The following is a 144,179-nucleotide window of genomic DNA, read 5'->3' on the forward strand; positions in this document are numbered from 1 at the left end:
GGGATAAACACAAAGGAATCCTGTTTAGAAGGAATGGATCTACAGAATCTTAGCGGAGATCGGGTGGCGACGCCGGTAATTGGAAAGTAAAACCAATGCTGGGCGCACTTCTAAGGTCTGTGCCCTGATCGTGGCTGAATAGATATGGATGGGTTGAAGTGTAAATTTTAAGGGGATTCGACGGTAGCTTCAGAACTTTTAGTACAAGAACAGTGCTGGGCAAACTTTTACGGTCTGTACCCTGAGAAAGGCAGGGACAAATCAAACTCGGGTATACATATAAAGTATCACATACCTTGTACAATGAGTTTATCTTGTTGGGCAGACTGGATGGACCGTCCAGGTCTTTATCTGCTGTCATTTACTATGTTACTATCGTTAGCGCTAAAAAAATCCAGGGAGAGGAGAAGGAGTCCAGGCATCCTGTTCCAAATCTTAAGGGGCATGGCTCCACCCAAAGCAGAAAGGTATAATAATCTGATATGGACTGGTAACATCATCATTACAGAGGCACTGTATTTAACACCTAGATGCCTGCAAGCCTGCAAGTATTTATCATTTATGCTCAGCACTGATTTCTGAGAACAGCACGTGTAAAGAACCATATTTGTGGGACCCTCACCCATCTGGTGAGCCAATCTGAACGCCTAAGAGGAATGAAGTAGCTGTATATATATTTCTGTACTGCTAGAGGAAAAGAGATAAGACTGCACTTTGTTGGCCACATGCCATATAAATGCATTTCTCTGTTACCTTATCAAGTAAAGGAACAGTAAACGTTTGGCTCAGAAAGAGACTCTGTGTGGTCTGGATTACTAAGTGGAGCGTGGATTTAAAGTATGATATCGCTTGATCAGCCTCCTTAGTCCTGGCCCTGACCCTTAACAAAGAAGTAAGAGCTTGTGCTCCTGTTACCATCATACTGGGCTTACACTAGGCAGCCGTCTAGCTGTACTACATCAAGGGGTCTTACACCATTACATGTCCTACCATAGTCTTCTAAGTGGGGACACCATCAGAATATGCACTCGCTCCTCATATATCACAATCTACTAAGATTAAGGAGTGGAGTACCCTGCAGTACACAAATACAATTAGGCCTTCAGATATAGTACTTAGGTGATCTCTGAGGCTATAAACATACTGAAATCACTGCAGACCATTCAAAATACGGCATCAAGACTGATATTCAACAGTCAAACTACGAAAGAGCAACACCATTACTAGTAATGCTACACTGGCTCCCAATGAAGTCCAGATTATTTTTCAAAATCAACACTCTCATTTTCAAAATATTATTTGGCATGTCTCCTGACTCCCACATTTGCAGGTCATCTCCCCCACTCCCGTCATCTCCTGCTGCTGCTGGTCTCGCAGCAGCAGGAAATGATGTCTTACAAGGCGTCTCCTGCTATCGCTGGAAAGGGAGGCTGTGCCGGGGCAGAGCTGTGGGCGGTTATGGACAGAGCTGTGGGCAGGTCTGGGCGAGCTATGGGCTGGTTGGGTGGAGCTATGGGTGGGCTAGGTGGAGCTATGGGCAGGCCCTAAATCTTCTGCTCAGGGGGCTGACCCCCCTGGCAGCTCTGACATGCTAAACCTGATTGAACTATCACCAAGAAATGAAAGTCGAAGAGGTTACTTACTAATCCACTTACCTAACTGCAGAAACATGAACTACAAATCATCATTTATCATTTCATTTATTCCTTTTATATACCGTTTCTTATTGCAATTGCAAAACAGAACGGTTTACATTAAAAAATACATCTCATAACCAAACAAATAGGAACTCCAGTCAATAATAGGAAAGCACAGCAAACCAAAATATAATAAGAACATAACTAATAAAACACAATTATCTAAATTAAATACAAATTAAATACAGTTTAACCTGGATTTTAATACCTACCCTACTCTTATAGATTCTGTTCGATATGATTGGTAAAAAGAAAAGTCTTCAGCAGTTTTTGAAAATGAGTGTAGGATTTCTCCAATCTAATCTCTTTTGGAAGTCCGTTCCAAAGAGTAGGAGACAGAAAGAAGAACGTCGATGCACGCGTGGATTCCCATCGAGCCTCAGTAGGCGAAGGAATGACTATCCTATTGTCTGTTAGTGATCTGAGAGTCTGTGCAGGAGAATAAGGAATTGTCAGGTTGGATAAACAGCTAGGATTAAGTAGATGAAATGCCTTATGTGTTAAGACAAGCACTTTAAATTTGACTCTTGCTTCAATCGGAAGCCAATGCAGTTGATATAATAAAGGTGTTATTCTGTCATCTCTCCGCAGGGCCGTGCCAATACGGTAAGCGAGGTAAGCATGGCAGGAGGGCGCCATCCTCTGGGGGCGCCCCGCCGCAACATGCATATCTCGCCCTCTTCTCCCCAGATCCTTTTCCTTTTTTTTGTTTAAATTTACCTCTGTCCGGCAGCAGCATAGCGTTAGTGAGAAGGAGGCGGCGCTCCCCCACCCCGACGTGTCAGTCTTCCCTTCGCTCAGTTCCGCCTTCTTCTGACATCAGAAATGACGTCAGAAGAAGGCAGGACACTGAGCGAAGGGAAGACTGACACGTCGGGGCGGGGGAGCGCCGCCTCCTTCTCACTAACGGTATGCTGCCGCCGGACAGAGGTAAATTTAAACAAAAAAAAAGGAAAAGGATCTGGGGAGAAGAGGGTGGGTAGTGTAGTGATAGTTTTCGTGGGGGGGGGGGCGCCGGGGCCAACTACAGGGGGGCGCCGGAGACCCTAGGCATGGCCCTGTCTCTCCGTGCCGTACAGATCATACGTGCTGGTTTTGAATTATTTGTATTCTTTTTAAATTCACTTTGGTAATCCCTGCATAGATAACATTACAATAATCTAACCGTGATGTAATATACGCATGGCTGGATTTAGCTACTTGGGTTCTAAATGGTAGAACTCAATTCCCAAGGCCACAAGAAGCATCATTAACTATCTTCAGAAAAGAACTAAAAACTACCTTTTCAAGAAATTCTATGATTAACTACATGTGTCACTGTTGTTCCATCTTACTCTACAATTGTAATGTATCATTGTAACTTTCCTAACTGTAACTGTAAGCCACATTGAACCGAAACTTGTTTTTGTATAATTGTGGGATACAAGAACGAATAAATAAACAATACAATAATTCTTAAGTCATATAGGGCTGGATTCAGTAAATGGTGCTCAAAGTTAGTCAAACAGGAACAACAAGGAGGCAAACTCCCTATGAAGACAAAAGCCAAAAGAAAAAGAGTAAGGAAGGACCAATGGTCTTCCACAAAGGAACCAAATCCAGAAGTAAATATAGCTAAAATCCAATTTTATTGTCCAAAATCAACCAGATACAGTCAGACTTGACAGGGTACTAGAACTGGATGGCTCTCGTTCATTTTGGAGCTTCACATGTGTATATTGTGGAGCCTCAGCACTTTGGAACAAATTCATTTCAATCATACATCAGATATACCGACTCCTGAAGAAGGCATTGAATTGCTCAAACACAGTTTCATGTCAAGTCTGACAGAATCTGACTGTATCTTATGGATTTAAGACAATAAAATTGGATCATTTTAGTTGCCCTTCTCTGTACCTTTTTTAAAATTCCACTGTATTGTTTGCTATTTTCAGATGGGAGATTAAAACTAGGGATGGCTGTAGATTGCAACATTTTTGTGTTTTTTTTTTCATTTGCCAATAATAGCACACATTGGGGTATGTTTACTATAGGCGCGTTAATAGTTTACGTGCATTAAGCACTAATGCGCCCATAGGAATGGCGCTTTAGTAAACATACCTTATTATTTGCAAAGAGCGTGCACTCTTTCTGAAACAGTGTGGCCTCTTTATACGCTATTTTCAAGGAGGGCTCACTCTTAATAACATTGCCCCTGAAACAAAAATGAAGACTACACAAAATAAAACAAACTGAACTTTGCTACAAATGACACAGGAAACAAAACAAAAATTGGGGGGCTGCCCATTTCTAATCTGAATGCAATACTTAAGGTGTGGTTATACAGAAACTTTGCTTTATTCTCTATTCCTTTCCTAATAATTTCTAATATTCTGTTTGCTTTTCTGAGCACTGTTGTCACACACTGAGCAGAAGACTTTGAGGCTATTACCTATGCGCAGTACTGTCCATGATGATACCTAGATCCTTTTCTTGATTGGTGGCTCCTAATTTGGAACCTGAAATCATGTAGCTATAATGTGGATTTTTGTTTTCCATGTGCCCTTAATATATTTCTTGACTGGCTTGCAATAGTTAACAACCCCTTCCACTGCTTAGAACAGAATAATCAAAAGATGACAATAACAGAAAATAAGTGAATCCTGCTTATATTTTCTAGCTGTGCTGTCTTTGCTCATTCTGTTCTTACATGCAGATGGGATGGGTGGGTATCAGGCTCTGTAAGCTGGTCAAGAAATATATCAGATTAGTCCAATAAAAAAAGTATTACCTTTTTTGTTTCTCACCCTTTATTTTTGTTCATCTGAGTGAATAGAAACCACAGTTCTTTATCTCTCTCACACACATACAGACTCCTTGGGCCCAACCCCACTAACTTCAGCTCTCCAACCTGTTCAGTTGCAGCTGCAACAGAGCAGTTCAAGATAAAATTTTCAAACCTTTATATTTCTTGATCTTCTGTTCTTCTTTTGTACTCGTATTTCTCTTTCTTGATTCTTCTTCAAGTCTTTCCTGCTTTCGTTAGTCTTTTATTCCAGTTTCAAATTGGCCAAATTATGCACACAACTTAATTAACAAGCCAATCAGTGCCAATAATTGGTACTTAATGGCCAATTAGCAGCACTAATTGGCTTTAATTAGAATTCCCCCGCACAACTTTCTAGGCATATTCTATATAATGTGGTGCTGGTAAATTCTAATGCACACAGTCAAAAAAAGGGGTGTGGAATGGGCGGGTTGTGGGTGTTTCAAAAAACTATAGGCCCTGTTTACTAAGCCATGCTAGAGGCGCATTAGCGTTTTTAGAATGCGCTAACCATTAGCGTACGCTAACTGTGTAGGAGCCCACAATATTCCTATGGGTGCCTACAGTTAGTGCATGTTAATTTTGTGCATGCGCTAAAAATGCTAGTGCACCTTAGTAAACAGGACCCTGTTTGCACTATTATAGAATATACTCAATCTGAGCCTAAGTTAGGTGCAGGTATTTAGGCCTGGTTTAAGGTGTCCTAAATGGGTGCACCTAAATTTTAGGTGCAAGAATGGCACTTGAGTGTATTCTATAATCTATGCTTAACTTTAGGCATAGTTTATAGAATCGCGCTAACCATGTGGTTTTACTGTGCTGATTTTTAAGGCGCCATATATAGAACTCCCCCCCTTTGCGAATAGTACACTCCCCCCCTTTGCGAAAGAGTGTTCACAATTTTCCAAGTACACTTTCTTGGAAAATAGTGAACACTCTTTAGGAAGAGTGTACTCTTTTTGCAAAAAGTTTGTACTATTATCAGTGAATCAAAAACCATAAAATGACATGATTTTTCTGCTTGTTTTGTTTAACGACATGCGATCATTTGGAATATGTTACAGTTCCCATGTCATTGCAACAACTTCTCAACCCTACTGTAGAGGCATTTGGTAAGCACTTGCTGGTATTCTCACTTCACCCTCCATTGCATCAGAGACCATCATAGATTGTAAAGGGGCAATTCTATAATTAGGTGTCACAATTTAGGGACGCTAATGACGCAAGCTGAGCACCAATTCTATAATGGCATCTGACCACCAAGATGCCATTGTGGAGGGTTATTTTCGATATGACGTCTAGATCCGATTTTGAATGTTTTATTTATTTATTATTTATTTATTTATTACATTTGTATCACACATTTTCCCACCTATTTGCAGGCTCAATGTGGCTTACATAGTACCATAAAGGCGTTCGCCAATTCCAAAAATCCAGTAATGAACATAGCCATTTTCAAACCAGAAAAACGTCCAACTTTTTGTTTCAGAAATGGCCATTTGCTAGACCTGTTCGTGCTCAGTGCATGTATATTTTAGGACCATTAAAAAAAAATCCAAGGGAAAAATGCACAAAAACAAGCCATTGGAATGTAGGAGGAGCCAGAATTCATAGTACAATGGCCACACAGACATCCCAGCAGAGCAATGGGGCATCCTAGGAGGCACTGCAGTGCACTTCACCTAAAAGCTGCCAGGTACACATCTCACAGTTACCCCCTCCAAAACCCACCAAACACCTACTGTACCCAACTGTACACCACTACAATAGCCGTTATTCCTGCAGGTGTCACCTATATGTAGGTACAGTAGGTGTTTGGTAGGGTTTGGAGGGCTCACCCTTTCCACCACACGTGTACCAATTAGAATGGGATATGGGCCTGGGTCCCCTTCTGTACAGTGTACTGCACCCACCACTAGGCTATTCCAGGGACCTGCTTGCTGCTCTAATAGAGCTGGCCATAACATCTGAAGCTGTCATTGAGGCTGGTATGTACTGATTCCTTCACATCTTTGAGGGGTGGAAGGGGGTCAGTGACCACTGGGGAAGTAAGGAGGGGTCATGCCTTAATCACTCCAGTGGTCATCTCGTCATTTAGGGCACCTTTTTGTGACTTAGGCATGATTGAAACAGGTGTAGACTAAAACATCTAACATTTAGCCCTGGACGTGTTTGCTTTGTTCCAGTATGGCAGAAAAACTTCCAAGGGCCCAAATCCCTGCCCCAAGATGCCTCCTTGTGATCTGGATGCAGTGCAGAGAAAAATGTCTCCAATCCAAGTTTCAAAAATTGCAATTTGAACATTTTCAGCAAGCTGTGTTACTATGATTTTTTTATAGCTGATTTATGAGGGACTGAACTCCAGTTCATCCTGAGCAGACATTAAGAAGGTGACATTTTTGCTTTTGGGGAATTTTCTATTTCCCCCAAAGCATAGACCTGAGAAAGTATATTTTGGGGGATTTTTGAGAAGAGGTCCAGAGTGCATACCACAAAGTATTTGAGACTATTATAGAGAAATATGTGTTTTCAGTGTCTTTCAGAGAAAGAGCATGAAGTCCGGGTGCCTCCACTGGGACCTAAAACAAGAAGCAGGAGGACCCACAGAGTAAAGAGAGTGATCTAGCTTGTTCTGTGGCTGGTCTTTGGAACCTGGAGCTAGCTAGTTCAGCCATAACAGATAGAATTACCTACTACAGAGAAGGTTTAAATTTAATTTGTTTTAAATTAAACCTGCTTTTGGTTGGGCCCTTTACACAGTTGTAATCTCAGACCGGGTTTTGGATTGCTTTTTGAGGATTATTGTTGCTTGCGTGCGGTTAGATTGGAGAATGGGACTCGGAATAACAATGTCTTACACTATTAATATACAGTCGCAAACAGAAGGCAAATTGCTCCACTGAAGGGAAAATGCCAAGCAGAAAAAAGTAGAGCAACGGAACCTCTCACAGATGGTGTTCAGAATAATGTTTATTAAGAATTCTTCTAAAACAATAAGGAAGACCCGACATGACTCGTGTTTTGGCCTTGCCGGCCTGCATCAGGGGTCTAGGAATTTGTTGTTCAATATGTATTTCTAGATTAGTCGTCAAGGAGGTTTGCTTAAAAAGGGAGAAGGAAGTTTAACACCTTGTCGACTAATTTAGGAATACGTATTGAATAATAAATTCCTAGACCCCTGATGCAGTCCGGCAAGGCCAAAACACGAGTCCTGTCGGGACTTCCTTATTGTTTTAGAAGAATTCTTAATAAACATTATTCTGAACACCATCTGTGAGAGGTTCCGTTGCTCTACTTTTTTCTGCTTGACACTATTAATATACGGCAGGCACCAGTTTCATCCTTTCTTATATATCTTATATTGCTCAGTCTGGGGTTGAGGGTTCTTGGTTTTCTTTATCTCTGAGCTAGTTATCAGTTTGGGTGGGGGGTTGGGGAGGCTTTACTATGTTGTAGGTGTTCTGGAGTGCTAGAAGAGTCCAAGTCCTTCAGTATTTGTCTGGCTTGTGTGGGGTTTTCTTTGGACGGAGAGAAGGGATAGAGGAAGGATTAAGGGGTGAAAATATTGAACATCTGTTTCTTGTTATGTTGTACTTTATCAGTTCAATAAAAATTGTTTAACATAAATTAAACCTGCTTTATTCACTTTTTACTATTTGAATTTTGCATTCTTGAGCTGACTTTAATTTTGTTGTATGGGTTTTGTTTTTGTTTTGGGGGGAGGTAGGGACAGGATTTCACTAAAAAATGGTGATTTTTAAAATAAAAAGCACACAGCCTATGGACTAATATCTGGAGTAGTGTGATACAGATTTTGGTATTTTAGCACTGAAGGCCTTGGAGTAGTTGCCTCCTGCCACCCACTGAGAGCCACCCCTGAGTGGCCCAGCAGTTACAATTGTAAAAAATAATGAACATGATTCTCTCTCTCTCTCTCTCTCTCTCTCTCTCTCTCTCTCTCTCTCTCTCTCTCTCCCTCTCTCTCGCTTCGACTCCCTCCTGCCCTAGAGTTATTGAACTTGCTCTCACTGTACTCTCTTTCTTTGCTCATCACACATCTTCGGCAAGGCTGCATTTAGAAAAAAGGCTATTGTAGATTGTAAATCTCATTACTTATGTGGGATGACTAATATCTACTGTGCATTATATAGCTAAAGCATAGAGTATCAAGGCAGGAAGGTCATATCAGAGCAACTTTATTAGCAAACCTTGTGTATTCATAGTTTGGTAAACAAGGCTTTAATATACAGATCTGATTATGCTCTTGATAGAGAATTTGGAAGTTTCACTATCTCTAATAGGGTTATAACTCTAGTTTTAGTTCTTTTACTTGGAGCCTACGTAAAACACCGTTCCTATAGTTATATTTTGATTCATCCCTTGCCACATCCCCAGCAAGAAAGAAAGTATTAAAACAAATATTGTCCTATTGTTAGCTTTTTTTTTCTGTCTAAACAAAATCATAGAACGTTTCACATCCTGGTGACATCTTCACACTATTGTTAAGTATGTATGTATCTCTTCTGTAGGGTAGCCAGAAAGATAAATTTTAAGTTCATATAAAGGACACCAATCAATCACATTCACAAAGGCAAACACAGGAGAAGATAGGTTATAAATAAGTTTACATTAAGATGAACCTTGAATGAGAAAGATATAGCAGGCAACTTCTATATTGCAGCAGTAATGAAATCCCACATAAGCGCATAGGGCCTTATTCAATAAAGGTTATGCTCCTAAATTTATGCTCAGGGGCGGCCCGACCATTAGGCCACCTGAGGCAGGGACCTCGGGCAGCACTCTTCAGGAAGCGGCATCTCCCCACTCTTCAGGGAGCAGCATCTCCTCCCAGGGCCGCCAAGAGAATGAGCTGGGGCCAAGGCAAGGCCAGCCGCCCCCCCCCCCCCCCAGGATCGCCACCCCCATCCCCCAATCTCAACTGCTGTCACCTCCCTCTCCTGCTCCAAGGCCACCAGCACCGCAGTCCCCAGTCTCCACCTACCTACCCTCTTCTCCCTTCTGTCTGCCATCCGGCCCCCTGCATTTAAATAAAAAAAAAAATCAGCAGCACAGCACCACCGAGCAACGCGTTCTGTGCGAAAGTGGCAGATCGCCTCGTGTGGGCCTTCCCTCATTGTGTCCCGCCCTTGCGGAAATAGGAAGTTATATCAGATGAGGGCGGGATGCAGTGAGGGAAGGCCTGCCCAAGGCGATCTGCCGCTTTCGCATAGAAGGCGCTGCGCTGCTGCTTTAGAGATTTTTTTTAATTTAGGGGGTCGGATGGCAGACAGAAGGGAGCTGAGGGTAGGCAGGTACTACTACTACTATTTAGCATTTCTATAGCGCTACAAGGCGTACGCAGCGCTGCACAAACATAGAAGAAAGACAGTCCCTGCTCAAAGAGCTTACAATCTAATAGACAAAAAATAAATAAAGTAAGCAAATCAAATCAATTAATGTGATCGGGAAGGAAGAGAGGAGGGTAGGTGGAGGCGAGTGGTTACAAGTGGTTACGAGTCAAAAGCAATGTTAAAGAGGTGGGCTTTCAGTTTAGATTTAAAGGGGACTGGGGACTGCAGCGCTGGCGGCCTGGGAGCAGGAGAGGGAGGCGACAGCAGTAAAGATTGGGGGTGGGGGTGGAGGGGGCGATCCTGGGGGGGGGGCGTCCGGCCTTGCCCCAGGCCTGGCTCAGTCTCTTGGCGGCCCTGGGAGGAGATACCGCTCCCTGAGGAGTGGGGAGATGCTGCTTCCTGAAGAGTGCTGCCCGAGGCCCCTGCCTCAGGTGGCCTAATGGTCGGGCCGCCCCTGAGCATAAATTTAGGAGTATAACAGCAGGAGAGGATGAGAGACCTGGGTGCCAAGCCCTCCTTGGAGGCCCGAGCCTGGGGAATTTTGCCTCTCCTGCCCCCCCCCCCCCCTTGGCAGCCCTGTCTCCTCCTGCCTTCCTTCCTCCACCCCATTTGCAGCATTTACTTGTTTCATCACATTCCAAACCCGGCAGCAGCAGCGATTCCCATATGCTGCCCTACCACTGGCACCCGCCTCTTCCCTTTATGCCGTCCACCTCTCTGATGTAACTTCCTGTTTCATCAGAGGCTTAGGCAGCTGCAGTAAAGGGAAGAGGTGAGTGCCGGTGGCAGGGCAATGTATGGGAATCACTGCTGCTGTCGGGTTTGGAATGTGATAAAACAGGTAAATGACGAGAATGGGCTGGAGTTAGGAAGGGGGGGCAGCATCTCGGCTTGGGAGGGGGAGGCATCTTGGTATTTGGTGGAGAGCGGCATCTCGGCCTGGGGGGGGCAGCATCATCTTGCCTTGGGCTGGCACTGTTTATGCTCTTAAATTATGAGCGTATTCTATGCTCCTAAGTTTATGGTCCTAATTGAGGTGGTCTTTTACAAAGCATCGGTAAGCCCAATGCTAAATCGGAACTACCACTGGCCCAATGTGGCTGCCAGTGGTAGTTCTGTCCCGAGTGCATCTCATGTTCATCACTGTTGTCATGCCTGTCCTATTCTTCTCCATACTCTCTTGCTCCTTCTTCTGCTCTCCACTGGGGATATCAATCCCAATCCTGTTGCTCCAAATCAGCTCTCATCCTATTCGTGCAGGTCACACAGTGATGTCTCCAATCTAATTTCTGTTCCTCTCCTCTCCCCTTCTTCTTTGCCTTTCTCATGTGCTCTGTGGAATGCCTGCTCTGTCTGCAACAAACTTTCCTACATCCACGACCTCTTTATCTCTCGTACTCTCCATAGGCTTGCCCTGAGACTTGGCTTTGCCCTGAAGACTCTGCTTCAGCCACGGCCCTGTTTCATGGAGGTTACCTTTTCTCCCATACTCCTCACCTGGTTGGCCGTGAAGGTGGTGTCAGGCTACTACTTTCACCCTCCTGTAGATTTCAGCCTCTTCTTCCACTTCAGTCTCACTGCTTTTCTTCCTTTGAAGTCCACTCCATCCATCTATTCTACGACCCCTGATAAGTCCCTTTCTTCCTTTCTCACTGACTTTGACGCCTAGCTTTCCTTCTTTCTTGAACCTTCATCTCCTTCCCTCATTCTTGGGGATTTAAACATTCATGCTAATGATCCCTCTGACCCTTACGTTTTTCAGTTTCTCGCTTTAACATCTTCTTTTAATCTTCAACTGTGCTCCACTACCCCTACTCACCAGAATGGCCACTGTCTTGATCTTATCTTTTTCTCCAACTGCTCATTCTCCAATTTCTGTGCCTCAGCACTTCCCCTCTCTGACCATCAATGACTCTTCTACTCTGTCCTTCAGTGTTTCAAACCTCTTGTCAACCACCACGTTACCCAAGTCTGTCAATGAGGCTGTCTCTTCCTATAATACTATTCTCTCCTCTGCTCTGGATACTCTCGCTCCTCCCATTCCCCGTTCTGTAAGGTATACGAAACTCCAACCGTGGCCGACCTCTAGAATCCACTACCTATGTTCCTCTGCCCGATCTGCCAAACGCCTTTGGCTGAAATCCCATGCCCATACTGACTTCATACATTTCAAATTCTTGCTGACCTCCTTCCAGTCTGCTATCACTTGCCAAACTAGTTGACAAACTCTCTTGGCTCAAACCCTCGATGTCTCTTTGCTACACTGAACTCTCTCCTCAGAATGCATTCACCGCCAGCTCCCCATTCACTTTCTCCCCAGACTCTGGTTGAGTACTTTCATGGTAAGGTTCACAAGATTAACCATGAATTCTCAACCAAGTAGCCTCCACCTCTCCTTCCTTCAGTCCATTGTCTCAACCTTCCTTCGACCCCTGCCTCCCTTTCTGAAATCACTGAAGAGGAAACTGCACATTTTCTTCCTCTTTCAAACTGACTACCTGTTCCTCTGATCCTATTTCCACTCATCTACTTTGCACTATCTCTCCTACTGTCATCTCTTCTATCTGTCATATCCTCAACCTTTCAATTTCCACTGCAGCTGTTCCTGAAGCCTTCAAACATGCCATAGTTATACCACTCCTCAAAAAACCGTAATTGGACCCAACCACCCCCTCCTCCCTTTCCTATCCAAGATACTTGAACACTGCCATTGTTTTGACTTTCTTTCATCTCAAGCTATTCTTGATCCACTTCAATCTGGCTTTCGCCCTCTTCATTCAACTGAAACAGCCCTTGCAAAAGTTTCCAATGACCTGCTCCTGGCCAGATCCAAAGGTCTGTATTCTATCCTCATCTTTCTCAATCTATCTGCTCCTTTTGACACTGTTTATCACTGCCTACTCCTTGATACGCTGTCCTTACTTGGATTTCAGGGCTCTGTTTTTTCCTGGTTTTGTTCTTATCTCTCCCATCTCACTTTTAGTGTATATTCTGGTGGATTCTCCTCCACCTCTATCCCACTATCAGTTGGTGTACCATAGGGCTCTATCTTGGGACCTCTTATTTTCTCCATTTATACTTCTTCCCTTGATGCTCTGATCTCATCTCATGGTTTTTAGTATAACCTTTATTCTGATGACTCCCAGATCTACCTCTCCACACCAGAAATTTCAGCAGGAATCGAGGCCCAAGATTCAGCCTGCCTGTCTGACATTGCTGCCTGAATGTCTCACCACCATCTGAAACTAAACATGACCAAGACTGAGCTTCTTATCCTTCCCTCTAAACCCATCTCTCCTCTTACCCCATCTCTGTGGATAACACTCATCCTCACTTTCTCATCAGCTCGTAACCTGGGGTTACCTTTGACTCATCTCTCTCTTTCTCTGCACATATCCAACAGACTGCTAAAACCTGTCATTTCTTTCTCTATAATATCATAAACATTTGTCCTTTCCTTTCTGAGCACACTACCAAAACCCTTATCCACAATCTTATCACCTCTTGCTTAGACTATTGCAACTTGCTTCTCACATGTCTCCCACTGAGCCATCTCTCTCTCCTTCAATCTGTTAAAAAATCTGCTACATGACTTATATTCTGCCAGTGTCGCTATGCTCATATTAGCCCTCTCCTCGTCACTTCATTGTCTCCCTATGTTTCCACATGCAGTTCAAACTCCTTTTATTGACTTACAAGTGCATTCACTCTGCAGTTCCTACCTCTCCACTCTTATCTCTCCCTACACTCCTCCCCGGGAACTCCGTTCATTGGGTATATCTCTCTTATCTGCACCCTTCTCCACTGCCAATTCCAGACTCCATTCCTTTTATCTTGCTACACCATATGCCTGGAATAGACTTCCTGAGTCAGTACATCAAGCTCAATCTCTGGCCGTCTTCAAATCTAGCTTTTTTGATGCTGCGTTTAACTCCTAACCCCTATTCACTTGTGCAGTACCCATGTATGTTTTATCATTCTCACCTTAGTAATTCCGTTATCCCTTATTTGTCCTGTTTGTCTGTCCTGATTAGATTGTAAGCTCTTTCAAGCAGGGACTGTCTCTTCAAGTTCAAGTGTACAACACTGCATACGTCTAGTAGCATTATAGAAATGATAAGTAGTAGTAGTGGCTGCCAAAAAAACTGCTGACCGCAGCCGGCTGAATTCTTACCTCTGTGTTATTAGAAAAATTAACTTTCTGGGCAGATTAATACTTACTAGCTGTACTTGTAGTCATAACCAAATATCCTATATAATAATTCTCACCTCCAACTTTCTATGCTTGGGACCGTGGCTCCCTGGCTGCAAGTGGTCTGCGAGGCAGACATGCACGGACCCTACTCCTCCTACTGCCTCGGAATCAGCTGTCACCCCCCCCCCCGCGCTACGGCCCCTCGAAACCCACCCCCTCCCGCGAACCTGTCGATCCCCCCCCAGAACGCCGAAAACCGCACTCCCCTCCCGCCGCTGTTGTGCACTACCTTCGGGTGGGTTCCAGAAAGTTTAACTCCGTGTGTCTGACGTCAGACGCACGCAGAGGAACTTCCAGACAAGATGATTGAAGAACCTATGGGAAGGGAAGAACAACACTTCAGCTGTAAGCACAGGTAGCACAACAACGGCGGCGGCGGTGGCGGCAGTTTTCGCTGGCACGGGGGGGGGAACGACAGGTTCGCGGAAGGGGGGGGAATTGCCTGCCTAAGGCCCGTTTCCTTGCCTACAGAAACGGGCCTTTTTTACTAGTTATATATAATGTTAAACTTGCAAAGTTATGGGTTTTCTCTTAAATACAAAATTAAAACTGCCTGATTATTACTCATGTTCTCTCTCTCTCTTTGTTATCTGCCACATGTAGTGATTAAAACTGTGCACTTGGTAATTAAACGTTTGAAATCCAATCTGTTCTCAATCCAAATATTGATGCCTAAGCTGCATTCTCTCAAAGGAGGGAAAATCAAGGTCTTTAAACCAGGCTATTAAAGGTGTCAAACTTCATCATGGAAAGGGACCAATTATTAACTTCAGCAAAAGAGGCAAGCACTTTCTTTTTATATAACATCCTCTCAGCATGAAGTCATCCTCTGCAGGCCTCGCTCTATGAAGACGCTCCATGAGGCATCGGATTTAATGAAGATCCCATGATAGCAAGCCTATTAGAGCAGTGTGAAGCCCACATGTAAGAACAGTAATCGAGAAAACTCCAAGGGACAGGGCTTAGCCATGATGATAATGCAGAAGGAGTTCCTAGCACAAGAGTTTTAAAAAAAAGACAAAATGAATGTCTTTAATTATTTGAATGTAAGAAAGCAGAATCATGTTTTGTGATTGAGTAATGCACTTAGGGGCACTGTGTCTTGTTTTGTTGTAGCCTGTGGTTGTCTATAAACTTCATTTTAGACATGCAATTGTCTTAAGAAAACCGCAATGAGATGGTCTAAATTCTTGAGAGATTCTTAGGAGGAAAAAAAAACTTCCCCTAAGCTTGCAAACAAGAGAAATAAATCTTCATAATGAGCAAATGCTTTTGCATGATTTGTGTGTTGCCACTAGGATGATCAGATGAACAGCCCTAGAAGACACAGTTCATTAGTGTAGTGTCATTCATGGGCACTTTCAACAGGTCCTGCTTTGAGGTTATCTTTGATGATCATTAGAGATGTGAAGCCCCAAACAACTTCAATTTGTTTAATTCCCCATGTCATTGATGGTCATATTTGTTTGGGTAATTTTAAACAGGATGTTTTTAGGTGGGGGGGGGGGGGGGAGGGTTGAAGGAGTAGCCTAATTGTTAGCACAGTGGGTTGAGAACCAGAGGAACAAGGTTCAATTCCCACTGCAGCCCCTTGTGACCCAAGCAAGTCACTCCATTGCCCCCAAAACAAAAACTTAAATGATGTGAGCCCACTAGCGCCAACAACACCTGATTGTAATATGTAAACTGTTTTGGTTGTAACACAGAAAGGTGGTATATCCAGAATTTAATAAACGTAATGGGCCAGATATTCAGTTGGCAGTGATCAACATTTTGTTGACCACCACTGGTGTTAAACCCAGAAATTCAATGCCAGTCCATGTCCAGGCACCAGCAATTCATAGCTGGTTAAGTGCAATATTCAGCACTTAACCGTCTCTGGGTTACTGTGTAAAGATAGGACTGACTTTTATGCAGTTAAGCTAGCCAGTTAAGTGCTGAATTTCGGCACTTAATTGGCCAAATGCCAACTCCACCTTTCGGAACTCCCCAAAATAGCCGGTTTCAGTTCTGCACTAACCGTTTAAGTACCACTGAAAATTAGCAGTTACCCTCAAACAGGCAATTTAATCAGCCAGGAGTCATTTCTAGCTGGTTAAATTGCTTTGAATATCGACCCCTACATTGTTAATACATACAGCTCTTCTGAAAGAGTATGGCCTTTTCCAAAAGAGTACACACTACTGGGAAAATATATATTCTTCATTAAGGGAGTCTTTTACAAAGCAGCGGTAAGTCCAATGCGGGCTTACTGCATGCTAAAATGGAACTACTGACAGCCCAACGCGGCCGCCAGCAGTAGTTCCAGCTGGAGCGCTCCCCGTTTTCAGTTCTCCATGAAATATTTTTCCCTAGCACAACACTAACTTGGCGGTAACTGGGCACCACCATGCACTACCTGGTTACTGCCTGGTTACCACTGGAGCCCTTACCGCCACCTTAGTGGGTGGTGGTAAGTGCTCCCCACTGCATGGCCATGCGGTAAGAGTTATCATACCATGTGGCCATTTTTTGTCGGGGGGGGGGGGGGGCATTTTACTGCCTGCAGTAAAAAGGGCCCTGGCACATGGGAAAAATGGCCCTTTTTCCTGCAACTTATCAGACATGCGCAAAAAATGAAATTACCGCAAGAGCCAGGCGATAGCCAGGCGGTAACTCCATTTTGGTGTGCTTTGGGCATTCGTAGATGCTTACACGGCTTAGTAAAAGGGCCCCTTAGTCTGGTGGATGCTGAAAACGCTAACAAAAATACCACCAAAGCAGAATGAACGAGGCATGCGTACTGAGCCTCTGAACAAGAAATGTAACTTGTCACTCACTAATGATGTGGCAATTTACATGGTAAATAGTATTTAGAATATGCTTTGGTATAGTTCATGTGACTAATCTACACGTGTCCATTTATGCCAACAAAAAGATGGAATAAATCCCTGCGCAAAGATTTACACACACTGGCCTATATTTTATAACAACATGGTTGGATTTTGGAATGCCCATGAAATACCCATTTCCACCCCCTAAGAATGCCTTTTTTGCCTGTGTGCATTAGAATTTAGGCGTGATACATACTACTACTACTACTACTACTCAACATTTCTAAAGCGCTACCAGACTTACGCAGCGCTGTACAGTCAAACATGAAGAAAGAGTCCCTGCTCAAAAGAGCTTACAATCTAAAGGTTTCAGAATACACTTAGCAATGCGCATATAAATTCTAATTTTTCCCAATTAGTGCTCATTATTGCTTGTTAAGAGCTGTTAACACTTAACAGCTTGTTAAAACAATTAATCTACAAGTCTTGATTTATGCACAGAACCGCCCCTAACGTTAGGCGCACTATATAGAATCCGGGGGTATATGCATAAAAACAACCAATAGCAAGTACAAAAATTTGCAAGCACAACTGTGTATGCTATTGGCTGTTTTTATGCCCTGGTTGTGTTTTTATGAAGCTTAGCACACATTACTGTATTGGTCTCACTGACCTTGTAAAGTGGGGGGGGGGGGGGGGGACAAAAATGTGAAAATCCACATAAAAAATCTGAAATTGAATCTGATTAGAAAAGAACTGGTACAAGGGCAGTGGGGGGAGGGGCTTAGGTGAATCATCAGCCTTACAACCTCCTTCAATTAATTTTAAGGTCACTAACTTCCAGCCCCTGCACACACCCCCTCCCCCGTTTTTTTTATAAATTCAAAAATCATGGTCATCACACAAAGGGCCCTGTTTCGCGCTAATGATAGAGACACCCATTATATTCCTATGGGTGTCTCTAGTGTTAGCACATGCTAATTTTTTAGCACACACTAAAATGTTTGCGCACCTACAGCATGGCTTAGTAAACAGGGCCCAAAATCCTTTAAAAATACAGGATAAAGTATGCGCTGATATTCTTTGAGTTTCTGTGGTTGTCAGGACCTATTCTTTGGCTTACTGACTGCAGCTGCTCTATGCTGCCCCCAAGAAGCTGCCACCGCAGCCACCCTAAGCAACCAACTAGTCTTGCCTAATTGTTGGACCAGCCCTGGATTAGAATGTAATGTGACAGAGTCATTATGATTCAGGCAGGGCTTCTTTTCTGGAGGAACAGCCTGACTGCAGTTCCACTGCTTCTTTTCAGACTCCAGACCAGCAGGGGTTCTCTGCTATAGCCTCTCCTTTCCAGGCAGCCTGCAGGGTAGAGAAGGGGAAGGGGTGAACCTGGAGCAGAACAGAGAACAGCCCATCTTCTCCTGTTATTCCTACCCCTGCTTCTCTGCGCTCCCTCTCTTGGCTCCAAAGTTCCACTACTTTTTGTCTACAAATTAAGTCCTGGTTCCAGTTTACGATTGGTAACAGCCCACTTCCCTCTTTTTACTTCATCAATATCTGAGGAAAACCTTGCAGAGTGCAGTTCAGTGCAATGCATTAGTATTTACCAGTGTTAATATTAGAAGATTTGTTATGTACAATACTTTGCCTGTTGGGTTTGCTGATGCAATTCCCCTCTGTCCCTTATAGTCATGTAATTTGCCACAGCCTCGAGTGGCATCACAAAGAAAAGTGGTACTTAGAACTGTTGTGCTGTTTGTCTTATCCACCAATTACATTACAGCACACAACATCCATATCAGGAATACAAGTTGTAATTCCCACAGCAGATGGTAATAACGACAAAGATATAAAACTCCAGTACATTATTTTCTGCTAAGCAATTAAATATATGGAATAAAACAAAAGATGATCTTACACACAACGCTTGGAAACAAGCACTAAGAAAATACAAATACGCAATAAGACAGGCCAAAAGATCATATTATAAAACCAAAATAGGGATAGATTACAAAGACACGAAAAAATTATACCAATTCGTGAATAAACTCCTAGACACCAACATGGTCACTACAACGAACACAGACATCCCACCAGCAGACAAACCCGCCAAATATTTCAATGAAAAAAACACAAACCTATGCAACACGCTACCAAAAGGCAACACTGACATCGAAAACTTCCTCAACGAGCTGGACCCAACCCCTGGAGAATACCCGGCTGACCAAACCTGGTAAACGTTTGCCCCCCACCCCCGACCGTTGAAACAGTTACCCAAGCCATCAGGAAGTTCTCCAGCTCTCACTGCAAATTAGATACCTGCCCCAGCTACCTACTGAAATCTGCCCTGGAACGTTTCATAACAAACCTCACATCCCACCTAAACCACATGCTATAACAAGGTCGCTTCCCCGAGGAAAATGGCAACATTCTACTCACCCCAATACCGAAAGACACCAACTACCGACCAGTAGCATCTATCCCATTGGCAGTTAAACTGATGGAAAGCATGGTAACCAAACAATTCACAGACTACTTATATAAATGCTCAATATTACATGAATCATAATCAGGATTTTGCCCCCTCCATAGCAACAAAACAGTATTACTCACTCTCCTAGCCAAATTCAGACAAGAAATAGCAATCGGCAAAAGCATTCTCCTCCTTCAATTCGACCACAATATGTTAATAAGTATGCTAGAATATTTCGGGATCAGTGGAAATATACTCACCTGGATTAAAGGCTTCCTAACCACAAGATCATATCAAGTAAAGTCAAACGCGAACATATCATCACCGTGGAAAGCAAACTGCGGAGTACCACAAGGATCACCGCTATCACTGACCCTCTTTAACTTAATGATGATCCCACTAGACAAGTCCCTAGCCAATCAAGGTCTCAACCCTTTCATATACGTAGACGATGTAATAATTTACATCCCTTACAAAACCAAACTGCAAGAAATCGCCAACAAAATCAAGCTAAGTCTGAATATCATGGAATCATGGGCCAATGCATTACAACTAAAGCTCAACAAAGAAAAAACACACTGCCTTGTCCTCTCGTACCAACACAGCAAGAACAACCCCACAAGCATTGACACCCCAGGTCACACCCTCCCCATATCAGACAGCCTGAAAATCCTTGGCATCATAATAGACCGCAACCTAACATTGGAGAGCCAAGTAAAATCCACCACAAAGAAAATGTTCCACTCAATGTGGAAGCTCAAATGCGTGAAACAATACTTCCCAAGGGATACCTTTTGCAACCTGATACAATCAATGATAATAAGTCAACTAGACTACTGCAATGGAATCTACGCAGGTTGCAAAGAACAAACCTTAAAGAAACTTCAAACCACTCAAAACACAGCAGCTAGACTCAAATTTGGAAAAACACGATTTGAAAGTGCAAAACCCCTCCGAGAAAAATTACACTGGCTCCCAATCAAAGAACGCATTGCCTTTAAAATCTGCACCATGGTTCATAAAATTCTCTATGGCGAAGCGCCAGGATACATGAGACTTAATTGACCTACCAACCAAAAACGCCTCCATTTCAACACGATCACATCTCTACCTACACTACCCAAGCTGCAAAGGTCTTAAATACAAATCTACTTATGCATTCAGCTTTTCCTACATAAGCACACAACTGTGGAACATGCTACCAAAGGCAGTGAAAACGATATACAACCACCTAAACTTCCGGAACATGCTAAAAACACCCTGTTCAAAAAGGCATACCATCCCGAACCAATCTAAAAGACCGACCTTGGCTACACATGAAAACCAAAGCACGTATGCTCACAACAATACTCTTCCCATCAGGACTATTCTATGGATTGCCATATAAACTTCTTCCTACCACTACAGCACAATGTATTTGTTCATACCGGAAACAGCAATTGCCATTCCGATACTATGTAAGCCACATTGAGCCTGCAAATAGGTGGGAAAATGTGGGATACAAATGCAACAAATAAATAAATAAATAAATAAATAAATAAATAAATAAATAAATAAATAAAATAGAAGTACCCTGCATCCCTCTACCTCCTTCTACCTTCTTCCATTCCTCTTGGCCTCTCCTCCAAGCCACAGGCCTCATTCTATCTTTGTATTTATAGAATTAAATTTTGAGATATATCAGATGAAGGGCACTGCACCCCTGAAACACAATCAAATAAAATAACATAAACTCACAAAACAGGTGTGTCAAAAGTATTTATGAAACAGGCCAATAAATTATGAATAATTCTTAACTGAAAAGCAGAGAGTAACACTCTACAGGTTATCACGCACAAAACAATCACTCGTTGCCCTATTGATGTACTCATATGTTTATGTTTATTAATAGATTTACTATCCAGCTTATTTTTGAAAGAGAAAGACGCCCATATTTCGACCCAAATCGGGAGATGGGCGTCCGTTTCCCGTGGACACCCAAATCGGTATAATCAAAACCCGATTTTTGGCGTCCTCAACTGCAGTCCATCACGGAGACGAAAAAAGATCACAGGGGCATGTCGGAGGCGTGGCGAAGGCGGGACTGGGGCGTGGTTATCACCTGAGGAGAGATGGGCGTCTTTAGTTGATAATCGAAACAAGAAGGGCGTTTTTGACGAGAATTTGGTCCGCTTTATTTGGACCCTTTTTTTCAGGTCCAAGTCCCAAAAAAGTGCCCCAACTGACCAGATGACCACCGGAGGGAATCAGGGATGACCTCCCCTGACTCCCCCAGTGGTCACTAACCCCCTCCCACCAAAAAAACCCCCCACTTTTTTCCCAGCCTGTATGCCAGCCTCAAATGCCGTACCCACCTCCATGACAGCAGAATGTGTTCTATCCTCTGACAGCCTTTCCCTGGTTCTGATGTGGGTCTCGGGTGAGTTTCTGTTAAGGGCACTGCAGAGTCACATCAGCAATGCATTGTGGTGGGTGTAGGGTATTGGGCTCTGTGATTCCACTAGCTTGTGTTAAATGCTCACAATGTTGGTAGTTGGTAGACTCTACTCCCATGGTGCTTTTCCCTCTGCTTACTGGGTCAGAGTGTGCCCTCTTTTGTTTCCGGTAGTCCATGAGGTAGTGGCCATTTTTGTAAGCCAGTTTTAGATCCCGTTCATGTGTTAGCCACATTACAGCACTTAGTTCTTACCTTGAATGTTGCTGAAAGAGGGTATTGTACACCATTCTGCCAGCTCGGACCTACTGCTAATCTCAGTACCAGCGAGACTCGTTGCCAGTGGGGCACAACCTCTGATCTGCAGTTAACTGTGAGTAAAGGTGCTTATTCAAATAAAGGACGTTTTCAGCGAGATTAGTCTTCAGGTGTGAACTGCTGTGCCAAGGTTATACAGCAGCAACAAATCCTGTCCCTGGAGCACTTTTAGTTGGTACTGCAGTGCACTTCAGGCAGGCAAACCCAGGCCTATCCCCCCCCCCCCCCTCCCACACACACACCTGTACCACTTGTGGTGGTAAATGGAAGGCCTCTAAAACCCACTGTATCCACATGTAGTTGCCCCCTTCACCCCTAAGAGCTATGGTAGTGTTGTACATTTGTCCCTCCCACGACCAAATGGCTTGGATTGGGACGTTTCTGAGCTGGGCATTTTTAGTTTCCATTATTGCTAAAAAAAAAAAAAAACGCCCATCTCAGAAGGGATCAAATCCATGGCATTTGGTCCATCCAAACCGTATTTTCGAAATGAAAGATGGACGCCCATCTTTTTCGATAATACGGTCTGTCACGCCTCTTCACATACCCGTTTTTGGACATAGACGTCCATGGAGATGGGCGTTCGCGTTCGATTATGCCCCTCCACACCACTTAAGATTAAAGATCACAGTGGTTTATAAAAACCAATACGAATACAAAAAAGAATAAATGCAGAACTACAATACAATAGGAAAGGAACAATCATACAATACACAAAAAGACACAATTAAAAAACAAACAAACAATAAACTCTAGTCCATATAGGACCACATTATATATAATGTCTGAAAAATCCACGTGGTAAAAATATGTGCCTTGGCGTACTCTCTAAAGTATACCTAAATTTTATAGAATGGGCTTAAATTTCCATGAGATATACAGACCAAGGGGCCCTTTTACTAAGCCGCATAGGTGTCTATGTGCACCCAACATGCACCAATTTGGAGTTACTGCCCGAGTACCGCGTGGTCCAGGCAGTAATTTCATTTTTTAAGCTCGTCCGCTATGCATGTCTGAAAATAATTTTTAATTTTGGACACCTGGTGAAAACCAAGCGGTAATCAGCATTCTATGTGCATAGACCTTTACTGCCCAGTTACCGCGTTGACCTTACCGCTAAGTGAATGGGTGGCAGTAAGGTCTCAGACCCAAAATGGATGAGCGCCAATTTTCATTTTGCCAAGCATCCATTTTCGGCAAAAAATTTTAAAAAGGCCATTTTTACAGGCATGCAGAAAAATGGATCTGTGCTCGCCCAAAATATGCACCTACATTAGCGCCTTAGTAAAAGGACCCCCAAATTTGGTCACGTCCATTTAGGCCACATTTTACTTGGCGTAAATACCGGCACGTAGATTTAGGCACAAAGGGCTATATTCTATAACAGTGCAGATAAATTTTGGAATACCCACGAAACACCCATTTCCCTGCCCCACACCATACCTGTTTTGGGGTACATGCTTTGGAATTTAAGTGCTCTGCATTTCAGAATACACTCACGCGAGTTGTGCACGTAAATTCTAATTATTGTGAATCAGTGCTCATTATTGCTTGTTAAGCGCTTTTATCAATGCTAATTAGCTTGCTAACGTCAATTAAGTTACACGCATTGTTATAGAATATGCTTGGATTTTAGCACAAAACACTAGGCGTGATATATAGAATTCGGGGATAATGCAGATATGTATCAAGGAGAATATTCAAAGTGCTCGAATTCACATGAAATTTGTATCAAATAAGTGCATAAAATGTGTCCCACATAAAAGTCCATCAAATTCATACTTTCAAAGAATTGTGTCCATTTGCTGCCCACACCATGAATAGTCACATTACTAGAGTACATCAATAGTTTAAACACACCAAAAACGTTATAAAAACTCTCTCATAAATCCATAAACACCCTCAAGACTAAAAGGTTGAACACTAGGCTAGCTCCTGGATGTCCTGCTAGGAAGCACTAGGCCATGCTGCTTCTGTCATTTCATTTCTCAGTGAGACAGTGAGAACAGTTATAATAAGAATACCTTGAAACCCCTGGGAGTGGCTGACCACAACAAAAAGACCCTTATTCATTTCATACCACTGCTCACAGGTGATGCAACTAATGAAATAATGGATTATAAGATACCACATAAGAAGAACAGGAGATATGTTGTGATTTCCTTCTGACTTTTTCTTGCTAAAAGGAGATTTATCTCTGATGTATACATTTGTGACTGTGAGTAATCCTCCCCTTTTATAAGTGCTGTAGAAGTTATTCATGCAAGAATAACTCATCCAAGCAACATGTGGAAGAGATGACAGAGAGAAAGTGTCTCTCATCTCTCCCAGTTGTGCGATCAGTTGCACTGACACAGCTGGGGACTCATGCAACCACCCTCACAGTTTGTTGTGAAGGTTAAAGTTCTGCCCAGTCTTCACTACCTGACAACTGAGTCTTAAGAGGGTGAAGAAAGAGACAACTGGAATCAGACAGTATTCTGTCTCCAGACATATTGACTCTTTTGGATGTCATGAATTCCTGATTATCATATAGTAGTTATGGAAATCAGAAGGTGAGGCAGGAGATGCAAAAGGACTTCTTTGAGGCAGCTCAATTCCTTAATATGTTCAGGGCTATTCACATGAGTTTCTTTCTACTAGTAATCCAGGAAGTTCTCTACCACAACTGCAAACATTATCACAGTGAAAGGGGGACGGACTTGATATATTGCCTTTCTGTGGTGATTTACATATTCCCCTGGATTCTATATATGGCATTCAAAAGTTGGGTGTGCAAATTTGAGCTCATGTCCAATTTCCACATGCAAGTTAACTGAGTAATGAACCAATTAGCGATAATAATTGGGTGTTAACAATTAGTTATTGGTGCTAATTGGCAACAATTTGGATTTACACATGAATCTTGCTAGGCGCTATTCTATAAAGATGTGCATATATATAAATCTTTTAGTACAAAACTAAAAGGGAGGCGTGGCTATGGGAGGAGCATGCACTGTTACAGAATTCAGGGAATCCGTGCCTAATTTACATGTGAGGATTTGCACTAGGTTTCAGTTAGTATAAATCTTCACAACTAGATTTGGGTATGGATCCTGGTACTACATGCTATTCAATAAACGGCATCCAACTTGAAGCTCATTTTTTTTTGTGCCCAAATTTGGGTGCCATTTACTGAATGTAGTCTATTATATACAGGGCAATGGAGGGTTAAGTAACTTGCCCAGCATATGTGGGTCTGTTATGACCATCATTCATTCATTTAAGTATTTATATACCGTTTAGACCTAAGCAGTTTAAGTTTTTTTTTTCATTTTACAAGTACTGGGTCTGTCTCTAGTGGGCTCACAGTCTAAGTAGTACACTGTACTACTGTTGTACCTGGGGCAACGGAGGGTTAAGTGACTTGCCTAGGGTCAGAAGGAACTGCAAAGGGAAATGAACCTGGTTCCCCAGAATTGCAACCCACTGCTGACCATCGGGCAGCAGAGGGAATCAAATACAGTTCCCCAGGTCCGCAACCCATTACACTAACCATTATGCCACTCCTCCACTGATGACAAACATGATGGCCAAGTTTCCTCTGCTCTTCCAAGACAGTTACATATTAAGGAGCCACGGCATAGACTACGAGCAGTACATTATCCCCACGTTCAGACTGCAACTGTTGCTGTTTACTAATAACAACCATGTCCAAGGTGCCAGACACAGTTCTGATGAGAAACAGATAAGACGAGTTGGTAGGAAAGAGGAATGAAGGGTGTAGTAGGGGAGAGATAAATGCAGAAACAAAATAAGGAGAGGAATACTTCAATGCAATCAGGAGTCTTTAGGCTTATCCCATCCTCTCTTGAAACTTGGGTTTTTTATCTATATAAAGATTCCTGAGGCAGGCTTTCTAGCCAAAACACAGTACCATGTTGCGTCAATATATTTAATGGAATAAACTGTTTGCAACTACTACTGTCTTCCTGGTGTGTTTGAACATGTCCTGTTGACCACGTTACTCCATTGTTTGACTTGTTGATATTGCAAACACCTTTTGGGCAGAAGTTTTTCTTAGTCATAAATTTGGGTGAATAAAACCCTAATGTTTTAAGCTTCTTCCCCTTCCAATTACCTCCACATTACCCCTTGTACACCTTACCATTTAAAATTGTTATCTTGTCAATCCCCCCTTTGCTTTCTTCCTCTCCATTTTCCTCACCTCTCCATCTCCCCCCCCCCCATGTGCTCGTCCCCCTCTTCCTCAAGTTCTTTTCATTCTATCCATTCTGTTCCTTGCCTATATTCCTTCTATTCTTTCTCTCACTCATGTTTCTCTTGTCCCTTCTATCCTTCCATGTTCTTTTCCCAATCATCATTTCCAAATTTCCTTCCTTGTTCCCCCATCTAGCTATTGAAAGCTCAATATTTTTAGTTGACAGTATGGGGAAAATATTGAGCCGGCGGCAGTGAGCATTTTTTTAGCCACCACTGGTGCTCAATGCCAGGCCATGTCCTGGCACCAGCTTTGAATACCCGGGTTTATGCATCTGGTAGAAATAGGTATCAGTGGCAAAGTATTTACATGGTTCAAATCCTATTTTCGACAGATAACAATCAGTTCTCTTCAGCAACAGCACATCATTACCTTGAGCAGTGAACTGTGGGCTGCCACAGGGATCTATACTGTCTCCCATTTTATTTAATATCTATCTCAAACCGTTGGCTGAGCTACTTCAATTGATGAACACAAAATTCTTATTGCTATGCTGATGATGTGAAACTACTCATGCTTACTGAACCAGATCTAACCACAGCTTTGTGTAAACTGACTGTCTAACTATAACTCAGGAATGGGTAAAAAACAACAAACACTGCCTGAACCCAAGCAAAACAGAGATTCTTTGGGTACCTAACACAAATGGACAAATACCTGACATTAAAATACATTTTGGGAGATCCCACTAAAATCACAGGTCAGGAATCTTGGGATACTGCTAGATTCATCACTCACTCTGATCCCACAAATTGAAGCAACCTTTAAAAAATGTTTCTATCACCTGCAGCAGCTACAAAATCTCTCTCCAAAGACTGAAAAGACAAGTCTGAGCACAGTGGTCCATGCCATGATAATGTCTCAACTGTACTACTGTAATGCCCTGTACACTGGTCAAACTAAAAAGAGCTTGCTCTAGCTCCAACTACATAGAAGGCTGCAAACGGCATAACCAAATCACACCCTTCCTGCGGAAACTATACTACCTTGATTTAATTGATTTTCAAGGTCCTCAGACAAAATGGACCACAGTACTTAAAGAACAAGTTAGCCCTCTACACACCTTCGAGACCTCTAAGGTCCTCACAAGAAGTATCACTATCTGTACCCTCATCAAAAGAAATTGCACGATGTGATACCCACCAGCAAACCTTCTCAGGAGTTGCCCCACAATTTAGAACTTATTCCCAGAGAGTTGGGCTCTTCTCCCATGCCTTTAATATATATGTTAACTGACCATACACTCACTCTGCACCTGGACTAACTTGCTGCATACCCTGTAACTTACACCAGTTTAATTGTACATATAACTTGTCTTGAGTTTAGCCACCCATCTATTTACTCCAATTGACTTTGTACTATCCATCTTGTTCCAGTCTATATATCTGCACTTGGCCCCTGGCTCCATAGTAAGATGTCTCATTGTATTGTAGGAACAGTATTAGCATCATTTCTATGTTATTTAAATATTCTAATATGTGCTTATTAGGTGCTTCATTAATATTATGCTGACATTGTATTAAATCTATATTATTTGAATGTTCTTCCATGCCGTCTATTATGTTTGTTTATATTGTACTGACATTTACCATATTTCTGTTATATGATTGTTCTACTGTGCTGTTAAGTGTGTATATTTCTGATACTGTTTCATGTTAGACCTACTACAAGGTTTCAATAACAATAATAAATCAGCAATACCACATAATGGTAGGACTGAGTTTTATGTGGTCCGATTTGGCTCCTCAACTTAGGCAGTTAAATGCTGAATATCAAGTGCCGACTCCAGCCTCATTCCATAACAGATCGCTTAAATTTACATGCCGATTGTACAGTGGCGTAACCAGACCTGGTATTTTGGGTGGGCCCAGAGTTAACTTGGGTGGGACAATGGTATATAAAATACAGGTTTTAAAAACAATTTCTCCTCAGCAACCCCCCCCCCCCCAAAGAACAAGAAGACACCTTCATTGATTTAAGTATTTTAGATAGTGAAGTCAAGGATTGTTGGTGAAGGGGACCATTAGGAAGGTCCTGAAAAGACAAAGCAATGGGAGGATCAGAAAATTGGGAGGGTGATGATGCTGTACTCTGTGTAAGAGATTGAAGCGGAAGTAGAGGTGCTATTAAAGGCTGATCTAAAACAGGACAGCTAGGGCGATTTTCTAACAACGAAGCAATCTTAGAAAAAAAATAAATATAAAATGGCTCGGCAGATGGTTCTGATTGTGTTGAAGTGAGGGTCCTAGATGTAAGGGTACAGTAAATAAGATACAATTCCTTTGAGGGATCAGGGGCCTTCTTAATTTAATTGGCAAGGTAAAGTCCCTTAGCTGTCTTGATGTGAAAGTTATAGTTTCAAGACAGTGATCTATACAAAATAAGATCAGCAGGGGATTTTGACTTCCTCCAGCGGTGCTCAGCTCTACGTAACTGTTTCCTATTGTGAAACCAAGGGGCAGGCTGGTGGGAAGAAATCATGGTATGAGGTTGAAGCGGAGCAACAGAATCCAATGCTGAGGTTAGGACATTATAAAGTGAGGCAGTTTGGTCATTGAGACTTAAGCCAAATAAATCATCGGGGAAGGAGAAGAGGGATGGTGACAGAGAGCTAGGATCTATCTTTGAAAGACCTCAAGAGAGATTTTGTATAGAACAAGACAACAGACAGTGTGCTTGGGCAGGAACAGTGAACTTTAGCAAAAAGTGGTTGGACCATGGAATCTATAGTGTGCCAAGAACTGTGGGGGAGAGATGAGAAGTCAAAGAGGAGATAATCAGATCCAGGGTATGGCCACCTTGATGTGTCAGAAAGTTAATCCATTGCCTAAGGCCTAGCTCAGACAGGAAGGAATGAAAAGTTTTTACCCTTGGTTGACTAGGGGAGTCAAGATGGAGACTGAAGTCACCAAGTATGAGGGCATTTGGGTGCTGGAGAGAAGCATCTGCTAAGGCTTGATGTCCCATTGAGTCTAAGAGAAGGGAGCAGCAGAATAAGAGTAAAGTGAAAGGAGTTGGAGTTAGTACTTTAACTGCCAAAGCCTCCGGGAATGGAAGAGATGGTTAAAGTTCTATAGCTTTAAATCATTCAGAAAAGAAAATTGCAAGCCCACCTCCATTTTTAGAAGGTCTGGCAAGAAAGAAGACATCATATCCTTGAGGGAGGGATTGATGAAGATAATTTTCCTCACCAGTACGAATCCAGATCTCTGTACAACATAAAAAGTCTGGTTTAGAAGTAGTGATAATATCCCGATATCTTGCCATGATAAGCATAAGGCTTTATCTGTTGAATCAACTCTCTGATTCTTGCACACTGCAAAATATAACTCTGACAAATTCAACCAAGATATTTGTTTAAAAGATCACTACTGGATATTATGTTTGAGAGGCTGAAAAAATTTAAACAAAGTGTAAAGTACAGAGCTACCTTGTCTATCTGCATTACCTTGAACTTCTTTTTTTTTTTGCAGATGGTTTTCTCAAATTCAAATTCTTTTATTTTGTTTCATGGAAAATAAAACAAAAATATGATCTGACTGCAACAAAAAATATGAATGATGAAATTACATTACCAAGATGTTTTCTCATTGCCATTACTAGAAGATCTCTATGGCATTTCAAGAGCTGGTACTATTCTGCCATCTCCTAGCAACCCATCACTGCTCTACACCAATGACCTTAATTCAAAATGGATGTAATTTAGCATCAGGATGTATCCTTTATGCCAGAAATTCGTATCTTTTATGCCTTAAAATGTAGTAGTAATCTAATGGTTAGAGCAGTGAGCTGACAACCAGGGAAGCCCATTCCCAATCCCACTGCAACTCCTGGTGATCTTGGGCAGGTCACTTAACTGAGGGGTAGGCAGTTGCAGCCTTGAGAGCTCCAGGCAAGTCTCAGGCTTTCAGGAAGCAGGAGATAGATTTGCTTACCAAGGAGGCAATGCATGCAAATCTATCTCATGCATATTCATTGTGGATATCCTGACAATCTGACCAGTCTGGAGCTCTCAAGGACCAAAATTGCCTACCCCTGACTTTAACCCTCCATTGCCTCAGGTACAACTCAGATTGTGAGCCCTCAGAGACATATACTGTGCCTGAATGTACATCGCTGGTAACACGCCATCACTGGTAAGGGGTCTTTATATATTTTAGTAGAAGAGTCAGAATTCTAGATGTCACTTTTTTGTGCCTGCTATCAATTGCTCTTCAAGAGGTCTTGTTAATTCTCCTCCACTCACTGAGATAATAGTTTCCAAACAATACTTTTAATATAGGGCTCCAAAGAGTTCAAATGACTCCCCTTCCTCCAGCATATCACAGTCTAAATTATATATTAGAGGAAATGTGTATGATATGTGTGTCTGCTGTCTGCATATACTAAAATTTCTTGGTTCTTGTCTTATGGTTCTGTTTTACAATGCAGGGAGTTGCATATTGTTAAATATCCCAATAATATACCCTGAAAGCCTTTTTCTATTGTTACCATTATGAAAACAACTCAACATAAATACTCAAGATATGTTCTTGAACAGGGGATATGTTATGTATTATTATTATTATTGAAAATAATCTCCATCTTTAAATGCAATATTCAGGAAACTATGCATCTTACCATACTTGGCCTCCATTGGGCTACATACTATTGAAAAGATGTATCTAAATTACCATGCATTAGAAATAGAAATAGGGAATCTCTTCTTGAATGCAGCTCTTTATGACTCTGGGCAAGTGTTAACCCTCCATTGCCCCTGGTACAAAAAAACGTGGATTGTGAGCCCACTAGGGTCAGAGAAAATAACTGTATATAAAATGTAAACCTCTTTGGTTGTATCAGAGAAAGGCAGTATATCAAATCCATGACCCTTAAAGGCTACAACCCAACAAAAAAATATTTATAAGGTGGTATGTTTTTATTAAACTGAAGGGGGAAGTTATCAAGCTGCATTAGGGTTTTAAGCCACATTATTTGTCCCTTAATGCAACTGAAAGGGTTCTAACACAGTTTGACTTAATTTACTGTGGCAATATTTAAATTTCTGCGAGTTACATAATAATGAGATACAAAACATGCAAATGCATGTAAAGCGGCTCATTACTATGTAAATACCAGAACACGACTTATAGTATGTACCGGATGCACACTGTACACACTGCAAGGCATATTATGGCCCAGAAATCACGATTAAATAACCCCAGCTTTAAACTGGGGTTATTTTACCACCTGGGAGCTTTGAGCCACAATGCCACAGCCCAATGTTCCCTGGCCAAAGCCATTCCTGTCACCCTCTCAATTATTTCCGATCAACCCCCCCCCCCCCCCCACACACACACACACACATATAACTTTATTAGGACATGTGGAAACTTGGCCAGATATCAAGCCATTTACAATTCCTTTTTGCCCTAGGCATGTGTTTTATATAAAGAGATAATCTAAAAAAGATGACCAGTGCTCAATACCTACTCAGAGGAATCACAGATTTTTACCCATAACGATTGAAATTCCTGCATGCTCTTTTTAGATATCCTGAAAGCCTGACTAGCTAGGTATGTCCTAATGACTGAGTTGAGAACCACTAATATAGGGGTGTTGAGTTTTGGGTTAAGTATGGGATCTTACATGGTCATCTATTGAGGAGTGTAGGGAAGCAAAAAATCTGAGTAATTTCTGAAAAGTGGTCAGCTATCTATGACTGGCAGCAGCTATATATCCTTACCTTGTGGACAGGAATAGGGAAGATGACTGAGTCAACTGGTCTTTTCCCATCATCATTTACTGTGCTGATGAGAATTTAAACCAAGGATCTCAAAATCTGGTCCACAAGGGCAACAAACTAGTCAGGTCTGCAGGATATTCCCATTGAATATTTATTTATTTATTTAAAAAACTTAGGGGTCCTCTTACAAAGGTGTGCTGAAAAATGGCTTGTGGTAGTGTAGGTGCGGGTTTTGGGCGCATGCCGATCCATTTTTTAGTGCGGCTGTACAAAAGACCTCTTTTGTTTCACCGAAAATGGATGTGCGGCAAAATAAAAATTGCAGCGCATCCATTTTGGGTCTAAGACCTTACTACTAGCCATAGACCTAGCGGTAAAGAATCTGGGCAGTAATGACCTACGCACGTCAAATGCCACTTGGCATGCGTCCGTTACATGCGCCACAAAATAAAAAAAATATTTTTCGGATGCGCGCCAAAATTGAAATTACTGCAAGGACCACGCTGTAACCAGGCGATAACTCCAATCTGGCACACATTCGGCGCTTGTAGGTACCTACGCGACTTAGTAAAAGGGTTCCTTAGATTCTGCCCAATCCAAAGGTCATGGTGGATCACAAATCATATGTACAAAAATAACTATTAACAAGACATAAACATATTCTTATGAAATGTATATCATATAAAACTGATAAACCCAAAAAAGAGAAAAGTTATCAATCATCTACCCCCACCCCAATGCTTGCAAAAAAAAAAAAAAGAAGAGTTTTCAGTTCTTTTTTAAAACTCTTTCACATCCTGGATCTTTCTCATTCTGTTAGGCAATTTATTCTACTAAGAGGGACCTGCAATATAAAAGATTGAGGCAGGGGCGTAGCTACAGGTGGGCCTAGGCCCACCCAATCTCAGCCCAGGCCCACCCTGTCTCAGCCTCTGCACCAATCAGGTGCTTTATAAACTGATTACCCTGCACACACGCACAGCCGCAGAACACTTGTTTGCTGCTGTTTGGGCTGCTCAGAAGTCGAGTTGTGATTCGGTAGGGGAGGAAGTTTTGGAGCTCCGGCACTGCTTTTTGTTTTTTTAAACTTAGCTGCTGCTCCCTCCTCCCTCCTCTGCTGTGCTGCTGGAGAAAAGGAATGCAGCAAAATCGGGGGGGGGGGGGGGGGGGTATTTGTTTGGAGCTCCAGCACTGCTTTTTTAAACTTAGCAGCTGCCCCCCTCTCCTCATGCTGTGCCATGCTGCTGAAGAAATTTGGACACTCATCAGCCCCAGACGTGGGGTTCAGCGTCTGGGGCTGATCCATATTTCTCCAGCAGCATGGCACAGCACTGGGGGGGAGGGGGGGGGGGGGAGGGCAGAAGCTAAGTTAAAAACAAGCAGTGCCAGAGCTCCAAATAAACAACTTCCTGGGCCGAGTTTGCTGCACAGTGGAAGCAGCAGTGCCGTACCTGGTGTGTGGGGGCAGGAGCAGAAGCTAGAAGTGTGACATCCCCCCACCCCCCCCAGTCAAGCCTACTCTCCCCATGGCCTCCTCTTCAGCACACTGCTTCAGGGCCTCATCAGGGGGTACTGCAGTAGACTCTGCAGGGAAGTGCTACCCAGGATGGTAAAAAAAAACACAAACAAACCAAGTTTCTGTGTAAAGTTGGATTGCTGTGGGGGGGGGGGTGTTTGGTTGGGGAGGGCTTTGCACTGGTCAGGTTAAACAAAACAGTTGTATGTATAATGGTGATTTATAAAAAAAGTTTTATAATTTCATTTTGGTGGGCTTGGGCTCTGCAATCCCCAGGTTAAAAAAAAAGTTTTATATTTCATGCTGATGTGTTTCTGGTTGGGGGTGGGAGATTGGAAAGGGCAGGGCTGATGCTGGACTCCAGGGAGGGATGGGGGAGTAGGGAAGGGCAGTGTTGATGGGTTATAGGAAGGGATGGGGAGTAGGGAAGGCTACTGTTTATGCCAGGCTACAGGTCAATTTCTCTTGTTTTTAATATTTTTCATAAATATCCCTTGGTTGGCGCTTTCTTGGTTGTTTTTCTTCTCTATTTATGTTGATGCAGGACAGCTGTTGGATTTACTTAGATATCCATCATCAAAAGCATTCTAAGGCATCATTTATATATACATACCACCCCCCCCCCCCAAATTTATTTATACATACCCCCCCAATATTCAGTGCTATTTAACCAGTCAGCAACATCCACTGACCACTTAAATATCATTTAACTGGCTAACCGCAAATATTCAGCGGAAGATAGCCAGTAATCTCCGCTAAATATTTGCAGCTAGCACATAGCGGCTAACTAGCTATGTCGCCCGTTATAGCCAGTTAGTGCCGATGGTCAGTGCTGAGTTAAGCAGTTAAATAGTACTGCATAAATAGCAGTCCTATCTAAAGATAGGACCTTAACCATTTAGCGCTGAATATCTGTTAACCGTTTTAAGTTCCAGCGGTCAAAAATAAAACCAGAAATTCAATGCCGATTGCCGGATGGGGCGCAACATTGAATTTCCTGGTTCAGCACTGGCAGCAGGGTTTAAATGCATAGCCTGCCAGCAGTTGAAGGTCAACCCCATGGATGTCAACCCCATGGTGCCCACCCATATTAGCTCTGGGCCCACCCAAAATGTCATGTCTGGCTACGCCACTGGATTGAGGGGTCCATTTACTAAGCCATGGCAAAAAGTGTCCTGCGGTAGTGCAGGCGTGTGTTTTGGACGTGTGCTGAGCCAGTTTTTAACGCATCTGCAAAAAAGGGCTTTTTTTAATGGGACAGGAAAAAGGCATGCAATAAAACTGAAACCAGTGCACAGCTAAAACCGGTCTGAGCCCTTAAAGCCACCCATTGATCTAGCGGTAATGGCTCTTGTGCTACAAGCACAATGACTGGTCGATATGTGCCAAATGCCAATTACCGCCGGAAAGGCCACACATGGGAGGAAATAAATAAATAAATTATCCAGGCATTATGGGCACGTGGAAAATCTGAAATTACTTCTAAGGGGCGCAGTAGCCTGGAGGTAGTCTCATTTGGTGCATGCTGCACGTGTGTAGAGCCTAACACACCTTTGTAAAGGGGTCTTTGAGTTCCTAAAAATTTGATTTTATAGCATGATAGGATGGGCCATGATAGGAGTGGCCTAGTGGTTAGAGCACCAGTCTTGTAATCCAGAGGTGGCTGGTTCAAATCCCACTGCTGCTCCTTATGATCTCAGGCAAGTCACTTAACCCTCCATTGCCTCAGGTACAAATTTAGATTGTGAGCCCTCCTGGGACAGAGAAATATCCAGAGCACCTGAATGTAACTCACTTGAAGTACTACTGAAAAAGGTGTGAGCAAAATCTAAATAAATAAACATTAGTTGACCAGCTGACCTCACCATCCAAATAGGTTAGTATGTGCAGAATTTGGCAGCCAGAACCTTAGAAACTTGTTCCATTAAAATTTAAAACAAACAAATAATCTTAAACTGAACTCTGTGGGCCCTGTTTATAAAGGCACGCAAGCATTTTTGGAACGTGCTAAAAATTAGCATGCCCTAACCAAGTGGATGCCCACAATATCCCTATGGGTATCTACACAGCGTGCACTAAAAACGCTAGCACACAGTGGCGCAGCCAGGGGGGTGCCAGGGGAGCGGCCGCTCCGGCGCCTATTTTGTTCTCAATGTGTTGCATTGAAAATGTGCACCAGCGCCGGTGGAAGTCCGCTCTAGCGCTGCTCTCGCTCCCCCCACGCCGTCAACCTGGCTCCGCTTCTGCTAGCACACCTTTGTAGACAAGGCCCTATATTCAATAAGAAGCCAATGAAGCCTTTTTAATATAGGTGAAATGTAATCATAACGATTATGGCCAGTAAAAACCCTTACAACTGAATGCTGAGCCACTCGTAATGCTTTGAGTTTTCTGAATCCCTAACAGTAATACGTTGCAATAATTGAAACAGGGAGTTATAAAACTCTGCACAACTCTTCAAAAATTGTATGATTTCAACAGTTCTTTCAATCATCTTACTAACCTCAATTTAAAAAATACATTTCTAAAGATTTTCTGGGTTTAAGCGCTCATTGTTAAACCCTCATGTACAATAACTCCCAAATTACGCAGTTTCTGCACTATAGGAATATTATCACCATAGTAACATAGTAACATAGTAGATGACGGCAGAAAAAGACCTGCACGGTCCATCCAGTCTGCCCAACAAGACAACTCGTGTGCTACTTTTTGTGTATACCCTACTTTGATTTGTACCTATGCTCTTCAGGCCACCAAAATGAAAAACTGCAGAGGTATGGGTAGTGAGCATTAAAATCTGTTTTATTAACATTCAGCTTTAGACAGTTTGCTTTCATCCAGCAATGCTGAATAGAGAAATGCTGAAGGGCAGCGAGCATGGAAATCTGTATCACACATACATTACAAATATCAGGCTGGTTTTCAGCCCTAAAGCACCAGACTTTCAGACTACTGATCTAAAGCCCTGAAACTGGGGAAACCCTGAAACTGGTGCCGCAAACCTTCATTCTCAATTGTTCAGAGATTTTTTTTTCCAGTTTTAATCATTTTTTCTGTCTCCCATTTTGCATTTCCAGCTGTCACAATAGCCATCTTTGACCAGGGGCTACAGACAGTGACTCCATGTGAAACTGGGCGGGCATATGCAGCCTGAGTCTGGTTTCCAGATGTGGAAATTGTTTGATGTCTGCCTCTCCCACCTCCTGAACAACATGCATGAGGTTGTGCAGCACCCTCAGACCATTTAAGCCCAACGACCAGGGGTGGGCTGTGGGATCAGAGCCTGGTGTCCAGTATGACAGCACACAGCACTACTGCCAGTCTATCAGCCCAGCTCACATTGCCTCATATCTACATGACAAATGTTTCTACAACTGCAGGATATATTTTTAATGCACGTCATATATTTGGCACAGTGGGGGAAAAAACCCATGGTGTCTGCAAATGCTCACAGTATTCCAGTGGGGTTCAATGCTAAATTTTTGGTCGGTCATTAAATACAACTGTAAAACACTTAAAAACAGTTACAAAGTGTTCTAAAGTGCATAAAAATGACAGGATAATCTGCTTAAGAAAAATGCCACAAAGCAGAGACTTGACTCAGGAACAAAGTTATTATTGCTTTTTTTTTTTTGGTCTTTTTTTCTATTGTATCTTAATTTTACACTACAAGCTTTCTTCTCTGCCCTAATGACCCAGCCAGCTGCCTTTCAAAGCTCTTTTATGATTCCGACTTGCTTCAGGCCGTAACAGGCACTCATTTCAAAAGCCCATTCTATTGATGAGTCACATTCCTTTTACGTGTCCTCTAGTGCAACACAAAAATTCAGAAGTACTCTCCTTGCTGCCAAAAAAAAAAAAGTACTTGTATAATGTAAACTAACAAGGTATTCCATCACACTGTAGGAGGCAATCATTAATTAAACAGCTAATAAGTAGCTCATATTTAGCTCCAAATCTTCCTGTTATCATCGCTAATAAATAGTCAGAGGAAGTGGCATCACAAACAGGCTCTTATTTGAAAGAAAGGAAGTGCATCAAAATGTTGCAGCCCTGAGACTTTGACTGGAAATATCATACTTTAAAGGTTGGTTTGAACTTATAATGTTTCACACCTCACCACAAAAAAGCTGAAGATTTAGCAGAAGACATACATTGTAAGTCCTTCCGGCACAGGAAAATATTTACTGTACCTGACTGTAACTTGCCCTTGTGCTACTACTGAAAATATCAGTAGTTCTTAATATGCTCAGCTTCTTCACACTTCTATCTTATATTCTACAGGTCAGCAGAATTAGAAAGTCATAATAGGATCCATCAGACTAGCGTATCCACCTCAATTTTGGCTAAACATTTCAATGAGCCAAGCATACTTTTTAGGGGAGATAATGCAATCCTCATCAATCCAATGTTTTTACAGATTTTTCACGTTTATATATATATATATATATATCTTTTCACTATGATTCCTCATTTTAGTATCAAAACGATTATTCACAATTTCAATTTGCTTTATTCTATTATGGCTGAAAAATGTCCAAGTCTTAGAAATGCCCAAATCCTGCCCTTAACATGCCCCTGACCTGCCCCCTTGAGATTTGGAGGCACTGCAGACAAACAGTTTAGAAAAACGTCTAAAAATAGGTTTTGAAACTTTGAAAGTACCCATTTGGACATTCTTTTGAGAAAAACACTCAAATGCTGCTTTATGCCACTTTTTAGATGTTTTTTTTTCTCTTTCAAAAATGAGCCCCATAGAGGACCAAACCTTTTGGACCCATATCATATAAAGTTTTGTAAATTAATGTTGCCAATTTAAATCTGACTGCTCTTTAATAGGGAACCAATGCAATTGTTGCAATAGCAGAGTAACCCAATCACATTTTTAGCTCCAAAAATTAGCTGCTGTATTGTGGAGCAGCTGCAGTCTAGCTCACAGTTTTACAGTAACCCACCACACAAAGAATTGCAATAATCTAATTGAGGTAAAATGATTGCCTGAATTGCACACAATTGACCCACTTGAAAAACGTTCTTCTTACTAGTTCATCAAGAAATGCACCCAAAACTTTGGACCTCTCTTCTATATTGAGCACTTCTCCAGAGTGCAGCACAATCTTCCTTCCAATAATCCCATCTGAATTCCCAAAACAAACCAATTTGTTTTTTGAGGTTGTTTTTTTTTTGCTTATTTAACTTCAAAAACTTATTATATGTTCAATTATCTATCAATCGAATAACATACTGGGCAAACTCTTTCATTTCTTCAAAATTCACATATGCAGGCCTTAGAATAAAAATATCATCAGCATAAAATATCATAAAAATACTCAGATTAGACAGCACTTCCCCCAGAGGACTCATAAAGACACTAAACAAGAAAGGTGAAAGAGGGGAACCCTGCAGAACTCCACAATGAGCCTCCCGTGTTGCAGACCATTAACACAGTATCTTTTTTTCTTCAAAAATTCTGAAAAACGCTAAGTTTACTAAACATTTGATAGTGATCAATGGAATCAAAAGCTGCAGATATGTCAAACTGAAACAACATGGTTTGTTTACCATGGCATAAGATTTTTCTGACCTCAGATGTTAATATCAACATTGATGTCTCTATACTATGAAATGGGCGGAAACCATGTTGTGTAAAATGCAAACAATCCTTAGAAAATATGTAATCTGAGAGCTGCTGAGACGCTGCAAATTCCAAAATTTTAGCTTTCCAGGGAATACTGGCTACCAAACAATAATTTTCTACCTTAGTAAGATCTAATCCTATTACTTAGCACTTTCACACAGAGAACTAGAGTCAGTAAATGGCACCCATATTTGGGCACTGAGAAAAATCCACACTGAGTGCTCTTTTATAAATGACACTCTGAGTTGCGTGCCATTTATAGAATAGTATGTAATGCTAGGATTCTTACCCAACTTTGGGTGCAAGGATTTACCCCAACTGGTACCTGATATAAGTCCTGGCGTGTAGGTTAGTGTCATGTCCCCTACCTCAACGCAAGCTGCGTCCTCAGGCTGCACAGGGTCCCTTCGACACGCACACTTGACTGGCACAGCCCTGAGCCATGTGTGTTGTGAGAATCAGCGAAGCCACAGAGCCCAGAATGCAGGGGGAGAGAGAGAAAAGCCAGAGTGGAAAAACTACAGATCCCAGAATGCATTGCGGGAGGGGAGGAGGCAGGAGCGTAGAGAACACAGATTTCAGACTACCTGGAAGAATAGGAGAGATGAGGACAAATGAGTACCTGAGCCGCAGGAGAGGAAAGGAGAGGGGGCTGATTGGGAGATGGAATCAGCTAAGGAGAGGGTGGAACACCTGAGGGAGGGGGTGGAGAATGAGGGGATGGAATGGGAGGAGTTGGAGCAGGTAGGAGGAGACGGTGTGGAAGAGGAAATGGAGGTGGGAGAGGAAGTGGCTGGAGAAGAAGAGTGACTTCTAGAGGAGCCCAAAAGTATCAAGAAATGAATAATAGTCAGGAGAGATCCGGCGGGTGGATGTCAAGAGCTAAAGTGTTGACAAATGAGGGTGGTGGATCTTTAAAGCCTGGCTAAAATTTAAGTGAAGATGTGCAGGAGGTCTTGGCCACAGCACTAACATTGGTGTTTGAAATTTGGCGCTGCCCAAGCCACATTGGGTCATATGTTCTGGGCCTGTCCCTACATTCATCAATTTTGGACCTTAATCTTTGTGGAAATTACACGGTGCTGGAGCAGACAGACGTTGGCTGATCTTCTGATTTTGTTTGACATATTCAATATCAAAAGACCTGCCCCAGCGGGATTAATAGGTTTTCTGCAAAGAGCCTCAATGATTGGGAAGAAAGTAATATTACTTTTGTGGAGAGAGGAAAATCCCCCATCCAAAGATTTGTGGCGATCTAAGATGATAGAACTCATGCACACGGAACTCTGTGGGATGACGGAGACTACAGCACAAGACATCAGTTCCTTTAGGAAAGTCTGGAGAAGATTTTTATATACTTTACATCCAAGCGCCCAGCGGCGGATCCACCAATGACTGCGAACCAGACTTGAGCAGTTGGAAAACTATGGATCTTGGACAAAATAGCCTGACTTGGACATTAGTATGAACCTGGTAGCTGGGGGGGGGGGGGGGGGGGGGAAAGGGCGGAAAAAGGGAATATTCAAGGCTGCACAGTTAGCAAGTGTTCATTGTATTAACATGATAAAAGAAATGTTTTAAGAGAAGTTTATACTGTATGTTTGTTAATAAAAATGATTTAAACATAAAGCCTGGCTAAGCCATGCTGTGTAAAAAGCCTAGCTAAGCTGAACTGTTTTGAGGCCTTGCTGAAGAGGGCGGTGTTTGAAAGCTGGGCTAGCTGAACTGTGTTTGAAGCCCGGCTAGCAGAACTGTGTTTAAAGCCTGACTAGCTGAACTTTGTTGGAAAGCCTGGCTAGCCGAACTGTGTTTGAAGCCCGGCTAGCAGAACTGTGTTTAAAGCCTGACTAGCTGAACTTTGTTTAAAAGACTGGCAAGCTGAACTGTGTTGCACCACCTTGCTAGCGGAACTGTGTGGCAGTGAGAGTGAACTGCACTGACGAGTGTGGAGTCGGAAGCAGACAGCACGGATAAGGGAGAGAGACAATTACTCGGCCAAGAGAAGCGGCTGACAGTGTGTAGTTCTTCTGTGGCTGCAGGCTCCTTAATTGCTTTGCTTCCATGTACATGGCTCTGCTCTCTCTCTCTCTCTCTCTCGCTCTCTCTCTCTGCCTGGCTTCCAGGCTCCTTGATTGCTTTGCTTCCACCCACCTGGGTCTGCTCTTCCTCTGCCTGGCTTCCTTGCTTCTCTCCTATTGGTCTTCCGGTTCCTCTTTCCCCTGCTCTTGTCCTATGGCTGTGCCCCTTCTCCCTGCTGATATCAGATGCCAGCACTTTATCAGCTGAGCTCTCCCTAGACTCCTTGCTTTGGCTTCTACTTTAGTAGGTGTTACTTGCTCAGTAGTGTGCTTCTCCTCTACTTTGTTCTTCATTGCTGACTTAGCCTGTACCTGGATTACTCTCGTGTCTGCTGCCTGCCTCCTGACCTTGCCTGTACCTGGATTACTCTTGTGTCTGCTGCCTGCCTACTGACTCTGCCTGCACCTGGATTACTCTTGTGTCTGCTGCCTGCCTACTGACTCTGCCTATACCTGGATTACTTTTGTGTCTGCTGCCTGCCTACTGACCTTGCCTGTATCTGGATCACTCTCTTGCCTGCTGCCTGCCTACTGACTCTGCCTGTACCTGGATTACTCCTGTGTCTGCTGCCTGCCTACTGACTCTGCCTGTACCTGGATTACTCTTGTGTCTACTGCCTGCCTGCCTCCTGACCTTGCCTGTACCTGGATTATTCTTGTGTCTGCTGCCTGCCTCCTGATCTTGCCTGTACCTGGATTACTCTCTTGACCTGCTGCCTGCCTACTGACTCTGCCTGTACCTGGATCACTCTCTTGCCTGCTCCCTGTCTGGCCATCACGTTCATCACCCTGCTTCCTGCTCCATCTCGTCAGCCCTGCAGGCCGCCCGCACCTAGGGGCTCAACCTCTGGGGAACGGCAGTCAGCGCAGGTGAAACCCGAGGTTGTCCAGCCGCCAAGCAGAACCTGCTCTGAGTACCGGGCTCGGCAGAGCTCTACTTGGTACAAGAACTCACAGGTTTGACAGGTGTGGATCCCCTGAATTCTATAATACTGTGCACACCTTTAGTTAATGCCCCTGAACTTCCCATGCCCCTCCCATGGCCACACCCCCTTTTCAATTGCACACTAAAAGATTTGGGTGCTCATCTTTATAGAATCTCTTGAATATAATCTCACCCTGATCGCACACTGTGGGGACCAAAAATCACAATGAATAATCTATGTCCCAAACATTTTATATCATGTGCAGGATACCAGTTAATATCTGGGGAAAATCAGATTAGCTGCTTCTCACAACCATATGAATAGTCTTATTCTTTCGCACAGGCGAAATGGTGTGGAGCAAATCCTCATATATTTCCCCTTATTGCTTTTAGAAATATTCTTATAAAATATTATTCTCAAAGGCTGTGCAAATATATGTAAAGCATCGTTTTTACTCTTTACAAACATTCACTTATCTGTAAGGCAGCAATCTAACAGTAACAGTAACAGGGAACCCCCGCCGACATGGCCAAGTTTCGCATACTGCTTTATCAAGGAAGAGGCTCTCTGAAACAGAAACCATATATATAGTATTATTAGCACATAGCCCACATCGCTATCCATTTTTTCAATATAAAATCCTTAAATTCACATCCATACCTTAACATCCTGCTTATATCCCTGTCTACCAGAAAATGGCCGCGGCGTTTCAGCGCGAACCCAGCTCATAAATGAACTACAGCTGATCGCAAAGCGAGCTGTGTGATTGGATCCTCATCCACAGCTGAACAACCAATAGAATGCCAACCCATGCAGTTACATCATTGACCACCAATCAATTTCCGAATTGAGCCCGTCCGGAACTAAAGTTCTTAACCTGAATATCCATTTCTGCTCTTTAAAGTTTAAAAGTTGAGCAATGTTACCACCCTCCCATCCCATACTAATCTGATCAATAATCCTCCATCTAACATCAGAGAGTGAATGTCCTTTCTCCAGCCAGTGTTGTACCAGGGGCGCTGACAAGACTGAATTTTTTATACGAGATTTATGTTCATTCAGCCGTGTTTTAATAGGTCTACTAGACCTACCTACATACAGTTTGTTGCAGGGACAGATTATCATGTATACCACATTCTGTGAGAGGCAGTTGGTATTAGAATGAGCATACAGAGGTCTAGACCTTTCTGAACTTCTCCAAACCACCCCCTCAATGGTGGTTTCACACCATTGGCAAGATCCACATTTTGTATGACCAGTAAGAACCACATTATTATTTTTACCCTCAATATTTCTGTATGATAATAATTCCCCCAAAGTTTTACCTCGAGTGTATGCTCCAATAGGATGCTGTGTAAAGCATTCAAAAATTTGAAGCACATGCCAATGTTGGTGAATACTTGCCATTACTTTTAAACTTAAAGATGAATAAGGAAGAACAGCAATAAGTCTATCCTCTTGCTCCTGAGATTGATATTGCAATAATAACTCCCTATTAGCAAACTTCGCTCTCAGGTATGCCTTTCTAACCACTGATCTAGGGTATCCTCTTTCCATAAATTTAATTGTCATCTTTTTAGCCTGCTCCTCAAACATACCTATATCAGAGCAGATTCTCCTAATCCTTAAAAACTGGCTAATGGGCAAACTTTTCTTAAGATGGTAAGGGTGAAAACTAGAAAAATGTAGCAAAGTATTTCTAGAAGTGGGTTTCTGATATAAGGTCGTATATATACCATTAGGCTTTTAATTTTGCAGTCAAATCTAACATAGATTTGGAATAATCCTCTACGGGAGTAATTTGTTGAAGTTGATCCGTCATTGCAGCTACTTTAAGCTTCAGTTCTTGTTCTACCGTAGCCGTTGTTTCAACAATCAGTAGCATTAAATCTCTGCTACATTTATTTAATATAGCATTCCACTTCTTAACAAAACCTTCATCAGGATGAGGCTTTAAGGATCATTAAAGATACTCTGGACCAACGTTCTGGTCCCTCCCGGATATCTACTGATTTTCTCATGAAATTGGCTCACTTAGTTATTGAAAACAATTATTTTTTGTTTCAAGAACAATTTTATCAACAAAAAATAGGTATAGCGATGGGGGCTACTTTAGCCCCCTCGGTTGCCACGTTATATTTAGCCAGATTTGAAGACCGTTTGGTATATAACTTGGAGGAATTCAGGAATGTCTCTTATTGGAAGAGATATCTGGATGACATATTTTTGATATGGGAGGGCTCGGAGGATTCTCTTTTACAATTCATGTGTAGATTAAATTCCCTGCAAGAGAACTTGAAATTCACTTTTCATTATCATTGTCATGGTCTTGAATTTCTAGATGTATGGGTATTTAGAACTCCTAATGGTATATATACGACCTTATATCAGAAACCCACTTCTAGAAATACTTTGCTACATTTTTCTAGTTTTCACCCTTACCATCTTAAGAAAAGTTTGCCCATTAGCCAGTTTTTAAGGATTAGGAGAATCTGCTCTGATATAGGTATGTTTGAGGAGCAGGCTAAAAAGATGACAATTAAATTTATGGAAAGAGGATACCCTAGATCAGTGGTTAGAAAGGCATACCTGAGAGCGAAGTTTGCTAATAGGGAGTTATTATTGCAATATCAATCTCAGGAGCAAGAGGATAGACTTATTGCTGTTCTTCCTTATTCATCTTTAAGTTTAAAAGTAATGGCAAGTATTCACCAACATTGGCATGTGCTTCAAATTTTTGAATGCTTTACACAGCATCCTATTGGAGCATACACTCGAGGTAAAACTTTGGGGGAATTATTATCATACAGAAATATTGAGGGTAAAAATAATAATGTGGTTCTTACTGGTCATACAAAATGTGGATCTTGCCAATGGTGTGAAACCACCATTGAGGGGGTGGTTTGGAGAAGTTCAGAAAGGTCTAGACCTCTGTATGCTCATTCTAATACCAACTGCCTCTCGCAGAATGTGGTATACATGATAATCTGTCCCTGCAACAAACTGTATGTAGGTAGGTCTAGTAGACCTATTAAAACACGGCTGAATGAACATAAATCTCGTATAAAAAATTCAGTCTTGTCAGCGCCCCTGGTACAACACTGGCTGGAGAAAGGACATTCACTCTCTGATGTTAGATGGAGGATTATTGATCAGATTAGTATGGGATGGGAGGGTGGTAACATTGCTCAACTTTTAAACTTTAAAGAGCAGAAATGGATATTCAGGTTAAGAACTTTAGTTCCGGACGGGCTCAATTCGGAAATTGATTGGTGGTCAATGATGTAACTGCATGGGTTGGCATTCTATTGGTTGTTCAGCTGTGGATGAGGATCCAATCACACAGCTCGCTTTGCGATCAGCTGTAGTTCATTTATGAGCTGGGTTCGCGCTGAAACGCCGCGGCCATTTTCTGGTAGACAGGGTTATAAGCAGGATGTTAAGGTATGGATGTGAATTTAAGGATTTTATATTGAAAAAATGGATAGCGATGTGGGCTATGTGCTAATAATACTATATATATGGTTTCTGTTTCAGAGAGCCTCTTCCTTGATAAAGCAGTATGCAAAACTTGGCCATGTCGGCGGGGGTTCCCTGTTACTGTTACTGTTAGATTGCTGCCTTACAGATAAGTGAATGTTTGTAAAGAGTAAAAACGATGCTTTACATATATTTGCACAGCCTTTGAGAATAATATTTTATAAGAATATTTCTAAAAGCAATAAGGGGAAATATATGAGGATTTGCTCCACACCATTTCGCCTGTGCGAAAGAATAAGACTATTCATATGGTTGTGAGAAGCAGCTAATCTGATTTTCCCCAGATATTAACTGGTATCCTGCACATGATATAAAATGTTTGGGACATAGATTATTCATCTTTATAGAATAGCACTAAATAAGATGCACATGCAAAAACTAATTGTACATAAGTATTGCCGTACTGGGAAAGACCAACGGTCCATCAAGCCCAGCATCCCGTTTCCAACAGTGGCCAATCCAGGTCTCAAATACCTGGCAAGATCCCAAAAGAGTACAAAACATTCTATACTGCTTATCCCAGAAATAGTGGATTTTCCCCAATTCCATTTAATAATGGTCCATGGACGTTTTCTTTAGGAAGCCGTCCAAAACTTTTTAAAAATCCGCTAAGCTAACTGCCTTTACCACATTCTCTGGCAATGAATTCCAGACTTTAATTACACGTTGAGTGACGAAACATTTTCTCCGATTCGTTTTAAATTTACTACATTGTAGCTTCATCGCAAGCCCCCTTAGTCTTAGTATTTTTAGAAAGCGTAAACAGACGCTTCACATCTATCCGTTCAACTCTACTCATTATTTTATAGACCTTTGTCATGTATCCCGGGGCTTCACCGTAGATAATTTTATGAACCATGGTGCAGATTTTGAAGGCAATACGTTCTTTGATTGGGAGCCAGTGCAGTTTTTCTTGGAGGGGTTTGGCACTTTCGAAACGCGTTTTTCCAAATATAAGCCTGGCTGCTGTGTTTTGGGCGGTCTGTAGCTTCTTTATGATTTGTTCTTTACATCCTGCATAAATACCATTGCAGTAGTCTACATGGCTTAGTACCATTGATTGTATCAGGTTGCGAAATGTTTCTCTCGGGAGAAACATTTCTCCTCTCAGCTGCCTTTTCTCCAAGCTGAAGAGCCGTAGCCGCTTTAGCCTTTCCTCATAGGGAAGTCGTCCCATCCCCTTTATCATTTTCGTCGCCCTTCTCTGTACCTTTTCTAATTCCACTATATCTTTTTTGAGATGCAGCGACCAGAATTGAACTCAATATTCGAGGTGCAGTCGCACCATGGAATGATACAAAGTCATTATAACATCCTCATTTTTGTTTTCCATTCCTTTCCTAATAATACCTAACATTCTATTTGCTGTCTTAGCCGCAGCAGCACACTGAGCAGAAGGTTTCAATGTATCATCAACACAAAACCTAGATCCCTTTCTTGGTCTGTGACTCCTAACGTGGAACCTTGCATGACATAGCTATAATTCGGGTTCCTCTTTTCCACATGCATCACTTTGCATTTGCTCACATTAAACATCATCTGTCATTTAGACACCCAGTCTCCCAGTCTCATAAGGTCCTCTTGTAATTTTTCACAATCCTCCCGCGATTTAACCAAAGATCCTAATGGACACTATACAACCTTCCTCTCCTCGATCCCCATTGTAATGGACACTATATAACCTTTGTGTCCTCGATCCCCATTGTACCTGAAATACATGTACCTATATTTGACTATATCATTTTGTATTTGTTTCTCTACCGGACTTGGTGAATGCCTTTATGATATTATGTAAGCCACATTGAGCCTGCAAATAGGTGGGAAAATGTGGGATACAAATGTAACAAATAAATAAATAAAATAAATATTCTATAACTAGGTGCATAAATTTCAGAATGACCACAAAATACCTATTTCCCTGCCCATAACCACACCCTTTTTTGCCTGCGTGCGTTAGAAATTCGGTGTATATTGTTACAGAATACACTTAGCAACCTGTGCACCTAAATTCTAATCAGTGCCAATTAGTGTTCATTACTGTTTGTTAAGTGCTGTTATCGGCTCTCATTAGTTTGTTAAGCCTGTTAAGTTACGAGCATTGCTATAGAATCCGAGCTGATTTCAGCATGGATCTCTAGGCACGCTATATAGAATCCCCTGCATTTTCATTCACTGGCTAACAGTTTCCCATTGTCAACTAGTCTGGAATATCTCTGACTCCTGAGGCAGGCGCTTGTTGCGCTGAAATGCAGGACTGCATCGAGTCCATTCAGTCTTCTTGATGTTTTAGACTTATCAGCCTTTGTATCTTACACATTTTTAATATAATCAATAAATTGTTTCCTCTGGTTGGAATTACATTGGTCTCCCCCAATTGTTTTTCTTTATTCTTGTGTTGTGCTTTGAGGGCAGCCTTCTTCTTCTTTTTATCATTGGTATAAATCTGGGCGCCCTTTTGAAATATAGATCAAGAGAGAGAACAAAGAGTTATAATTGGGAGTAGTAAAGTCACAGTAACCCAGGAATAGTTTTGTTTAGACCCATAAAATAATTATATAGTTATTTTCTAAATTTCACTGATCAACCCTAATGCAGAATGATTGCTTGAAACAAGATCACGATCTGCCTCAGATTTGATCTGCTTTGCTTGATTGGGCATCGCTGATTTAGATTCTGTCCAATAGGAATGGAGGGGGAGGGGCTATGTACGTCATTAGGAGGGGATATTTAAACCTTTAGAAAAAACGCTGTCGCCATCTTTGTTCATATTATATAGGGCAGAGCTGACGCTAAAATACCTTCAGGGTAAGTGTTTTAATAATATTTTCCCTGTTTATTTCCCATAGAAGATCGTTTGGGTTTTTGCATGGGAGCTAATAAGTCTTGTTTTTGTGTATGTAGGGGTAGTCCCTTGAGACAGCTCGGTCTCGGGCGAAACATATGTCGGGCATTTGACCCCCTGAGTCTGAAGATAGATGGACTTTAAAAGCTAAGCCGAAAGCTAAGTCAATTTAAAAATTAAAAAATAAAAGTTTTGAATTATTTTATAGTGGACCGATGAAGATGATTGATGTTGTCTAACGTTGCCATTACAATAAATATGATGGCAACGGACATCGCTGAGGTCATTTAAATCATTAAATCATGAAGTGATAGTAGTTTGTAAGCGGTGTATTGGTGCTAGTTGGATATACTGAAATCACTACTTAGGATTGCTTGAAAAAGGCCAGTTTAATGGCAGAAAAGATAAACCTCAGTATCTATGTATTTTTATTGAGCTGTTTTTTGCCCATTAAAGTACCTTCAAATGAGCTATTTAATTTTGATGCAGATAATATTTTTAAATTGAAGTACTATTTCATAATAGAGAAATATATGGAAATACATTTCAGCAAATCATGTTTTCATATAGACTGCTGATTACACTGTTAAAGCATTTTCAAATCGATGCAATGCTTCCGTTAATATTTTTTTTTTGAGAGATAATGATGATTTTGATTGCTAAGGTATTTTATAAAGGCAACATAAGCACCTACATGTTTTTGATAACATGCCCTGGAACCAGACCCTGTAGCACGTAAATGCTAATGAACACATTTACACCTACTTAGGTATGTACTTGCATATTCTATAAAATGTGGGGATATATCACAACTCTGTTCTGCCCAAAGTACACTGAGAGGACTACATTAAGTAAATCGCGCTGAAAAAAATGTATACATTGAGTGGTATTCTATAAAGGGTACCCGCACTTTATAGAATACGCTTAAGTTCCTAATCCATGCCTAACTTAAGTCACCAGCATTTACGCCTGTTGAAAGCAAGTGTAAATGCGCGGATCAGGTGTATTCTATAAGAATGCGTGCAAGTCATAGGAATGCCCCCAAACATGCCCCCCCCCAAAATATATCCTATGATTTACACACGGATTGTTATAGAATGATCCGTGCGTAAATCTCAATTAAGACCAGTTTTGTTAGCAGCCAATTATTGGTGCTGATTGGCTTATTAATCAATCGATTAAATTATGCACGCAAATCAGCAATGTGCACTGATTTCCATGCACAACTTTAGTCCCCATATGTAGAATCTGGGGGAGAATGTCTAATCAGGGCAAGTATATAAGTTCATACTATCTTGTCACCGAATATACTTTCACATGGGGTAATTTTTCACTTGTGAAACAACCTTTACACATAGAAGAATTTTATGCTCATAAAATTCATACCATGAATGTCTATCATGGTAATTTTATAAAGAATCTTTATAAAATTACCATGATAGACATTCATGGGAGCAGGGAATAAGCTGAGCAGGGGCAGTATTGAATTTATGAGCATACTTTAAAATTTCCTACTGGCATGTGCATAGATATAAATTATTCCTAACTCAGAAATGTGACCCCTAGTGGTAGCAGTGTGAGACTACAACTAGGGGTGCCATTTTGGAGACAGCACAAGAAGGATCGCTCCTGCCCAGCACCCACTGGACCACCAGGTAAAGGGCCATAAGTGGGTCTTTGGGGGGAATGTCTTGACCTGGGAGGCAAACAAAGGAGAAGAGGAGCCCACAACTTCCACAAAGATGCACTCACAAACACAACAGGGGTGAAAGTGGAGCAAAATCCTACACGGACAGAGAAGACTGATTTCAACGGCACACAGTGTATTGAGCTCCAGTATTCATTGTTTTTTACATTTTCTGCGTTGCTGATTTACCTGAATCATATTGACCCCTGAAGAAGGCCTTGTGCCAAAACACGGTCCATGTAGGGTCATTTGGATCAGTTTATTTTGGTGAATAAACATTTTGGGTGCTCTTACTCTTTGTCTGCCTCGGTCATTTGGAATTTGCTCCACTTTCACCCCTGTTGTTTTGTGCTTGACCTGGGAAGCTTCAGGGGGTGGCCTCATGAGGGGACATGCTAGGGGGGTTAACAGGAACATCGTTTCCCCTTTAACATTAGGCCCGGCAGCATCAGGCCACGGCTTTCAGGCCAGATGTGCTGGGCATATATAATAATACTGCTACATAGGTGCCTCACAAGCAGGGATTTTCTTTTACCACAGGATTCAGCAACCTGCGTTAAAAGCTTGCCTTTGTTATGTTATATTGTGTTAAAAAAATACATCACCCGCCAACTCCCTCAATTTGAGATTCTAGGCGACAGTACAATAAGTAAAGAGATACTGATACAGGCACAAGGAATTACAGAAACAGATAAGATACAACAAATTGAAAATCAACCAAAAATATCATAACCAGTTAACTGAAACAAACATCATACCTTACTAAGCTCAGTAAATCAGTGACTTTTCAAAACTTTACGAAAAGAATAATAACGTCTCATTAAACATAATTCCGTAGGTAGATTGTTCCATAATCAGACTGCTAAAAACAAAAGAGAATGAGAACATAAAGCCTTAAATCTCACATACTTTACTGTAGGATAAACCAAAAGCAGCTAATCACAACTCGTAGAAGTCGTATTGGAATTTAATATTTTCACCAGGCAGGTGTCTTCCAAGATCTTAAAGACTAGGCTTAATACCTTAAAATAAATCATAGCCTGTACCGGTAACCAATGCAACTCCCTCAGCAAAGGAGTCACATGGTCACCACAAGATTTACAAAAAGTCAGTCTAGCAGCTGAGTGTTGAATCAATTGAATTTTATGGATCAGCTTAGAAGTTATACCTAAATGAATTACCGTAATCAAGTAGAGCTAGAATGGAGAGTTGCACAATGATGTTGAAATGGTCCTTCAGAAAATAGGAGGGCAATAAGGCCAATTGTTTCATCTTAAAATAAGCTCTCCGAACCAGACTATAGTGAGAGAAGAATCTAACAGCATGCCCAAAACTTTAGATAACCTTTCAACATTAAGGGGCCCTTTTACTAAAATGCGGCAAACTGGAAACACCGCCAGCCCAACGCGGCTTCCAGCAGTAGTTCCTCTCCTAGCGCATAGCATTTCCTACACTTCTGGAATTTTTTGAAAATTAATAGCACTGCCAGGTTAATACAGGATCCCTTACTGCCATCTCAGTGGGTGGTGGTAAGTGCTGCCCTCAAAATGGTTGCGCAGCAAGTGCAAACTTATCACACGGCCATTTATTTTTTTGGCCTTTTTATCAGCTGAAGTAAAAGGGGCCCTAGCACACAGCAAAAATGGCCACTGCCCCCAGCGCAGGGCTCCTTTTGCCACAGCTTAGTAAAAGGGCCCCAAAAGAGAATCCATCACTTGTTGGAATGGACTGCAGGTTGTTTGATGGATTAAGGGTAAAACACAATTCTCCCCTCCCTCCTCTGAAAGATACCTCCATGCCCCCTGATGACCCCAACCTCTATAGGCTTCACCATCTCCCCAGGCCTATTTTAATCTAGGGTAGGCCAGGAAAGAGCAATCCCCAGTCGCTCCTGCTCTTGTCAGAGCTGGGATATTCTTGACTTTCTGAATTCACAGGGAGTTTCCCTTTGAAAATCAGCTTGCAGGCCCAAGGGTACAGACTGCAAGGCTAATTCAATTCCCCCTCCAAAACAAGCACTTCCAGCAAGTAGGTTCTTAATATACAGGAGTAAGCTCTTTGTGAGTCAGAAATGACAGCTCATTGGTTATTTTAGATTTACTATAGTGCTAAATAAAGGGATATTAACATGTTTTTTTTGTTCATCGTAGAAGTTAACATATATCCATTTCTATATGATGGTTTGGGAGCTGGTGCTCCTTAGGGTTCTGTCTTGGGACCTCTCCTCTTCTGTCTCTATACTTGTTCCCTTGGCGCTCTCATCTCCTCTCATGGTTTTCAGTACCATTTTTCTACTGATGACTACCTCTCCATACCAGAAATTTCAGCAGGAATCCAAGCCCAAGTCTCAGGCTGCATGTCAGATATTGCTGCATGCATGTCCCACCACCATCTAAAACTGAACATGCCAAACACTGAGCTTCTTGTCTATCCAAAGCCACCTTTCTATTTCTACGGATAACAAGGTCATCATCCCTGTTTTTCTGTTCATAACCTTGTGATCATCTTTGAATCCTCTCTACACACATCTAACAGACTGGTAAAGCCTGTTGTTTCTTTCTCTATAACGTCACTCAAGTTTATCCATTCTTTTCTGAACACACTACCAAAACTCTTATCCACACTCTCATCACCTCCCACTTAGACTACTGCAACTTGCTCCTCAAAGGTCTTCCTGTAAATTATCTCTTTCCCCTTCGATCTGTTTAAAATATGGCTGCACAACTTGTCTCTTTTCAATGTGTCATTACACTCACATACCTACTTTCCAAGTCTTCATTGGCTCCCTATCCATTGTCATATACAGTTCAAACTCCTTTTACTGTCTCCTGAGTTTAGCTATCTAAAGTGGAAGTGGGCAAGATCAGGACGTGATAAGGGCAGGCAGAGGCATGCCTGTCTCTGACAGCTAGTGTGTTGGTCAGTACCACATGCTAGTTGCCACAACAGCCAATAGCAGAGACAAACTTACTGCCATCTCAAGAGGAGGTGGTAATGTAACCTGGGGTTAGAAAAATAAAATAAATACTTACCTGGGAGGTTTTTGGAGGGTCTCCGATGCTGCAGGAGCAGGCAGCAAGGTTTTTGGGAGGCTTCTGGGGTCATTGGTGGCTGGGGTCCGTTTTGGGGCCGATTTTGGGCCGTTTTGTGTAGATGGGAGCGCTGCGGTGGAGGAGTGGCGCTCCCCGAGGGATTTTGGGGCCTTCCGGTCCCATTTTCGGGAGGGAGAAGCTGCATCGCCGTTTTTGGCTCCCGGGGTGATTGGAACGGGCCCCGGGAGTGAAGAGGATGGCGCGATTGTTTTCGGGCCCGAAGAGGGAAACCGGAGGCCGGAGGAGCGCTGCAGGAGGCAGCGCTGAAGTTTGCCGGCTGAGGGAGGGCGCCGGGAATTGTTTTTTTTAAAAAACAAGATGCCGGCGAGTAAAGAACGCCGGCGCGAGTGTGCATGAGGCGGCGCGCCTCATGCACGAATCGCGAACGAGCGTCTTCGCGGGTAGGCCGAAGCCGGGGCCTAAATTTTGGGCCGGCTTCGGTTCTTTTCTTATTTTTGGATCCGTTTTCGTACCAGGACGTCCGGGACCGGAACCGAGGGTAGGCATCGAGTGTGCTGAAAATCACGGACAAGGTAAGGGGTTTTTTTAACCTAAAATTTCTATTTATTTATTTTTAAATTGTATAAGTTCGGTTTTTGATTTTTAAAAAATCAGGGGTTTAAGTTTTTTAAATTTGGTTTTTAGATTCTTGATCAGGGGATTTTTCTTGATTTTTCTATCGGATTAGTTTTTTGAATTTAAATATTTTTAGGGGGTTTTTTTGAAGGGGTGCCAGTTTGAAGGGGTTAATAAAGGGTTAAATTCTTAAATTCGACAGGGTAGATTAAGGAAGGGGTATATTAATTTTTGAAACGGGTTTTACAAATTTGGGTAATTTTGGAGGGGTGTTAGAGGGGATATTGTGCGACGGATAGGAAAATTGGGGTATTTTTAAAATTTAAAAGTATGGTTAGATGGGGAATTCGGGGTTTTAGTGGCAGGGAAAATTTGGGGTGTTTTGGAGAAATTTGGAAGGAGTTATAGTTTAATTTTATAATTTCCCATTGAACTCTATGGGAAATTATAAAATAAAATGGAGATTTTGCTGTGCTTCTCAAGATTCCGCTGGTCAGCTTGAGAGTTTAGAATGTTGGAAAAGGCTTGGGATTGGTCAGCACTGCTCGGAATCCCAAGCCAAAGCTTGGTCTCCTAGGAGATGAGGCTAACTGACAGTGGCAGTGAGAGGCTGGTGACTGAAGAGAGCGGAAGCGCAGCTCAGTGTGGGAGAGTCAGTGTGAGATTATTGGTGATTGGAAGTTAGAAAGTGAGTTTAGTGTGATAGTAAAAAGTGTGAGAGTGATAGTGAATTAAAGGAAAAGTCTGTAAAGGGGTTTTATTTGATTTTTGATTAATTATAATAAACTTGGGGGGGTATGAAGTGTGATTGGTTTTGGTAGTGAAGTGTATGGATGATAGGGGAAAGGGTATGAGTACATGTGAGAATAAGAAAGTGATTAAGGAATGTTGGGATGCAAGGGATTGAAAGGGTTATCAGCCTCTTCAGTTTAGGGAATAAGTGATTAGCATAGGTTTGGAGCAATACAGGGATTTTTATTTAATTTTATTTAAATAGTTTAATTGGCCCTAAGTATTAAATAAATAATTCACTAGAACTAAAGGTATTAACAACGTGTGAGGATAGATAGGGTTTTTCTTCCTATTAAGTTTTTAAGAGATAGGTTTAGGGAGAAGAAGACCTGGAAGAAGAACCTGGAAGTTGGAGAACCAACAAGGGCCCCTCCGCAAGACAGACTACACATCATCCAGTGAATTGACATAAGCTAAGTGACTATTGAGAGAATAGAGAAAAAAAATAGAAAAGAAAAGATAGAGAAAGACAAAGACAACACTAAATATACTTACCTGGATAGCTTCTCTAGAGTGAAGACAGGTACCTGTAAAAAGAGAACAAAGAACACACAAAGTATCAATTCTAATAATTTACTGTATAGCTTATTTGTCATCTGATTTAATTGAAAAGAAATTGAGAAAGGTTATTTGAGATACTTATCTGAAAATTCTTGAGACCTAAAGTGATTCCTGTAAAGAAAAAGAAAAAGGAAACTAAGTTAATGTATTAACACTAAGTTGAGAAATTATTTAGTTAGAATTGTGATACCAATAGAAGGGAATTTGGTTAGAAATTAAAATGTTATTGTTCCTAGTTTTTATGATTACTAGAATGTGTTGAATAAACTTGTGTTATTTATATTAAACATAATAGAGTTTTATTGCCTCCTTCAAATAAGGGATAATCCTGAATCTAGTTTTTTTTCCCCTCATGGTCCTAGGGATTATGAGGAGAGGTTAGTTTTTGTAGCTTACCCCTTTCATTCTGAGGTAGAGTTCCAGAGTCACGACTACTGCCATCTGGAAATTTGGGCTCTATTTCTGATAACATCTTGTGCCAGAGCGAGAGGGGTACAGCCAACAATTGGCGTAGTCGGCAGGATTCTTCCCTGAATTTGAGGGTCCCCAAAAGCTGAGAGTAACATTCTGAAGGAATTTTAGGTGTGGGACCATTTTCCATAAAAGTTTGGGAAAAAAAAAATTTTGTGGAAAAGTATTTTTGGGCGACAAGGTAGACCGGGTTTTGGGTTCTCCCAGGAGTCTCTGTTTCCGTGGCAACATCCATATAGTACCTGACTCCGAAGAGACAAGAGAATGGAAGGTGAAGCTTCTGGAGGTAGGACTACTCCTGTTCCCCAGATTCACACACACACAGTGATCATCCCGCAAGACAGGAATGTTCCAGATTTCAGTGGATTCCCCAGGACTCCGGAAGACTTGAAAATCGAAGACTGGGTGGATAAAATGAAGTCCAGGATGAGATTAATGAGGGTTCCGCCAGAGGATCAGGTGGAAGTGGTGCGCGATCACCTGAAAGGCATTGCTCTCGACACGGTGAAGTTCTCGCTGCCAAAAGACTGTTCAGCGGAAGATATCTTTGACCTTTTGAAGCAAGTATATGGGGACAAAGTGGCATTGGGCCTACGTATACAAGAATTTTATAACATCCGTCAGGGAGAGAAGGATACTATCCGGGTGTATGCTTACAAGCTTCAGGAGAAGCTAGAGGCCATTATGTCCCGGGATCGTCGAAGAATGGGCGATCCAGACGAAACTTTGAAAGAGCAGTTTGTTATAGGCCTCCGGGATGAAACTTTGAAAAGGGAGATATCAAAAAGAAGTGAAGATAATCCGGGACTGTCATTCGCTGAATTAATGCAAGCTGCCATCCGTTGGGCTGGAGAGGAAAGAGGTCTGTTGTCCGGGGAGTTGACACCGAAGAAAATTCTTCAGAGGCCAAGAGAGGATGCAGGAGATTACTGCCGTCCGGAGCAGTCTGCAACTGTTGCCATGATGCAGCAATTAACCAATATGTTTGCTAAAATGTGCGAACGCCAAGAAGAGGAGTGGAGACGGCAGAGAATGGAGAGGGATAGTGCAAGGTTTGCAAATGTGCAAAGAGAATACCAGAGATATAATTCTAATGTTAGACCTCCCTCAAGAACTCCTACAGGGGAAATGATTTGCTACCGGTGTCAGGAGCCTGGCCATATAGCCAGGAACTGCCAGAGTGAGAGGGCTAATAGAATATACTGTGGAACCAACAGAAGCAATGTTGAGAGACCAAGCACCAGTGGCAATTATGTTCCTCCTAATAGCCAGCAGGCTGATTCTGCTCCTCAGAAGGGAAGTGAGGCGAAACCTGCAGTAAGGATGCAAAAGTCTTTGGAGCAACAGGGAGTCCTGGAAGAAAATTTGTTTGGAGAAAGAGCCATTGGGGAGAGTCCAGTGCTCAAAGTAAAGATAAATGGTGTGGAAACGCTTTGCACACTGGATACGGGCTCTAGTGTTTCCACCATCCTTGCGGGTTTTTTTTACAAAAACTTTGCTGATACCAACTGCTTAAAAGATGCAAGCCAGCTAACTTTGGTTGCAGTAAATGGGACAGACTTGCCTGTGTTGGGATATATAGACGCGGATGTACAGTGTATGGGACAAGTGGTACCGGAACGATGCATATTTGTTGTAAAAGACAACTTTTGCAATGGGCAAGTTGAAGACCAGACAGTACATGGCATAGTGGGCATGAATGTCCTTCGGTACCTGGAAGGATTATTCAGAGACCTGTTTTCTTTGATGGGCGAGCCCGTGAAGATGGCGAGTATTCGGTCCAGCATTTCCCAGAAGCGTTGCAACAAAAGTAGGGAATCTATTGGCGTGATAAAGATGCAGGGAAATGTGAGCAAAATTATACCAGTAATGTCAGAAAAGTTCTTGATTCGTCAGCGAACAAGGAAGAGTATAGCAGCGGCACTGGCTTCTGATACCAAAAAGATGCACTTACCCGAGAGGAGCCTAGTAGCTAATACCCTGATTATGCAGAAGCAAGGGGAAAGACAAAATGAAACAGAGAGTGATAAATCCTTGAAAGGTACTTGTTGTGAAAAGAGTAAAGAAGAAGTGATCGTGACTGGCTTGGAAACGAGCAAGAAGGAAATGCCGATTTCTGGACAGAAGAAAGAGGAAAAGCTAATCAGTTGCCCGGACACTGAATATGAAGAGAAAGAGATACAGAAAGTGCTGGGTAACTTTGAGTTGTTGGGAATAGCAGAGTTGGTGGTACCACGTGAAGCGGATCCTGATCCTTCCAACATCATGGACATGACCAAAGAGTTTGAAGAGAGCAAAGAGAACGAGAGGCCTGCAAGTTTCCAGAGTGAGATGGTCTGGCTGCAGCAGTATGGTCTGGAACGTGAGAGGGAGGGACGGGATCGGAAGCAAACACTGAGACAGAGTACCCTGAACCTGGAGGCTCAAAAATTGAAAGAAGACGTGAACATTAAACAAGTCATGGGACTAAGTCTTCAAGATTTTAACCGCCCATTTCTGGATGATACGAGTTCTGAAGAATATCCTGTAAGAGTGGATGTTTTAGACAAGAAGTACGCAGAGGCTGAGGCGGCAGAACTGAAAAGGAAGGCTGGGACAGTTACCCATTCTGGTCGTCTTGTCAGTGGAGCCAGACAGGGTCCAGCAGCTGAATCGTCCTTGAGCAAAGAGAAATTCAACCCGAGTTTATGTATCTCCTCCAGACACAAGAAAGGATGCTGGTCCAGGTTCCTCACAGATGTCTTGAGTGCTGCCGGTGGGGGATTGGGTCTTGCTCCGGAGACAGAGATTCCCGGGTAGGCACAAGATTCAGGATGTTTGGGAAACTTGTCCCTATAGGGTGGTCCAAATGTATGGGGAGACCGGTAATGTGTTAACGATTCAAAATGACAAATTCGGGAAGAAAACTGTTAATAGAGACTTAGTAAAGAAATATGATTTGGAGGTGGAAGAAATTGTAATGACACCAACTCAGGTTGAAAAGATTGATAAAAATGTGAGTTTACCAGTACCTGAGAGGGTAGCTGGAAAGAGTTTATGTGATTATATTGTGTACACTGAGATAACAATTAATTCTGCTGGAAATACATGTGAGTCTGTAAGCACTGGGGAAATCAGAAGTTCAAACAGATGTAATAAGGGTGTATGTTCCTCATTTCTTAAAGACAATTTTATTTTGGGTTGATTTGGGAAAGGATGGTTAAGTTGAGAAAATTTAGTTATAAAAGGTTTGCTTAGTGGGAGGGAGAATAGTTCTTTTATTTAAATGAGGTGTGTATGGATTAGGGTTGGTATTGGGAGTTGTAGGGGATGAGTGTATGGATATTTAGAGAGGATTGAGATGTGAGAGTGAATAATATTGGGGACAATATTATGTTTTTTCTGCATGGGCGAATGTAACCTGGGGTTAGAAAAATAAAATAAATACTTACCTGGGAGGTTTTTGGAGGGTCTCCGATGCTGCAGGAGCAGGCAGCAAGGTTTTTGGGAGGCTTCTGGGGTCATTGGTGGCTGGGGTCCGTTTTGGGGCCGATTTTGGGCCGTTTTGTGTAGATGGGAGCGCTGCGGTGGAGGAGTGGCGCTCCCCGAGGGATTTTGGGGCCTTCCGGTCCCATTTTCGGGAGGGAGAAGCTGCATCGCCGTTTTTGGCTCCCGGGGTGATTGGAACGGGCCCCGGGAGTGAAGAGGATGGCGCGATTGTTTTCGGGCCCGAAGAGGGAAACCGGAGGCCGGAGGAGCGCTGCAGGAGGCAGCGCTGAAGTTTGCCGGCTGAGGGAGGGCGCCGGGAATTGTTTTTTTTAAAAAACAAGATGCCGGCGAGTAAAGAACGCCGGCGCGAGTGTGCATGAGGCGGCGCGCCTCATGCACGAATCGCGAACGAGCGTCTTCGCGGGTAGGCCGAAGCCGGGGCCTAAATTTTGGGCCGGCTTCGGTTCTTTTCTTATTTTTGGATCCGTTTTCGTACCAGGACGTCCGGGACCGGAACCGAGGGTAGGCATCGAGTGTGCTGAAAATCACGGACAAGGTAAGGGTTTTTTTTAACCTAAAATTTCTATTTATTTATTTTTAAATTGTATAAGTTCGGTTTTTGATTTTTAAAAAATCAGGGGTTTAAGTTTTTTAAATTTGGTTTTTAGATTCTTGATCAGGGGATTTTTCTTGATTTTTCTATCGGATTAGTTTTTTGAATTTAAATATTTTTAGGGGGTTTTTTTGAAGGGGTGCCAGTTTGAAGGGGTTAATAAAGGGTTAAATTCTTAAATTCGACAGGGTAGATTAAGGAAGGGGTATATTAATTTTTGAAACGGGTTTTACAAATTTGGGTAATTTTGGAGGGGTGTTAGAGGGGATATTGTGCGACGGATAGGAAAATTGGGGTATTTTTAAAATTTAAAAGTATGGTTAGATGGGGAATTCGGGGTTTTAGTGGCAGGGAAAATTTGGGGTGTTTTGGAGAAATTTGGAAGGAGTTATAGTTTAATTTTATAATTTCCCATTGAACTCTATGGGAAATTATAAAATAAAATGGAGATTTTGCTGTGCTTCTCAAGATTCCGCTGGTCAGCTTGAGAGTTTAGAATGTTGGAAAAGGCTTGGGATTGGTCAGCACTGCTCGGAATCCCAAGCCAAAGCTTGGTCTCCTAGGAGATGAGGCTAACTGACAGTGGCAGTGAGAGGCTGGTGACTGAAGAGAGCGGAAGCGCAGCTCAGTGTGGGAGAGTCAGTGTGAGATTATTGGTGATTGGAAGTTAGAAAGTGAGTTTAGTGTGATAGTAAAAAGTGTGAGAGTGATAGTGAATTAAAGGAAAAGTCTGTAAAGGGGTTTTATTTGATTTTTGATTAATTATAATAAACTTGGGGGGGTATGAAGTGTGATTGGTTTTGGTAGTGAAGTGTATGGATGATAGGGGAAAGGGTATGAGTACATGTGAGAATAAGAAAGTGATTAAGGAATGTTGGGATGCAAGGGACTGAAAGGGTTATCAGCCTCTTCAGTTTAGGGAATAAGTGATTAGCATAGGTTTGGAGCAATACAGGGATTTTTATTTAATTTTATTTAAATAGTTTAATTGGCCCTAAGTATTAAATAAATAATTCACTAGAACTAAAGGTATTAACAACGTGTGAGGATAGATAGGGTTTTTCTTCCTATTAAGTTTTTAAGAGATAGGTTTAGGGAGAAGAAGACCTGGAAGAAGAACCTGGAAGTTGGAGAACCAACAAGGGCCCCTCCGCAAGACAGACTACACATCATCCAGTGAATTGACATAAGCTAAGTGACTATTGAGAGAATAGAGAAAAAAAATAGAAAAGAAAAGATAGAGAAAGACAAAGACAACACTAAATATACTTACCTGGATAGCTTCTCTAGAGTGAAGACAGGTACCTGTAAAAAGAGAACAAAGAACACACAAAGTATCAATTCTAATAATTTACTGTATAGCTTATTTGTCATCTGATTTAATTGAAAAGAAATTGAGAAAGGTTATTTGAGATACTTATCTGAAAATTCTTGAGACCTAAAGTGATTCCTGTAAAGAAAAAGAAAAAGGAAACTAAGTTAATGTATTAACACTAAGTTGAGAAATTATTTAGTTAGAATTGTGATACCAATAGAAGGGAATTTGGTTAGAAATTAAAATGTTATTGTTCCTAGTTTTTATGATTACTAGAATGTGTTGAATAAACTTGTGTTATTTATATTAAACATAATAGAGTTTTATTGCCTCCTTCAAATAAGGGATAATCCTGAATCTAGTTTTTTTTCCCCTCATGGTCCTAGGGATTATGAGGAGAGGTTAGTTTTTGTAGCTTACCCCTTTCATTCTGAGGTAGAGTTCCAGAGTCACGACTACTGCCATCTGGAAATTTGGGCTCTATTTCTGATAACATCTTGTGCCAGAGCGAGAGGGGTACAGCCAACAGTAAGTGCAGCTGTACTACCTGAAATCCAGTAGCACGGCTGCTAGAATGAATGTAGTGGTACTCCCCCACCCCCCTTATAAAGTACCCCCAACTGATTTCTCTCCTGTCGTCCCCTACCCTGACCCTGAGCCTCAACACAACTGGCCCTCTACAAGCCAGAACCCTGACTCCCCAACTAATACCCCACCCCACCACTCAAGGTCCCCACCCAGTCAAGCCCCTAACCTCCCAGTCTAACTCTACCTTCAACAATGAAACCCCATCCCCAACCAAGGAATCTCTGCTGCAGCCACAGCAGCTCCAACCCTCTCCCCACCCACCATGTCTTACCTAGGGCTCTGCAGCAGTCTCTCTCCACTCCCACCTGGGTCAGTACTCCCACAAACATAATGCCTGACCCCCCCCCCCCCAGGGTCTATATAAAGAAGGATGACCCCTAGCAATACTACTGCGACACTACCGCTAGGAGTCATCCATTTATATAAGGAAGGATGACCATTAGCGGGAGTACTGTGAGACTACCGCTAATGGACAGACACCATTTTGGTGAAGGCACTGACCAAGGCAGGAATGAAGAGGGGCTTCTGCCACTGCGGCTGACTTCAAAGTTCTGTGGATCCCTGGGTAGGGCCCAAAGAATTTAAGGGGTGGGAGGAGAAGAGAAAAGGAGTGAAGTTTCTGTGGCTTGGTAGGGTTTTCTTGGCAGGGGTTGGGGTTTCTTTGCTGGGAGGCAGGGTTGGACTGATAGGGTCAGAAGACTTGTGCCAAGAAGACCTGAATTTGTAAGGGGGGGGGGATCAGAGGGCCTTGACTGAGTGGGGCATGGGAAAGGCCAGTTCTTGTGACAGAGCTTAGGATCAGAGTGTGTGGGGGGGGGGGGGGCAACAGGAGAGGAATCAGGAGGGCGTACTGTGTATGTGTGGAGGGGGGTTGGGAGCACCACTGCAACCTGGTGCTCTAGCCTTTATTTGTTTATTTAAACTATGGACCTGCGTTGTATTACATGTGGTGCCTGATATCAGAGGTGCTCCTATACTATCAGGCACTGCATGTAACACAGTGCCTTTGTGGTAACCATCTGCCTTATATGGTAAATGCACTGCAGATGATAGCAACGCCCCCTGCATTTACTGCACAGCCTTTGCACTTACCACATGGTAATTTTTGCATTAACTGTGCGGTAAGTACAACATTTAATGCAGCTTAATAAAAGGTTCCTTTTAGTAACTTCTTCCCTAGAAGCCCTAGTACTTAAAGGGTAATATGTAATTGAGCATCTGTGTGCTGGATTGTATGTAACAGATTAGTAGGAATGGGTACCACTTGTCCCAGCATCTGGCTAAAAGTATAAGATGAGTGAGGATTTTTCTAGCTGACTTCTAATTTGCAGGGTTAAGGGAGAAGCTTGATATGTACCAGAGAAAACAAAAGGGAGTGTTTTGAGGGGGAAATGTGTCTTTTTCACTTCTTTTTTTGCCTCCAAGAAGCAAGCTGAGAGCCCAGCAGCCAATAGACTCTGGTGTGGTGGATTTCAAGCACTAATCCAGTCTTGGGATAAATGAAAAAAGAGTGATACAAGAAGAGTTCCAGTGTGAGACACCCCAGATAGTTTTTCACCCATCATCTTTCTGCCAAGCTGACCTGAAGAGGTGCAGACCTTTCCTTGCCAGTGGGGTCAAGGGCAGTGCTATAGCTAGTTATGTGTGCTGGTGTGGCCGCACAGAGCACAAGGGAAGCTGGGATGCTTAACTTGCACCCTGCCCATTAGCTTCCCTTGCCAACGCGCCACTAACTGGAAGGGCACAAGTGTTTGGGGGGTGTCGCCCATGGTGCCTTTGTGGCATGCGACACTCCTGGTAAAGGGCACTGTTTAAGACCCAGGACAAACGTAAAGAAGAGTTCTCTCTCTCTCTCTCTTTCCAAAATCCAGGCTGAGGCCCTGTTGAAGGTGAACCCTCACTACGCCAACCTGGCAGAAAGACGGAAGGAAAATCTGGTGCTGTGTATGCAGAGGAGTACCATCTCAAGGGTAAAGGATTATCCCTACACATTTTCAAATCACTTGCCATACCCCCCCCCCCCCCCCCCCCCACACACACACACACATATGCACAATTTTACCATGGTTTAAATACATCAACCCTATATTTCAGGGGTGGGCAACCATGGTCCTTGAGGGCCACAAACCAGTTGGGTTTTCAAGATCTCATGCATATTCAGTGTGGAAATCTGGAAAATCCAACTAGGTTTTGGCATTCAAGGACTGTGGTTGCCCACTCCTGCTGTATTGTATTGTAATGAATGCCGGAATCCTTATTTGGGTATGTTGCAAGATATAAAATTAAATTAAACTGAATTACTTTTAAGATAATTTTAGACTGATAAGGATAAGAAACAAAAATAAGTTAACTTGCAGATGTAGATGTGATTATGATCCAAGTAATTCTCTGCTGCAAATCAGACTGTGAAATACTGTCTACATGTTTGACAGGGGCTACAGTATATACTAAGCATTTCCCCCTTAGACGCAAAATGGGGGAAACCCTTGAGTACAACAAGGCCAGAGGAAACACAGGTAACCTGCAGCATCTTTTCTATTGTTTTGTTCAGTCTTTGAGTCACTTCCTTGTTATTCTGACCCAGGGTGGGTATAAGCACTTTTCAACTCTGCAGTCATGCACACTAACCCTTGCAGTTGGAAGGAAGACTATTCGTAAGTCTGACTTCCTGTTTTCGATGCAAAGAGCAGAGAGGTTTTGTTTCCTGGCAAGTGAAAATGAGCTGCGTGGAAAGTATGCAGCCTTATCGGAGACTCACGAACCTGATTTTGGAACCTATATAAAAATCATAGACAAAATGCAAGACAGACATAGATGGCAATATTCTATCAGTGAATATTAGGACCCTGCTTTCAGCACATCCCTGTCTCATTCTAACTGTGCTATGACAAAAATCAGACACCAATTAATTACTCATGCTCCATAGTCATGAAATTCTAACCTATTTTTTAAGAGAAGTTTTTTAGGGAGAGAAAAAGACCCCAGAGATCCTTGGGGAAAACCCTTCGGATACACCAGTGTAATTTTCTGCTGGTGTGCAGTTTCTTTCATTGGTCTCAAAAAACTCCCTTTTATTAAACATGTGCAATATCTAAATGTACATTAACTTGTTCATTCAATCTTATTTCAAAACACTGAAACTGAAAACTGCTCCAAAAATACAGCACTTAGATTATGTTCAAGCGTCTGAAAACCGTTCAATAAACCAGCACTTAGCATATGTTCAATGGGGCCTCCATTTCACCCATTACAGCTTCATCAGGAAGTTATGCTGTGATTACTTTTTCAGATCACCAATTTTCGGCATGGGCAGAGGAGCTGTGAAGAGCCGGTAGCAGCAGGATGAGGACAGGGATGAGATCTCCTGAGAGCCACATGACTACGGAGCATGAGTAATTAATTGGCGCCTGATTTTTGTCATAGTATAGTTTTACTGAAGTTGAACACCATTTGTTACTGCATTTCATTGAGGGTCATTCTAACTGTGCACATGAAATGATAATATAACAGAATGCATTTATTAAAGAGTTAGGCAAAAATAAAGATTTAAACTCTAGTTACCCTAAACATTTAGGAGTCCACATTCAAAGTGATTTAACCAAGCAGGAGATAATCCTGCCAGGTTAAATCACCTAAGCAGGGATACCAACTGATATTCAGCAGTAGTTAACCGAAGGGTCGCCGAGTGACACATCTGGGCTGAGGGCAAGACGCCCCCCCACCCGGGTTATCACGTTAATACAATCATATGGGTTCTGGCATGCAGGAGCAGCAGGAGAGAGCCAAACCGGAAGCAAGAAGGAGCTGGCTGGTGCTGGACCCACCTTGAAGGCTGGGCCTGGGGAATTTTGCTCCCCAGCCCCCCTTTCGGTGGTCCTGCTTAACCAGATGGTGCCACTGAATATCACCACTAACCGCCTAAGATGAAATTGGTTATTCAGTGGGCAGTTACGGAGTGGGGTCAGGGCAGAGTTGGCCCTGAACTGGTTAAATTAGCCAGCCAAATAGGGCCATATAATAGTGGCGTAGCTACGGGGGCCATAAATTGGTCTGGGGCCCCTGGTTTGGCTGGCAGGGACCCCAAACCACACCAGCTGAAGCGTTTGTCCTGCGCTGGTCTCACCATATTGCCTACACTGCTTTTCTCAGTCGCGCCATGCGCACTCATTTTAGTGAAACTGAGCATGCACGACACCGCACATGCTCAGTGTCATTTAAAACAAGCATGCACGGCACAACTGAAAACAGCAGTGCAGGCAATGCGAGACCAGCGTGGGACAAATGCTTCAGCTGCCAAGTGGGGCCTCACCAACGACTTTTACAGGGGCATCAACACCTTTCTTCTGCTGGTTATGCCTCTCTCTATATAGCTTAGCATCCTTCTGGCTGCAGCCACTGCCTTGTCGCACTGTTTCATCACCATGAGATCCTCAGACACCATCACCCCTAGGTCCCTCTCCTGAGCTGAGCTTACCAATCTCTCCCCTCCTATCTGGTACAATGTGTGATCCTGCACATACCTATATATGTGTTTAAAGGGGGTAATCCAGGGGGTGATGCTGGATGCATTATTAGGTAAATATTCAGCCAGCAGTGGTCAGCTTTTTGGCTGCCACCACTGTTATGCTTGAATATGCAATGCTGGGCAATGTCCAGGAACCAGCATTGAATATCTGGGTTTGTGTGTCTAGTTATCCCTTATCCAATTAAGTGTGGTATTCAGTGCTTCATATGACTATATTTTTAAAAAATGTATTTGGATTTTACTCACACTTTTTTTAGTAGTAGCTCAAGGTGAATTACATTCAGGTACACCAAGTATTTCCCTGTCCCCGGAGGGCTCATAATCTAAGTAATGAAGGATTAAGTGATTTGCCCAAGATCACAAGGAACAGCAGTGGCATTTGAACCAGACACCTCTAAATGTTAAGACCAGTGCTCTAACCACTAGGCCACTCCTAGCATTTAACTTAGGCAGTTAAATGCTGAATATTTGCACTTAACCACATTAGTGCTGACTCCGCTCCCAGACTGCCAACAAAATAACCAGCTAGGACTTTAGTGGTTAGTGCTGATATTCAGTGTCACTAACTGGTTAAGTTCTGCTGAATATCAGTGGATAGCCCCGCACAGGCCTCCCCTGCCCAGTTGAATTGCTTTGAATATCGGCTCCTACCTTTTTGCCCCTGGTTGCATGCATACGCAGTGGTTTTGTAAGGGAAAGCTGGGCAGGAGGATGGGATCAGGGAATGCTGAGTTGGAGGGGGATCAGAACGGGGAAAGCAATATGGGGGAGTTTGGGGATCGGAGTAGGGGATCAGCAAGATTGTGGGGTGGATTGAATCAACTACCCAGCAGCCATGACCCAGACGTTATGCAGCTTTCAGCCGATATTTAGTGCTGGCACCCAGGGGGAGATGCACAAAGGTTCCCGGAAAGAACTGCCAGGTATTTCCACCTTGGTAAAAATTACTGTAATAAAAGTGAATTTTAAAGATTGTTTTTTAACTCTGCCTTGACCGACCAGTGCACTTGGGGGTCTGTATTTTTTATTAGAAGTAATTCTGTTTAAAAATGATTGTTTAACTTTGATTGTGTGAAAATAAGTTGGAATGTAGAAGATAAGGCACAGCTCTAATTAATTTGGTATGTGAAGGGAGAGGTGGAGCCTGTTTTGAGTTCAGACTGGCCACCTGGACTGAGAAACATGTGACCACATTCCCACAGTATGGCTTGTTTACCTAAACAGAGAAATTCTCAAGCATTCTGTAATTTTCCTTAGCTCCTTAGCTCTGAACATGAGCTCTAAGCCTAATAAAAAAGGGAGTTTCTATCAGTGAAATTAGGCACTCATCTGTGAGTAACATACGAACTACGTAGAGAACCATATTTCCTGGTCAAAGAAAGTCCTGGCTTTCACTGTGAACAGGGCCTCCCAGCTGATGATAAGAGCCTGGATGATGTAATGATCAGTTATGGACGTATGTATGCTATAGTGCTTCTTTTCCTGATCTAGAAACTCCTAGCATTGCTTGGATGTAGAGATTAGGGACCAGTGATGTAATGATTATTTATGGGTACTGTTTCTTTTCAGTTATAATCATTGTATATAGCTTAATCATTGTACATATAAAAATCATTGTCCTGCTTATTTTCGAAAGGAGAAAAATGGCCATGTTCAGGAGATGGGCGTCCATTTCCCGTGGGCGGCCAAATCAATATAATCGAAAGCCGATTTTGGTCGTCTTCAACTGCACTCCGTCATGGGAACGAATAAAATTGACGGGGGCGTGTCGGAGGCGTGGTGACGGCGGGACTGGGGCGTGGTTATCAGCCAAGCAGAGATGGGCGCGCTCAGCCGATAATGGAAAAAAAAAAGATGTTGTTAGCGAGAATTTAGGACACTTTTTTTGGACCCTTTTTTTCTCACGAACAGGTCCCAAAAAAGTGCCCTAAATGACCAGATGACCACCGGAGGGAATCGGGAATCACCTCCCCTGACTCCCCCAGTGGTCACTAACCCCCTCCCACCAAAAAAAAACCCACTTGCAAAACCCTCAAATTCTGTACCCACCTCCATGACAGCAGAATGTGTTCGATCCTCTCACTGCCTTTCCCTGGGTCAGATATGGCTCTCGGGTGCACTGCAGGGTCACATCAGCATTGCATTGTGGTGGGTGTAGGGTATTGGGCTCCGTGATTTCACTAGCTTGTGTTGGTAGTTGATAGGCTCTTCTCCCATGGTGCTTTTCCCTCTGCTTACTGGGTCAGAGTGTGCCCTGTTTTGTTTCTGGTAGTCCACAAGGTAGTGGCCATTTTTGTAAGTCTATTTTTGATCCCTTTTGTGTGTTAGCCACGTTACAGAACTTAGTTCTTACCTTGAATGTTGCTGAAAGAGGGCATTGTACACCATTCTGCCAGCTCTGAGCTACTGCTAATCTTAGTACCAGGGAGACTCGTTGCCAGTGGGGCACAACCTCTGATCTGCAGTTAACTGTGAGTAAACGCGGTTATTGAAATAAAGGACGTTTTCAGCGAGATTAGTCTTACGGTGTGAACTGCTGTGCCAAGGTTATACAGCAGCAACAAGTCCTGTCCCTGGAGCACTTTTAGTGGGTAATGCAGTGCACTTCAGGCAGGCGGACCCAGGCCCATCCCCCCCCTACCTGTACCACTTGTGGTGATAAATGGGAGCCCTCTACCCCCCCCCAAAACCCACTGTACCCACATGTAGGTGCCCCCCTTCACCATTAAGTGCTATGGTAATGGTGTAGAGTTGTGGGGAGTGGGTTTTGGGGGGGGATTTGGGTGTCTCAGCACCCAAGGTAAAGGAACTATGCACCTGAGAGGTAATTTAATGTTTTTTCCTATTTTTTAAAAGTGCCCCCTAGGGTGCCCGGTTGGTATCTTGGCATGTGAGGGGGACCAGTGCACTATGAATCCTGGCCCCTCCCATGACCCAAAGCCTTGGATTTGGTCGTTTTTGAGCTGGGACGCTTCGGTTTCGATTATCGCTGAAAAACGAAAACGCCCAGCTCAAACAAACGCCCACATCTCAAAAACGCCCACATCCATTGCATTTGCCTGGCACAAACCATATTTGCGAAACTAAAGATAAGCGTCCCTCTTTTTTGAAAATACGATTCGGCCCACCCCTTCATGGACCCGTTCTCGGAGATGGATGTTCTTACACATGGGCGTTTGCGTTCGATTATGCCCCTCTGTGTATCTTAAATTTTAGAACCTCTAATAAAAGTCTCATTCACCTAATACGAATACAAAAGAATCCACAGTGATTACTGAGTAGTCTGTGTCAGTGAAGCAGGCTGTAAAACCTGGGACAGAACAATTACCAAGTTGGAAATACCGAGCGATTCACAAAGCAAATCGCATGCAAATTTGCTGCATGTATGAAAGCCATGTATAGTTGTTGTTGTTTTTTCAAACATCAGCAGCACAAGCACCAGGCACCCTTCCTCTGCAGGAAATGGATGCCCAAGATCATGACACAGATCTGCACCGAGGAGCCTGACAGGTGCTGTCAATTAATCCTCCCTACGGTGCTCTTCAGACCAGCGGCAGGGAGCCGGGGCTGCAGCAGCTGAGAAAACCGAGCCAGTGCCAGTACCTGTCTGGAAAAACCTAACCTGCTATTACCCAGAGCCTATCATGCTATACACAGGCTCCTTCCACATGTGAGCAGGTACCTCTGAACTGCGGTAGTGCTACACTCACCCTAGGATCCTCCTATTGACTGCACCACCAAGAAACAGCTGTCATGCAACAACAGCTCCTGACCATCCATAAAACTATCATCCTAAAAATAAACGGTCTTTTCTGTGCATCACTTGGAAAACAGCAGTGCATCATTCGGAATGCACATTTGAATAGTAATTATCTCACTAAAATAACTTTGCATACAATTCACATTGGCTATTATCATGACAGGAAAAGAGCCCGCAGAACCCCTTTGTGCATGTCTCGCTGAACTCCGTGCTCGCTAAACCAGCTAGAACCAGTAATAAAAGGCACGTTGCTGACTCAAGTTTTATGCATCTGGGCCCCAGATAGCCAAGCGACCAAAGATAGAACAGCCTTTTGTGTGGTCCTATCTGGCCACTTATCTATGCAGGTACAGACACTGAGGGCCTGATGCACAAAGCTTACTGTGCTTGCAACGTTTTCTTTAGACCAGTCTAAAGCAAACATTATTTAGCGTCTAATACACAAAGGGTTTCTGAATGGTTTTAATCATTTGCTGTAGCAGCTAGCAATAATCCAATGCAAATGTATTACAATGAGCTCATCAGTATTAAAATGAGCATTCCGTGCAATGCACAGAAAGGAGTGCCTACCTTTAACATGCAAAATTTTACGGCAGGTCTGGGGATGTCATTGTATGTGAATGACCTGGTGGAACGTTAAAGCAATCACTGGAGTCCTGACAGGAACAGGAGAGAAACAGACCTCAGTGCTGGCCCCCCCTTGAAGGTCAAGCCCCCCACCCCCCTCTCGGCAGCCTGTTAGCAGTGACTTTTGTGTATCTGCCCCTGAATATGGTCCATGCTTGCACAAGTGCTGGCTCCTCCCTGGCTTTGCCCCCAAACCACCCCTCTACTTCTTGATTTTTGAATGGGCAGTTAGAGAAAATACTCAATGTCACTGTCCAGTTAAGAGCCACTGAATAACTTCAGTTAGCCAGCTCGGCATAGTTTATCCAGGCAGGACCTTCTCCTGCCTAGTTAAAACACTTCTGAATATTGGGCCTTACTTTCCATTGTCTGTTTTGGCAGAAATGATACACAGGCAGTGGTGTGCTGGAGCCGGCTCGCTCCGGCTCGCAAGATCCGGTTGTTAAATTTTGGCCGGACTTGCGAGCCGGTTGTTTGAAAGGGCGAGCCGGCTCTCCCTCCCTCCGCCCTCCGGATCCGGTCCCTCACAGATCCTACCTTGACTATCGAACTCTTCGGGGCAGGCAGTGTTGCCTGCCCGCTGCTATCACTGACTTTCCTCCGCCGCCTGTTTGCGCTTTAAAAATGCCGCCGAGACTTCCAGAGGCGGCCTCGCGAGACTTCTGTAAGTCTCGGCGGCCATTTTGAAGCGCGATCGGGCGGCGGAGGAAAGTCAGCGATGGCAGCGGACAGGCAACACTGCCTGCCCTGAAGAATTTGATGGCCAAGGTAGGGTCGGTGAGGGACCAGATCGGGAGGGAGGGAGGAAGCAGGAGAATTTGTGAAACAAGTCGGGAGGGGGTGGCAGGGGAGAGAAGGGAGCTGCTGGACATGGGTGGATGGAGGGCAGGGGAGAGAAGGGTCACTGGCCATGGGTGGATAGAGGGCAGGGGAGAGAAGGGTCGCTGGCCATGGGTGCATGCAGGGCAGGGAAGAGGAGGGTCACTGCTGGGCATGGGTGGATGGAGGACAGGGGAAAGGAGGGTCACTGCTGGGCATGTGTGGATGGAGGGCAGGAGAGAGGAGGGTCACTGCTGGCCATGGGTGGATGGAGGGCAGGGGGAGAGGAGGGGAGAGAGAATAAATGCTGGACATGGATGGAGGGGAGGGAAGAGTGAGGAAGGAGATAAGATAAGGGAAAAGGAAGAGAGGAGAAAAACTGCACATGGATGAAGAAAATGGGCAGAAGCTGAGGACCAGAAATGAAGAAGAAAGGAGGAAAGGAAAGAAATAAAAGGAAAGGAAGCCCTGTAAACGGAGTTAAGAGGACAGATAGCAGCAGAATCGGATACTGGGCCAGCATGATCAGAAAAACAGTCACCAGACAACAAAGGTAGAAAAAAATCATTTTATTTTCATTATAGTGTTTGGAATATGTGCCCTTTGAGAATCAGGTGCTCAACATTAAAAGTTTATATTTATTTACTTATTTATGGCATTTTATCCCACATTAAACATGAATTAGATTGGAACCTGGGATCATTTAATTTTTTTTTCCTGGAGAGAGTAATGCATTGCCCCCACCCACTGGCTATAGCCAGCTCTGCAATTTTGGGGGGCGCAGAGGTGGACGGGGGGGGGCGCAGAGGTGGACGGGGGGGGGGGGCGCAGTGGGGGGGGGGGGGCGCCGAGGTGGACCGGGGAGAGAGCCTGTTGTTAAAAAGAACTTGTTTAAGAAGACACCACTTGAGAGAGGATTGTTTTGTATCCACTGTTTCCTTTGCTTCGTTGTTCTTCTGTGGAGAGAACACCTTCTGTGTGTGTTGGCGTGTTAAAAATTTACCAGCACACCACTGTACACAGGGCTGAAATTTTCAAGCCATTGGCCACAGTGACTCCAAGATCCTGTTCTTGGCAGTTACTCCTTACTCAGAGCTCACATGATAGGAAACCACAGTGATCTCTGGCTTCTCAATCACTTCTTCAGACCCTAGGCTGCTCTGTGCTTATCCCAGGCTTTCTCTAAATCCTTCACTGCCTCCAACACATCTCATGGAATTGCCAAATGGAGTTTTATTCCATTAATTGTATGAGGTAGCAGAGCAAGGCAACAGAAAGGTCTAAGCAGGATTCTCAGCCATGAACATACCAGAGAGACATTTTCAGTCTATAAATAAATAAAATGTTGAGATATTATACCGTGTGACATAGCAATTTTAAAATGTCATTTTCTGGTAGTATCAGGGGACACCTACAGATCCTAATTGATATAAACCACTAATAGAGATCCTACTGGCTTTTAAAAAACAAGTGCTGACCTAAAAACATTTGGGGTTTTTTCTTAAAATCAAGTTGACTGCATACATTAAAAGCTGGGGAAGGGAGAGGGGAGTCTTATAGTAAATTACGAAGCACTTCTTTGAGCTATTTTCGTCAAATGAAACCATTACAACATTTGAACCCTGCTGATAGCACTGAGCAATGGGGATCCAGAGTTATATTCACAGAATATTCCACACCAGTTTTTAAAAAACTATTACTATTCTAATCACTTTTTGCTAATACGCACTTTGAGGGGTAGTGATTAAGGTGTGATATGGCTCTAATGTCCATTATTTGGCCCTAAAAGGGCATTAATGTGTGTTATATTACCATGATGCAGTTACGTTTGGTTACCATGGGTTACATAGTAATGAGATGAAATGCATGCAAAGCAGCACATTACTATGTAAATTCAATAACGCAGCTTGAACATTGCCAGCAAAATACTGGGAGTATTTTATCATCCCGGGAGCACTGGGCCACAAAGTTGTGGCCTAATGCTCCTGGACACTTTTAATGAGGCTGGCATGCAATAGAGCTGTACCCCCCCCCCCCCCCCCCCCCCAAACCTCCCTAAATAAAACACCACCACCTCCGATGGTCCTCCAAGCCCAGACACCCCCCTCTGATAGCACCCCCATTCAAGAGATCTCCCAATTATACCCCCAATCAAGATGTCTCCTGATGTTCTTCTCCCAATACCAGACTCCCCTGATGACGCTCCCAATTGAGAGTTACTCCATGATGGTCTCCCCCCAATTCCAGACCCCATCCCTCAAAACTCTCCCCAGTCACCCAAAGCCCCCTCTCCTGGCTTACCTGACACAATACCTAATAAGGTGGTGGCAGGAGCAACCCCCACTCCTACCTCTTGCCAGAGCTGGTTTCAAACTAGAGAGTTGCACAGGGACAGAAATCTTACCCATCCCCACCCATCCCCACTGGAATCTTACCCATCCCCACAAGAATTTAACCCGTCCCCACCCTTCCCCGCAAGAATTTCTCAGCAACTTTTGACACCGTGGATCATGATATCATGCTAGCATGACTGACAGAAACGGGTATCGATGGAGTAATACTTGCTTGGTTCAGATCCTATCTATCAGACAGGCAACAATCTATAACATTTGGCAGCAACTCATTTCCACTATGGGCACTGACCTGTAGGGTACCACAAGGATCGATACTGTCACCTAATCTGTTCAATATCTACATCAAGCCACTAGCTGAGCTGATTCGGTCAATTGACACTCAGTTCTACATCTACACGGATGATGTGCAGCTACTCATACCCATTGAAACTGACTTACCTACAGCCCTGAATAAACTGATTACCTGCCTAACATCAATTCAAGAATGGACTAAACACAACAAACTTTGCCTGAACCTAAGTAAAACCGAGCTTCTCTGGGTCTCTTAACACAAGTGGATACATATCTGACATCAAAATCTCTTTTGGGAAGTATGAACTTCCCCTCAAATCACAAGTCAGGAACCTTGGAATACAGTTACATTCAACACTTATTCTGATTCCCAAATCCAAGCAACCTTCAAGAACTGCTTCTACTATTTGCGACAGCTACACTGCCTTTCTCCTTACATCGAGAAGGTAAATCTTATCTCAGTTGTGCATGCCATGATAACATCAAGACTGGATTACGGTAATGCAAGCGACGTGACCACATCACACCATTTTTGCAAAATCTTCACTGGCTACCAGTACAATACAGGACTAAATTTAAAACTCTGTCTGATCTTCAAGGCCCTTAAAGGAAATGGCCCAGAGTACCTGAAGAATAGGATGATCCTCTACACACCGCCAAGGACACTAAGGTCCTCTCAAGGACTAACCACACCCTCTCCAAAAGACATTGCACAACGTGATACCTGCAAGCGAGCCTTCTTCAGAGTAGCCTTCATACTCTGAAATGCACTGCCTAAAATGCTCCGCTTAACAAAAGACTATCTCTACTTCAGGAAGCAGGTGAAAGCATGGCTCTTCAACCAGGCCTTTAATGGAAGAAGTAACTAGCTTGTTAATTTCACTCACACACAAGGAGTGACACAGGCTGCACATACTGCAACAGAATATGTTTATCCACTCCTAGCTTAGCTGAGATAATATTTAACCATCTCTCTGACCTCATGTGCAACTTTCTTTAAATTAAGTCACCTTATTTTCTAACTCCTCTTACCTGTCTATATGTTCCATCTTTGCTTATGCCCTATACTGTCAATTAAAATGTTCTATTACATATTGTGATAACATCATACCCTATACTGTCAGTTAAAAAGTCTGCCCACAAGATAAACTCATATGTGCTACTTTATGTGTATACCTTACCTTGATTTGTATCTGCCATTTTCAGGGCATAGACCATAGAAGTCTGCCCAGCACTAGCCCCGCCTCCCAACCACTAGCCCCACCTTCCACCACCGGCTCTGCCACCCAATCTTCGCTAAGCTTCTGAGGATCCATTCCTTCTGAACAGGATTCCTTTATGTTTATTCCACGCATTTTTGAATTATGTTACCGTTTTCATCTCCACCACCTCCCGCAGGAGGGCATTCCAAGTATCCACCACTCTCTCCGTGAAAAAATACTTCCTGACATTTTTCTTCAGTCTGCCCCCCTTCAACCCCATTTCATGTCCTCTAGTTCTACCACCTTCCCATCTACGGAAAGGTTTGTTTGCGGATTAATACCTTTCAAATATTTGAACCCCACAGAACTGCTTCCACCCCCATGGGAACCCCGCAGAACTGATTCCGTCCCCACGGGAACCTCGTAGGTTCAGCGGGTTTCCTGCAAACTCCATTCCCATGCAGGTCTCTACTTCAAACTGTTGCGTCCCTCGCTAACTTATCTGCTCCCCTATGGACGCTAGCCCCGAAGAGGAACCCTCGCGGGCTTGGCTGGCCTTGGGCGCTGGCCGGCATTTCCGGGATCGTGGCCGAGGGCCGGCTTTCGCGGCCCCTTGCTCCCCATCGCCGGCTCTGGAGTTCCCGCGCAGCCCGGCGGGTAAGATGGCACCGGGATCCCGGGCCGGCGTCTTTTCCGCATCTTTGGCGCAGGAACCAAGACCCCGCCCTGGAGAACCCTGATTGGACGGAGGGAACAGAAGTCCCGCCTGAAGACCGATACAGAGCCACTCCAAGAGGTTTCCGCGAGGGAAGTCATCGGAGGTCTCCGCTCCTGTCAGCTGAGGCTGGCTGACAGTATTTAAGGAGCAGGTTCTCTGCAGACCTTTGCTTCAGCTTCTGACTCCAGAGGTTCCAGCCTGCGTGTGTGATCTTTGGACTTGCTGCTTTTCCTGACAGCTTCCTTTGACCTTCTGCTTGTCCCTGGACTACTCTGCTTGCCGCCCGCCTTGACCTTCTGCCTGTCCCTGGACTACTCTTTGCTGCCTGCTTGACCCATCCCTGGCTGTTGTTTGTGGGTCTGGTTCCCCGCTGTCCGGTCAGTCCATCCACCCCCGCGGTTCCGGAAGCCCCGCTGGCCACCTGCAGCTGGGGGCTCAACCCCTGGTGAACGGTGGTCGCCGCGGGTGAAGACTCAGGGTGCTCGGCTGTCTTTTGGGGGAACAACTGGGAGTCCCACACATTCTCCTGAGGGACCCAAGGGCTCACAGGTCGTCAGACAAGAGAGGAAGCCGAAGCCATGAGCTCACCGACGCAACCTGATCTGCGGGACGGCAAAGATCCTACAACAGCAGCAGGAACAGTTGAACGCTCTGTCGGGGGCGCTCCAGAGTGTCTGTTCCCAATTGACCACGGTCCAGGCTCAGAATCAGCCCGCTGCCGCGGCTCCCCGTCCGGGCGGGTCCTTCACGGGACCTCGATTCCCTGAGCCGGGCCGATTCGACGGAGCTCCTGGAAATTGTCGAGGGTTCCTGAATCAGTGTAACCTGTACTTTGCAATGCAACCGGGGGCCTTCACCTCGGATCAGGTGAAGGTGTCCTACGTCATTTCTCTGTTAACCGGGCCGGCGCTGGCTTGTGCCTCTCCACTATGTGAACAACGTGACCCGATCCTGTCTAATTATGAAGAATTCTAGCGTCGGTTCCGCATGGTCTTTGATATTCCAGGAAGGCCCTCCTCCTCCGCTGCCGCACTGCTGCGGATTCGGCAGGGTGAGGGGACAGTGAGCAAATACGCGATCCGGTTTCGGACCCTGGCCACCGAGCTCCGGTGGAATCAGGAGGCCCTGTCGGCCATGTTTTGGCAGGGCCTCCAGGACCGCATCAAGGATGAGCTGGCCGGTCGGGATGTTCCGGAAGCACTGGATGCCCTAATAGCCCTCTGTATCCGCATAGACACCCGATTTCAGGAGAGAGCCCGGGAGCACGCTGCCCAGCGCCGGGCACCGGGAATCGGGACCCGAGCCAGACAGACATCTTCACCCCGGCGGGCCTCCGGGGGCGCAGGGGAGGCCCCGGAGGAGCCCATGGTTATCGGTCGTCAGCGGTTAACCACAACCGAGAGGTCTAACCGCTTACGGAGCAGCCTCTGCCTGTATTGTGGGAAGGCTGGCCACTTTATCAATGTCTGCCCCACGCGGCCGGGAAACGCCGCCCCCAAGGCCCCGTAAGGGGAAGGGTCTTGGGTCACTCTAATCCCCTGCCTGATAATTTGATTACCCTCCCAGTGACCTTGCGATGGCAGGAAGCGGTGGTCCACACCCGAGCCTTGTTGGATTCCGGAGCAGGAGGGAATTTCATCAGTTACGAGCTCCTGAAGCAGATGGGGTGGCCAGCACTACCCTACCGGCCCACGCTGCAAGTAACGTCCATTCAGGGTACGGTGTTACCCCAGCCGATTACCAAGGTTACCCCGTATTTGGGACTGCAGGTGGGGGAGTACCACCGGGAGGAGGTCCAATTTTTGATCCTGCCCAGAACCATTCATCCCGTGGTACTAGGGCTTCCCTGGTTACGGCGTCACGCACCCGTGGTGGATTGGACCCTTGGGGAGATTCAAGCCTGGGGAAGTTCTTGTGCTGAGTCCTGTTTAAAGGGCAAGGAGTCCAGCTGTCCGGTCTGTGCAGCCGCCCCGCGGGGGCTACAGCCCTGTCAAGCCATGTTGCCCGAGGAGTACCGGGACTTTGCGGATGTTTTCAACCCCGTGGAAGCGGATGCCTTACCCCCACATCGATCATTCGACTGTGCTATTAACTTACTACCTGACAAGATGCCGCCTCGGGGGCGGCTCTACACCCTGTCGCGGGAGGAATCGAAGGTCATGCAAGACTATATTCGGGTGAATCTCCAGAAGGGGTTCATTCGGCCCTCCATGTCTCCTGTGGGAGCAGGCTTCTTCTTCGTCACCAAGAAGGATGGCTCCCTTAGGCCATGCATTGATTACCGGGGCCTCAATGCCATCACGGTGAAGAATCGATACCCCTTGCCGTTGATTCCAGCTTTGTTCGATCGCCTCCAGGGCGCCCAGATTTTCACCAAGTTGGATTTGCGAGGGGCATACAACTTGGTTCGTATCTGGCAAGGGGACGAGTGGAAGACAGCCTTCAATACGCCTGAGGGGCATTTTGAATACTTAGTGATGCCTTTTGGACTATGCAATGCTCCTGCTGTATTCCAGAGTTTTATAAACTTTGTGATGGAAGATCTTCTCTACTCCACCGTGATAGTATATCTGGACGATATTTTGATTTTTTCCAAAAGTCCCCAGGAGTATGTGCTCCATGTCCGCACGGTGCTCCAACGGTTACGGCGCTATCGATTATTTGCCAAACTCAGCAAGTGCTCATTCCATCAACAGACCCTTCCCTTCCTGGGACATGTCCTCTTGCCGGGGGGGTCTTCACATGGATCCAGATAAGTTACGAACCATCCGGGAGTGGCCTAAACCCCAGGGATTGAAAGCGTTGCAACGGTTCCTGGGGTTCGCGAATTACTATCGCCAGTTTATTCCCCACTACTCTCAGCTGACGGCCCCTCTAACCTCGCTGACTAGGAAGCATGCGGATATCCGGAACTGGTCGGCCGAGGCGTATGCAGCTTTCGCCCAGCTGAAGAAGGCCTTCGAATCAGCGCCCATCCTTCATAGTCCAGATCCCAGTAGACCTTTCGTGGTGGAAGTGGACGCCTCTGCCTTGGGCGCCGGGGCTGTCCTCTCTCAAGTGAACGCCAAGGGAAGGCGCCAGACCTGTTTTTTCTTCTCCTGGAAGTTTTCCCCGGCGGAGCGGAATTACACGGTGGGAGATAGGGAGCTGTTGGCATTGAAGTTGGCCCTCCAGGAATGGAGACACTTGCTTGAAAGCGCGGAGCACCAGTTTACAGTGATCACGGACCATAAAAATCTTTTGTACCTACAGGAGGCCCAGAGGCTAAACCCGAGGCAGGCCCGATGGTCGCTGTTTTTTGCCAGGTTCCAGTTTCAACTGGTATTCCGATCCGCGGAGAACACCCAGGCGGATGCCCTCTCCAGAGCCTTCGAAGCCCCAGAGGAGGTCGAGGACCCTGATCCCATGCTGGATCCGGCCTGCTTATCTGCAATGCCGGGAGCTATCGCCCCCATTCCAGAGTTTGTACCTCCGCGAGATCGGGAAAGAGTGATGCACTGGGGGCACTCTTCCGCGTTGGCAGGGCACTTTGGGTTCCAAAAGACCCTGCGCCTGATTACTCGACACTACCAATGGCCTCGTATGACCAGAGATATCCTCCAGTTCGTCATGGCTTGTCCCACCTGTGCACGGACCAAGTCAGTCATTGGGCGACCCTGGGGGGACCTGCAGCCATTGCTGATACCGGCGGCACCCTGGGAGGAACTCTCCATGGATTTTATCACGGATCTTCCCTGCTCCCGGGGGCACACAGTAATATGGGTGGTGGTAGATCGCTTCTCCAGGATGGCACACTTTGTTCCCCTGCCAGGGCTTCCGTCAGCCGCAGTACTTGCCAACCAGTTCATCCAGCATGTCTTTCGACTCCACGGACTTCCGACCCGGATCGTTAGCGACCGAGGAGCGCAATTCACTTCGCGGTTCTGGAGAACCCTGTGTTCCGCAGTAGGAGTCACTACCCACTTCTCCTCTGCCTACCATCCCCAAACCAACGGGATGGTAGAACGGGTTAACCAAACCCCAAAAGGCTTCCTTCGGGCTTTTGTTAATAGCCGACAAGACGACTGGGCATCCCTCCTTCCGTGGGCGGAGTTCGCATACAACAATAGCGAACATTCCGCCTCTAAGAAGTCGCCTTTCTTCATAGTCTACGGTCGGTACCCACATCTACCACCTCCCATCTCCACAGACTCAGCTAATCCCGTTCTCAAGCAAACTCTCGTTGACCTGCAAAAAGTCTGGAACACGGTCCGGAGACAGCTACAGGGAGCATCAGAGAGGTACAAGACGTTCGCCGACCGGCGCCGGCGCCCTGCTCCGACTTTCCAACCGGGGCAGAAGGTATGGTTAAGCACAAGATATCTGCGACTCCGACTGCCCTCCCGGAGATTGGCCCCGCGCTTCATAAAGCCTTTCGTGGTGCAATCCAGGATTGGAGCCATAACGTACCGCCTCCGGCTACCAGGGACTCTGCGGGTACATAATGCGTTCCACGTCTCCCTGTTGAAGGCCTTCCGAGAGTCCAAATGGCATTCACCGAAAGGAGAGCCTACCATCGTGGAGGTGGAACCTGATCCCGAATATACATAGTAACATAGTAGATGACGGCAGAAAAAGACCTGCACGGTCCATCCATATGAGGTCGAAGAAATCTTAGACTCTAGAAGGCGACAGGGAAAGCTGTTCTATCTGCTATCTTGGAAGCATTTTGGTCCGGAAGACAACTCCTGGGAACCGGCCTCTAATGTAGATGCCCCGGATTTGGTACAGGAGTTCCATGCCCGTTACCCCCGCAAACCAGGACCCAGAAGGCGGGGGGTATCAGGGGAGGATACTGTCGTGTCCCTCGCTAACTTAGTCTGCTCCCCTATGGACGCTAGCCCCAAAGAGGAACCCTCGCGGGTTTGGCCGGCCTTAACTCCGCCGCTGGGCGGCTCACCTGGTTCCTGCCCCGATAGCCGGCCATCATGGTCCCGGGGCGGGATTGGCCAGGATCCGTCGGGGCGCTGGCCGGTCTTTCCGGGATCGTGGCCGAGGGCCGGCTTTCGCGGCCCCTTGCTCCCCATCACCGGCTCTGGGGTTCCCGTGCGGCCCGGCGGGGAAGATGGCGCCGGGATCCCGGGCCGGTGTCTTTTCCGCGTCTTTGGCGCGGGAACCAAGACCCCGCCCTGGAGAACCCTGATTGGACGGAGGGAACAGAGGTCCCGCCTGAAGACCGATACAGAGCCACTCCAAGAGGTTTCCGCGAGGGAAGTCATCGGAGGTCTCCGCCCCTGTCAGCTGAGGCTGGCTGACAGTATTTAAGGAGCAGGTTCTCTGCAGACCTTTGCTTCGGCTTCTGACTCCAGAGGTTCCAGCCTGCGTGTGTGATCTTTGGACTTGCTGCTTTTCCTGACAGCTTCCTTTGACCTTCTGCTTGTCCCTGGACTACTCTGCTTGCCGCCCGCCTTGACCTTCTGCCTGTCCCTGGACTACTCATTGCTGCCTGCTTGACCCATCCCTGGCTGTTGTTTGTGGGTCCGGATCCCCACTGTCCGGTCAGTCCATCCACCCCCGCGGTTCCGGAAGCCCCGCTGGCCACCTGCAGCTGGGGGCTCAACCCCTGGTGAACGGTGGTCGCCGCGGGTGAAGACTCGGAGTGCTCGGCTGTCTTTTGGGGGAACAACTGGGAGTCCCACACATTCTCCTGAGGGACCCAAGGGCTCACAGGTCGTCAGACAAGACACAAACAAGTGCTGGCAACCCCTAGAGTTGTCTAGTGATACTAACACTAGGAGTCAAGCTACTATATAAGGGCCCTTTTCTGTTTTTTGGATTTTTTTTTTTTTCGTTTTTCCGTTTTGTTTCTGTTCTTGTTTTATGTTTTTATGTTTTCTGATGTTTTTAGTTTAATTTGGATAAAATATTGTAAAGCATTTGGTCTATATGTTTCTTTTGTTTCTAGGTGTAACCCTACAGCCTAGCTGTTATACTATAATTGCCCCTGATGCAGGCATGAAGGTGCTGAAACTTGTTGGTTGCATGATATAGTATTAAAAATGACTGTACATTTTGAACTCCACTGTTGTTTAGGTTTGCCTTCTGGTTATTGGACAACTTCTTGTTTGCCTACTCTGATGTTGCCTGCTTTTGATTTTTGGGTGGCAGTGCAGAGTTTGGGTTTGAAAAATATATGTTATTGTAACTCATTATATTTGGGTATGGCTTCAACGTGGTTTCAGGCCTTGCAGATTATTCAGAATGCTGCCACATGATTGATTATGAAGACACCCAAATTTGCACGTATTGGACCAAATTCTATAAATAATGCCAAAAAATTGGTGATGAAAAAATAATGCACTAAGGCTATTCTATAAACGCCATTGAAATGTAGGTGTTGTTTATAGAATACGCTTAACCTGGGATTCTATATATGGCATCTTAATTTCCACTCGGAAATTGAAGTGTATTCTATAACAATGTGTGTAAGTTAATTGGTAAACTAGCTAATCAGTGCTGTTAATTGGATGTTAATAAACAATTATCAGCACTAATTGGCATTCATTAAGATTAACACACAACTCGCTAAGTGTATTCTCTAATGTGGTGCGCCTAAATTCTAAGTCATAGGGAGGCGTATTTTCAAAGCACTTAGACTTACAAAGTTCAATAGTAACCTATGGAACTTTGTAAGTCTAAGTGCTTTGAAAATGAGCCCCTAAAAGGGGCATGACCATGGGCGGGCATGGGTGTTTCTAAAATCTATGCACGTTGTTATAGAATACACCCACTCTGCGCCTAATTTAGGCATCAGGATTTACGCCAAGTAAAACATGGTGTAAATGGCCCCAACTAAATTTGGTTGTGTTCAGAGGCGCTCGACGTATTTTATATACCGCGTGGAAATTTAAGCCTATTCTATAAAATATAGATGCACTTTAGAGAATATGCCTAGGCGTATTTTTTCCACATGGAATTTTCAGGCAGCATATATAGAATCTAGCCCTTAGCACCTAACTTTAGACATGAGGATTTATATCATGTAAACCCTGGTGTAAATCCTCAATTCTAAATTAGGCGCAGATTCTCCTTAATCTATAACAGTCCGCACAAATACTAGGAAGGCCTGTGATCCACCCATGACCTTCCCATGGCCATGCTCCCATTTCAGAGCCACGCATAAAATTTACGTGTGGATTTCTTCGATTAAAAATGCATATGTAAATTTCAATTAATGCCAATTAGTGCTGATAATTGATTATTAGCACCCAATTATTGACACTAATTGGCTTGTTAATTAAATTGTGTTCCAATTGGGTCTGTGTCTAAATTTGCACATGCAATTTTAAACGCCAGAATTCTGGGGATTATGTCAGTTTTAAAATCGCTCTACTGGTTAGCAGATAGGTACAAGGTATATTTCAAACTTCTGTTATGGATTCATCTAGCGTCTATGAAACTGTACCAATGAATTTTGTGGATATGTAAAGATCTACCAGCCTGGTTGTGCATTACAGTTAGAGACTGCAAAATGATTGGTTGAACCATCTACATCGGACTATCACTGTGTTGCCACCTGTGATTGTGCTATTTCTACTGCAGGGCCACTAATTTGGAACCAGATTCCTGGTAATTTAAGGTTATGTGTTAATCTTTCTCAGTTTAGCTCATTATTTTGTACAAACTTTTATGGAATGAAAATTGTTTGATTATCTTTTGTTGTGACTGCAGTTTTATGTTTATTTTTTTATTATATTTTTTATGTTTTTATGTGATCAACTTTTGGTTGAAAGTGGAATATCAATGGAATAAATAAAAATATTAGGGACCCTTTTACTAAGCCATGCAATCATCTATGCATGCCTAAAATGCACCAAGATGGAGTTACCGCCAGGCTACCGCATGGCTCTTGCAGTAATTTCATTTTTGGCACGCATCTGAAACGCGTGTCCGAAAAGTAATTTTTATTTTCAGACGCGAGTATTGGGCACGCACCAAGTGGCATTTGATGCACGTAGGTCACTACCACCCAGATACCACATGAGACTTTACTGCTAGGTCAATGGCTGGCGGTAAGGTCTCAGACCCAAAATGGACGCGCGGCAATTTTCATTTTGCCGCACTTCCATTTTCAGCAAAAATTTTAAAAGGCATTTTTTGCAGGTGCACTGAAAAATGATTCTGCACACGCCCAAAACATGCGTCTACATTACCGCAGGCCACTTTTCAGCGCACCGTAGTAAAAGGACCCCTTAGAATTAAAGGAGCCTCCTACCATTAACAGAGTTTAACAAAGTCTAGGAATACTATTTAACTGTAGGCTTGGTCATCCATTTCTGAGAAAAAGCAGACACACACTTTTCTTGCTGTGAGTGCAAACTATCTAAGGGTCCCTTTTACTAAAGGGTTGGCACGCGGCAACGGGCTTGCCGCATGCCAGTCTTGAACTACCGCCAGCCCAACGTGGGTGCCGGTGGTAGTTCCACCCCTAGCGTGGGCCACTTTTGGCGCTAACGGTAATTAGGGGAAAATATTATCACAGGGGTTTACACCTCAATGGGTGGCGGTAAATACTCCCTCTGAAATGGCCATGCAGCAAGTGCAAACTTACTGAACAGTCATCTCATTTGTTCCAATTTTCACCCACTGCTATAAAAGGGGCCCTGACATGTGGTAAAAATGGCCACCGCCACTAGCACAGGGCTCTTTTTACCGCAGCTTAGTAAAAGGGGTTCTAAGGATTTTTGCACCTGTTTTTCATGCAGGTGGTGTTTTTCATGGATTATAAAGATATCATCCCAAAAACCATGCTCCCCCCCAATCCTGGGGAATGAAGTACAACTAAATGTTCCTCAGGCCTATCTTACAGCCCTGGTGGTCCAGTGGTGAGCTGGGGCAGGAGCAACCCTCTTACTCTCTTGCCCATGCAACCTCCGTACCGAATATGGCTGCCACAAGTTCCCCCAGCAATGTTGCGAGACTGCCGCTGAAACTTGTGTTGTCAAACAATGGACAGCATATTTTTAGCTGTATTAAATGAGCTCAATTTTCAGACAGCTAATGTGTGCAGGCTTTGTACACTGTCCTCCCCAAGTTCACCTTAAGTAATCCAGATCCTGGTCACCTCTTTTTTTGCCTAGAACGTAAATATAAAATGAAAGAAAAGTTGAGAACTGAAAAGCCTTATAATTCACCTTTTATGTTCTTTTTATTTCTAAGAGCAGGCGCTTTGTAGAGAAAGAAAACTTCATACTTTACAGCACAAATGCGTTGTCTTCTTATTTTTTTTAATCTTTCAATGCAATATAGTCTTTACAGAAGAGCCTTTACTGAATTATAACAGCAACAATGGGAAGGGAAGAGGTCCGTTCCAACACGTTCTTTTCCACAACACATAAAAGCTGCTGATCTTACAGTCTGCTTGTGCCAGAGTTCTAAATTTCCTGAAAAATATTTTAACTCACGAGGGACTCAATTTCCAAGCTAATCTCTTAAGTGAGCTATTATTTATAGGTCATTTGCAATTAGAGTCCTTAAACAACCCCTTCACAAAAATCCTGTTAGAAAAGCGTAAGGAGACCTGCTCAAATGAATGCTGAAAAATGCTGTGGTGTAGCAACAAAAATACTGGAAGAGGTCTACAATCACGTGTGTACTTCTGCTGAGAAATGCTGGATAAGTCCTTGGGTTCTTCTGAAGCCAGTGGGGGGGGGGGGGGGGGGGGGAGGAGGAGGAGGGAGGAGAGGAGAGTTTCAAAGGTGGACATGAGAAAGGCTTGAGACAGTGATGAGCAAAACTAATCCAAAATGATTACTTTGAAATACTAAAGGAGCTGGTATACTGTACACTTATAAGGTTCTAGGCCAACAAAAACTGGAAAATTATCAGAGAACGAAACAAACATGCAGGTTATATGCAGGGCACAAGTGATGTTTTTTAGTATTCAAGTGCAGGGGTTCTCAGCCCTCTCATGGAGGCACGCCTACTTAATCAGGTTTTCAGGATTACCACAATGAATATGTATCAGATGGATTTGCATATATTGGAGGCCCATTGTATGCAAATCTCTTTCATGCATATTAATAATGGTAATCCTGAAACCAGGCTAGATGGGTCTCCAGAAGGAAGTTGAGATGTTCTGTTCTAGTGAAAGCAAGATTTTGTTTTGGTGGTGAGCAATTTTGCCACATCTTGAGGAAAAGCTGTTGAAATCCTCTCAAGAGGCTAAAATCAGAAGAGTCCCTAATGACTGTGGGCCTGATTTAATAAGCTTCTATAGAGACAGAATGGGACAAAAAGGTTTAGTAAAAGCAGGCCTAAATATGTATTGCAAGAATAAAGTATACAGCAAACAACTCAGACAGGAGATGTCAAACCCTCATATCCACTGACTGAGGAAAGGTAAATACATTTACAGCAACAACAGAGATAGTTATAGGAAAGTGGAAAAGCACCAACACAATCAATTCATCCCACACATGATAACTTAAAATCCGATTCATCATGTATAACCATCACAGAAATCAATTACTCAATTACTGATTCAAATATATAGTTGTCACATTACCATTTTTTATTTCAGACTCATACTAAGAGGCTTACAAGCCAGATTACTATCCACTATTAAACACTACAAGCTGTGCATAGCACTGCACAAACACATAGAAGAGACAGCCCCCACTCCATGGAGGGAGGTTACAATATATTAAACAGTTGGACACTGAAAGGTCAGTTCTATAACTGGACATCCACATTTAAGTGCCAGTTGTACTGTATATACTCAAATATAAACGCTTCTGAATATAAACCAAGATAACACATTTTGTCTAAACAACAGGAAGGGGAAATGTTAACTCGAATATAAACTGATGGTTTATATTCAAGTAATCCTTTCTCTCCTTCCTTCCCTCCTTCCCTCGTGGCATCTGGCATTCCTGTCATTTCCTCCCTTTCCCGAGGTGTCCTGCCATGGCCTGCTCCACCCCAGCCCCCCCCCCCCCCCCCACCCAAACTGGAAATTTCCACTCGCTCACTCCCTCTGTTGTAAAGAGGAACCCTCTTCCAGATTCACCATAGCCCCCCCTCCCCAGGCCTATCTTGCAGCCCTCGTGGTCCAGTGGTGAGCTCGAGCAGGAGTGATCCTGCTACATAATATGATCGGTTTTGATATTGGCATTGAAGGAAGTGAAACTAGGAAATCAAGTACGCTAGCGTTTAACTATAGAAAAGGTGATTACGACAAAATGAGAAAAATGGTGAAAAAAAGACTGAAAGGAGCAGCTCACAGAGTAAAAAACTTGCATCAGGCGTGGATGCTGTTTAAAAACACCATCCTGGAGGTTCAGGACAAATATATTCCACGTATTAGAAAAAAGGGAAAAAAGACTAAACGTCAGCCGGCGTGGCTAAACAGTAAGATAAAGGAAATCATTAGAGCCAAAAAACAATCCTTCAGAAAGTGGAGAAGAGAACCAACTGAAAGTAACAGGATAGATCATAAGGAATGCCAAGCCAAATGCAAAGCGGAGATAAGGAGGGCAAAAAAGGACTTTGAGAAGAAATTAGCGTTGGAAGCAAAAATACATAGTAAAAATTTTTTTAGATACATTAAAAGCAGGAAACCGGCCAAAGAGTCGGTTGGGCCGCTGGACGAAAATGGTGTTAAAGGAGCGATCAAGGAGGACAAAGCCGTAGCGGAGAAATTAAATGAATTCTTTGCTTCGGTCTTCACCGAGGAGGATTTGGGGGGGACACCGGTGCCGGAAAGAATATTTGAAGCCGGGGAGTCGGAGAAACTAAACAAATTCTCTGTAACCTTGGAGGATGTAATGGGTCAGTTCAGCAAGCTGAAGAGTAGTAAATCACCGGGACCTGATGGTATTCATCCCAGAGTATTAATAGAACTAAAAAATGAACTTGCGGAGCTACTGTTAGAAATATGCAATCTGTCCCTAAAATCGAGTGTAGTACCGGAAGACTGGAGGGTAGCCAATGTTATTCCGATTTTTAAGAAGGGTTCCAGAGGAGATCCGGGAAATTATAGACCGGTGAGTCTGACGTCGGTGCCGGGCAAGATGGTGGAGGCTATTATTAAGAATAAAATTGCAGAGCATATACAAAAACATGGACTGATGAGACAAAGTCAGCACGGATTTAGTGAAGGGAAGTCTTGCCTCACCAATCTAATGCATTTTTTTGAGGGGGTAAGCAAACATGTGGACAATGGGGAGCCGGTTGATATTGTATATCTGGATTTTCAGAAGGCGTTTGACAAAGTGCCGCACGAAAGACTCCTGAAGAAATTGCAGAGTCATGGAATCGGAGGTAGGGTATTATTATGGATTAAGAACTGGTTGAAAGATAGGAAGCAGAGAGTAGGATTGCGTGGCCAGTATTCTCAGTGGAGGAGGGTAGTTAGTGGGGTCCCGCAGGGGTCTGTGCTGGGTCCGTTGCTTTTTAATGTATTTATAAATGACCTAGAGATGGGAATAACTAGTGAGGTAATTAAATTCGCCGATGACACAAAATTATTCAGGGTCGTCAAGTCGCAGGAGGAATGTGAACGATTACAGGAGGACCTTGCGAGACTGGGAGAATGGGCGTGCAAGTGGCAGATGAAGTTCAATGTTGACAAGTGCAAAGTGATGCATGTGGGTAAGAGGAACCCGAATTATAGCTATGTCTTGCAAGGTTCCGCGTTAGGAGTTACGGATCAAGAAAGGGATCTGGGTGTCGTCGTCGATGATACGCTGAAACCTTCTGCTCAGTGTGCTGCTGCGGCTAGGAAAGCAAATAGAATGTTGGGTGTTATTAGGAAGGGTATGGAGTCCAGGTGTGCGGATGTTATAATGCCGTTGTATCGCTCCATGGTGCGACCGCACCTGGAGTATTGTGTTCAGTACTGGTCTCCGTATCTCAAAAAAGATATAGTAGAATTGGAAAAGGTACAGCGAAGGGCGACGAAAATGATAGTGGGGATGGGACGACTTTCCTACGAAGAGAGGCTGAGAAGGCTAGGGCTTTTCAGCTTGGAGAAGAGACGGCTGAGGGGAGATATGATAGAAGTGTATAAAATAATGAGTGGAATGGATCGGGTGGATGTGAAGCGACTGTTCACGCTATCCAAAAATACTAGGACTAGAGGGCATGAGTTGAAGCTACAGTGTGGTAAATTTAAAACGAATCGGAGAAAATTTTTCTTCACCCAACGTGTAATTAGACTCTGGAATTCGTTGCCGGAGAACGTGGTACGGGCGGTTAGCTTGACGGAGTTTAAAAAGGGGTTAGATAGATTCCTAAAGGACAAGTCCATAGACCGCTATTAAATGGACTTGGAAAAATTCCGCATTTTTAGGTATAACTTGTCTGGAATGTTTTTACGTTTGGGGAGCGTGCCAGGTGCCCTTGACCTGGATTGGCCACTGTCGGTGACAGGATGCTGGGCTAGATGGACCTTTGGTCTTTCCCAGTATGGCACTACTTATGTACTTATGTACACTCCTGCCCGTACAGACTCTGTACTGAAAATGGCTGCCACAAGTTCCAGTAGCAATGTTGCAGCACCCATTTTCAGTATGAAGACTGCATGGGCAGGAGTGTAGGAGGATCGTTTCTGCCCCAGCTCACCACTGGACTATTGGGGCTGTAAGGTAGGCCCGGGAGGGGAGTATCCTCTTTACAATGGAGGAAGGGAGTGGGAGTTTTCAGTTGGGGGGCTGGGGACAGAACCAGCTGCACTGGGATACCTCGGGAATGGGAGGGAATGGTGGATGCTATGGGGACAGGAGTGCCGGTTATCAGGTGGGGAAAGGAGGACAAAAGCACCAATTATCAGGTGGGGACTCCGTTCCTTTTACCTTGCTGCACAATATACCTGGAATAGACTTCCTGAGCCGGTACTCAAGCTCCATCTCTGGCCATCTTCAAATCTAGGCCAAAAGCCCACCTTTTTGATTCTACTTTTAATTCCTAACCCCTATTCACTTGTACAGTGCCTATGTCTGTTTTATCATTCCCACCTTAGTAATTCCCTTATTTGTCCTGTTTGTCTGTCCTGATTAGATTGTAAGCTCTTTCGAGCAGGGATTGTCTCTTCATGTTCAAGTGTACAGCACTGCATATATATAGTAGTGCTATAGAAATGATAAGTAGTAGTAGTAGTAGTTACAATGCATCCATTCTGCAGACATGGCCAAATGAAGGCGTGATTGTCTTATTTTTTCTTCCAATGTAGATTGATTATTGCAAATTTCTCAAAATGTTTAATTGTACCAATGGTCAAGAAATAAGATGCCAAGAATTGTGAGATACCACTATTAGATTTGTTGGATTTTAGAAAAGAACATAACCATTTCAGGACCGCCCCCCCCCCCCCCCCCCCCGCCGCCACTGCCGCCCCCAGAGGCCACCTCGCCGCAGTCCCCAGTCTCCACCCGCCCACCCCCAGCCCCGTCGACAGCCCCCCTCCGTCCGCCACCGGGCCCCCCTGCATTCAAATCACAGCGCCTCACCTCCATGTGAAAGCGCACCGGCAGATCTCCTCCCTTCGGGCCTTCCCTCCCTGTTTCCCACCCTCGTCTGATGTAACTTCCTGTTTCCACGAGGGTGGGACACAGGGAGGGAAGGCCTGAAGGGAGGCGATCTGCAGCTGCGCTTTCATATGGAGGTGAGGCGCTGTGATTTGAATGCAGGGGGGCCTGGTGGCGGACGGAGGGGGGGGACTGTCAACAGAGCCAAGGGCGGGCGAGTGAGACCGGGGACTGCGGTGCCGGGCCCCCCTTGGAGGCCTGGGCCCAGAGAATTTTGTCCCCCCTGCCCCCCCCCTCTTGGTGACTCTGAACCATTTTATAAACTTAATAAGACCTCAGCCATGCAACTCGATGGATCAGACTCATACCACCAAGAAATAGGCACTAAGGTCGTCATTGGTCTTTTTCTGCATTGATCCTATGTTAGTCACTATTTGTGATTCCAAAGAGAATCATTAATTATTTATAAAGAGTAAAGCAGTTATCTTTGTCAGCTCAGCGGTACATAGCAAACTGCTTTATCAAGGACGAACCCCCTCCCATTTAACCAGACATATCTTGCCGGTATATTGTGAGCTAGTATTTCATCTGGAATACCACCAGCTTGCACAAGTCCTCAGCTAGCAATGTCCATGTTTCTGAAACATAGAGAAGGACAGGTATGACTGCAGCATTAAAAACTCTCATGTAAGTCTTCAGCATAACACTGCGTTTCTTCCACAAGCATGATGTTAGACTAGGGAAGGCTGCTTGAGTGCTACCAACTCTAGCTGAAATATCAGCATTTGCAGCACCTTTCAACCAACAGAGGAGGAGAAGTCATGAGTAAAGAGCACAAGAATACTTCAAATAACACCATGTTCATACATCAGAGCAGAATGGAGTAGCAGAGACAAAGAGCCACACCCTGGTGGAGATGGCAAGAAGCATGATGCTAATATCCAATGTTCTAGTCAGGATTTATTTCCAAGAAGAAAAAGCAAACCAACATTTTCAATATTTGCTTTTATTACAAGAGAATACTCTCTGTCTATGTCTTGGACTATAACACCCACACAAATGACTCATTAAAGAACAAATATGAATTCAAATGTGTGCATTAAGTGGGACCAGATCCAGACTGCTTCCAACAAGAAAACACAAGCAACCAATGAAAGGTGTAGTTCTTCTGAAATACAAACATTGCACAAGCTGTACTGAAATCCAAGGTTAACCAGGGACATTCAATAGCACAGACTTAAAGATAGTCTACAGGCAACGAAAAAGGAAGTGCACACTTCAAAGCTACCCTGGACCAAGAAGTGTTTTCTCAGCCAAAATCAAAACACTGTTAGAAATTTTATTTTTTAATAAGGCAAAGTTACATGATTAATGGAGCTAGTAAAACACACAACAAAAATGATAGCACAAGAAAACTTGTTTTGTTTACTTTACTTTTAAATTTCTGGTGCTGGCAGATAGTATTTGAATGAGAACACTGGAAACTGAAAACATATTACTGAATCACAGAACAGCATCAGCATAACACAGACCATCAAAGGCTGCGGACCCCAGAGTTTTCTCTGGTTCTGTGTTAGTGCTTGGGAGGTGTGACTGGGGTTGGGGTGGGTTTGAAAAAAACTGGTTCTGTTACCTTGGGGCCTTCTTCTGCTGTTTTTCTCTGCTTTTTACGGTTGATGTTTTTGCCCCATGCTTCTTGCTGTTTGTTTATGCTCTGTCATCAATACAAATTTGTTTAAACCTAACATAGACTATACACAAACATAGCAAACTTCCCAAAGTTACCCTTTTCCAAAAGGGCCAGCTCTATAAGTGAGTGAATACTTCCATATCCCCATCCCACTCAGAAGACAGCCAATTAGCAGAGAAACTCGGGAGACAGTGAAGGTGACACAATAAAACGATGATGCTGTATAGTCTAGAAGATTTGTTGATCAGCAAGAATAACTCGACTCGACACAGCCGTGTTTCGGCCCAATGGCCTGCCTCAGGAGTCTTCCTATGTCATATATCAGTATCACTTGCTGTAATAGAGTGTTTCAAATTCTTTTATTGCTGTACATAAAAAAGGTGGGAGGCACTGCTGGTAGCACCACACGCCCTCAGCAAACACGCTTAGAATCTTCTCAAGACTTGTGACACGCAGTCTACAGTCCAAAGAATAATCTGTAGACTGGGTGTCACAAATCTTGAAAAGATTCTAAGCGTGTTTGCTGAGGGTGTGTGGCACTACCAGCAGTGCCTCCAGCCTTTTTTATATACAAGAATAAAAATATTTGAAACACTCTATTACAGCAAGTGATACGACATAGGAAGACTCCCGAGGGAGGCCATTGGGCTGAAACATGGCTGCGTCGAGTCGAATTATTCTTGCTGACCAATAAATCTTCTAGACCATACAGCATCATTATTTTATTGTGTCACCTTCACTGTCTCCCGAGTGTGATTATCTCTGAGAGATTTTTGTTCTTCTCAATTAGTAGAGATATACATTTGTTTGAAATGACATTTCCCGTGTACTTTCATATCAAAATAGCAGGAAGAAACACAAAATGTTTTTCCATGTTGTTCATAGTATTCACTGTTACTCAACAGGTGCACACTGGAGTGCTCAGAAGACACCAAAGAGGCAATTCTACAACTCAGCATGTGCAGTTGCACACACCTTTAGTGCACAGGTGCACAGAAAAGTGTTCTTTATACACTAAGTACATAGTTTTAGTTTATAGGTCATCTTTATTTGATATACCACCTATACAGTTGCTTACCTAAACAATGTACAATAAAATAATATGAGCAGTGGAATTTTAAGTGGAAAAACACACTAGAAGGCCTAGATTACAATTTAAGTCTACAGAATATAAAAACAAAATAAGATGAGATAAACTTACAGAAATACAAAAGTTAATTCCTACCTAAGGTACACAACAACAAAGAAAGGATAATTGAGAACGTAGTTGGGTCAACAATGAAAATAGCTATGGTAAGTTTTAACAGGCATGAATAAAATAATAAGTTTTCAATGCTTTTTTGAATTTCTTGAAAGAAGTTTCAGTGCAGATGTGAATTGGTAAATTGTTCCATAAAGTGGGAGCCAAAACACTACAACACGATTGACGAGTGCAGACTAAATAAATGAGCAAGTGAGATGGAAAAACTAGAAGATTTTGGTGAGCTGATTTGAGAGAACAAGGGGGCTTGTTCAGAAGTAAGAAGCTATACAGAAAGAAAAAAGGTAGACCAGAATAGCAGACCTGCTGAGCTATGGCAAGGATCTTGAAAGGGATGTGGTATGAAATTGGCAACCAGTGGAGTGACGGTCAAATTTCATAAGTATATAGGCATTGCTATATTGGAATAGACCGAAGGTCCATCAAACCCAGTATCCTGTTTCTTAAAGTGGCCAATCCAGGTTACAAGTACCTGGCAAGATCCCAAAAGAGTGAAGCCCATTTTATGCTGCTTATCCCAGGAATAAACAGTGGATTTTCCCAAGTCCATCTTAACGGTTTATGGACTTTTAGGAACTTATCCAGACATTTTTAAAACCCTTCTAAGCTAATTGCTTTCCCCACATTCTCTGGCAACAAATTCCAGCACTTAAGTACACATTGGGTGAAGAAATAATTTCTCCAATTTGTTTTAAATTTACTACTTAGTAGCTTCATCGCTTGCACCCCTTGGAAAGAGTAAACAAGCGAATCATGTCTATCCGTTCCACTCCACTCATTATTTTATAGACCTCTATCATATCTCCCCTCAGTCGTCTCTTCTCCAAGCTGAAGAGCCCTAACTGCTTTAGCCTTTCCACAGAGAGAAGTTGTCCCATATCCTTTATCATTTTTGATGCCCTTCTCAAATTTCATAGCTCTGAAGAGTAGATATGTTTTGAATAATCTGAAGTCTGCTGAGTTGGGAAGAATTATTTCACGAAATAATGAGCTACAATAATCAAGTCAGGATAAAATAAGTGAGTAAAAGAGAATAAGTGAGGGGCATTTTCGATATGATGTCTAAGTCCGAATTTAGACGTTTTGCACAAAACATTCAAAATTCAAATAGGAAAGAAGGTCATTTTCCCTTTTTTGAACAAGGTTTTGTGCTTTGGACATTTTGGTTTTTGCTCCATTTTTGGAAAAAAAAAAAGAATACGTACAAAATGTAGAGATTCATGCCGTTGGGATGTAGGAGGAGCCAGCATTTTAGTACACATCCCAGGAGAGCAATGAGGCACCCTAGAGGGCATTTTTGTGTACTTCATAAAAATGTTCCCAGGTACACATCCCACCTTTGCTCCATCTTGTCCCCTGAGCCCTCCAAAACCCACCCAAAACCCACCCAAAACCCACTACCCCCCTCCCCCACTGAACACCACTACAACAGCCCTTATGTGTAAAGGGGGCACCTATATGTGGGTACAATAGGATTTTGGTGACTTTGGGATGGATCACCGTTTCCACCACAAGTGTGACAGGTAGAGGGAGATAGGGACCTGGGTCCCCCACGCCATGGTGCATTGCACTGACCACTACACAACTACAGGGACCTGCATACTGCTCTAATAGATCTAACTTTAACATCTGAGGCTGTCATAGAGGCTGTGAAGTAATATTTTTATTAACATTTTTTGGGAGGTGGAAGGGGGGTCAGTAACCACTGGGGGGTATTGGGGGGTCATCCCTGATTCCCTCCAGTGAGCATTTTTTTGTGCCTTATTCGTTATAAAAACAGGTCTAGCTCAAAACATCTTAGTTTTAGTTTTGTTTTGTTCCATTATGGCTGAAAAACGTCTAAGTCTTAGGAACGCCCAAATCTCGCCTTTAACATGCCCCTGACATGCCCCCTTGAGATTTGGATGCACTGCAGAAGAACAGCATAGAAAAACGTCTGAAAAATAGGTTTTGAAAATACTGATTTGGACGTTTTTGTGAGAAAAATGTCCAAAAGCTGCTTTATGTCACTTTTTACACGTTTTTCTCTTTTGAAAATGAGCCCCATAGTGCATCCTGATCTAACTGGGGCTTTACTGCATGCAAATGCTTAATGTAAAGAAAGATATATTTACAATGGAAGAGATATGCAAGTTAAAAGTAAGATTAACAACAAAGGCAACCCCAGAATTATAACAGAACTTCCAAATGGACTAGCTGTCCCTTGAATATTAGCTAGAAATGGATCAATGGGGTATAAGCACCAAAAGAATAAGATGTATATGGGCACACCCATTCTATAATCAGGAGGAGCACAGGTGGGGCTGCCACTTAGGCATGCAAGTTACAGGATACTGTAAGTTTTGCACATTGTATGCCACACTTGGCTACAGCTGTTTACCCCTGTTATTGACCTGGTGTAAATGGGTGTGCCTACCAGAGGCATAGAAAAACTCGGTATTTAAGATAGGCCCAGAGGTAAATTAGATGGGCCCTTCCATGCTCCTCCTCCCCCTCCCACTCCCCCCTCCAAGGCTCCAACCACACCACACCACACCACAAATATCTTCTCGGAGATATTTTTTAAGGGTTTTTTTTCACCTACCCCACATCTTCTCCATCCTCTCCATCTCCTTCACGGCGTCCCATCATCTGCACTCCGGTCTCTGAACTCTGTCGGTACAGGCGTCCTTGGCACCTGCAGCGATTCATTCTCGCTGCTTGCGCCGACCCCGCTAGCTTCCATCTGCCATGTCCCGCCCTCGCTGATGTCATTGCCTGTTTCCTGTCTGGCAGAACATGGCAGATTGAAGCCTACAGGGGTCAGTGTAAGCAGCAAGAATGAATCGCTGCAGGCACCGGGGAGGGAAGGGCTTCAGAGAGCAGAGCGCAGATGCCGAGACGCCGCAGAGGAGAGGGGGTGAAGAGAGCAGTGTGGCGCTGCAGCTGGGTGGGCCTGAGCCAAGAATGGGTGGACCTGTGCCCACCCAGGCCCACCCATAGCTATGCCACTGATGCCTACATTTAGGCATGCAATCCAAGTTTATGCTAGGATTCTATAATGGAATCTGGGCACCCAGATGCCGTTGTAGAAGAGACACTCCCTGCAGAGCATTGGGGTGCCTAAAAGCATTGAATTACTCTACTAGTGCTTCAATGGTGCCTATTGAAAATGAGTATGCCTATGGATAAATAGTGCACACTATCGAGAATTAGTACGCATTATTACACAGAATTAACAAAACTAACCTGAAATTAAAATTTTTTTTGAAAACTACATGAAATAAAAATGGCCACAACCAAACACTAAACAAAATCATATTTTTGCCTGCACGTCTCTACCAATTAGTGCGCCATTTTTGGAAATTGTAAATAACCTTGTAAATGTCAACTTATTGGTCCTAGGAATCTTCTAAGCTTAGTCATTTGGTCCTAAGCATTCACAGAAGGATGGCTCAGTATACTGGTTTAAGGATCCTTATTAGCCCAGGATCATGCCCATTTAGGGCCAGATTCTATATATGGCACACAAAAAAACGGCGCTAAAAAAAATGCACTTAGTGCTATTCTATAAACCTCATCTAAAGTTAGGCGTGGTTTATAGAATATGTGTAGCGGCCGTTCTGTGACTAAAATTTAGACGCAGCCATTTACGCCAACTAAAACCTGGTGTAAATGCCCACGTCTTATTTAGGTACAGATTGGGCCTATTCTGTAACACTGCACATAAATTTCAGGAACACCCACAACCCTCCCATGCTCCTCTCGTGGCCACAGCCCCTTTTGTGATCCACATATTAGAATTTACATGCACCACTTTACAGAATACGCTGAGAAAGTTATGTGCATAAATTCTAATTAGTGCAGATAATTGCTTATTAGTGGCTAGTTGATGCTGATTTCCATGCGCAATGTTAGTTGCCGTTTATATAGAGTCTGGGGGTTAGTGCAGAGAAGAGATGTATATCATTCCACTACAGCACAATATTCCCTGCAGGAATGGCTGCAGTGGCCAGAGACCCCTAGATTGTGGTGAATTTTTATAAGTTTACTGAGGGAAGCAATGTGTGTCTAAGGCTCAGCCAAGGGCCTAGTTAGGTGGTGTCTATTGTGAAGCCTCCCTTGTGGTAATTCTCTACAGGCTGTCTAAAGTTAGGTACAGGGATAGTGTGCGCCAAGTACAAATTGAATATCGGCAATTACGTAATTGCCATTATAGAATACTAGCAGGTCTGCATTTATACGCCTAACCTTAGCTCAAAGGCTGGTGTAAATGCTTGTACCTAACTGCTGTCAGTTAGGCATATAACTGATAGTATTCTACAACCTGTGTACTTAAGTGCAAGGCACGCTCCTAGTCCACACATGTTCCTCCTTTGTAGTTGTGTGCTATGGAATTTGCACGCTCAATATGTAGAATATCCACTAAGGCCAGTTACACAAGTGTACAAAATCTTGAATGGTGTAAAACGGATGAAAGCGAATCGATTTTTTACTCTTTCAAAAAGTACAAAGACAAAGGAACATTCAATGAAGTTACATGAAAACACTTTTAAAACAAATAGGAGGAAATATCTGTTTTCACTCAAAGAATAGGTAAGCTCTGGAAGTAGCTGCCAGAAGACATGTTTTAAAAACAGTTTGGACAAGTTCTTGGAGGAAAAGTCCATAGTCTGCTATTGAGACAGACATGGGGAAGCCACTGCTTGCCCTGGGATTGGTAGCACGGAATGTTGACACTAATTGGGTTTCTGCCAGGTACTTGTGACCTGGATTGACCACTGTCGGGAAACAGGATACTGGGCTAGACGGACCATTGGTCTGATCCAGTATGGCTATTCTTATGTCCTTATGTACTACTGATTCCCTATAGTTAATGCTAAGAGGGTCCTATGTTTTTTATATATCATCCAAGTTTCAGAACTGGCCTGGACTGACATATTGGGTGAAAGAAGATTACTGAGTGTGTGTGTTTATTGTACTTTTCACCTCCCGTTGTAAATTGACCCTGGCCCCAACCTCCTAAATAAACCTTAAAATTGATGCTCACTGGGTAAACAAGGGTTGCATTCTGTTCCCTTCCCCTGGGCCCAGCATTGCCCTCACTTGTTTCCTGTGTCAGAGACCACTGGACCAGCAGATGCCGAGAGTGTGCACAGGCTCTAATGTCCTGCCCTACCCTCTTCTTTTGTCTAAACCTACATGCCCCCTCCTGCCTAAGTGGCAGTGTCCACTTCCTCGGTGATAGTACTCAATAAAACCTGCTAAAGTGGGAGTCTCCTGCTAAATATGGGAGACCTGGCAGGTCTGGAAGGGGATAGGTTTACCCAGTACCTGAGAAACCCCTGTTCACAAAAATTATTCTAAAGTAGAATTTCTCAATCCAGTCCTTGGGGGAACCCCCAAGTCAGTTAGGTTTTCAAAATATCCACAATGAATATGCATGAGATAAATTTGCATGCCCTGCTTCCATTGTATACAAATCTCATGTATATTCATTGTGGATGTCTTGAAAACCAGACTGGCTTGGGATTCCCCAAGGACTGGGTTTTGAAACCCTGTTCTTAAAGGTACAGATACAGGCAGAGGAAATGTGCATGTACTCAGTGTTTAACTAAAGCTATACAACCTCAGGACAGAAAGACTACCTCAAAGTAGTAATTGTTTTGCACAAGGGTTTGTGGTACAGTTAGTTGGAGAACTCTATATCCGTCTCCGAGTATTGGTGGTGAAGTGGGAAATCTATGCCTGGACTGGAAGGGGAATCTCCACCCCTCGCCTCCCTGCTCTCTAGGAGAAGAGTATATATGTGTGAGTGAAGAGATAGGAAACCAGGGAATGTTCTGTGAGGCCCTGGGGTGTGAGTGAAACCACTTAGGATCACAACATATGCATCTTTTGTCATACAAATCTAAACAGGGTAAAACCTTTATCAATCATGTAATAAAGATATTCAATTTTAGGTTGCAATTTTATTCCAGATAGGGCCATTGCTGCCTGAATTTTATCATGCATGATTATGCAGTGGTCAGTGGAAGGAGTTTATAAACACTATGCAATTTCCAGCAGGCAAGCATTCACGTCAGCAGAAAAAGCATCAAAATTGGCACAAAGGTTAGCTTTGAATAAAATTGCTTCCTTCTAACTCGCCTGAACACAGGAGAGCAAAGAGGTAAAGTAATCAGTTAACTGTGGACAGGGGTAACTGTAGAAAACAACCCCAGCTTCTCTCAAGTGACAGGATAAGCATGCGTGACTCATTTCCCTAGCAGGACAAAATGTGGTCGTGTATAATTTTCTTCTTCCTCCATCCACATAATTGTGGCATTATGATGTTTCTGAAACCGGCCACTGCTGCCCTAGGGATTAGTCACTGCCTTCTTTCAGGACTCCAGAAAGTATGCAAGGAGAGGAGAAAATTTGGGACTGCCTTCAGTCAGAGATCTGTGCTGGCATTTCAGTTCACATTCTTTCGGCTATGAAAGCAATTTGGGAAGGAGTACAGTCCCTCCCCACATTCTAAGTTGCTAATTCCCTACATACAGCCTTAGTACATTTTAACACTGCCTGTTCTGGTTAGAGTTCAAAAACCTTTCATTCTTATATGAATATCCCCAGGCTGTAACGTCCTATTCCAAGACTTTTCTGAAATGAGGACAGAATCTCTTACTGCTTTCAAATGAAGATTTAATCCTGGTTTGGTCGGGGTCCAAACAGCTTCATCCCTAGGGGGCTCAGGTGGCAGTATGTTACATGGGTTCTCAATCTTGGCCAAAAGGCCAAAGAACAACCATCTTCAGCTCATTACTCAAACCACATATTTGATCTCACTCAATGATATATTTTTTTGTAAGCAGATTTAATCTTCCTTCGGCAAAGATCACAGCATCACCCCAACGGGGTGAAGTACAGGGCATTAGCACCTCCTTCTCCCCTCCCCATTTTATGCAGGATCCCATCTCAGGGTTAAGGTCAAGGAAAGGTCACTCTCATAACTCAAACCTTACACTTGGATGTTATCCAACAAAGACCAAGAAATGAGTTTAACTTCATCAATAAAATATGTGTTTTACAAAAGCAGTCATTTAATCCCTCTTCAGATACATTGCAATTAAACAAAAGGGGAAGGGGGAAAATTAAAATTCTGTATATATTGATAGATTACATTAAGGGGTCAATATCCAGCATAATTTAACTTGGTAGGAGGGCTCCTACTGGCAGTGATTTATCTAGCTTGCTTGCCACTCGGGACATGGCGAGGCAGGTTGCCAATGCACCCCCCCTCCCGAAGGCACATCACACCACCTAAACAGTGTCACACTCCCCCCCCCCCCCCCCCCGAGGTACATCACCCCCACCACCCTTCCTCCTAGCAAGGGGGTGCACAGATCAGTCTAGCTGTGTTGGGTCTTGAAGAAGAAAGGTTTTATTCATTACATTCCTCGTCCTTCTGTTCCTTTGTGGCAACTGTAGGACCATATGCACTGCCTGTGTACTGCCTACATCTTACTGAACATAGGAACTGCAGGTAGGAGAACAACTGAGGGAACAACATCTTCAAGCAGGACCGCAGGGAGGGGGACAAGATTCCTCCGGGCCTGGCCTCCAAAGGGGGCCCGGTGCAGGGGTCTGTCTCTCTCCTGCTCCTGGTGGGACTTGGGTGATCACATCCCAACAGGAGCAGGAGAAAGAAAATTCCGGCGCTGGGCCCCCCTTAGAGGACAGGGAGGAGCACACACAGGGCTTCAGGGCATCTGGTTTGGCTGGCGGGGGTTCCCAAGTCCCACCAGCAGAAGCCTTTCTCCAGCACTGTTCTCCAGTGCATTGCCTGCCCTACGGCTGCTTTACTCCTCATGTCGTGCATGCTTGAGCATGAGCAACGTGAGGGAAAAGCAGCTGCAGGGCAGGCAATGTGGCGAAGAACAGTGCTGGAGGAAGGCTTCTGCTGGCGAAGCTTAAGGACCACTGCCAGACAAAGGTATGCGGAGTTGCAGCAGATGCAGGGAGGTGGGGCAAAATGTACCCACACACACACACACACACACACTTTGGGTTCCGCCCCCCCCCCCCCCATCTTTATGGTCTGGCTACAGAGTGGTCCGGAGGGGGCAGCAGCGGTGGTCCTGGGGGGGCCGGCAGTGGCGGTCCTGCCCCGGGCCTAGCTCAGTCTCTCAGCAGCTCTGTCTTCAAGTGCCTCCAGTGCTGACAAACAGCACATTGAAAACATAAAGGCTCATGTACTGACCTTTAAAGCCACTTTGCAAAAGTTAGCTTTGCATTGCTAAACTCACACACGTCATCTGCTGCATATGTATATTGGACAAATGCCCTTTCAAATTTCTGTTTCATGAGCTGTTGCAATACATAAGCATGCAAAGCAGCTCATTAATAGGAAACTTTGCTAAACCAGGCAGATGAAAAAGGCTTTGCAGGTCCATTATAAAAAAAAAAAAAAAAAGGAAAGGAATGAAGCTCAGGGGCCCTTTTACTAACCTGCGGTAAAAAGGGCCCCATGCTAGTGGCGGGGGCTGTTTTTGTGTGCGCTGAGGCCCTTTTTACTGCAGCGGATAAAAAGGCCGAAAAAGAAATGGCCCTGTGGTAAGATTTTATTTACTACATGGTCATGCGGGGAGAAAGCACTTACCATCACCCATTGAGGTGGCGGTGAGGGCTTCCACGCTAACCCAGTGATTACATGGTAGCACGTGGCACTGCCTGATTACCACCAGGTTAGCACCTGCAGAAATATTTTTTGAATATTTCTGTTAGCACTGGAAATGCCACATGCTGGGGGGGAACTACCGCTGGTGCCCATGTTGGGCCGGCAGTAGCTCCAGATTGGCACACAGTAAGCACTCGGTGGGCTTACTGCCGCCTAGTAAAAGGACCCCTCGGTGAGGTACAGGATTTTGTTCCCTCAATGGATCCCCTCTTTGATTGCAAGCAAGCCATCAAATCCCTGGTGGATTGCCGTTTTGAAAAACAGCAGCCATGAAGCAAGAGCAAGTGGGAATCAGTTCTGCCCCAACTAGATTTTGCAGATTGTAGGTAAAACAGGAGCCAAAATAAGGGAGCCAAGGAACAGTTCCTGACCCAGAACCTCTTATTGGAAAGGGAGGGAGATTTGAAATGAAGGAGACAGGGCTAGCAGAGAGAATGTGCATTTTTTCAATACTGAGCCCCAGATAAGGGCAGGGATGGGAGAATTTAGCAAGCCATTAGACCCCCATGGGAGCCTCTGACATAAAAACAAAGGCCTTTTTAACTGGTTGCTATTGTCACATTAATGGAGCTATTGTTTTGTTTTGTTTTTTTAAAGTTTTGATGCATTGCTATTGCCAGGAACAAGCAAAAATCCTAGTTAGCGTAACAGATGAATATTTCTTAGAAATGTCTCTACACAGGCTGATAAAAGCTCATCTAAATCCCTAGTTAATTTTGCAGAAAATGGCCTTCAATCCATGGTATTTTCTGCAGGTAAGCAACTGTTTTCCCAACCAGTAAACAGGAATGAAACAGAAGAACACAAATGAATGATGCCCAACCTCAGGGTTGCTCCAGATTGCTCCAGAAATATCTGCATTAAGGAGCAAACTGATCCTATGATGCAAGTGTTGAACAGATTATACAAAGTGGAGGAGCGGCCTAGTGGTTAAAGCACCGGTCTTGACACCCAGAGGTTTCTGGCTTAAATCCCACTGCTACTCCTTGTGATTTTGGGCAACTCGCTTAACCCTCCATTGCCTCAGGTACAAACTTAGATTGTGAGCCCTCCAGGGACAGGGAAATACCCAGTGTACCTGTACCTGAATGTAACTCACCTTGAGCTACTACTGAAAAGGTATAAGCAACATCGAAACAAATAAACAAATAAATAAATAAATAAATAAATAAATATTGTTACATCAGTCTTAAAATCAAAATTCTCTTTCCAGATTAAGGTGGGTGAATTATTGAGCCCCTGAACAAAATCAGTTGAATGTAGTAAAATGGAAGGGAGCTGGTGACATGGCCTAGAAAGGGGTGCTCCTTTGGTGATGTAAGAAAGAAGTGTAAAACCCTTGTGTGAGCCCAAAGGGAGGGGACAAACTGGAGCTTCAGCTCCATGTAGAGAGCTGAGAGAGAGGAAACTCTAGGTAGAAAGCTTTCAGGAAATAGAGGTACCTTAGGCAGGTTAAGCCTACAGTTATGAAGAGGTGGAAGCTGCCTGCTTTATCTACCCTTCCTACATGGGCAGTCTGAGCTCAAGGAGATAATCCCAGGACAAGCAGTGAGGTGGCCATAGCCCTTCTGTGGTTGGATTTGGAATCAAGAGCTCCAGAACCCGGTTTGACCAATCAAGAGAAGGGTCAGGAGTGTTCTGCCCAATAATGAAGAAGAAACAGGAGGAGCATTTGTGTATCCTCACAGAGACAGACTGGAAGAACAAGGACATGAGAAATATGGAGAACCAGAAACTCATACAGGAAGAAAACTGTGAAAATGACTACAGAGAGAAAGAAATCCCAAGGAAAATTTCAAAACAAAGTATTTTCTCTCAGCTAAAGTGATTTAGTTTTGTTTCACAGCTCATTTATTTTATTTTACTTTTACTGAAACATGGGCAGGAATGACATTTCCCTTGTGGAGAAGCAGAGACAGTAGGGACTGACTACAGAGACTGTGTGACTGTGTCTCCCCTGCCCACCAGAATCTAGGGTCAGGTGCAGAGTTTGCCCCTGCCCCACCCCACAATGCCAAAGTGTGCAGAACTGCCATCTTGGTCCATCTAGTTTAGTATCCTGTTTCCAACAGTGGCCAATCCAGGTCACAAGTACCCAACAGAAACTCGAATAGTAGCAACATTCCATGCTACCAATCCCAGGGCAAGAAGTGGTTTCCCCATTTCTGTCCCAACAGCAGAGTATGGACTTTTAAACTCAAGGAATTTGTCCAAACCTTTTTTGAAACCCAGATATGCTAACCGCTGTTACTACATCTTCTGGCAAAGAGTTCCAGAGCTTAACTTTGTTGAGTGAAAAAATATTTCCTCCTATTTGTTTTAAAAGTATTTCCATGTAACTCCTTGAGTGTCCCCTAGTCTTTGTACTTTTTGAAAGAGTGAAAAACTGATTCACTTCTACTTGTTCTACACCACTCAGGATTTTGTAGACCTCAATCATATCTTCCCTCAGGGCCTCAGCTGTCTCATGTCCAGTGCTTCTGGCCTCCTACTCAGTCATTTCTACTTCTATGGATCCAAGGGAATTGTGAGTCTGTCATTATCCTCATTGCCAGAGAACTCTGCTGTTGCTGTCTTTATATCTCAACGTTTCAAATGCAGCAAAAAGAGACTCTACAAGTTATATGCAGTGCAATCTGCTTAAGTGCACGGGTCTGGGACCAAAGAAATACATGCAGTTAACTGGATCATGCACTTAACCGTTGTGACCCAAAGAAGCTTGACATCTGATAAACATATGTACACTACTGTTTATTATATGTACAGTATACAGTCTCCGTTAACTGGCATTAGGCTTACTTGAAGTAATCAGTCATAGTCCTCTGTACACTCTTGTGTCTGTGAGTTCCATAGACTACATCTGCCAGACGGTAAAAACTGTCATAGCACTGACATCCATTGGCCTCCAGATAGACCCACATGGTGTTGAGACTCTCCAGCGCTCTTGCAAAAGTGACAGGAGTTTGTTGAATTTCGTCAGCACATGCCTTGCTGCTCATTTCATCATCTGTTTCATCATCAGCCATTGTGCTCATATAGGCACATATCTGGACATCAGTGCTGTCATCAGCTGTTTGTAGATCATAATCAACAGCGACATAGTGATGAAACTCCTCTTCAGTAACACAGGCTGGGATGTCAATAGCCTGTTCATTTGACGCGTTTGCAACAGCTACATCTGTTTCGTCCCTCTCCACATCCCTAACATTGCCTTGTCCACTTGTAGCAGTTCACAGTGGTTGCCTGTGTAACATGATTCCAGGCTTCTTTCTAAATATGTAGGGAATCCAACAGTGATAGATTATGAGCCAGTTCAACAGCACGTTTATCCTTGCCAGTCTGGTCATCCATAATGCTCATCAGACGACGTAGCACAAGAGCCCGATAATGTTGTTTGAAATTGGCTATTATGCCCTGATCTATAGGTTGGATCAGAGAGGTAGTGTTTGGTGGCAGGAAGACCACCTTGATGTTAGACAGCCTGACATCATCACTGTGTGCAGCACAATTATCACAAAGCAACAAAATCTGATGCTTTTGTGCCCGCATTCTAGTGTCTAACTTCTTTAGCCACTGCTTCCAAATTTCCCCAGTCATCCATGAATTTGCAGTAGCCTCATATGACACAGGAAGTCACTTAACATTCTTGAAGCAATGGGGCTGTTTGCTGTTTCCAATGACGAGTGGTTCCAACTTCTCACTCCCATCCATATTGCAGCAAAGGAGGATCGTCAGTCAGTCCTTCAACATTTTACCTCCTGTAGTTTCGGCTTGTTTGAATGCAAGTGTTCCATCAGGAATCGCTCGCCCATAGAGACCGTTTTCGTCAGCATTGAAAATGTCATGAGGTGCAAACTCATTCAAGATGGTAGGAAGAACTGAAACAACTCAATTTTCAGCACCAAAGTCATCAGCGTCTTGTTTTTCATCATGCTGTTTCTTGTATTTTATGTTGTTCCTCTCCTTCCATCTTTCCAACCATCCAGCAGTGGCTTTGAATTCAGTTAGTCCAAGACTTTCAGCTAGCTGATTAGCTTTCTCCATAAACAGTGGACCACTGACATGAAACTGTCTGCTCCTGACTTGAGAAAAACACCGAAGAAGAGCATCTTCTACCTCCTCAGCTTTTCCCGCCTGTTTTTGTTTCCGGTGTGGATTTGTATTGCTTTGCCAGTCTTCCAGAAGCTGGTCTTTCTGCTTCAAAATACAAAAAATTTGACTGGGATTGACACCATAATCTTTAGCAATAGATGCTTGACTTTGTTTGTTTTCTAATTTTTTAAGAACTTCATTCAGCCAGTGTTAAAGTCTTACAGTTGCGTGATGACGACGGCGACTCCAGTGTACATTCTAACAACTTTCTTTTGCTTATTCTGCGTGTGGCAGTTAAAGGGGCAGTAAATTTGAAATCTCGTTGGTTGTCATGCGCCAATCGGCTTCTATATTCCGTGCGTGTTCTTATGCGGAGTCTTTCCTGCAGAGGAGCATCTTAAACAATGCATATAAGCGAATCTTGCACTTATCAGTGGTGCGCTAAACCGAAGTTTGTCCCCATAGAAACTGATGGCGCCAAAAACGGGACCGAAGTACGGCATGCAGTTAAACAGAGCATGCACTTATCTGATGTGCACTTAAATGGAGTGCACTGTATTTTGAAAAACAGAGAGACAACCCTTCTACTGAAAACACAAATAAAACTAGACTTATTGAACCAGATGTAAAAAAAGAAAGGGGATGTAGGGTTAATACCAGGAGGAAGGAGCAGGGAAGAAGTGAGAAATATGGTTTAAAATCCTGTGCTTAGATCACATGGCATACTATATGAATGTCCCCTCCTGTCTCTCTACCATGACTGTCCCTCATACACCTACTCGATCCTTACAATTGATTGATGCACACCAATTGGTTCTTGTTCCACCTAAGATAGCTCATTACGAATCCACACAAATTTCTACATTTTTCTTAATGGCTCCCATACTTTGGAATAGTTTGTCTCCCTACTTACGAACTGAACAATCATTTTCCAAATTCAAGTCTTAGTGAAAAACGTATTACTTTGAATGGTGTTCCAATTGCAGTCTGTAAGATGCTAGTCAATGATGCGGGGACTATGCACTCCAGAGTTTCCCCATTTGAGAGCCCACTTTTTAGAAAAATATAGCTGATATTCAGCTGCCACCGGCTACATTCCTGGATATTCAATGCCAGGCCATGTCCGGGCACCAGCATTGACTATCTGGTTTTAAGTTGGCTGCTAAAGCTTATGCGGTTAAGTGCAATATACAGCCCTTGATCACAAAATCTGAACCACTTAAAGATAGGACTGCTATTTATGTGGCTCAATTTAAACGGTTATCTTATTCGGCAAAGGGCTGAATATTGGCATTTAACTGCACAGTGCCAACTCCACTCCTGGAACACCCACAAGTTAGCCGGTTTCGGCACAGGCACTAACCGTGAATAGTCAGTGGTGCTAACCAGTTAACCTCACCCCCCCCCCCCCTTTTATAAAAGCTGCGCTAGCGATTGCCAGTGCGGTAATACCGACACAGCCCATTCAAAGTGAATGGGCTGTATCGGCATTACCGTGCGGCAGCCACTAGCACAGCTTTGTAAAAGGGGGACAGTAAGTGCTGCTGGATATTGATGGTTCGACACAGACAAGCAATTTAAGCAGGTGTTATTCGTTTTGAATATCGCCCGTAACATGTTTAGTTTCTTATTTTTTTAAATTCTATTCTGAATCTACTGTGTACTGGATGAGTAAATCTCCTCTTTTCTATTTGTTAAATGGCATTCTTCTAGTATTTGGCTTGTACGCTGCCCTCAGCTGAACACCAGATGGAGCGGTATATCAAATGCAATTAAACATGAACATTAAAAAATGGGTTAATTGATAGTTTGAGGAACATAGTACTGGTACTCATTTTCACTACTAGATGTATACAGCACTGTCTACCTTATATACAAGTACTTTCTCTGTCCCTAGGGGACTCACAATCTAAGTTTTTTTTTGTACCTGGGGCAATGGAGGATTAAGTGACTTGCCCAAGGTCACAAGGAGCTGCAGTGGGAATCAAACCCATGTTGCTAGGATCAAAGCCCACTGCACTAACCATTAGGCTACTCTTCCACTCTAACATAGGGTATACGTGACTCAAATACAGGGCGAAAAAGCTTCCCTTAGTGTGTATAACTGTATTTTAATGTCACTATGCATGCACATGGAAAAACAGCTTTGAAAAACTCTGTCTGCCTCTGAATAGTGGGCTTGTTGCCTGTGGTATGCGGCTGGCTGTTCTATGACCTCTGCAGGTCCTTGGTAGACTCAGTAGGGGGCTTTCAGCGCTGCCAGAGAAGGAAAAAGAGTTCTTGGCACGCTACTTAACAGATCCAGAGGAAACAGCTTTTTAAGTTATTTTCCTTCTAAGAGTACTAAAATACAGCCCTGGACATTCATCAGCAGCAATACAACCCAGCAAACCTTTTCAGACAGCTAGGAGCAGTGTTTGATATCCATGGGTGCAATCCTTATCAATCTTCTGCACACAAGGACTATGCCACAACAGCTAAGCAACTAAATTTGAAATACCCCATGCAGGTGCAGCCCGAAAGACCATCTTTATTTTTGTTTTTTATTTTCCAGTGCTGTTGAAGGATCCATATCCTGGGAAGAAAAAAAAGACAGTGAAGAAATTATACATGCACGGTATAACTATGACCCCTCAATTTTTTTTCATATTGTGCATCAGTGTTTGGCCAAAATGGGTTTCTGCTGATCTCATCTACTGTGCAGACAAAATCTACTGTGAGGGTCAGGCTGTACTTTATCTTCCTCAAGCATCACAATAAAGTAACTATTCTAGAATCAGAATCTGATTGTCTTCTTTATTATGTTTGATAAAAAAATAAGGAAAGCATGCAAAGGAGAGACGTTTCCTTGAAATATCATTGGGACTTGATTTCCATGATTGTACTGAATTAACTTTCTCCAGCAGTAACAAAGGGGGTCTTTTACAAAAGGCACTGTAGCATTTTTAACAAATACTAAACGCTAGAGATGCCCATAGGAATATATGGGCGTCTGTAGCATTTAGCTCATGCTTATTTTTAGCACGCACTAAAAACATTAGTGTACTTTTGCAAAAGGACACCTAAAAGGTCTCTGGCTGGCGTAAATGAGCACACCAAAAAGCAGCAGCTATGTGTAACTTACAGTATTCTGTAAGTAGCCTATGTAAATGTAGGCCATGTCTATGACACGCCCATGCCCCTCCCATGTAAATGTCCCCTTGCATTTACATGTGTAATGTATAAAATAGCACATAGTGCTCTGCAGCCATTTACGCATGTACATAAGAACATAAGAATAGCCATACTGGATCAGACCAACGATCCATCTAGCCCAGGATCCTGTTTCCAACAGTGGCCAATCCAGGTCACAAGTACCTGGCAGAAACCCAAATAGTAGCAACATTCCATGCTACCAATCCCGGGGCAAGCAGTGGCTTCCCCATGTCCATCTCAATAACAGACTATGGACTTTTCCTCCAGGAACTTGTCCAAACCTTTTTTAAACTCAGACACACTAGCAAGTTCCAAATAACAAGTTCCAGAGATTAACTATTCATTGAGTGAAAAAATATTTCCTCCTATTTGTTTAAACTTACCTACATGAACCAATATAATATAAATTTAAATGTGGAATTGATGCTTATAGAATTAAGGGAAAAGTTTATGTTGTTTTTATCTTATTTTTTTTAATTTCATTTTGTGATATTTAGTCTTAGCATGCAGTCATATGGCTGTAGTATGTGTTACAAACCATGAATGTGTGCTCTACCATGATTTAACACCTGATAAATGATTCTAAGTTGCGGAGGACACAAAATGTCAATGTCAACATGCATTTATATAATGCAAACCCTCCCTGGCGGGTCCAGGACAGTTCACATTATGAAAATTAGCTAAACAAATTAATACATCATATAAAAACAATACATGAGAGAAAAATTGCCAATGCCATGAGAATGCTATGAGAACAGGAGTGTTTTTATAGAACAGGCCCACAGCCTATGCAAATATGGCACCCAAATGATAGCGACCTGATATAGAATTGCCTCCTCTGTGACTTAGGTGCTTATTTTAGAAGTTCTAGTCGTGTTTTAGGCATCTGAAAACTTGCATTTAAATATTGTAAAGAGTATGTAGGACAGGCTCCAAAGGAACCCTGGGATAGGCCAGAATACCCCCGTTATAGGCAGGCATTCCCCAGGAAAAAACTAGAAATAAAGAACTACAACTTCCAGCATGCCCCAAGGGAGCCTGGGGATAAGAGAAACGATGTGCATTCCCAGGAGTGGCCAGAGGAGGGCCGCAGGGGAAGGAGTAAGGCTGATTCTCCAACCTGGTGGAAGAGGTGGTGGAACAGGTGGGTGGAGAAAGAAGAGACACCAAAGAGCTTTAATGAAAGAAAGGGTGAGCAGCTGGGAGAAGGGCGGGGCGAGGAGAATATGGATTGGGCTCCTGAGGAGAGAGAGGCAGAGAGTGAGCCTTGCCCTATGGAGTTGACTGAACCGGAGAACACCCTGGAAGAGCCGATGGACTTTTCAGCTCTGGCTCAGCGAAAGCCAAGGAAGTAGCGGGGCCAAGCCGGGTCAAGCGGGAGGAGGTCAGGTAGGAGTATGACTGACCAAGAGGGTGGGACCCTAGGCTTTGAGCCCGCGCAGAGCCATTACTGTGTTTTTGAAAGCCTGGCTGGACTGAGCTGTGTTTAAAAAGCCTGGCTCAAATTGAACTGTGTTTTTTAAAGCCTGGCTAGAACTGAACTGTGCTTTGAAAGCCCGGCTAAACTGAGCTGTGTTTTAAAGCCTGGCTAGAACTGAACTGTGTTTTGAAAGCATAGCTTGACTGAGCTGTGTTTTGAAGCTTGGCTAAAATTGAACTGTGTGTTGAAAGCCTAGCTGGACTGATCTGTGTTTTAAAGCTTGGCTAAAATTGAACTGTGTGTTGAGAGCCTAGCTGGACTGAGCTGTGTTTTGAAGCTTGGCTAAAAATTGAACTGTGTTTGGAAACCAGGGCTGAATTGCGCTGGGTTTTTTTTTTTCTCTTTTTCCTGCTACTCTCCAGGGGACCGGGAGAGAAAGCAGCGGTTGAAGCCTGCACGGTGTAGCAGTGTTTGTTGTTTTGGAGAAGCAATTGAGAGAAGAAGGGACGTTCCTCCTATTCAATAAAAAGCTTCCTTATAATTGTTTTTGAGAAAAGGGGAGCCATACAGGAGTGTGTTTTTTTTTTTCTCGTTTGGCTTTTGCTTGGAAGAGCTGCAACCCAGGAGGAAAGAGGATCCACTTTACAATATCAATATCACATGGATGTTCAAATACCGATTTTATAAAGCCAAAATATGGATGTCTAACACTGCAGTATGTCCATATGACAAGGGGGAGTGGTATGGGCATGTTTTGGGCAGAATTAGGGATGGGCCAAAGATGGACATCCAGCTCCAAATGCAAAAGGGAAATGGGTGTCCATGATCAAAAAGATGGACGTCTATATTTAGATCTGGTACTTGGCACGTCCAAGTTACAGAAAGATGCTCTGACTGAGCAGTGCTCCACTGAATGGCGATAAAGGAAGTCACAGTAGATGTTTTGTTTTTTTTTTGTCCATGGAGTGCTCACAAAATTACAAAAAGCTTCAGTGGTACTTAAACTGGCAACCTCTGGATTTCTGCTCTGGTTCTCAGCTGGCTGTTTAATTATTAGGCAATTCCTACACATAGATACTTGAGTGGCCATTTTATAAACAAGATGCTCGTTCGGTGTCCGACAGTGCCATCTAGCACAGCTCAGATCAATGTGAATTACATTGTATCCTCCTTCATTGCCAAAATTTTTATACTGTGTTTTTCAAGGCTCCTGATGAAGGCACACCAGCTGAAACATGACCATGTTGAGTCTTTCAACAGTACGCTTGCAGTACTTTGGAAGCAATGAAGACTTTTATTTCATCCAGCTTTGACTTCCTCATCTTTTATTTCTTCACTCCTTTTTGCTGGCTTTGCACCTGTTTCTGAAGACTGGAGTTTCTCCTTCTTCTGTTTTTGTGACTTTCTCCAGTTGTGCAACATCTTCAGTCCTTGAGGTCCTGATTGCAAAGTAAAGAAGTATCTTCTAAAAAAAAGGAGACAAGGCTGTTTCAGAAGAATGCATCTTATTTAGTTGTCTTCAACACTTCTTTCCAAGCTCTCAATTGTGTTGGACGGAGAGATCTTAGAGGGTATGTGAGTATCTGGATTTAGCTCATGCCTTTTCAGTGCTAGCTCAAGGTGAGTAACATTCAGGGACACTAGGTATTTCCCTGCTCCTGAAAGGGCTTACAATCTAAAAAGGTGATTCTATAATCTAGCGTCTAAGTTTAGGTGCCAAAAGTGCACATATGTTACAGAAGTCTAGTATTTATGTTCATTACTGGTGCTAAAAATTGAAAGTTACCTGCATAAGTGCTTGGTGCTATCCTGTAACCGGCGTGTATAAGTTGCTTAGGGCACAATCATTGGGAGGGGGGGGGGGGGGAGTGGGCAGAGTATGGGTGCATTGCCAAGTGACATGTGCAACTTATAACATACTATCTATTGTGCATATTGGATGGCACATGTAGGCATGCTAATCTACACCAGCCATTGGTATGACTACTACTACTTATCATTTCTAAAGTGCTACTAGACGTACGCAGCGATGTACATTTAAACATGAAGAGACTGTCCCTGCTCGACAGAACTTACACATAATTGGCTTGCCATGGTGGCTGTCACATTCTCAACTCAGCAACTAGGTTTGTGAGCCCTTGGACCACTGCCGAGAAGCAGCAGCGGCAGGCAAATCACCCAAGCAAAAAGCAAGGTTGAACATAACAGGCAGGAACCACAGGATGACTAGAAGAGACTTTAATAGTAAGCAGCAAACAATCACATCCAGGCAACGTCTCTAGGCAGGTGGCTACCAAAAGCAGTAATCAGGTCCAGGCAAAGTCTCTAGACAAGTGGCTAACAAAAGCAGTAATCAGGTCCAGGCAAAGTCTCTAGGCAGGCGGCAAACAAGGGTAATCCATAAACTAACCAGAGTCTTTAGGCAGGTAGAAATCAAGAGATGTCCAGGAACAGGCAGGGTCAAACACACAGGAAACTTTCAGAGCAGGAACTCGAACAAACCAACAGGAACTCATGGAAGACCTTTGATACCAAGGCAAAGCAAGCAAGGCTCACAGAAGCTAATAAGCCATCAGCAGCTGACACTCACTGCAGCAATCACCAGCCAAGTAAGGTTGCTGTTCAAGGACAAACCAGCAGAGCAAGTCTGGCAACCTGGAAAATCCGGACCGGACTCTCTGAAGTCTGGAACATGGAAGACAGCAGAAAACAGTCCATAGCAGCCACCAGTTCTGGCCACCAGCGGGCTTTGTGCTAGTATTCTACAGGGTGAGGCAAGAAAAAGTAACTCTCTAGAATATTTTTGCCATTTTCTCAGCAATTGCTTTGAATTTTAATGAGAAATTTTATGTACATATTTAGTCATTATATTTACCTATTACTATTAAACAACATTTATTTAATTATTTGTAACATTTGTATCCCGCATTTTCCCACATATTAGCAGGCTCAATGTGGCTTACAAAATACTGTAATGGTGGACGCCAAGTACTGTAGGTTTTATACAAATACAATTAGAAAAAGGGTCAGGTAAGGTAGGGGTAAATGGATACAATAAGGGACAAGGAAATAAGAAATAAAATATTCACTACAATGTATGTATAGATACATTGTAGAGTTGAGGCATTTAAGTAGAATCAATAGGGTAGGCTTTGCAAAACAGATAGGTCTTTAAAGTTCGTTTGAAGTTTTGATGGTCGTGCGTCGTCTTCACACTCGTTGGTAATGCATTCCACATTCGTGCACTTAAGTAAGAAAAATTGGATGCATAGGTTGATTTGTATCTGAGTCCAATGCAGCTTGGATAATGAAGGTTCAGATAAGTACGTGATGAACTGATTCTGTTTCTGGCAGGAAGATCTATTAAATCAATCATATATCAATTATCTTAAGCTATGTTGATGTTACTGATATTTTAGCGTTACTATCTAGCGATTTTTGTGTGTTAAAAATGTTTGAGCTAAAATACTGTAAAATAATATCATTCAAATGATACAATTAACAATGTGTCAGAATTTTGCAATCACTGTGAATGCTCAGAATGCCCACCCCCAGTTGTAATACAGGCCTTCAGTCACTTTGGGACGTTCCTAACAGCCTTGTTGATTGGTCCCTGTGGCAGGCTTCCTTGAGTTCGGTAATTCTATGTGGCTTTGGGTGGAGCTTGTGATAGGCCTCCAAAATTGCTCCCCAGATAAAAGTCTACGTCACTGTGACATCATTAACAGTAAACTGGTACCCGCGGGGGGTTTTCTTTTTCAAATAATGGTAGTTTTACAGTGCAAACATTTTTTAATGCATGAAAATCAGGGGTGGTCACACTAAAAGGTCTGTACCTTCTCTGTGTTTAAAGATCATCTCATTCCACTCAACACATAAACAAAGATATTAACAACAAATAAAGCTGTAAAATTTCACATTCGAATTCCAAGTGGTTGCTGAGAATACAGCAAAAATCTTTAGGGGGTTACTCTGGAGTCTGGTTTCATAGTCCCATAGAAAAGATAATGCATAATGTTCTTATCCATCTCATTTGCATGGGTAGCAAACTTGCTCATATCTGAGACAAGCAAAAAAAAAAAATTAACTCATAAACTAATAAAACCTGATGCTAAAGAAATTGATTTATGTAGTAACATGGTTTTCAACTATCTTATTTTGCTGGACTCTTTAATTAAGAACTATGATCAAATGAAAATTTTGTGTCTTTTGATTCAGCTTGTCCCTTTTTTTCCCCAAATCATGAGTTTTCAGCTGTTTGGGGCTAAGAGCACAGCTGCAAAGTAAAGCCCTGACACTGGATCCTTTTTCCCCAATAGTTAAAAATACATAGGCTGATGCTATTCTATGGGGATTTTCATCTTGAACCACTAGCCTGCCTTTTCATGAGCAATCTCACAAGTTCTTTTTTCCAGAAGCATGGGTGAACTACAGGCTTGTAGGAATGCTGTACAAAAGAACATTGTAAATACTGAAAATTAATAACATAGCCTGTAGCACTTATTCTTTGGCTAAATCACAAATTCTTCAGGAGGTTTTCCTTCTCTCTCCCCCCCCCCCCCCCCCCTTTTTTTTTCCATTAAGGAAAGTCGTATTTTCTCTGTGTTCCTCTGTATATGCAAAACTAATCAGGACCCTTAAAGACTCAAGGAGGAATAGCCAATTGACATGGTCTTAGAAAAGCAGGAAATAAGATTTTCAAGCAGGCCGTGAAATAGAAACGATCATATTAAAATTTTAATCACAAACTCTTCAAGTTAGCAACACAAAGGGTCTATTGTATTAGAGAGTTTGCAATTTGGAGCGCTTTTGTAAATTAATGCCAGATCGCAATTCGTTGTCTGGGAAATGCAAATGAGTTATTAATGAGCCAAAATGCTAACATCAAAGTGTGTGCATCTAAATTCCAGCTATGGACAAAAAGTTCTCAGAGAAATACACCAGCACATGCACTAGGGATGAACAAGGCAGCATTCTTGCTTCCTGGCTTAGTTTCCTTATCAGCGAGATCACTGTATGTGAATATGGTAATAGTAACCCAGTAATAACAGCTGAGTGAAGACCTATTAAAGATGTAGCAGCACAACACTTTTTTTTTCTATTAATCATACCTTATGTCGCATCTAAAATACCTCCTATTTTTCTTCTGCAATTTTGCATCTCCTTCATCCTCCTCTCCCCTCCCCACCCCCCATACTGATCATTTTGCTGTTCTACTTTGATCTATTTCTCTCCTCTCTTAACAACATGTGCAAATTAGTTTCAGGAAGATCCCTTGTCACTCCTTCTTCCCTTTTCTTCTCTTCCCTTTCTAGCATCATTAGTACTTGCCTCATTTTGCTGTGCCCATAAGATTTTGAGGAGCTTGCAGTGCAACAAACTCCTAAACAACAGAAGTTTCCTCCCTGATAATTAGTCACTTCACATCCCTATTGTACAAAAATCGTCCACAGGCACTAGCAAAACCTTCTGAAAACCCAAGCTGGCAGACAGCAAGAGAAGCTGGATCATATAGCACTGGACAGTGCAAACTGAGAATAGGACAAGCATTAGGACTCTGAGGCAGGAAGCTGAAGGAATCTGTCTGCTTGTTTTGAGATTAATTCCCCACCTCCTGCCTCCCATTGGTCCTGGCCAGCAAATGAGCTAACTCCTACAGTGAGAAATGAGAGGGCATAGGGGCCCTTTTACAAAGGCGCACCAAAAAGTGGCCTGCGGTAGTGTGGGCACATGTGTATTGGATGCGCGCTGCACCGTTTCTCTACCGCTTCTGGAAAAAAGGGGAGTTTGGGCTGGGAAATGGACGTGCATCAAAATGAAAATGAGCGTGTGTCTATTTACAGCCTGAACCCTTAACGTCACCCATTGACTTAGTGGTAAGGGCTCACACATTACCTGCACGATAACCATTCAGCGTGCCCCAACTGCCAGTTACTTACTAGTCAGACTGTGAGCCCATTAAGGACAGACCCAGTAAACCATTTAGGTCTAAGCGGTATATAAATACTTAAATGAATGAATAAATTACCACCGGAAATGCCCCCACGGTAGAAAATAGAAAATTATTTTCTACTGCGGGTTTTTGGCGCATGCCAGAGTCAGAATTACTGCCGGGCACACATGCTAGCTGGGTAGTAATGTTGATTTGACGCGTGCTGCACACGCATAGGCCCTTACATGCCTTTGTAAAAGGGCCCCTTAGAAAGGAAAGTGCAAGATTGTTGTATGAGGGAGGCCAATGTTCAAAACTTAACACCAGTGCTAGAGGCAAATAGCGCCAGCGTTAGTGAGTGCAAAATGCTCAGAGGGCTCTAGCGTGGGAGACAAATGTGCATGCCAAAGATTAGCACAAATAGCATGCAAATGTAGTCAAACAAATATTAATGAGGTCATTTCCTATTCCCTCCCAATGCTCAGAGAACAGTACACAAAACAAAGCCACCCTTAGTGGTGTGGAGGAGTAGCCCAGTGGTTAGTGCAGTGGACTTTGATCCTGGGGAGCTGAGTTCAATTCCCACTGCAGCTCCTTGTGACTCTGGGCAAGTCACCCAACCCTCCATTGCCCCTGGTACAAAATAAGTACCTGAATATATGTAAACCACTTTGAATGTAGTTGCAAAAAAAGATTTCTTTTAATGTAACTATTTCTCATATATCTTAATGTCAGTTTTTTGGCTGCAACCCATTTACAGCTAACCAAGAGATGAAGACGTTATTATCATGTGCTGTGTGCCAAAATGAAATCACACTACAAACTGATACCATATTTTTATACATCAATTTTCTGTCAATGAGACTCGGAAAATTGAAACACTACACAAGTGTTAGAACCCTATTTGTCATTTTGTTTCTGAACAGAAAAAAACAATGAATGGAGGAAATCCTTTTCAGAGGGTTTCCCACCATTCAGTGAGGCTTTCTTAGTTAACAGACTCAGGATATTTTAATGACAAAGCCAAATGTTTTGGGAACATGATGAAAGGAATAGATATGTTAGTGAACCTGCATTTTTGAAGGCTGAGAGCAATTGCTGACATCCTGCTCCCCAGTGCATAGCCACTTTTTTGTTATGTTTGTGTTTTACCACCATTCACAGAGCATCAAAGCAGTTCACAAAATTTAAATAAAATAGGTATACAATAACAAACCAAGACAAGAAAGGAGGGAAACAGAAAAAAGTGGTCAAAGTTCTTCCAAAAGCTGCAACAGTCACAAACACTCTCAGACCTCAATCACCAAATGGAGAGGAAAAGTAGAAAGTTTGGAGACCTAGGCAAAAGACACTCAATTGACAAAAATTTAGGGGTCCTTTTACTAAGGTGCGCTGAGAAATGGCCTGCGGTAGTGTAGACACATGTTTTGGGCGCGCTCAGAATTATTTTTTAGCGCACCTACAAAAAATGCCTTTTTTTTTGCCGAAAACATACATGTGGCAAAATGAAAATCACCGCACATCCATTTTGGGTCTGAGATCTTACCGCAAGCCATTGGCCTAGCGGTAAGGTCTCACGTGGTAACTGGGTGGTAATGGTCTACGTGCTTCAAATGCCAATTGACGCGTGTAGCTGCTGCGTGCCAGAAAATAAATAAAATAGATTTCAAAGGCGTGTAGCAGACGCGTGCCAAAATTGAAATTACCGCAAGGTCCATGCAGTAACCGGGTGGTAACTCCAATTTGGCGCACATTGGGCGCACGTAGGCATCTACACGACTTAGTAAAAGGGCCCCATAGGGAGAGAGTTCCAATAGATAGATAGAAAGTAAAAAGGGATAGGATATGAAAAGGCAGAATGGCGAGTAACTTCAAGCTGTGCTTTTGATGGAGGAGGAATATACAGCCCTGTGGGCATGGGCTGGTACACTATCAGGAAATAGATTAACAACTATGATAAGATTCTTAAATTTCATCCTATAGACCACTGGTATCCACAGGACCGGTCTTAGCAAGTGTGGGGCCCTATGCAGACCAATCTGATGGAGCCCCATCCTAGCCCCGCCCCCACCCTAGCTCCAGGGCCGGCCACCCCTCCCTCTGAGCTCCAGGGTGGCCATCCCTCCCTCCGAGCTCCCGGGCCATCCCCAGGGCTCCCCAGCTTCCTCCCTCCCTCCCAGCTCCAAGGCCCCCCCCTCCCTCCCAGCTCCAAGGCCGGCTGGCCGGTCTCTCTCTCTCTCTCTCCCTCCTACCCACCAGCTGCAAGGCCCCCCCTCCCTCCCCGCTCCAAGGCCTGTCTCTCTCTCTCTCTCTCTCCCTCCCTCCCTCCCACCCACCAGCTCCAAGGTTCCCCACCCAGCTCCCACCCAGCTCCAAGGCCCAGCTCCCTCCCACCCACCAGATCCAAGGCCCCCCCACCCAGCTCCCACCCAGCTCCAAGGCCCCCTTCCCTCTGAATTTTAAGTTACCTCGTTGTCGACGTCAGAGCAGCCGGCAGCAGCCGTGAAAAGCGTGCGAGCTGCTGGGCGGTGCTTTGGGAGCCTTCCTTTCCCTCGCTCAGCTCTGGTCCTGCCCTCAAAACGAGGGCGGGACCAGAGCTGAACGAGAGAAGGGAAAGGAAGGCTCCCCCGAAGCGCCGCCCAGCAGCTCCCATGCTTTTCACGGCTGCTGCTACCTGCTGGCCGCTCCGACGTTGACGATGAGGTAACTTAAAATTCAGAGGACGGGGGGACTGGAGCTTGGGCAGTCGGGGCGGGGCGACTTCAGGCGCGCCGCACGGGGCCCCCTTGAGCGCGAGGCCCTATACGGTCGCCTCGATCGCCTCACCCTAAGACAAGCCCTGGGTATCCAATGACTCTCCTTGCTGAAGATATTTAATTAGAAACAAAGTTTTTTGTACGACAACAAGGCCAGGAAAGCATATCACTGGCTCAGCTGCAGCCTGCAATTTCTATATAAAAAGAGGCTCATATCTGAGACAAATGGCTGTTTGCATTCCAGCTGAAGTGCAGCCCTTGCTCTGCCATCTGACTGACCTGTATGAGGAGCGCTCTGCCACCTGCCAGACATCACATACCATCACCGTCCAGGTTGTATTTCTGCCATGTAATTGCTGTATACTGCTATGGGGTTAGCTGGCTGTATTAGAAGCCTAGCTTAAGGATTTATGTGTGTTTACTCTGAGCTGTTTCTATGATAAGACCATCTGTGTCATTATTCTTGCATCTCTTTCACTGTTTTTGCTGCTATGTAAATAAATAAGCAATTTATTTTTATAACACCCTTGGGTGTGGAGTTAGTTCTGTTATATTTTGGGCGTTATGAATTTGAGTCTATAGATAAAGGAAATGCAGTTACTTTCCAGACACTATACTAATACCAAAGCGTGCATGTGCCATGTTTTTCTGTAATTTATACTAATTGTCACGTTCCAATTACACCCCAAAAAGAGTGTAATATGTGAACGCCCATCAATAGAATATTATAATTTATGAGTGTTCATGCATAAATCTAGACATGGGCATTTACACCAACTATAAGACTGGATTAAGTAGTTATACTTAGATGTACACATGTTATTTGCTTCTTACTCTATTATTCTGTAAAGAAAAGTAGCTACTACTCTTCTATATAGAATAGACTTAAAATAGGTGTACCATTTTAGAATTACCCTCTCTATGTTAATTGGAGAAAACAAAACTTAATGGATGAGATAGGCAGACCATTACAGAGTGCAGTGCAATAGTCTAATCGTGAGATGACCAGCGAGAGAACCAGAATTTGAAGAGAAAGGGTTTGATAGCATGTATCCAACGTAAAGTAAAGAAAGAGAAATGCAAGACCAAGTATATATGGGGTCTGAAGGATAATTTAGCATCCAAGAGAACCCCCAATACAATGATAAAGTCTTGAAATACCAGGTAATTCACAATGAAGTTAGTGAACAGATTTGTACAATGAGATAGAAGCAAGATATCCTTCTCCAATCTATTCTCTAGAAAATATAACACTGGAGACCAAACTTGTAGAGTGCCTGGTAAAATCTCCCTGAAATCCAGAAAATCTCTCAGAGAGTATTCTGCATAATCCTCAGGGGTGGGCATCCACGGTCCTCAAGGGCCACAATCCAATACAATAGTTTTGTTCTATTTTACACTGTGGCTTGCCTGTGTCTGTGGAGAGTCCATGGCTTATGCCCATTCATGCTATCATAGACTGAGCCACTGAAGATATGTAGATAAGCAAATAATACTCCTTCTAACTTGTGGATAATACATTTCCTTTGCCAGTTTACTAATGTTGATGCGCTCTTTCTCCCTTTTTCTTTACTTCATGATGAACACTGACTACAAGTGAACAGAATGGTAGAAACCATGGTGTCATAGATGAGCATTCAATATAAGTTTATATGAAAAATGAAAACATGAGACAACTGAATAATGAGGAAGTGAACTATGCATTGTGCAGATGTGAAGATCAATGCAATGCATCCTCTTGATCTGCACTCCTGGAGAAAGCTGGACCACAAGTCTGATCTGTGGAACTCTCAAGATGGAAAGTTCTGCCGTCCATATGCAAAGTCGCTGTGTCAAAGGTGGGTGGAGCCTAAGGAAGATGATTGGTGTAAGAAGCAATATGTTGAAGCCCCATGCTAGATTTACAAGGGAAGTTTTGAATAAGCCAAGAACTTTCAAATAAGTTGAGAAAGAAGGAGAAGACTCCATCAATTGATCAGGCCTCTACACAGAGGGAAGTATCTGCCTTAGGTAATAATTTCAAGCTGAGTGAGAGATGAAGATAATCTCATCATAGCTTAGGTGGTCACTGACATGGTCCTGATGATGATGATGATGATGATGGAGTTGTTCAAGTCTGTTTTTTTATGAGCTATTAGCATGACCACACAGAAAATGGAGCTTTGAAGGTCATGACTGGGCACCTGACAACTGAAGCAGCACAGGTGAAGGTCTTCTAACTGGAAGTTTTCCACACAGAGTGGGCACAAATGAAAAGTGGACATTCTCAAAGAATTTACGCAAAACAATGAACAAATGTCAAATAACTTTGACAGTATACTGTTAGGAACTAATTTTGTTGTGAGCACTTTGTTACATGTCCATTTGGCAGAGCTCAAGAAACAAAATCAAGTTGTTAAATAGATCTTTGTGCATGGGGAGAGCCACATATGGTCAGAACTTTACATTCTGAGCTCTTTGAGAACATATCTGTCCTGGTGATGGCAGATGACATCACCCAGTTGAGTGCCTGACTCAATCCTCTTTGTCAATGGAAAATTTATAATATAGTTGTATAAGTCCAAACTCTGCCCCAATTCTACTTTGCAGAATGACTCCGCTCATTTCAAGTAAAAGTATACATTAAAAGCCGTTAGATTATTTTTTTCTTGTATATCACCTAAGCAGTTTTATAAACACTTATTTGTGCATATTGAACATTGTTTTTTTATGAGAAGTGGCTTCTAAAATTTAACCTCATGGTGTGTTTGGGCAGGGCAAACACTTTGAGAAAATAAACTTCTAATTCAAAGACTTATTTCTGTGTTTTAATGGCAGTGCGTTTTTTTCTAGCAAAAAAAAAAAATGCCGGTACTCAAATGCCAAGCCATCCTTCAGGGATGGGGTGATCAATGAGGGACCCACCCCACAATAGCCAGGCCCCCTGCAACCAGTCACAGAATCTATGACAAGGCAGAATTGGTGTGTAGAGCCTGAGCTCTTTCATTAAAACTTGGGAACCATGGGTCAATTTTAGCAGACAATGGAAAAGGTGAAGTACTCAGTACCCCCAAGTACCCCCCTCAATAAAGCACTGATTGATGCTTTTTAATGAGTTTGCAGCATTTATTATAGATTGCAGAAACAGTGTGAGCAATTTCATCTTTAAATTCTTAAACTGATAGAAACACCTTCCATCAATGCCACAAGTGAGTTGTGCTTCTGAGGCAAGATTCCCCTCATAGTGATTCTGTAAAGAGTTCACTGTTTAAATGTAGATGTGCATTCTTCTCTTCTTTAGCAATTTCAGTGAAATAAGGAAACATGTAATTTGGAACAGTTTCAAATTGCTTTGGAGGAGACAGAGGAGACCCACATGACTTGCCACGAGGAGGGAGTTCTAGAGTTCTTTACTACCAACGGCAACAATAAATATGTCCTTGATTACATACAGCAGGGTAAGCAACTCAGACAGAAAAGAACAATTTTCAGCTTGAGCTGGCCACAGCTGGTTTCTCAGTTGCAAACTCAGTGAAGTGTCTTCCCTGGAAACTATTGATTTTTCCTTGTACAGATGATAATCTTCCAGTACAGTTGAGGCATATAGCAAGCACACCTGGGAACACTGGAACAAAATATATGTGCAAAATCCTGAAAATAATGTTCTGAAATAATGAATGAATTTAATTAACATTTTAGTTTGACATTTCATGCATGGCTGTAAAGAAATGGTCAAAGTAAAATGGATAAAAAATGCAGCTAAAGGAATAAGGGAACCAAGCAATAGTAGAGGATGCCACAAATGATGAGCAGCCAAGGAAAATATGATAAAAGTCTTTTAATAAAAGCACGGTCCATGTTTCAGTGGATGGCTGCCTGCCTCAGGGGTCACCATCAAACTTCTACATCAAAGAAAAAGCAAGATGTGCCTGGTACAGAGTAACACGGCAATCAAATTTCAGCTGTAATCTCAAAAAACGTAGTAGCAGGTCCACCCTCTGGTGCTTTTATTAAAAGACTTTTATCATATTTCCCTTGGCTGGATGTCATTTGCGGTATCCTCTACTATTGCTTGGTTCCCTTTGTCTTTACATAGAGGCATCTACCTGTTTGTGTGTTTGGCTAAAGGAATAAGAACGGGGGGGGGGGGGGAGGGAGAGGGGATGGGACTTGATATATCACCTTTCTGTGGTTACAATCAAAGTGGTTTGCATATTATATGCAGGTACTTATTTTGTACTTGGGACAGTAGAGGGTTAGGTGACTTGCCCAGTGGGAATAAGAACATCAGTGCTAAGTTTAGCATAGGTTTTTAAATTTTAAATCTACTTTGTATAATAATTTTACAGTATACAGAATGGCCATTATTTTAGGAACATACCCATGTGTAAGTAGCAGCATTCACATGTGTGATTTCTGAAAGCTGTTATTTACACATGAGGAAAGGCTAAATAGGTTATGGCTGTTCAGCTTGGAGAAGAAAAACAACAGAAGAACAAACTCCCGCACATCTCAGGTCAGAACAACTAAAAACAGTGGAGGTGACACGAAACATACTGTTTATGGCAAAAGTGCCACAGAATTCTTTATTGTAGATCACATCAGACTCAACATGGGCTGTGTTTTGACCTTTAGACCTGCATCAGGACTCTGCAATGTGTCACAATGGGGCCTATAGGTCCAGTGGAGTCTCAAATCTAAATAATACCAGAGACACTCCAACAATAGTAATTTGTCGAGCAAATCGCAATTTAAAACATAGGTGCCAAACAATGCGGTCATTCGTTCTAGTAAAATCACTCTTCAACCACATGCCAAGCTGCTAATCCACTAAAGGAAATCCATGCCTTATGCCCATTCATGCTATCATAGACTGAGCCATTGAAGATATGTAGATAAGCAAATAATACTCCTTCCAACTTGTGGATAATACATTTCCTTTGCCAGTTTAATAATGTTGATGCGCTCTTTCTCCCTTTTTCTTTACGCCTCCACAGTGTCATCTCCACAGCTTGGAGGACAGCTGAAGCAATTCTCTAAGGAGTCCTTTTACTAAGGTGTGCTGAAAAATGGCCTGCGGTAGTGTAGATGCATGTTTGGGGCGCAAGCAGAATTATTTTTTAGCGCACCTACAAAAAATGCTTTTTAAACATTTTTTACCAAAAATGGACGTGCGACAAACTGAAAATTACCACACGTCCATTTGGGTCTGAGACCTTACCGCAAGCCATGGACCTAGCGGTAAAGTCTCATGTGGTAACCAGGCGGTAATGGTCTACACGCATCAAATTCCACTTGATGAGCATAGCTGCCACAAATTAGAAACGAAAAAAAATTTTCAGATGCTCGTAACGGACGCGCACCAAAATTGAAATGACTGCAAGGGCCACGTGCTAACCGGGCGGTAACTCCTATTTGGCACGCATTGAGCTCACATAGGTGCCTACGTGGCTTTGTAAAAGGGCCCCTAAGTGGGTATCTCCAGTTAGGCACCCAAAGACCACAGAGTAGGACCCTAGTCTACCTACAGGGCCCTTTTACTAAGACATGCTGAAAAGTGGCCTGCGCTGGTGTAGGCGTGTGTTTTAGATGCTTGCAAGTCCATTTTCAGTGCGCCTGGAAAAAAGGCCTTTTTTGTGGTCAAAAATGGACGTGTGGTAAAATTAAAACCAGTGCGCATCCATTTTCAATCTGAGACCTTACCACTACCCATTTGACTTAGCAGTAAGGTGTCACGTGCTAATCAGGCGGTAAGCGTCAGCACATGTAAACTGCCAATTGGTCAACCTTAGAGATGGTTGTCCTTAGACTTGGTCATTTCTGATTTTCGGTGATAATGGAAACCAAATCTCAGAAACGACCAAATCCAAGCCATTTAGTCATGGGAGGAATCAGCATTCATAGTGCACTGGTCCCCCTGACATGCCAAGACACCAACCGGGCACCCTAGGGGGCACAGCAGTGGACTTCAGAAATTGCTCCCAAGTGCATAGCTCCCTTACCTTGTGTGGTGAGCCCCCCAAAACCCACTACCCACAACTGTACACCAGTACCATAGCCCTTAGGGGTGAAGGGGGCACCTAGATGTGGGTACAGTGGGTTTCTGGTGGGTTTTGAAGGGCTCACATTTACCACCAAAAGTGTAACAGGGAGGGATGGGCATGGTCCACCTGCCTAAAGTGCACTGCACCCACTAAAACAGCTCCAGGGACCTGCATACTGCTGCGAAGGACCTGAGTATGACATTTGAGGCTGGCATAAAGACTGGTACAAAATATTTTCAAGTTTTTTTAGGGTGGGAGGGGGTTAGTGACCATTGGAGGAGTAAGGGGAGGTCATCCTCGATTCCCTTTGGTGGTCATCTGGTCAGTTTGGGCACCTTTTTGAGGCTTGGTCATAAGAAAAAAGGGACCAAGTAAAGTCAGCCAAGTGCTCGTCAGGGACGCCCTTCTTTTATCCATTATGGGTCGAGGACGCCCATGTGTTAGGCACGTCCAAGTCCCGCCTTCACTTCACCTCTGACACGCCCCGGGAACTTTTGTCGTCCTCGCGACGGAAAGCAGTTGGGGATGCCCAAAATCAGCTTTTCGATTATGACAATTTGGGCGATCCTGGGAGAAGGACGTCCATCTCCTGATTTGTGTTGAAAGATGGGCGCCCTTCTCTTTCGAAAATAAGCCTGATAGCCTCCCATAAAAATGTCCATGAAGGTGCTGTTTTTAATTTATATAATACATGCCAGCATTTCACACACCCTCCTAAAATAAAATTAGATTTAATATGTTTTCATTTTTTAATTATTTGGTTTACTCTGAAAATATTAGACTCCAGATAGTCATCTAATCTCTTTTCCAGAGACTGGCATCAGTCCAAAACCTCTGGATTTTCCCCTCTGGCCTATAATATATCAGCTCATGTCAGGCTCTACCAGTCTCAGAGAATGATGAATTCTTCCTTAGCATCAAGCTGCACTGGTTTTCTGTGTGCATACTGGCTCTAAAGGGTGTCTCTGGCATTGCAACTACCAGATGATTTATTAAACCAGTTTTAAAAGTAACCTAAACTACATGGGTTTAAAAACAGTCATCCAGCAATATGGCATTATGGAAAAAAATCACTGATACGATCAGGCTTATTTTCGAAAGAGAAGGACGCCCATCTTTCGACACAAATCGCAAGATGGGTGTCCTTCTCACAGGGTCGCCCAAATCGGCAAAATCAAAAGCCGATTTTGGGCATCCTCAACTGCTTTCTGTTGCGGGGATGACCGAAGTTCATGGGGGCATGTCGGAGGAGTAGCGAAGGCGGGGCTGGGGCGTGCCTAACACATGGGCGCCCTCGGCCGATAATAGAAAAAAGAAAGGCATCCCTGATGAACACTTGGATGACTTTACCTGGTCCTTTTTTTCTTACAACCAAGCCACAAAAATGTGCCCTAAATGACCAGATGACCATGGAGGGAATCGGGGATGACCTCCCCTTACTCCCCCAGTGGTCACTAACTCCCTCCCACCCTCAAAAACATTTTTTTAAATATTTTTTCCAGCCTCTATGCCAGCCTCAAATATCATTCCCAGCTCCATGACAGCAGTATGCAGGTCCCTGGAGCAGTTTTAGTGGGTGCAGTGCACTTCAGGCAGGCGGACCCAGGCCCATCCCTCCCCTACCTGTTACACTTGTGGTTGTAAATGTGATCCCTTCAAAACCCACCAGAAACCCACTGTACCCACATGTAGATGCCCCCCTTTACCAGTAAGGGCTATGGAAGTGGTGTACAGTTGTGGGGAGTGGGTTTGGGGGGGGGGGTGGGGGGTTGGGGGGGCTCAGCACACAAGGTAAGGGAGCTATGCACCTGGGCGCAATTTCTGAAGTCCACTGCAGTGCCCCCTAGGGTGCCCAGTTGGTATCTTGGCATGTCAGGGGGACCAGTGCACTATGAATGCTGGCTCCTTCCATGGCCAAATGGCTTGGATTTGGTCATTTCTGAGATGGGCGTCCTCGGTTTCTATTATGACTGAAAACCGGGGACGACCATCTCTAAGGACGACCATCTCTAAGGTCGACCTAAATTTCCAGATTTGGGCGTCCCCGACCGTATTATCGAAACGAAAGATGGACACCCATCTTGTTTCGATAATACGGGTTTCCCCACCCCTTCGCCGGGACGTCCTGCGAGGACGTCCTCAGGAAAACTTAAGCGCCCCTTTCGATTATGCCCCTCCATGTCATTCATCATGGGAATTGGATGACTAAGGGAAACGGTCACCAAATTGCTAGGGCCTTTTGCCAAAATGGGATTTGATCTCAGCTTAATTCCAAGAGGCATGGTGTCAAAATTGCACTTCTAATGTTGTTGCTTATCATTTTCAACCCAAAACACAGAAAATTTCACTCGTTGTCAATAGACTACTCTATTGAGTGGCAGAGTATGTGGCACTGTCCCCAAAATGAAATATAAATAAATACAGGAAAACAATCCCATAAATGACCCAGAAAAAATAAACAAAATGAAATCTGTAGCTTGAACACCCCTACTTTCCTTTAGCAATTATTGCAGGCAAATAGTCTTTCAGAAATTTCAACTATAGTTACAACATCTTGAATGATTCTGTTTTCTATGCCTTTGTGCCAAAGTTTAATATGGCTTTGGGTTTTATATATATGTGTAATATGTCCATCAATGCTGTACTGTGTGCCTGTTTTATTGGTCCGGACTTTGAGACTACTTTACAGGTGACTGAGGAATTCTAAACATCCAGCAGGGAATTTCTGAAACAACTAGTATATGGGCCTAGTACAGTAATATTCGAGTAAAGGCTTGAAAAATGACAAGAATAAAACAAATTTCACTTCAATAAATGTATTAAACATATTCTTATATCTGTCACTGTTCCACAAACCAGAATCATAAAATAGATACACCTGTAATTTGTTACTAACAGAATAACTGAAATTATGCATCTTGTTACTGTAAGTTATTTAAATAATTTATTAAGGGGTCTTTTTACTAAGCTGCGGGGGAAGCCCTAACGCGTGTTTACTGCAGTGAAAAAGGGCTTTCTGCAAGGTGAGCTCGAGCATCCCACAGTAATTTTTCCATGTACACATGCTACCCACACGCTAAAGACAATAGAAGGGTCCTTTTACCAAGTTGCGGGGAAAAAGGGCCCTGTGCTAGTGACGGAAGCCATTTTTCCCATGTGCTATGGCCCTTTTTACCGCAGTGGGTAAAACAGCCCCCACCACACATAGCCATGCAGTAAGAGAACTCTTACTGCATGGCCATACGGCAGGGAGCCCTTACCACCACCCACCGAGGTGACAATAAGGGCTGCCGCGCTAACCCAGGTGTAACCGGGCAGCACACAGCGGTGCCCAATTACGGCTGGGTTATCACTGCGCAAGTCATTTCCCGGGGTTTTCTTTTTCCCCTGGAAATGGCACACCGGTGGCCGCATTGGGCCGGCGGTTGACCCGGAAGAGCAAGTAGTAAGCCCACGTTGGGCTTACTGCCTCTCTGTAAAAGTGCCCCCAGAATGAATTTCTTAGCACTGGGGAGTGGGTCTGGGGGAGTAGCCGTGTTCTGTGCTAATTGGTTAGTGCAGCTACATTACTGATTAGCGTATGGTTAACGGATGAGCCCTTACCACCTCCACCTCATGCAATAACGCCATGTACTGATGGGGAAAATTAAAGTGTGGCTATTAATGCTGGAAATCGGCCATTTTACTCACATGGTAAGAATGGCCTTAGCACGCGGGACTGACCCACGTAAGCATGCGCTAAGGCCACGTTTTACTGCATTTTAGTAAAAGGCCCCTAAAAATAAACTTTGATTTACTGTAAATAAGAAAACTAAGCATTTTTGCTCACTTCAGCTCCACTTGAGATATCTGAGCTCTTTTAGTACTTAACAAACAGAGCAAAGCAGTGACTAAATTTTTATGAATGTCCTTATGACTTCGACAGTATAAAAGAACTCTCATAAAACAGTTGTTACGTAAAGCCACACATGTTATGTTGCAAGCAAAAGTGGTTTGCATTAACTCAAGTTTCTAGAGTACAACAACTAAAGCAACAAACATGGAACTATCAGTGGTGAAATGACCTTAGTCTTCATTTGAGAAGACATGAGCAATCCCAGTATACTCTGTTTAGACTTAGGAGCCTTTTTACTAAAGCTTTGCATGTGCTAATGGGCATTACCATGTGCTAAGTGCCATGTGGTCCATAGGTATAAAATAGAACATGCAGCATTTAGCAAGTGCTAATGTCTTTTAGTATGTGCTAAGCTTTAGTAAAAGGGTCCCTTAGTTTCCACATTTTATTGGAAGCTGAAGATATATTACATTTGTGTGCTATATAGGTATTTCCCCAGGGGCATTGAAAGGCTTTTGGTTAAGGGGAACCCAAGCTCTGCCCTCAACCTCACCATCTAGCTCCATATCCCCTTCTCCCAAGCCCAGCATTAGATCCTTTCTCCAATCCTTATCCCCAGTCCCTGTGTTATCTCTGAGCCTCCTTCTCCCCATTCTATCAGACTATTCTCCCGTACCTAATAACCTGCCCCCAGCATCATACCTCTTCAGCCACCCCCTCTTGCCATCCTCAACCTCACATCACCCCTAGCCTTCTTCTTCCAGCCTCAGACCCTATATCAGAACCATCTCAAAGCCCCAGCTCCCTTCTCCCACCTGCCCCCTTGTCAGCCCTGAACCCCCTTTCCCAATCCCAGAATCAGACTAATCTCCCAGCCCTATTCCCAGCTCCCACCTGCCCCCTTGTCAGCCCTCAGCCCCCTTTTCCATTCCCAGATTCAAACATCTCCCAGCCCTATTCCCAGCACCAGTTCCTTTCTCCTACTTGATCAGCAGCTTTACATTATCTGCAGAGAGATGGGAGTTTGTCTTTCTGCTGCCCTTGCTCTGCCTATCCTTCACCAGTTCTGACTACCGGCATCACACAGATGGTAAAATCAGAGAGACATTTTGCAAAGAGGGTGCACTGCTTTAAATGAGTGTACAATCTTAATGGCACTGCCCCAAAACAAAAATGAAGACTAACCAAAATAAAATGAACAATGATGCAAATGGCACAGGAAATGAAATGAAAATGTTTGGGCTGTCCATCCCTACTAAAAACTGGATGTGGAGGATCAGTTCGAGATCTGAGGATCTAAAAGGCAGGTGGCAGTTCTCCACCTAACCTTGGGGGTCCCTTGGGGCTTGGTTTTAGGCCTCACCCTGTTCAATATTTTTATTGATCCCCTTTCTTGATCCGATCATTAGGGTTTACTTAATTTGGCTACGTTGACGACATACAGTTTCTTGTTCCCTTTGATTCAATTGGTGACATATCTGTAATCTTTATAAAACTAGATCAAATTATGGACTAGTTCCCAGAGAACCAACTAAGACTGAACATTGCTAAGTCCAAAGCTACTGTTTTCCTCCAATGTGGACTCTGCTCTTCCCTCCCTTATTTGGCACCTGCTATTAAGGGAACATTGCTCCAATTTAAGGACTCATTGAAGACTTTGCTTTAGATGCTGGACTGACCTTTCAGGCTCACATCTCCAGTATCCTGTTTTCAACAGTGGCCAAACCAGGTCACAAGTACATGGCAGAAACTGAAATACTAACAACATTCCGTGCTACCAATCCCAGGGCAAGCAGTGGATTCCACCATGTCCATCTCAATAACAAACTATGGACTCTTCCTATAGGAACTTGTCCAAATATTTTTTTAAACCTAGATACACTAACCGCTGTTAGTCTTTTATTGAGATGGACATGGGGGAAGCCACCGCTTGCTCTGGGATTGCTAGGATGGAATGTTGCTACTAATTGGGCTTCTGTTAGGTACTTGTGACCTGGATTGGCCACTGTTGGTAACAGGATAATGGGCTAGATGGACCATTGGTGTTCTTATATCCTAATGGTTTTCCTCAGCACTTCAATATGAGTTTAGGGAAAGAGGCCTAGTGCACCAAAATAGTTTTACCATAGGCTCATAGAAAAATGTAGCAAGCTTGTTAAAAAGGTATTAAAATTTGTAATTTCATTTATAGAGTTTCTGTTCCATTGTACCCTCAGAGATCTAGATTACAAGTTGATATGCACATATTCATAATACAGCACTGCTTGTAAACTTACTAAATTCTGGGTCCAACTTGTTAAGAATACTTTTTACTTTGTAATAAAAAAGTAGTTTAAGAGGTTGTACTTTATTACTTTTACTTGAGTTTTTTTGTTTTGGGGTTTTTTTATAAGACTTTCTACTTTTACTTCACTACTTTTGAAGTCAGTACCTTTACTTTTTACTTAACCCTATGTCTGCCCTTGTCTTCCCTTTTTCCCCAGTAGAGAGCGGAAGTAGATGGGCAACTGTAAACATGAACAAAGGTTGAGAGAGAGAATGCTGGAAAAGTAAAAGCCACCTGCAGTGAGGAGGTCCATGCAGAAAGCCATGTGTTAGAGCTGCTGAGCGCACGGCTTCTAACACAAGCTTTCCTCAAAATTTTACCATAGGGATGCAGTAAGCAACGAGCATGCAAATTACTGCAAAGTGTGCACTGTCAAAAAAAAAACAAACTGTGCACACCATACAGTTATCTGCAGCTCACTGGTAAGGATTGCTGAAAAACTGAATGTGTTAATAATGTTCTTAAAATATGAGAACCAGTTAAACTCTTTTGTTCCACTTCTGGGGGTAATCTCACATAAATATGATTAAGTATGTAATGTTTTACGACAGGATCTGTTTCCTTCTATTAGCACATTGCTTTGTAAAATTGTTCTTGTTTGTGTGTTAAAATTGTTAATAAAAAAGATTTGACCTTTAAAAAAATGCTGCTGCATGAGGGAGTCACCTACACAACCCTCTTTCCTTCTCCCTCTTTATAGAAAAGCACTTATCAAGATATGTGCACAAATCCACATTTGTTAATTGCCAATTAACACCAATAATTGATTTTAGCACCCAATTATTGGTGCCAATTGGCTCATTAGCCAATTTAATTGCACATGCATATCAGGACAGTATGCACTTTAGCACATGGAAATCTGTGCGCCATTTATAGAATCTGGCCAAAGATGTATTAAGTTAGTCCAGTAAAAAAGGTATCAACGTATTTTATTTCTTTGTTTTGTTTTATTTCTATTTATTACCTTGAAAAGTGGACTAACACGGCTATTATACCACTGTAATCCAAATAGGAGGAAATATTTTTTCACTCAACGAATAATTAAGCTCTGGAACTTTCTTTGCTGGAGGAGGTGGTAACAGCGGTTAGCATATCTGGGTTTAAAAAAGGTTTGGACAAATTCCTGGAGGAAAAGTCCATAATCTGCTATTGAGGCAGGCATGCGAAGCAACTGCTTGCCCTGGGATTTGTAGTATGGAGTGTTGCCATGATTTGAATTTCTGTCAGGTACTTGTGACCTGGCTTGGCCACTGTTTGGAAAACAGGATACTGGGCTAGATGGACCGTTGGTCTGACCCAGTATGGCTACTCTTAAACCATTAAACCACTCAGCTATACAGATGGCAGCTGAACATTGCCAGTATCTGAATAGCGGCAGCATTCATTACTGTACATGTGCTGCAGTTTCTATGGATAGCGTTGCTGAATATTTGTTGCTTATTAAAATGTTGTGGCTTATTCTTCAATAGCATTCGTGTATTGTACTTTTCTTCTTTTTATAATTCATGTAAGTCACATTGCACCTGCATTTGTGGGAAAATGTGGGGTAGAAATGAACCATAAATACATAATAAATAAATAGGGTTTTAGGGGCCCTTTTACTAAGCTGCGTACATACGTCCTATGCACATCAACTTTGAACTACTGCCTGGCTACCGCGTGGCCCGGGCGGTAATTTCATTTTTTACATGCATCCACTAACCGCACAGGAAATCTTCCGGCGCACGGCGCTAACCAAGCAGTAATCAGCATTGTAAGCGCATAGACCATTACTGTCCAGTCAACGCGTGAGACTTTACTACTAGGTCAATGGGTGGCGGTAAGGTCTCAGACCCAAAATGCACATGCAGCAATTTTTATTTTGCCGCACATCCATTTTCAGCCCCCCAAAAAAGGCCTTTTTTGCAGGCGTGCTGAAAAATGGACCTGCACATGTCCCATACCTGCGCCTACACCAGCGCAGGCCATTTTTCGGCAACCCTTAGTAGAAGGACCCCTTAACTATTGACCCAATAATGATTAAACATAGACAAGCAAGGATAATTGTAGGTTGTGTTGTAGCAATGCGTGTTCTATATGCACAGAAAGCAGTATGGCTGTTAAATACAGATATGGGGGGTCACGTGATGCTCTAGGGAGAGACAGACGTGTTCCCGCGTCCTCCTAGGCCCCGACTTCAATAATTATAATTAAGCACTGAAAAAACGAAACAAAAGAACCTAGAGAAGCGCAACAGCAGAGGGTAGGCATATGGAAAGATATTTAACCCTAGAACGCATGACGTTAAAAATATACATATTAACGTCATGGGGGCCTTTTAGGCCCCCATGCACATAATGTAGAAAAACACACTTAAATAACTTTCACAAGTTTATTTCAAAATTGCTCAATAAAATATGAATAGTGGACAACATTTTAATTATAATTTTTCACAGAAAACACCAAAAAATCTTTTTTTTCCCAAATTTCACGCAAAGACATGAAAACACACAAAAATGCATAGAAATCTATAGCAAATTAGCTGCAGCTACATTTTTATTCTAACTTTCTTTTCTATTATATTAGTCTTCCAAACAATTCTGACATGTTATTTTTTCAGAAGAGTGTTCTTTGCAAACAGTTTCCTTACAAGTGGAACAATATCGCTCAGTTTTCCTCTCTATGTTTCTTGGACACATGAAACAACGCTTTCGTTTTCTTTCTCCTGGCTCTGGAGTAATCTGAAACTGTACGCCACACCGTTTCATTGCTTCTTTAGTTTTCTTTGGCAAGCATTTCAAGTCGCTTCGCTCTGTCATGTGAGGTATTACAAGTTCATGACAAAGGTCCTTCAAGAATAAGCGTCTCCTGTCCTTCCTCTGTGCATGAAATTCAGGATGAGTTTCTGTATAAATAATGAATGAATTTAGGGCTGCTACATCAAGCATATTTGAAAATAGTACTACAGGCCATCGTTTTGTTTGCCTCTTACACGAATATTCTCCCACCATCTCATCCATTTTATCTACACCTCCTTTTGTTGCATTGTAATGCAGGATGATTTCTGGTTTCAATTTTTGGTTATTGCTGTCAACACTGCAATCGTGATGCATGGTACTGAGTAAAATTACAGATTTCTCCTTCTTTGCCTTGTAAGATACCAAAGTCGCTTTGTTATTGAATCCAAAGACACTCTCATAAAGTGCTCGCTGACGATTGTGTTTGAGTGCTGCTGGAATTTCTCGTCTGTTTTGCTTTATAGTACCAACAAGTGTAATAGCTTTTGCAAGAAGAAAATTGCCTAGTTCAACATTGGTGAAATAATTGTCCATGGTGATGTTTCTACCTGAATTGAATATTGGAACAGCAAGAGTTTTGACTATTTCAGACCCCAGATCCTTCTGTACTGGTGCACCAACCTCTTTGCCACAGTAGATTACGCCATTTATGCCATAATAATTTGCAGAATCACACATCCAGAAGATTTTTATACCGTACTTGGGCTGGCTTGCTGGGCATGTATTGTATGAATTTGCAGCGTCCTCTGAACGGTACAAGTTGCTCATCTACAGTAACATTAGTACTAGGATTGTAAAGTTTTGTGCAATTTTTGATAAATATGTTCCAGATATAACTGATAGGGGCTAATTTGTCTGTTTCAAACCTCGCTGCACGAGTTCGCTTATCATCAAAGCGAATGATCCTTCTAATTTCCTCATATCTGCCCACTGACATTGTCGCCTTATAGTGTGGATCAGAAAGTGGGTCCAGAAATAATTCTCGTATTGGGACATCATACGATTTTTGACTCCCTGCCAGCAGGAAAAGTCCAATATATGCATAAAGTTCCTCTTTTGAGATATTTTTCCAGGACTTATTTTTTGCTGAAGCGATACATCTTCCTTCTAGGTTTGAACATAATAGGACCTCTTCTGCAATATTGTCAGAAAAATAAGTACAGAATACATCTTTAGGGGTAAAGTAACTGGGACTTCCCACAGCTCCTTGAGCCTGTCTCACAATATTGTGTATTGGAGTACGTCCGACTAATGTAGGATTACTGTCCCAAAAAACATTCGTTTTGGATGTTCTACTTATCACTTCTTGAGGATCCACTAGATTCACTTCTTCATCATCAGAAGAATCACTGGATGAGGATGTTTGATTAGCTGGTGGCAGATATTCTTCATCAGACAAAGATAGTTCACTTTCATCATCGCTTTGAAACATAATCGCTTCAATCTCTTGGTCAGTCAGACACTTGGAGGAAGACTGTGCCATTGCTGACTAGATGTTAGAAAATGAAACAGATTTCCTCTCAACAGCTTATCTTATCACAGGTCCTTCAGCAATTAGCTCACAGTGTATACTGTCCTCAGTGTTCAGAGGACCTGAGGTGATGTCATGGCCTTATCACTCCCTCCAAAAATCACATGACATCCTCACATGTTATTATCCACACCCTGGCCCCTCCACCAGCATTACTGAGTACAAATAAAGTAACTTGAGACACAAACACTTCTGAGAACATGATAAAAACAGCGGGGGCCTAAAAGGCCCCCAATTCGTACAGATGTAGTTTTCACCAAACAAGCATTGTTACACCATAATGCCTATGAAAAAAAATTATATGAACAACTGGATATTATCAACAATGACATACTTGAGGAATACCTTGAGTTTCAAAATTCTAACTAAAGTAATTTTGCAGATAATAGCAAAAATGTAAGCATGGGGGCCTAAAAGGCCCCCAATATGCGTTCTAGGGTTAAACTCGCCACAACCAGCCATGACGAGCAGGTCCGTGAAAAAAGACAGAGAAAAGTCGAAGGCGGCAAGCAGCGTGGAAGACGGCCAGAAAGCAGGCAGCAGCGGTTCGTTCACGGAGGAGCAATTGAGACAATTAACAGAAGCTGTGAGTGTCGCGTTGGACCAAAAATTAGAAAAACTATACTCACAAGTATCTAATTTAGAGACACAAGCGGCGGATGCGGAAAAAAGACTGGGGGAGCTCGAACGCCGGGTTTCGGAGGCAGAAGATGTGGCGGGACCTGAAGCGCAGAAAGCGGACAAAATGGCCGCCGCATTGGTAACCTTGCAGGCCAAAGTAGACGACCTAGAAAACAGGTCGCGTCGTGGAAATCTGCGTATTGTGGGGCTCCCCGAAACAGTGCCAGATAACATACTTCCGACGGCTCTGGAAAAATGGTTGACAGAGGAATTTGCACTCTCAGATCACTCGGGGAAATTGTGCTTAGAGAGAGCACACCGAGTTGGCAAAAAACAAGAAGGGAAACAGACTCCAAGAACAGTGATCATTAAAATACATAATTATGTACATAAGGATGAAATTTTGCGGGGCTCCCGACTCAAAAGGAATGAACTGAGATATGATGGACACCAATTGCGAATTTTCCAGGACTATTCCATAGCCCTACAAGAGAAACGCCGGCGGTTTACGCCATTGTGTCAGCAGCTGCACGAAGCACAAGTGCCGTTCATGTTAATTTACCCTGCAATATTGAAACTAAAGGTTGAAGGACGATGGAAACAATTTGCAGACATTAAGGAAGCGCAAAAGCAAGTACAGGCACTAGTGGTACCGAGAAGGAGCATGGAGCAGGCAGAAGAGAAGTAGCAAAGGCTGAGGACAGCTTCATAAAAGGTACAATCAAAAGGGTTATCCAATGAGGCCGAACTCAGAGACCTGTTACACAGGGAATCAGTGCTAGATTTAAACTAACATATCAGGAGGGGGGAAGACTGGGAGGACGCGGGAAACCCCAACATCCCACAACATAGAATGGGATGTAGGGAATTGAGAAAGGGGAAGAGAAAGGGATACACAAGGGGATTGGGGAAGGGGGGGGAAAAGAGAAAGGAAAAGAGCAAAAAGAACACGAGTCACACAGGGAATGGTTGGACACGTAGACAGCACAACACCATGGTGGGTAGCGAACAAAGTAGAAGAAGAGAAAATGAGACAGAGAGGCTGGACATGGAGAGCACAATGTGGAACCCTGGGGGGAGGCTGGGCTCCCTGGGTCAAAAGATAGAAAACACGATGATTCATTCAATGGTAGTAAGAAGTAATGGCCAAGCAAACTGATGGGCTCACACGGCTAATATCATGGAATGTATGTGGATAACTTCTCCGATTAAAAGGACAGATTCTAAGTGCGCTTAAACGACATAAAGTGGGAATAGCATGCATTCAGGAAACTAGACTATCGGTAACAGAACTTAAGAAATTACAACGGAATTGGGTGGGAGAGGTTTTTGGTTCCCCGGCAGTAGGCAGACGAGGGGGGGTAGCAATATTAATATACAAATCAGTAATGGCAAAGGCCCAACTCCTCTTCACAGATGAGGAGGGACGGTATGTGGGGATTAAATTGAACCTACAAGGCCAAGAATATATATTGTTAGCGGTGTATGCCCCGCAGACGGGAGGGAGAGCATTTTTTGCGGACCTGTTCGCGAGGTGCCAGGGACAGGGATCAGAGCCAATAATAGTGGCAGGGGACATGAACCAGGTTTTAGACCCAGGTCTGGACAAAACGGGACATATGCAAAGAAAGGGTCCGGGTCTGGGAGTGCTAGAGACCTTCTGTGATGGTTTGGGACTGGTAGACCCCTGGAGATTAATGCACGAGGAAGAGCGTGACTACACGCATACCTCGAGATCACATGGAACACAATCCAGAATTGATTATATCTTGGTGGCATCTGAAATATTCTCACGAATTAGGGGAGCGGAGGTGGGCCCGGAAGAGCTTTCAGACCACGCCATGATTTGGGTAGACGTGGAACCACAACCATATTATCGTGGGCTGGGGGGTTGGAGATTCCCCTCGTACTTATACACTTCCCCAGAGTTCGTAGAATTCTTGAAAGAGAAGTGGGAAGAATTTGTGCAGAACAATAAAGAACATATTAGCACACCAGGCCTTTTTTGGTACACCGCTAAGGCAGTGCTCCGTGGAGAAGTAATAGCCTACGTTGCCAGGAGAAATAGGAAAATAGCGCAGAAAATAATAGAACTGGAACGTAGGGTTAGAACAGCCAAGAGAAGATATACTGAAACCCCTAATAGAGCGCTACTGAACTCTTTGATCTCCATACGTGTGGAGCTTAACTCCTTACTACAAGATAGGTATAATAAGGCTATGCTCATGCGCAAGTACAATCTTCAAAGATTTGGAGATAGACCGGGCGGAATGCTGGCGCGTTTGATAAAAGGCTCTCGTAGGCCACATATGATTGCACAGATAAGAACCCCGGCAGGTAACCTGACATCAGATCCAGAACAGATAGCAGGGGCCTTCCACAGGCATTTCTCCCAGCTATACGCCGGAGAGAGAGTAGGGACAGAACAGCGAGATGCGATTAGGGCATACTTAGAACAGTCAAGGCTGCCACAATTAACAGAAGATCAGAAAGGCACCTTGGACTCCCCATTGGGAGCAAAAGAGGTGCTGAGAGCTGTACAGGCATTAAAACTCCATTCTGCCCCAGGTCCAGATGGATTCTCGAGCGAATTTTATAAAATGCTCCGGACCCAAATAGTGGGGCCTCTGATGAGTCTGTATGAAGAGGTGACAGAGACAGAGCAGTTCCCAATGCATGCAAATGAAGCGTTAATAAGCTTAATTCCAAAACCGGGGCGAAACATGGAAGACCCTGCCGCGTATAGACCCATCTCGCTCATAAACGTTGACATAAAGATCCTTTCGCGGATCATGGCTGAGCGTCTAGCACAGGTGATGCCCTCGATAATCAGTGAGGAACAAGTAGGGTTTGTAAAGGGCAGGCACTCTGTCATCAATGTTAGGAAGCTGATTGCCGCGATGACGGTGGCATCAGAGGGAGTTACTAAGGGGTTAGTGATCAGCCTAGACGCGGAACGCGCTTTTGATAGAGTTGCATGGCCTTTCATGCATGAGACTTTGAGATGGATTGGAGTGGGGGGCTGGCTTGCAGGGGCAGTAAAAGCACTTTATGCGGACCCGAGAGCTAGACTGCGGGTAAATGGAGTTCGAACGAATGAAATAATGATAGGCAGAGGGACAAGACAGGGCTGCCCACTGTCTCCCCTGCTTTTTATATTAGTGCTGGAACCACTTTTGTGCCGCATTAGAAATAACCCAGATATTAAAGGCATGATAGTGGGGGAGACAGTACTTAAACTTCTGGCATACGCAGATGATCTTTTGTTGATGATAGATGACCCTCAAATATCAGTGCGAAACCTGCTACAGGAGATAGAATATTATGGCAGTCTATCAGGGTTTAAATTAAATTTGGCTAAGTCCTTGGCTCTGGCACTTGCGGAAGAGGCTCAAAGAGAGTGGGTGGGTCCCTTTCCATTTCAATGGGCCACAGACCGGTTGAAATATCTGGGAGTGGAAGTGCCGATACAGCTATCGACACTCTATAAGATAAATGTGAGACCTTTATTAACAGAAACGAGACGATTATTGGGAATGTGGGAGTCCTGCCCCCTCACGTTGACGGGGCGTATAGCCTTGTTTAATATGATGATAGTGCCCAAATGGCTGTATAAATTCCAAGTGTTACCTTTACATCTACAGGGGAGGGAGGAGAAAGAGCTAAAAAGGATACTAAGGAAGTTTCTGTGGAGCAATAAACGACCCAGACTCCCGCTAGAGGTATTATATAAACCCAAAGAACATGGAGGAATGGGGTTGCTTAACATAAGGTACCTTACCATTTCTTGCACAATGAGACATGTTAGAGACTGGCTAGCAGGCAGCCAACACTTCACAAACACATTACTAGAGGCCTCATTGGAGCCCAAAACGCATCTGAGTTGTTTGCTACACACATCTGGAAAGAACCCAGGGGCGAGGTCCCCTATGAACTGGTTTGTGCGCTCAGCAAGAGCAATGTGGCGGTGGCTGTGCAAGCGACACAGCTTCTCTGCAGCAGTGACGCCTTTTGTCTCTCTGAAGGGGAACCCTGATTTCCCGGCAGGGACATTAGAACGGACCTTTGCGCATTGGCGGAAAAAAGGGATTCAATATCTATATCAAGTAATAAACGCAGAGGGACAAGTCAAAACCCTGGAAGAACTAACAAGAGATTATGGTATCCCTGCCAATGACTTTTACGCACACGCACAAGTGCAACATTATGCTCGATCACTAGGAGCATTTAATTTAAGTGAAGATGTGCAGGATGTAATCACAACAGCCTTGACATTGGGAGCTCAAAATATGGTCCCCTTGCGTTTCCATCATAGAAATTTACTGGACACTACCGAAGACATTGACTATGCCAAACTAGCAGAAAATTGGTCGAGAGATCTTGAAACCGCAATAACGGTGGATATGATTCAGAACTTTCTGCAGAGTAATTTACGCAGGTCTACTTTCATACGACAGTGGGAGCTGCAATACAAGTTCATCATGCGAGTCTATATAGCGCCAGTCAGAGCACTGAAAGCTGGTTTTGGTACAGGTGAGTGCCCCAAATGTGGAGAAACACAAGTGACCCTGGGCCACATGTTTTGGTTGTGTCCAGAGATCCATCAGTTCTGGGCACAAATATTGGCGGAATCCGGACAATATTGGAGACGGAAAATAACGGCTAATGCTCTGGTGTTGTTTGACATTTTTAGTATGGAGCAACCTGTGCCATCGGGACTTACTGGGTTCCTGCAGAGAGCGACCCTGATGGGGAAGAAAATGATTCTTCTAAAATGGAGAGAGGAGCAAGCCCCGACCAGAGATATGTGGAAATCTAAGATGACTGAACAGTTGCATCTGGAACTTTGTGGTACGGTTCCCTTAATAAACCAGGAGAAAGACCCAGGAACTTTTAGAAAGATCTGGGGGAAATATTGGAACACATTACATCCAACGTCAAGGCGTCAAATTCTTCATAAGCTTAAAGGCTGGAAGCAAAACAGAATTATACCCTCCATGGATTAAGATTGGAAGCAGTCTGCATCAACCAGTTTTTGTAGAAGGACCGTGGGAAAGGGGGGGAGAGGTGAAGAGATAACTGAAGAGTAAACCGCACTAAGTAAGGGGTAGTAGTATTTTAAGTATCCTAGACACTAACTAGACAATAGTATGTATTGCAATGGCTAGCTTTCAGGGAATTGCAATATAGCAAGTTTGTTTCTTCAAGGTATTACAGAAGCTCTTGGATGGGGTGGGAGGGAGGGAGAGGGGGGGGATGGGGTGGGGGGCGGGGGGGGGGGGGGGAAAAGGTAAAATAATAGATGGAAGAAATGTTGAGTTCTCTAACACCATAACGGACTAATGTTTAATGGGAGAAATGTTGAGACTGCTGTTTATTTACTGTTATTGTTGGCATTTCATCAATAAAAATTATTGAAATTAAATACAGATATGATTAAGTCAGCATGCTGACTGTTTAGTCATGAGACCTGATACCTGACATATGCTGCTCTTGTCGTGCAACCCTTACCTGATACATCTAACCAGATGTTGTTCTTTTCATTGTGTACTCAAATAAAGAACCCTATATCCCCTCACCATTCTTTTCCTCCCCACAGTGATGTCTGAATGTTACTAATGTTTCCCGCACTTGTTTCAACCGCCAAAACACAATGTACGTAAAAGAAAATATTCCAACATACTTATGTATTAGACATTAGTTTTATGTTTTGAAACTGTGATGAGACTTGCCACGGCTGCTACCAGCCTTAAAAATGTAGCAGCCTATTTACAAAGGGCTAGAATTCTATATATGGTGCCTGAAAAATCCGCGCAGTAAAAAAAATACACCTAGGCATATTCTCTAAAGTATGCCTAAATTTTATAGAATAGGCTTAAAGTGTATATAGAATGCCCTGAGCACCTCTCCATGCGACCAAATTTGGTCGCGTACATTTAGGCCATGTTTTACTTGGCGCAAATCCCAATGCCTATATTAGGTGCAGAACAGGTGTAGTCTATAATAGAAATGCCCATTCCACATTCATAGCCATGCCACTTTTTCAACTGTGCAACTTGGAATTTACGCATACTATGTTACAGAATACACTTAGCAGTACACAATGCCAATTAGTGCTGATAATTACTTTTTAACATCCAATTGACAGTGCTAATTAGCCAGTTAACCAATTAATTTATCTGCATTGTTATAGAATACGCTTCGATTGCCGCATGGAAATTAAGGTGCGATATATAGAATTTGGGGGTAAACCACTGAAACTAGCATGTTGATGCGCTATTTTAATGATGGAAAATTTATCACAGAATTCACTAACCTGTAGTATCTGAGTTTGTGAATCCTGCAGAAAATGTATTCCCAGTTGCAGCTACTCTAAGGTTTCCAATTGGCCAGGCTATCTTTTAAAAAGTTGGCATACCCCTTTCAAAACTAATCAGCATCCCTTGGTACTACCCACTCCATCCCTCTTTTTAATAATTGGGGTGGTGTCACCTCTCAACTTTCCATCCCAATCCTTTTTTTTTTAAGAGGGTGAGGCCGGGCAGCCTCCCAATCCCCTTTTTTAAAAAATTAGGCTATCTTATCATCCCCACCCATTTATTAAAAAATCAGGGTGCCATTTCCCCCCAGCCCGTACTTACCAGATAATCTCAGGGGTCCAGCAGGAGACAGGCATGAACTCACTTAAGTTGCCCAAATTTGGATGCCGAAGGCAGATACACACACAAAGTAATTAGGGGCCCTTTTACTAAGGCGCCTAGGCGCCCTCGCGCATCCAACATGTGTCAAATTGGCACTACCACCTGGCTACCGCATACCCCGGGCGGTTGTTCCATTTTTGGCGCATGCCCAAAACACGCAGTAGAAAATATTTTCTATTTTATTCCACATGGCACTTACATGGCAGTAATCGGCAGTTTATGCGCATTGAATGCTTACCACCCGGTTAGCATGTGAGACTTTACCGCTAAGTCCATGGGTGGCGGTAAGCTCTCAAACCAAAAATGGACGCACGCTGGTTTTAATTTTGCCGCACATCCATTTTCAGACACTAAAAATGCCTTTTTTTCCCAGGCGCGCTGAGGAAAAGGACTAGTGTGCATCCAAAACACGCACCTACACCAGAGCAGGTCAGTTTTAGGTGCACTTTAGTAAAAGAGCCCCCTAATGAGGCATCAACAATCAATAATAGATGTTAATTGGCATCAATTTGGCATCTGCTCTAGGTGCAATTTTTATAGCATCTGCTCCTAAATTTTATAGCATGCAACTCCAAAGGGGCGTGGCTATGGGAGGAGCATGGGCGGATCAGGGGAGTGTTCCCAGAAGTTAGACACAATGTTATAGAATACTCTAAAATGCCCACCCAATTTCCATAAC

This window comes from Microcaecilia unicolor, chromosome 4 (genome assembly GCF_901765095.1).
Source record: "Microcaecilia unicolor chromosome 4, aMicUni1.1, whole genome shotgun sequence".
Taxonomy (NCBI): Eukaryota; Metazoa; Chordata; class Amphibia; order Gymnophiona; family Siphonopidae; genus Microcaecilia; species Microcaecilia unicolor.